The sequence below is a fragment of the Cibotium barometz genome, chromosome 44, assembly GCF_041138505.1.
Source record: "Cibotium barometz isolate CiBa-2024 chromosome 44, ASM4113850v1, whole genome shotgun sequence".
NCBI lineage: Eukaryota > Viridiplantae > Streptophyta > Polypodiopsida > Cyatheales > Cibotiaceae > Cibotium > Cibotium barometz.
In genome coordinates this window covers 9,285,326-9,429,504 of record NC_141089.1, presented here as the reverse complement: position 1 = coordinate 9,429,504, position 144,179 = coordinate 9,285,326, and the positions used below count along the sequence as shown (strand labels likewise).

Here is a 144,179-nt window from a genome sequence, read left to right as displayed (position 1 = left end):
TCCTCTGCTGCCACCAAAGTATTCGTGCATTAGTCTTTTCTAGCTGCTTCCATAGGCTGGCGTTCCTGTCGTATAGCATGTGTATTGTCAGCAAATGGCAACGCCATACCTTCTATTCCTATTCCCAGTTGGTACTAGTGACAGCACTTATTTTTGTAAGGGGATCATGAATACAAAGTATCTTTAACACTTTGTATTCGTGCATTGGTCTCTTCTAGCTGCTTCCATAGGCTGGCGTTCCTGTCGTGCAACACGTGTATTGTCAGCAAATGGCAACGCCATACCTTCTATTCCTATTCCCAGTTGGTACTAGTGGCAGCACTTATTTTTGTAAGGGGATCATGGAGTAGTGTGTCAAGGCCTTCTAATGTATCCTAGAGGAATTGTTGAGAATCCACCTCCTTGAAAGAGACAAGATGCGGCAGTGGCTCATCTTCTTCAATCTTCTTTGTTTGCTTGGCATGGACGTCTCTCTCGGGAGTGTGGCCTCTTACTAGATTTTGCTGGCTTCTCCAATTCTTGTTACGCAACTGATGCCTCCTCGTGTGCTGGTCCTTCTAAGGTATGATCTTTTTGTGTTTGTTCTTCAGCTTCCTCTGTGGTTATCTCCACTAGTTGTGAATCCTTGAGCAGGGAGAGGTCTTTGAATATTAGTTGTGCAGGGCTCATTGGAGGGGAGAGTTGTTGGTGTTGTTCTTGCACAGTAGGGCTTTGTAGTTTTTCTTGGAGAGCCTCTTGGTATGTCTTGATCTCTGATGCCACAACCATTTTCAATTGCTGAGATTCTGTGGTGACATCCACTAGTAGCCCTCTCATCCTTTTGTCAGTCGTCTTCTTTTGATCTTTCTTGATTGACTTTATGAGCTGTTTTGTCTCCATTAACACTGCTTGTCCTTCATCCCCCCTTCCAGTAGATTCGGTAGGTTGACTGGGGATTAGGGCTAGCGATAGGCTTTCCTCTAGTTCATTTTTCACTGGCCGTTGTGCCACATGGTTAAGTATTTGTGTTCACAGGTATGGGTTGCTGAACCTTCGACTAATGTGCCTTGAGATAATTTTCCATTTCTTTGTGCATGAAAAAGGCCCAATCATCCTCCTTCTCTTCATGAGCTTTGGCAATCCTGTTAAGGCTAACCCTATTGTACTTGTGAACTGGTTTGATTTGCATCATCAACGACATTCCTCTACAAGCTTTCTCCATGGCTTCATCCTTGATGTTCTCGTACTCTACCCCATTGGAGTTATAAGAATCTCTCTTTAGCATCTCCTTGATGGGCATTGTATCTATTGTGTGTCTATGGGCCTTGACTACCATGGGGAGCTATAAAGCGTCTCTGATGAGGTCTTCTGTTATAAGCTCCTCTTCCGTGGTACCATCTGCCTTTGTAATTTTTCCTCTCTTAGTCTGCTTGTCATATGTACGGAGATATTCTATGCACAGGTCTGTGTCACTCTGGGTAGCACTATAGCCATTCTGTGAGGCCAACTTTTTCCAACTTATCTTTTACTTCCGCATCTTCCAATAGATGGAGGCACTCCTTACTGTGGCACTGTAGAGTGATTTTCCCATGTGGTGTAGTGACCTGTTTTCTGATGAGAGTTCCCTGGAAGGACTGGGCGTAAGGGCCCAAGAAGTTGGTCCTCAGCTTGCTGGCACTCTGGGACCCTGTGGCACTGCTAGCTTGTGTTGGAGGTGGTTGCTACTGGGACTCAGATTCTAACATAGACATCTGTACAACTATATATTGTCAGTCAAATGACTGGTGGAAGCCACCTTTTTTCTTCCCTTTTTTTTTGGCTTTTTGTGTTAATTAGTGTTAGTATGTGAGGGAAAGGTTCGTGAGGGCCTTCCCATATAGTAGAAGGTGTGAATTTGAAGGTGTGAAAGGTTTCTCCCGTGAGAAGCAGCAGACGTGAATGTGACGCGTGAATGTGAAGGTCTCACGTGAAGATTGGGGACATGAAGGTCTCACGTGAAGATTGGGGATGTGAAGGTCCCCCGTGAAGATTGGGGACGTGAAAGTCTCCCGTGAAGATTGGGGACGTGAAGGTCTTCCATGATATTTGGGGACGTGAAGATTGGGGATGTGAAGGTCCCCCGTGAAGATTGGGGACGTGAAGGTCCCCCGTGAGGATTGGGGACGTGAAAGTCTCCCGTGAAGATTGGGGACGTGAAAGTCTCCCGTGAAGATTGGGGACGTGAAGGTCTTCCATGATATTTGGGGACGTGAAGGTCTCCCGCCATGAAGTTTGGGGACGTGAAGGTCTCCCGCCATGAAGTTTGGGGACGTGAAGGTCTCCCGTGAAGTAGTAGACTTTACCAACTTTTTGTGACAATGAGGCTAGATTTTTAGTTTTATACACCTTATGTATTCATGTAGATTTTTCTTGGAAGGTTGATATCTTATGTTTTTACATTTGCATTTTACATTTTCATTTGTTGATCAATCCATGAAGCATGTAATAATAAGCAAAAGAGATATAATTTCAACACCTGTCCCAAAAAAAATATACAGATTCAAAAGAGACAACAAAAACAAAGAACAAAAAATAAGGAAAAGAAAAGTATAGCTCCCACTTGAGAGGTCGAAAAAGCAATGTCGGGAGCAAGGAGTTGAATGCACGCAAGGAGTCGATGAAGGAAAATGTGAAATCACCAGTGAAAGTGACGAAATCAAGAAAGAAAATCGATTTTATAGCGTAGCCGTTGGACAAGGCGGCTACGTTAAATGAATAATCCACGTGTCAATTTGTGATTGGTTCCACAATTCTTACCGTTTCATGACATGAACTTCTTTTTGCACTTTTTCACGGTGTGAAACTCTAAAAAAGGTTCACGTCGTGAAATAGTTTGGGGTACTTCATGGCGTGAAACACAAAAAATAGTTCACGTCGTAAAACATTTTGGGTACTTCACGGCGTGAAGTATTTTTCTGCTGTTTCACGTAAAGTTTATAGAATCAAATTTTTTGTGCTCAAACACACCCACATGCACATGATGATGCATTTCTTTTCTTTTTCTTTTAATTTTACCATGGAAACCAAAGGTTTTCTCTCGTACCTCTAGGCATTTTTTGATGAAATCTTTTTAATTCTAATTGGGAGATTTTTAGTGTTCCTTCCACCCAATTAAATATTTTTGTTGATGTGTCTAGTTGTGTATTGCTTATACTGAGAGGAGACCCTTGCTTTTTCCTTCACCCATCTTGTTCAATTTTGCATTTACTGAGGGTATTGTTGTTGCTTGTGTCATCTTCAACTCAGGTTACTAAATTTGCTTACTTCTCCACACAAGTTCAGGTGTGGGGTTTGTCCTTTTGGGGAGTTGATGCTGAAAGCTCTTACCCTCTTTTGTGTATTGATTCGAACGTGTTGTGGAATCTGTCATAGATTTTCTTTTGGGTAGCCATGCTGTTGTATTGCCTTGATAGTAGCCTTGTGCCCATAGTAGGTCCTTTCGGATCCATTGTTGAGACGACAGTCATGAGGCTTCTGCAAGTTCTTGACCTTCTGCCACTTTGTGGGTCATGTCAATGGTTGACTTTTGACATGGGTTCTCTTATGATAATGTTCATCATTGATTGGTTCCTTCCTCTCAGGTTGACCCCTTGCGTGAATCTTGGGTACCCATTTATATGTACTCTTTGTATGTTGGGCTTTGTGTAGGCAATTTGAACACGATGGATGTAGATTCTGTTTTCTAAGGTACTACTTCTGCAGCGATTTGTTTGCCTTGATTTTCCGATGTCCATAATGGTATGGACATGAGTTTTTCACCCGCCGATGGTTAGCGAGGTTGTTTTGTCTTCCCATTGGATATTGCACTTGTTGGCATAGATACGGGATCGTCCTAAGATCGTCTCCTCTTCAATTGTACCTACAGGCATTACAAACACCTTTCCAACCAAGGGATTATTACTGATGGAAATGTTAACATTTCAATACCCAACAGCCTTTGTGGTTGTTAAGTGCACACTATGAACTTTTGCATCCATGTGTTCCAGGTTTGGTCTCCCTAAGGCTATCCAAGTATCATATGAGATTAGGTTGTTGCTCGATCCTGTATCTATCAATGCAACACTTGTTGCAATGCCCTTATTTGTTGTGAGTCCCAACTTGAGTCTTGCTAGTTCAATGTTTAGATCCTCTTCGTCCACCAGGGTTATGGACGCCATGTTGACATGAATTAGGCCCTTTTGCATTTTAGCTTTTGCTTGCCTGCTGGCTTTAGCCTCGTCTTGCTGCGCCTGCTGGATCTTTTCTTTTGCTAACTGCTTCTGTTGTTTTAAGAGGTGTTCTTGGAAGAGCATCTCATGGGTTAATGGTCCAAAGTATTTTTTTAGTTTACTCCCATTGACATAGCCCTCCATTTGGATGCCATCAATTGTCTCTATTCAGACAGACCCTTGAGGTGTGATTTTTGATACGCGGAATGGTCCCAGACCGTGGTATTTCAGTTTCTTTTTCCTAGTGCTTCCCACACCATACATGAGGACAAGGTCCCCCATTTTTAACTCTTTTTACTTGAGGTTTCTATCAAACCAATGTTTTCTATGCAACTTTTCAACCATGAGTCCGTGTGATACTATCAATCGGGTTTCATCCAGTTTTTCCAAGTCAATTAGCTTTTCAGCTAATGCATTTTCAATTAGACGTAATTGTATAGCAATTCTTAAGCTTGGGACTAAGTATTCCATGGGAATAACCGCTTCAACACCATAAGCTAGACGGAAAGGAGTATATCTTGTGGCCACCTTGTAGGATGTGTGGTAGGCCCAAAGAGCTGTTGTAAGATTATGCTCCCAATCTGTTCAACTTGCTTCCACAATTTTTGTCAGGAAGGTACACAAAATCTTATTGGTACTTTCTGCTTGACCATTTTCTTGGGGGTAGTATGGTGACGATTTACGATGGATTACCAAGAATCCTACAAGAAGCAATCGATTAATCACCTCATTAATGAAATGTGAGCCACGGTTACTCACCAATTCCAATGGGTAGCCGAATCATGATATGATTTGCTCATATACAAATTTCGCAGTATCTGCTTTCTTTGAAGTTCTGGCCTCCGCCCACTTTGTGAAATAATCAGTGGGCTACGGCCATCAAACTTATAAGCCCCACAAAATCTATTGCCCATTTCTCAAATGGTTGCGTGACAATGATGGGGGTTAGTGGCATCTTGTCTCTTTTTGCGGCGAGATAGCAAAACGTTGGCATTCTTCGCATCTTTTGACGAACTCATTAGCGTCCCCAAATAACGTGGGCCACCAGAGTCTAGCTTGGAGCACCTTTCAGGGCTGTAATTTCTTCGGCAAAATGCCCATATGCTATCTCGGAATGAGACTCTTCTAGTATGGTCACGAATTCATCCTCCCTTACGCATCGTCTGAGCACATTGTCTTTGCCCAGTCTATACAACTCTCCGGCAATCAATTGATATGGTGTTGCAAGCTTGATAACCCTCCACATCTTATTCTTATTTAAGGGTACATCCTGAGGGAAGCCATAAGCTAAATACTCTGAGATCTCTTCGCTCCACTCTGGTACCATATCCACCATTTTGAATAGACAAGCATCAGGGAGGTCATCATTGACACACCAGTTTTGCTGGTTCTCCATTTGGAACTCTGGACAGGTGGTCGGCCAACACATGTTGTGTTCCCTTCCTTACCGTGACAGTAAAGTCAAAGTCCAACAACAATAGTAGCCAATGTGTGATTCTTCCTGTGGTGCAAGGTTTATTCACACTAGATATAGCAAAGCTTGATGGTCCACAAAAAATATGAATTTGTTAGCCAAGAGATAATGTCGGTATTTCTTGACTGCGTAGACCATGGCCAATTCTTCTCTTTCGGTAGTGGTGTAGTTCACCTCTGCATCATTCAATTCTAGCAAAGCAAACTGGATAGTCCAATTTGAATTCACCAGGTTAGCATGTAACCAATTGTAAAATTTGACGCATCGATGTGTACGTGGAATATAAGATCCCAATTGGGGGGTCGCAAAATGGGTGTACTTGCCAAGGCTTGCTTCAAACGATCATAAGCCTCTTGACACTCCTTGGTCCACTCAAAGACAATGAGCAGTTTATACAAGGGTCTGGCTATCTCTGCATAAAATACGATGAAGCATCCATAATAACCCACATGACCCATAAACCTTTGCACACCTTTGTAGTTGGTGGGGGCGGTGGTAGTTCCAAGATCAACTTGACCTTGCTATCATCAGTGGATATGCCATTTTTTGAGACTGTGTCCTAGTATCACACCATGCTTGACCCAGGACTAGCACTTCAAAGGGTTTAGTGATATCCGATATAATTGGCAATGTTCAAACACCTTCCTCAAATAGTTCAAATGATCTTCCCATCGAGAATGTCCACATAGATCATCTCAGTAAACACTTCCAACCACTTTTGCAAGTAGTCCTTAAAAGATGTGCACATGAATCTTTGAAAGGTTACCGAGGCATTTGTCAGACCGAATGGCATGACCTTGTAAGAGAATGTTCCCCACATGGTATTGAAGGTAGTCTTATGTTGGTCTTCTGGTGCTATGGACACCTGATTGTACCCTAAAAACCCATCCAAGAAGCTATATGCTTCCCTTCCAGCCACTCTTTCCAAGACATGTTCGGTATACGGTATACAGTAATGGTTAATGGTCCTTTCGAGTGGCTACATTTACTTTCTTAAAGATCGACACATACTCTCAATTTTCCATTCTTTTTAGGCACCATCACAATGGGTGATAACCAATCCATATGTTTGATCGCATAGATAAAGTCAACAGAGCTTATCAATTTCCTCCTTTACAATTGTTGCATACTTTGGATTCATCTGGTATGGTTTCTACCTGGCAGGCCGTGATCCTTCCATAATTGGAATGGTATGTTGTACCACCTCGGGTGGTACCCCTTTCATTTCTTTTTAATTCTAGGCGAAACAATCCTTGTATTCCTTGAGAAGAGCAATAAGCTCTACTTCCTCTGTGCAGAGGTCAAATCCTTGGCAATATATATGGGCCTTGCTTCTTCCCGTGATTCTACAATATCAACCTCCTTGACTTCTACCACGCCATCGTATGATGTCGATAGCCCTTCCTCTTTTACCCTAGTGGCTGTTAACCGGACCACTCTTCGATCATCAATTATATAGTTCTTGAAATGGTCAGGCACTGTTGTCCTCATTATCTTTTTTGGTTTTTTCATGATTTTCTTGGCCTCACGTTCTGCCTCTGTGAAAGCTTGGTTGCATTTTTGGCATCCTAATTTTTTAAGTTTGGGTGTATCGGTTTCCTTAAGAGTGATTTTCTCTATATTCCTCCCTTCTAATGATATTTTACTCAACTCTTCGCCCCAATCCTTAGAGAATTCATCATGTACCCTTGTAGCCTCAAGGTATCTCAACCATTGGGCATCCATTGGTTTGCTTCGCAGCAATGCGTTTCATCAGGCTAGGTACCGTTTTTGTCTTCACCATCGCCTGATGCATTGATTACTAGTATGAAATCGTGCCACGGTACCTTATGTACTTGATGTCTCTTCCACTGACTCCCTATCCATGGTTTGCCAATCAACCATGCAGATAGAAGTCATAGGGATGTTTCCAGATTCCAAATACTAGGTTTCCTTAGGTTGCATCACATCAATTGTGGCCAACACATGCATCCAATTCTCACAGAAGTTCAGGCAAGGTAGTGATGCATACATCTCCGTATCCTCCTCATCCTTGGTTTCTCCCTCTGTGGGCTGGCATATCTATAGGGATGTGGTTCGCTCCATTATGATCGAGTCGTTACCAAACAATTGCCCTTCCATGGGGTGTGCCTTCCATTGTCTTAGATCAATCTTCAATGTTTGTGAGTCCCTGCGTATATATACATGATCCAAATCCCAATCATACACCAATTTTGATTCCCTCATGAAAGGTCGTCCTAATATTATGTCATATGTATTAGGTTGGCATAGCAAGTCTATGACCACAAATGTATGATGATATTGAAACGTAAAGAGTCTGAACTTCACATTTTCCAAGAGCCCAATGGGTCTTGAAGATGTTCCGTCAGCCATCTTATATCTGCTCTTTTTAGATCCAGCTTTCCCCAATTTTCCCAGCAATGTTTGGTAATGATGCTAACACCTGCCCCACCATCCAGGATGGCCAACGCCTGGTATCCATTATGATGAATCAGAATGGTAGCATTCGTGTCGTCACTCTCATAGTAGCATCCCAGTTGGTTAACTGGTATCTTAACCACTTGCGTTTCCTTTGTATGCCTCAAGGGTCTTTCTACCAAGGGTGGCAGAGCCTCATCCATATTCTCTGTTGGCCTTAAACCTCCTTCGACCCATTCTTTTACATCTGTCTATAGGGTGGGTGAATTGCGTAATAACTAACCCAAGGGCATCTAGACAAGCGTGGATAACACAGCTGCTAGGCTTCCTATACCCATGGGTTCCTTGGATATAGAGTGTTCTTCCCATTGAGATGTCTCGTATTCTTCCACGAGAGGAAGGAATGAATGGATCCTCCCAACTCCTTTTCCTCGAACATTCTAGTCATTGTGTTTGTTTGGGAGTCAGCTTTAGTTCCTTCCGGAATCGGGGTGGGTAGGTTTAAAGCCCTATTGTTGCGGGGTCGTACATCCTGTGGATAGATTGTATCCCTTACTCGACTGGCCCTAGGCTTAGTTTCATGAATTTGTTGGTACTTTTCAACTAGGGCCTTGGCGTCTTCTAACTTCCTTATCTCTTCGTCAGCATTAGGATATTCACCAATGTAAGATCCCTGTCCCCACCGCGCAACAACAAATTCAGGAGAGCCCAGCAGAAGTAACACTTCTTGCACGGGGCAGGGTCCCACACTCCGGGCCTCACCCACCACAGATATCCGGACAAGAGACTAATCCATCGGTTCTTCCAAAACTGAACCCGGGAAAACTTCCTGTGCCCGGAAAGCACGGGCGATTCCTCCAGGATAACTTTTCTCTAACGTAGTCAAAAGCCTTAACTAACTGAACTGATCTGACCAAACCCGTAAGTCCCATAGTTAGATCAGGAAAAAGATTGCACTTGGATCATAGAGACCAACGCTTTTTTCCTCATTGAGAGGCACAGCCGTTGATTCTTTTCCAAAGAACAATTTTTGTCTAGGATTTACTTCATCTATCATACCATAACAGAATAGAGTCTCAAATTAGGGATCCATCAGTCCAGCCTAACCCCAGTCCCGTGGGTTAGCCAACCGCCCAACCACTGTAGTGATGGGATCCAATTAAGAATTTGGTTAGGTTTTGTCCCGGCGAGTACCAGGGAGGAAAAGATTTCCTAGGCCCCCTAGCCGGATATTCATGCAAACTTAAAACTAGTCACACCACTTACACACCCAATATGAAATTGCCTTTTTCACAGAATCAACTATCTTTAAAAACAATCATTTAATGAAACCATTGTCACACTGATTATAATCCTCAAAATCTCTGGTTGAATCCTTATTTCCAATCATTCCTTCATCGGTGTATCTATGGCATCATTGGCAACCAGAATGCTCACCACCTATCCACTCTCAGGGGCCTTTTCGATAGTTCCTAGCTCATAGTAACCGGAAATATATTCACATATCAAAAATGCAATCTTTGTTGAAGATCAGCAAGATCAACCAACGGATCCATATAAAAGAGCCATGGACTCATCCATTGAGGACCAGCAAGGTCAATCAACCAGATCCATGCCCGAATTCAGAAAACAACTCTTACTCTTTGTTCCAATATCTTCCCCGAGGCACGCCTGGGTATCGTCGGGGCGACCCAGAGCCCGAGCACCATATGGTCAGCACCCTCTAGGATCCTTCGCAGGTGACATAGCGCTTCACTCATAGGCCGCTTCCTTGGTCCCTCATCCATCATATCGGAAGCTCACCATTTTAATCGAATTGAGGCTGGTCAAGACCTCGGCCAACCTTGCTACGCGAGACGTCCTCCATTGACTCTCCGTCAACTGTTGCAACTTTATCAGATTAGGTCTCCATAACCTCATTCACAAGACGGTCAAAATGCTTCTCCAGCATTCTTGACACAAAACAATCATTTAAAAACAGTTTAAAAATATAGTTTCTATAACGAACTCTCGTCTTTCCACATTGCTCCATATCAACCCACATTATTTAATTCTACAACCATTTCATAAGTATTCCTATTGTCATCCAATCACATCATTTTTCATCTCATCACATCTTTCCTCAATTTATCCTCATCAGATCTCATTCACTCGCATCTACCCATATCCACGTCTCATCACATCACATTCATTCACATCTCATCCATTCAGACCACATCATATTCACTCACATCTCATCCACTCAGACCACATCACATTCACTCACATCACATCTCATTCATTTTACCTCACATCTCATTCATTCACATCTATCCCGATTCACATCCAATCCCATCACATTCATTCTTCATATCCATCATATTCACATTCATTCAAATCCATCATATTCACATTCATTTATATTCATCACATTCACATTCATTCATATTCATCACATTCACATTCATTCATATCCATCACATTTACATCCACATATATTTATGACACATCACATCTCTTTCCATCACATCACATTCTTTCACATACATATCTATATCCATTCTTTCACATACTCATTCACATCAATTCTTTCACATATACATTCACATCCATTATCATCACATACATTCACTCACATCCCATATCATTCATTCACATTCTGATTCACATGACATGACATCTCATCCATTCATTCACATTTATCTGATTCACATCACATCTCATCACATCTATTCACCTCACATATCATCACCTCTATTCACATCACATCCATCCATCCATTCATTCCCATCTATCTGATTCGCATCACATCTTATCACATCTATTTACCTCTCATTCTCATCACCTCTATTCACATCACATCCATCCATCCATTCATTCCCATCTATCTGATTCGCATCACATCTCATCACATTCTATTCAACTCACATTCTCATCACATCTATTCATATCACATCCATCCATTAATTCATTCCCATCTATTTGATTCGCATCACATCTATTCACCTCACATTCTCATCACTTCTATTCACATCGCATCCATCCATCAAACCATCCCCATCTATCTGATTCGCATCACATCTCATCACATCTATTTACCTCACATTCTCATCACCTCTATTCACATCACATCCATCCATCCATTCCCATCTATCTGATTCACATCACATCTATTCACCTCACATTCTCATCACTTCTATTCATATCACATCCATCCATCCATTCATTCCCATCTATTTGATTCACATCTTATCTCATCACATCTATTCACCTCTCATTCTCATCACCTCTATTCACATCACGTCCATCCATCCATTCATTCATATCTATCTAATTCACATCTTATCTCATCACATATATTTACCTCTCATTCAATTTAAGAGAATTCTAATTTTTGATATAAAGATTCTTTACGCATCTATTTATGCATAATTCAAATTTATGGAAAGTAACACTTTTGAAATAAAATTAAATCCTTTATGTATCTTTCTATGCATAAAATCAATTTTATCAGATTAACACTTTTGAAGTAAAAATAAATCCTTTATGCATCTTTCTATGCATAAAATAAATTTTAATGAAAATAATACTTTTGAAATAAAAATAAATCCTTTATGCATAAATTCAATTTTAATGAGAATAACACTTTTGAAATCAAAATAAATCTTTTATGCATCTTTCTATGCATAAATTCAATTTTAATGAGAATAACCTTTTTGAAATGAAAATAAATCTTTTATGCATCTTTCTATGCATAAATTTCAATTTTAATGAGAATAATACTTTTGAAATAAAAATAAATCTTTTATGCATCTTTCAATGCATAAATTCAATTTTAATGAGAATAACCTTTTTGAAATAAAAATAAATCTTTTATGCATCTTTCTATGCATAAATTCAATTTTAATGAGAATACCACTTTTGAAATAAAAATAAATCTTTTATGCATCTTTCTATGCATAAATTCAATTTTAATGAGAATAACCTTTTTGAAATAAAAATAAATCTTTTATGCATCTTTCTATTCATAAATTCAATTTTAATGAGAATAACACTTTTAAAATAAAAATAAATCTTTTATGCATCTTTCTATGCATAAATTCAATTTTAATGAGAATAACCTTTTTGAAATAAAAATAAATCTTTTATGCATCTTTCTATGCATAGAATTTAAATTCAATGAAAACAACACTTTTATAATAAAAAGATTTTCAATTTTCATCTTTCTATTTATAGAAATTAATTTCAATAATTAATATCAATAATATCCATGCATATTCATAGGTGAATATGTACATGGAGTAAATAAAAATATTTCTTTTAGAATGCACAAACGATGGGGATTACTCTTTTAGAATAACATAAAGATAAACTTTATTTCCACAAAATTTAAGAAAATTTTGCCATAACCTCCTTTGTATGGCTGACCATTTCTCAATTTTTACATTCTAATATCACTTTAAATTAATCCCAAGTTGAAGTAAAGCACTCTAATCTACTCAATTTTCACTTTCTAAAGAGTAAATAAGAAGAGTTTAAATCAATTTATTTGTTACTTATTTTAGGATAAAGAAGGGCTGAATTCTTAATGAAGAGAAGGGGTTGGCCTTTTCATCAAGGCATAACATCCATATTCACATTAAAAAAGCAAGAATAAAAAAACCATAGATTAGAATTAAAAAAAAGTAGAATTTTTAACTTACAAGGAGTTTTGTGAGCTTTCCTTTGGCTTGAGGGATTGAGGGTTCTACTCTTGTTTGGATCAAGAGTGGCCACCAATTCTTTGTAGAGGATTTAGTAAAAAACAATTGAATTATCAAGTGAATTCAATGTTTTTGGCTCGGGGGAGGAGTAGAGTAACAGTGCATAAACACTATTAACCTTTTACAAAAGGGGGAGGCTTCTATTGATAGGAAAAAATGAGCCTCTAACCAAGAAAACTGATTCTGGAATTTTCCAGATTAGTTTGGTCAATTTTTTTTACCATTTTTGGGTCAATTTAGCTTACTTTTTGGATCTAGTTGAAATAGGAGAGAGGAGAGATGAAAATATCTCATTATTTATGAGTTTAAAACTCCTCCACACATGTGACATAGGTGCCTCCTTCATGAGGTGTCAAAAATACATCATTTCCTCTAAATATCTCTTCTTTTTTAACAATAAACCTTGTCCTTAGTCAACTCTTCATCTTATGTGAGTATTTACTCATTTTTGGAGGATTTTCTTTTATTCTTCAATTTATCTCCTCCCTACATTTGGAATAATCTTATTGGTCCATAGGAACCTTAATTGGAGCATAATTCAAAAATTTCTGAAAATCTAGACCCTTAGGCTAAGGTCGTTTATACCTATTTTTTATTAATTCCAATTGCACATTGGAAAGTTCTTTTTGAATTTCTGTTTCAGGAGAAACCATTTTAGATACTAGGAGGATTTTTATATCCAAAAATATCTCAATTTTGAATTACCTCCCTCTAGACATTTTCTCTCTCTAGGCCAAAATAGGGTAAAACATGATCTTTCTTTTATTTTAGAGAGGGGAATAATTATAAGATCAGAAGGGGAGGTTCTTACACGTGCACACCTCAAAAGCTGGAGGGAGGAATCTTACATCCTACCCCACTTAGAAAACGCGAGATGTCCTCATCTCACAAAATTAGAGGACAACTCTTTTCCTTAAGATCCAACTGATTTTGGGGTTCCTTATAGTTTGGTGAACCCAACAGAATCCTGGGATAAAGATCCCTTATATAGAACTCATCATCAGATAACAATTCACTCAGATCATAACATTCAAATCCTTATCTCACAATAATGGTCCATTAGACCAAACTTTCTATTTGAATAGTCCTCCATGGGATTTTTCAATTATACAGATTTTTAATTTGACATTCCTTAACTTGATCCACTGGGTCAAGTGTTAACAGGAACAATCTGTCAGCACAATCCACTAATCTCATAGTGGTTTGTTGAAGTCATTAACGTCATTCCAGTTATGAACATCATCACAGGGACTCATCCCATTCATCCTCATGATGACCGAGCTTAGGACACGTGTAATGCTGTCCATGAGAAGAATACGCCTAGGTGTACATAGAGCTAGGAAATCAGTTTTGGGCCCTCAATTGTTAAATGGGTGACTGGCCATTGTAAAAAGAGAGATCATGTATATAAGTGACTTATAAAATATGAAAAGGGACAATCCCATTATCAAAATTGAGTTTTCCTTCTCTCTGTCCCTCACTCTCTTGTGGCTATGGTGGTAGGCTTGTATGTGTTGATGCTTGCTTGATTGTGGTGGTGTGCATTCAGGTGATGGTTCTTGTCTTGCTTCCTCTTCTCCTCTTCTTGTCTTCTTCTTGATATCACTCTTGCACACACATCTTGTCTTCTTCTTGATATCACTCTTGCACACTCTTGCACACACAAAGGCACAGCTTGAGCTCTCCATAGCTCCCTTTCTCTTTTCTCACTACCTAGCTTTGAAAGCTCTATTTGAGTGACACACAAGTGGAGGTGGAGTGAGTCTCTAGTGGCCTCACATCGACGGGGAGTTAACCCTCATTAGGGTTGGATATTTGCTTGTGCCCGAACCGACCCTTGCATGGTCTCCCTTCTCTTCTTCTCTCCCCCTATTATGCAAGGTAGTATGTTGATTCGGTTAACATCTTTGGTGCTACTGCCAGGGATAGGCATTTAGCTTAGGGTCCTCCACACTCTATCACTTGCTGCTACAGTCATTGAATAATCCATCGGTAGTTGTATGTTTTGGTATGTTTACTTGTTTGTTTGATCTTGTTTTTCTAAAAAATGGAGTTCAATGGAGCATGAGGATCTTGGGAGTCTTCATCGGAAGTGGGAGATACAAGTAAGTGCCCAATCTTACTCTTGAAGTTCATTACTTTTTATTTTCTTCAACGTTAAAACTTGCATAAGTAGCTTAATCCTTTAATTAGTCTTAGATCAATAGGTTTTGTTAAGCATTCTAGGTACCATTGGGTAGCTTGAGGTTAGATCAAGCCATCCAAAAAAAGAAAACACAAAAAAGCATCAAGAAAAATTTAAAATCTCAGTGATCTCAAGAGGAAGTTTGGTGCATTTTTTGCTCTGCCTGCCTTTTGAGAAGCATATGCCCGTTCACTTTTCAGAGCCACGGCCGCTCCTTCCTTAGCCACGGCCGTTCCTTCCTGAATATGTGAAGTGTGCATTCAAGGACAATGAAGTGTATTTAAAACGACATTGAAGAGGGGCATACACTCAGGAGAATATTAGAAGGTGGTTGTTAGAAGACATGTCGTCCTTATGCATTTAGGAGATCTGCCTAACCTAGCAAGCGTAGGCTTGTTCCTTCACAAGCGTATGCTCGTTCCTTCACGAGCGTACGCCCGTTCCTTGATAAGAGAATGCTCATACCATCTGCCAATTCCACATCCGTGCCTTCATCAAGAGTACGTCCGTGCCATCTGATAAGTGAACACCTGCTCCTTCCCAAGGGAATGCCGGTTCCTTTCTCAACGTCGTACGTCCGGACCGTCTAATAAGCGAACGCCCTTTCCTTTCCAAGTGAACGCCCATTCCTTTCTCAACGTACGTTCATACCTTCTAGAAGAGAATGCTCGTACCTTAGCTCACGTATGGTTGTACCTTCAAAAAGAAAAATAAAAAAATATATCCAAAGGGAGATCTAGTGCCATCACTTCCCACATTCATGCACCTACGCTCCGGGAAATTGGTGCAAAACAACCCTCTATTTGTCCACACGCGAAACCTTTCTACGCTCAATCGCTCGTGAGATTGAACCCTTCGGTCAATGCAATGTGGAGTGAACTAGTGTTAGTCCTTGACAGCACCAGTGAGAGCGAGGGGAGCATCCTAGCATGAGATGCACTACCCTTGACCTAGAGGTAGGAGGATTGGCAGCCAATTGCATGGACAGACCACCGACCCTTGAGCAAGACCCATAATCCCCTACGCACTCTCAGAGAAGTATTGCTTTGCAAGGCTTAGAAACTTTATCATGGGAAACACACAATCAAATGGTCTACATCATCCCAGAGATGGGGGCACGGAATGCCAACCCCTGAAAGAGAGTCCACACCGCTGCTAGACCATAGAATTGAGATAGGACAAAGTGAAAGTAACTCAACCTAGACTAATCCTGTAGTCTAGGAAACCATGCCTACCATTGGAATGGCAAACTCATACCGAGACCATAGGTCTATGCTTAACCTAGAACAAGAACCCACTCACCAGGAACCAAAAACGTCATATCAAAATGCAGCGCCTAGGTACCAGCAATACCCACCTCGCGAAATGTATCCCGAATATCATATGGGGCCCTATGAAGCACAAACTGATCCTCCTTTGAGATAAGGACCCCCAATGAGATACTATCCACCCAGCCCAACTCCCCCACCTATCTTACCCCCAACCCACACCATCCCCTGCCACCACGATAGGATTGACTCCAAAAATGTTAAGGATAACGATGGAAATAGGGAGAAGGATAGCTGTAGGAATAACATCACTCGCATCAGCTCAGCCCGCACAAAGGCCTAGGGAGGAAAGGAATAAACTGACCCACATCTTTAAATTGTTCACCAAGTTTGATGGAACTAGAGATCCCATACCGCACCTGGAGATGTTCAATCAGATTTGTGAGGCATTTGGCCACGTGGATGACTAGGTTAAGGTGAGTGCCTTCGGCCTCACCCTAGATGGGAAAGCTAGGAAATGGTTTTGATCGCTAAAGGTAGAGGATAAAGCCACCTTTGAAGCATTGAAAGAGGCTTTTAAAGTGGGATACTCATGGCAAGGAACCCAACGGGGCCCAATCAAACAATTCCACAATGTAAATAGAAGGATGGGGAATCCATCCAGGACTATATCAATCGGGTGAGATACCTCCATTCCCGTTGCTGTAACAATAGAGACAAGTTCTCAGATGAAAGGTTGATTGGGAGGTTCCTCGAAGGCCTTGAAGATGTAACCTTGCCCAACTCCTTATACACTTTAGTCCATACCTCCTTTGAGCAATGTTGTAGGAGCGATATGGACTTTGAGGATAATTTCAAGGGAACTCGTTCCTGAGATTTGCATGAGGGTACATCCATGACATCCTTCAAAACTACCAGCACAAGATCTGAAGGGGAAGGGAAAGAGTCCTCTTTAGGACAATAGGTGGAATAGTTGGCAGCAGCCTTGATGCAACAAATGACCCAACATTGGAGAACATGCCAAGATCGGTCGCGTGGTGATCCCCATCTTTACCCAAAGAGGGAGTTAGTATGGTGACCGATTTGTCGAGCTAACCATACTGGCATGGAGTGTCCACATTTGAGACCTTGACCCACTCTCTACTGCGCTTACTGCAAAAGGTGGGGCAATCATGAGACCGCCAATTGCTAAAGAGTTGCTCAAGCATGAGCCCTACCCAAAGCCTTGCGCACAAACGCTAGACAACCACTAGACTTGCCAGCACTAGCATTGCATAATGCACCTCAACCAAGCCATGAAGTTTAGAGAGGAATCCTTAGGGTACCCAAAGTGCCCTTACCACCCCTTGTACTACCACCACAGCCCCCACTATCTCGAATCATCAAAGATCTCTGTCAGTTAACCTTGACAGAGATCTTTGAAGAGGGGGATGAAGGGAGGCCCCTAAAGGTACCACCTTCAAGCCCTTTGAATCAAACAATCCACCCTTCTAGATCCTAAGTCTCTATGTGATGGAGGGAGACTGGATGTACCCTGTGTACCTACTAGCAGCCCCAACTTCGTCGGGGGATGGGACTTGAATAACATGGCCAAACGACCACCCATGCAATGTTATCACTGTGTAAGACCTCACCGAGTAGCTGAGTGTCTGGGCAAAAAAGCGATGTACTCCTGTGAGTACCTCCATCTTAACTCCTTTATGCACAGGGTGTGGAATAGACCATATTTACAAGGATTGTCCATTAAGGCAAGCATAATGAGGAAAACACAAGAAGCTAATCCTCGCACCAACATTAATTTTCTAAGTGTGCGAGATGGCCTCATCCATACGGTCCCTCTTAATGCAGTTAAAAGAATGCAAAGTAGAAGAAAGGCCGCATCTCATGCTGCCAGCTGAGGCATCGACCTTGCAGAATCATTATAATGCTCACCTCTATTGAAGCAAGTTTTCTTTTACAACTTTGTAGCAACATAACTCCACCTAGCCACAACCATCTGCAGCATATAAAATCCACCTAGTTGCTACTGTATTTAGCAACACAACACCACCTTTTTAAGGTAAGTATTTAGGGTTACAATATGAGATACTAATAGTAGTTAAGAAATAAGCTAAAAAGTAATGTAAAACTGTTAACAAAGAGAAAAACATAGTTTTCAATCTTCTTTAGTAGAGTATGATGTTGATCCAATGCTAAAATTAAGGATTATAGAGAAATAATTTGAAAATACACAAATCAAATTTTGAAACCATTTCTAACATTCCTAAAAAATAAAAAATGTGATTTCACTAATAATGCTCACCTCTATTGAAGCAGGCTTTTTACAACTTTGTAGCAGCACAACTCCACCTAGGTACAACCATATGCAGCATATAAATTCCACCTAGCTTCTATTGTATTTCGTATCACAACACCTTCCACTTCCAACCTTGCTATCTTATAGCAACACAACATTAACGTAAGTAGTCAGGGTTGTAATTTCAGGTACTAACAACTAAGAAATAAGCTAAATAGCAATGTAAAACTGCTAACAAAGAGAAAAACATACTTTACAATCTTCTTTAGTAGATTATGAGGTTGATCCAATTCTAAAATTAAGGATTATAGAGAAATAATTTGAAAAATACATAAATCAAATTTTAAAACCATTTCTAACATTCCTTAGAAACCAAAAAATGTGATTTCACTAATAGTGCTCACCTCTATTGAAGTAGGATTTCTCTAATTAGAACTTTGTAGCAGTAGAAATCCATATAGCTACTACTATATGCAGCACATAAAATCCTCCGAGCTGCTACTATCTTCTAGCAATGCAATCTTAAGATAAGTAGCTTAAGTGGCTAGCGGGTAGGGAAAAGCAATCACTAGAGGTTCAAGCTGGCAGAGTAAATTATAGCATTAGGGTTGCAAGTTGAGATGCTAGCAACTAAGAAATAAGCTAAATAGCAATAGACATTTGCTAAAAATTAAAAAATGGGTTTGAATCCTCTTTAGTAGAGAATGAGAGAAAGAAAAATAAAAACACAGAAGTTACACCCAAGAAAAAGAGCCCAGATGCAAGCTGAAAGATAAGAACTAGAGAAAAAGTTTATAGTACACTTCAAAAATGGTGGGAAAGTGCAAAAACGAGTTTATAATTATGTGGTAGTGGAGTATTTAATGCCTACTTTATTTTCTCCACTACTTTCAAGCAAAATCATTGAACCCTTTGTTTAAAATCCTAAAATCTTAAAAACCATTACCTAACTTATTTTCTCCAGTACTTTTACATACCATTTTCAAGTAAAGTTATTGCACCCTTTTTTTAAAATCCTAAAACCTTAAAGACCACCCTTCTATATAATTTGACTTAATAAACTTGTATCATAGAGTTAAAAACTCACACAAGTCACACACATATAATGCTTTCCCAACATAAAAGACCCAGAAAGAAATGATCCCATGGCCTAGGTTATGAGTTTATTTTTGGATAGTAAGAATTTTAAAAAGTTTACCTTTAAATCTAGGCGTAAGAATGTTCATTGATAGACATTTCATTTTTAAAAAATAAAATTGGTAAAAGCGAGAGAGGCCTAAAAATTTTCCCTTTCAAAAGGAGGGCTTAATTTTAAAAAATTCTTTAGTAGCCCTTCTTTGTTCAAGGTTTAGAAGGGGGGTAAAGTATTTATCCCTCAAACGAAATTATAGGGTAACCCATAAAAAATGAGCCTTGGCAAGAGTTTTGCTTATAAACATGGTAGATTGATGTCATACACAAAAAACTCGTGAGAGGAGTTTGTTCACAAATGATGCCATTAGATTAATAAAATTCTTTACTTATCTACGTTCAACATAAATCGTATTTACTTAGAGCCGTAAAATCTCAAAATGCACAAGAGGAAATGAGTGAAATTGTTTGTTCACAAAATAGGACGTCGTTAAATCAATGGAATTGTTCACTTATCTACCTTTAATAATCCGCAGTTTCATTTGCAGGCATGTCCTGTATGGAGAAAATTCTCTTGGAATGTTTGTGACAATGAGTCACAATACATTGAGTGTTTTTGGGAAACATTATTACATCTTCGCATGCTAGAAGATGTGCATGATGACAGTTTGCAACAAAAGTATGAGGATGGTCTTGAAGAAGGCTTGCAAGCAGAGGTGAATGTGTTGCAACCTTCTTCTCTCTATGAGGCTATTTCTGTTGCTCATGATGCAGAGAAGAAGCTTTGCTCCATCGGCAAGTTTGTTAGGCCTATGCAAGGGCCTTGTCCAACAAATCGATAGTCATCTTTTGTGGGTAATAATCCTCCATTTTGACGATTTGGAGGACACTCTTTATGATGAGGTTAATCACACAAATCAAACAACCCTCTAGGTACTTCTTAATCTCTCCATTCCTTATTATGCATGCTGGGTTCTATCGATGGTCATCAAATTTGTGTTTTGCATGATGAGGGGAGTTCACATGATTTCATTTTAGAAAATCTTGTAAGGACATTACAACTGCACACATCTCCCTCTATATATCAAAAGAAAAATCTACATTCCAAGGAACTCGTTTCATAATGGAACTTGTGAAGTTAAAAATCTTGAAATTAAAATTGGGTCCTATAAAGAGCATCGTGATTTCTTGATTGCACCTTCACATTCCACGAACATCATTTTAGGAATGCCATTCCTTCATCAATACAATCCTAATATTTATTACAACACTCATACTATGTAATTCGCACATAATGGCACATTGATATCTCTTTCTAGTGACTCTTCACTTGAACTTTTTCCATTGATTACACATATATGAGCAAAAAGAGCACTTCGAAAAGAGCACAAAGCATACATGATTTATGTGACTGAGGTAGAGAAAGTAAATCAAACACTCACCCCATATCAACAACACTTTATTGATTCTTTTCATGATTTTTTTGTTAATGACTATCCCCCTCACTTACCCCCTTCTCACCGCCCAGAGGACCATAAACTAGAGCTCTTGCCAGCAGGAAGTCAACCACCACATCATGCACCTTATAGACAAAACCCTTTGCAACAACACGAAATTCAACACCAAATTAAGGAATTACTAGATAAAGAATTAATACAAACTAGTAGTTCACCATTTGGAGCACTAATCTTGTTAGTTCAAAAGAAGAATAAGACTTATCGCATGTGTGTCAATTATTGTGCATTAAATAAAGTGACTGTAAAAAATCATTATCCTATTCCTAGAGTAGATGATTTGCTTGACAAATTGAAAGGTGCTTATGTTTTTAGCAAGATAGATTTAAAATCAGGTTATCATCAAGTGCGTATGGACACCACTGATATTTATAAAATTGCATTTCGCACTCAATTTAGTCACTAACGAATTTCTAGTAATGACCTTTGGCCTTACAAATTCACTGGCCACATTTGTTAGCATGATGCATAAAATCTTTTTTGAACCATTGAGATTTTGTGATTGTCTTTTTTAATGACATTCTTATTTCTAGTTGCTCCAAAAAAGAACACGAAAACCATTTGAGAATTGTTTTTAAACTCCTTAAAGAGAACCATTTGTATGTAAATCCTGACAAAAGTTCTATCTTTCAAAGCGAAATTGGATATCTTGGGCATATTGTTTCCGCTCTGATGGCATTCATGTTGCCCCTAAAGAGATAGCAACTATTAGAGATTGGCCAACCCCCAAGACTATACATGATGTGAGTTCTTTTCCAGGCTTTTAGGCTTTAATAGAAAATTTATGCGAAATTTTTCTCTCATTGCCTTATCATTGACATTATTGTTGAAAAAGAAAACTGTTTTTTGTTGGGGTGATAATCAACAAAAGTCCTTTGACCATCTCAGATATCTCTTAACTCACACCTGAGTCCTACAATTACCTAACTTTACTAGACCATTTTTTGTAGTTCTCACACTGATGCTAGTGGATGTGGTATAGGAGCCTTTTTGATGCAAGATGACCATCCCCCTTAGCATTTGAAAGTAGTAAACTAAAACCCTTTGAACTTAACTATAGCACCTCTCATAAGGAACTTTTGGCCGCAGTATATGCTCTTCACATGTGTAAACACTACCTCATGGGCTCAGAATTCTTGATTAAGACTGACCAACAAAGCATTAAATACTTACTTAGTCAGCCCTTGATCTCTAACCGTCATATTAAATGGGCTTCCTTCATTCAAAGTTTTCACCCCATGATCCAATATCAACCAGGTTGTGCTAATGTTCATTAGGAGAAATATGGACTCTCCATTTTGCCCCTTAAGGGGTTTCTCTCACTTCTCTCTCTCTCTCTAGAAAAATATTCTAAAATAATGTTATAATATTAACTCTTGTAGAATCAAGGAGATCTCTTTATATTATTTTTAAAAGAGAATTGTTACTCTTGTCAAAATAAACAGTAACATATCAAGAGAAAACATAAACAAATCCTAAACCTATGATCATTACTGTGGTATTTTATGCCACTTCAAATCAATACTATGTAAAGAAGATTGAAAGCAACAAATAAAGAATAAAACAACAAGAAATAAACATCAACTTACTGCTTGGATTTACACAACCTTGCTCTTGAGAAAATAAACAACAACACATCAAGACAAAACATAAACAAATCCTAGACCTATGATCATTACTCACATCAAGACAAATCCTAAACATATGATAATTAATCATAAGAATTTGATGCCACTTCACATCAAGATAGCTATCTGTGGTGCACAGAAGAGAAAGTTCATACGAGAAAACGTGGATAACTCACAGATGTTTTGTCCAAATGAAATGAAATTTTAGGCGGAGAGAGCTATGGTGGAGAAGAACATCACTGTAAATTTTTGTGAAGAAAGAACCAGAGGTGCAGAAGATATGGCAAAATTGAATTTCGCCAAAAAAGGGGGGAAAATTAAAAGGTAGTGAAATGCAAAAGGAGGAAAAGTAAAAAGTTAAACATAAAAAATGAAAAAAAATGAAATTCGATTTTCAAACTTCCATGTGCTGACCATAAGACCTGTACATCTGACATGAAAGATATGGAATCTAACATTTCTCTATTTTTGAAAGATCTAGGCTCTATTACTTTATTATCTTAAGAGATTTGGGCAAAGATATGACAAAAAGATCTATGTTACATGGATCTAGAATCCTAGCTCTCTCATTGGTTAGGCTAATCTTTTTTTTATTCACTCCTTAAGGGGAGAGTCCATATTTCTCCTAATGGTTGCAGATGCTTTGCGCCATAGACCATCAATTAATAACATTTCTATTGTTCATATTGAATCTTTTGATGCTATGCATGACAATTATGCCCATAATGCTGATTTTTCAAATGATTGGAATGCACTTGTTCATAATAACTATTTGCCTCTCAATAGTTATTCATATGCTGACAGTTCCTATTTTTTGAGAAAAGATTATGCATTACTGCACCATTTAGGCATATGTTTTTGCAAGAAATGCGTGAACAATCTTATGTTGGGCATCGTGACATACTTTCTACTTTGACATCATGTGAATTTTTTTAAATTGGCCTAACATGAAAAAAGATATTGCACAAAATGCGTCTGATTGCATTGTTTGTCAATGTGTCAAGCATCATCATTGAAAACCATATGGACTATTGATGCCTTTGCCAATTCTGGATGGTTCATGGGAAGAAATTTCAATGGATTTCATTACGAGATTACCTATTACTTCCTCGTATAATGACATGATTTGGCCCATAGTAGATAGGTTTAGTAAACAAGCATACTTTGTGGCATGCAAGAAGACATTGACTGCTCCACTTTTTGCAAAGATATTTATTAATTTTTTTTTTACTCATCATGGTTTTCCTCGACTAATTGTTTCTGATAGAGACTCTCACTTTTGCAATCATTTTTGGATAGCTTTGTTTTCAAATTTAGGCTCTAAGATGGACTTTAGTTCTGCCTTCCACCCAGAAAGCAATGACCAGATCAAAGCTACTAATAGCACTATCATGGACCTTTTGAAGGCCTATACCATTGACAAACCTTCTAATTGGGGTGAGCATTTGCACATTTTAGAATTTTCTTATAACAATACCACCCATTCTGCCCACACAGGGAAGGCACGCTTTGAAGTTGTCTATGGTAAAACGTTACCTACTCTAACTTCTAGAATCAGAACAGAAGTTCCAACCGTAGACCATTTTGCTCGTGACTATACCCAAATTTTGGCTAAAGTGACTCAATCTATTCAAAAAACTCAAGAAAGATATATAAAACAAGTAAACAAGAAGCAAAGACATATGCAATTTCAAGAGCATTACATCGTTTAGTTAAGAGCCGAAAAACGTAGAGTTAAGAGCATTGAAAAGCACCCCAAACTTAAACTCATTCCATGTTTTTATGTGCCTTTCAAGATTCCCAAGAAAATCAATGACAATGCTTTTATATTGGACATCCCACCTCATTGGTGTATACACAACTCCTTCCATATCAGCTTGTTACGCCCATTTAAGGGAACTCTTCCACTTTATCCTGTTCTAGATGACCCACCTCTTTACAAGAAGACTCAAAAACTTTAGTCCCAGAATCTATCCTAAACCACCATGACCAGAATACCACTCGTACAGTTACTATTTATCATCGATAATTGATTAAATAGAAGAATCATTCTATTGAGAAAGCACAGTGGATACCTGAATCATCGTTGTCTGCCTACAGTGCCCTGATTACTACCTACTATTCACAGTCGCCTTGATTCCAGCTATGTACACAGACTTGCCGATTGCGGCAGTGTACATATATCCATTGTTCTATATGCCCTATCCTAGAAGGTGGACTAATGCAGTCTTCAAGGATAAATGTGGTAGGAATCCCCAATTTCTCTTTACTTATCCTAAGTTCCACCCGTCAACTTTAACAACTAGCCCATCCTCATAGTCATAATATGAATCTAACACTAAAGATATCCACACGATGAGCTCGAAACTCATGGCCAGAATGCTGAACTGTCGTAGCACAAAAGAACCATCATGTAGACCAAGACTAGGATGTGACATAGGTGCATCTGAATGTCGAGCCACATAGTCAAAAACCATATACTCCGAATGGTAAATAATACATCCAAAGGTAAATGTTGTGGCTCCGCAAAACATAGGGTCATGTCGATAATCACAGGAACCAAATGCATATAGTTCATAGTCAACATCATAGAAAGTCAGATGGGAATCAACGTCATCGCGCTCGATGTAATGTGGAGATTTAGGTGCACATGCACATGGGGAATGGGCCCAGGCACTTTGGGCTTAAGGTCATTTACATATATGGGTTAATAGGGCCTTGGGGGATAAAAGGTAGAGGGCACATGGATATTGTACCTTTTTGACATATCACTTTTACATGTTCTTAGAGCTCTCATGCCCAAGCTTCCATGGTGGTACTCCCTCATGAGTGCAAGGTCGTACTCCCTCATATGAGTGCACATGTGGCACTCCATGTGATGAGTGCATCTTTGTCTTCTCTCTCCTCACCTCTTTCTGGCATTGGTATTAGAGCCATGGATTCCTTCATTGCATTGGTATCATAGCCCAGCTCTTGATCCATCTTCATCTTCCTTCCAATTTAATTTTTGTAAAAAAAATTCTAAAGAAAAATTTACGATCCCCGAGTTCTCAATCTTCTTGATGATGTAAGATTCCTCCCCCCGGCTTTTGAGGTATATAGGAGTAAGAACCTCCCTTTCTGATCCTATAATTATTCCCCTCTTTGAAATAAAAGAAAGATTCTGTTTTACCCTGTTTTGACCTAGAGAGAGAAAATATCTAGAGAGAGGTAATCTAAAATTGAGATATTTTTGGATATAAAAATCCTCCTAGTGTCTAAAATGAATTCCCGTGAACTAGAAATTCAAAAAGAACTTTCCAATACGCAATTGGAATTAATTGGAAATGGGTATAAAGGACCTTAGCCAAAGATCTAGATTTTCATAAATTTTTGGATTATGGTCCAATTAAGGTTCCTATGGGCCAATAAGATCAATCCATGTGTGGGGAGGAGATAAATACAATTTGTGAAAGAAAAATACCCAAAAATGAGTAAATGCTCACATAAGATGAAGAGTTGACTATGTACGGTTATTAGTAAAAAACTATGAGTATTACTAAAAAATGAGATATTTTGGGTATAATGATTCCATTTTGACACATGTGTAAGGAAGGGGAGTCCCTTCAAGGAGGCGCCTACTTCACATGCTTGAATGAGTTTTAAACTAAAAAAAGGTGATATTTTTATCTCTCCTCTCTCTTGGATCAAACCGAATAAAAAAGGAACCAAACTAGGTCCAAATCTAGTCCAAATTCAACCAAATTGAATCTAGAAAATTCTAGAAACCAATTGGTCTTGGTTAGAGCTTCCCTCTCCTATAAATAGAACCTGAGTCCTTTGTAAAAAAATAGGAGAATTTTACTATACCAGAATTATGCTAAAATAATGATAATTTTTACTATTCTCTAAAATTCTCTCCAAATTGGAGAAATTGGAGATTCCTCTTTCTTCAATCTCCATTGGTGGCTCCATCAGCATACCAAACCAATTGATTGGTTGGGGGCCTCTACCGTGATCAAAGAATCAAGCAATTTGTAAGGTAAAGTGTGAATTTTGATCTTTTTTCCATAAATTCTCAATGTTTCTCTCTTCTCAACCCCTCTCAAGCTTGAGAAGCTTAATTGGAATGGTTTTTTAATACTATTGAAGTTAATTGATGAATGGTAGTAAGGAAATGCATAAATTTCCATTTATGCTTACTTTTAATGGTTTTTATGTAATTTCTCTCTCTCTCACTCAAAGAATGGTCATTCCCATGACCTATTCTCAATCCAAATGAAGCTTCTTGAAGCTTTTTCCTAATCTAAGAATAAATTCTATGCTTGTTTAATCAGAGGCCAAATTAATGGCTTTTTTATGTTTTTAAGTTAGTTATTTCATGAGAATTTATGATTCAATCCATAATGGGTTAGTGATCCAATTAGGGATCATTCTAATCATATCTATAATGTTAAAGTTCATTCTTTTAGAATAAACTGAGATTTAGCAGCAGAGGTATGACAAAATTTATGTAAAATTTACACATAAAACATTTTCATTCAAAGTATGAAAAGAGGACTTCCTACCATATTCTAGGAATTATCATCCTAGATTAATTGAAAGGTTTTCATAGTAATCATGGAGAAATTGATTTTTATGTTTATGCATAATTATTGAATTAAGAAAAAGAGAAATTTCTAGTAATTAAATTTTATATTAAAAGAGTAATCCCCATGACCTTGGGAATTCATGTATTCCATTGATTTAGAGAAAAGAATTAGAAGGTTAAGATTATGTATAATTTATGTAAAAAAATTAAAGAAAGATTTTAGTTAAATTTATCTTTTTGTATAGATAAATTTTTATGATGAAAGAGGAATTCCCACCATATTGGCATTCAAATATTTAAATAAGGAAAGCGTAATTCCTTGTGCAAAGGAATTAATGGAGATTTTATTTAAATTTTAAGAGAATAATTTAATTAAATTTATCTTTTGCTTAGATAAGTTTAAATGTTAAAAGAGGAATTCCCATTACGTTTGGAATTCCATGATTGGATGAAAAAAAAAGAATTTCTTATCATATTGGAATTATGGGAAATTTTATTTAATTTAAAGATGAAATTTTTAGAAAAATCTATTTATCTATGAGAAATATTTAAATGTCAAAAGAAGAATTCTTACGACAATTAAAATTCCCTCAATTAGTTGGGCAAAGAGAAATTTCTAACATATTGAAATAATGGATATTTTAATTTAGATGAATTTATTATATGAGAAATACTTGATGGAAAAAGAGGAATTACTAGAACATTGGAATATAATTAATTAAACGCAAAAAGAAAAATTTCCATGGTAATTGGAAACCTAGAAATTAAATGGGAAGAAGAGGAAATTTTAGTATAAATTCGATTTATGGTTATTTTTACCAAATGAAGAAATATCAGAAGAATTGATTTCTATGAATCCCATGAATTCCTTTATTTAAAAGAAGAATATGAAATAAAATTCAATTGAAGAATTGAGAAGTAATATGGAAATAGTCTCGTCAGAAAAGAATCTTTAATTTAAACCAAGCAAGTGACTGAAGATTAAAAAAAGGTCCTATTATCGATATCAATCTAGAAAAAAAGCTATTAAATAGTAATAACATGTAATAGTGATGTGATAAGATGTGTATCTGATGTGATAAGATGTGTAGCGGATGTGATAAGATATGTATCTGATGTGATAAGATGTGTACGGGATGTAATTGGATAAGATGATGCGATAAGATGTGTATGAGATGTGATAGGATGTGATAAGATGCGTATGGGATGTGATAGGATGTGATAAGATGCGCATGGGATGTGATAAGATATGTAGCGGATGTGATAAGATATGTATCTGATGTGATAAGATGTGTACGGGATGTGATTGGATGAGATGATGCGATAAGATGTGTATGAGATGTGATAGGATATGATAAGATGTGTATGGGATGTGATAGGATGTGATAAGATGCGTATGGGATGTGATAGGATGTGATAAGATGTGTATGGGATGAGGTAAGAAGTGTATCTGATGTGATAAGATGTGTATGGGCTGTGATAGGATGAGAATGGTTGTGTTATAAAAGAATAGATGTGTAGGTGTATGTGAATGTATGAATGTGAATGTAGAAATGGATGTATGGAATGTGGATGAGGATGTTTATGAATGTGAATGTGAATGTGGATGTATAGATCTGGATGTATGGATGTCGGTGTGGCTGTATGAATGAGAATGTGAAATTGGATGTGCGAATGAGGATGTGGATGTGGACGTATGAATATGAATTGGATGTGGATGTGCGAATGAGGATGTGGATGTGGATGTATGAATGTGAATGTGGAATTGGATGTGCGAATGAGGATGTGGATATGGAGGTATAAATATGAATGTGGATGTGGATGTGCGAATGAGGATGTGGATGTGGATGTATGAATGTGAATGTGGATGTGGATGTGCAAATGAGGATGTGGATGTGGATGTATGAATGTGAATGTGGATGTGGATGTGCGAATAAGGATGTGGATGTGGATGTATGAATGTGAATGTGGATGTGGACGTACGAATGAGATGTGGATGTGGATGTATGATGTGGATGTGGATGTATGAATGTGAATGTGGATGTGGATGTGCGAATGAGATGTGGATGTGGATGTATGGATGTGGATATGGATGTATGAATGTGGATGTGGATGTATGAATGAGGATGTGAAAATGGATGTATGGATGTAGATGTGGATGTATGGATGTGGATGTGGATGTGGATGTGGATGTATGGAAGTATGTATGTGGATGTGGATGTATGAACGAGGATGTGAAAATGGATGTATGAATGTGGAATAAGTTGGTAATTGGGTCTTCAGATAGAAGTACCACAATTGTATGGAATCCCTGACTTGTTTGAGGCCTAGACATGATGGTATTTACCTTATAATTCCAAGGACCGTGACTACCCGTATATACCGAGGGTATAACTGCAGCTCTTTAGTATATATGAGTAAATCTAAGACCTTGAAATTATAAGCTAAAATGCTATCCAGATGATGAATTTGAATGTGGTTGATATGATTTTAAAATTCTGGTTGAGAATTGATGAGTTGATTTGGATTCTGATTGGAAAAAGATGATTCCTGAATTTTGGTTAAAAAGCATTAAGCTGAACAAAAACCACAATGAGGATGAATGGGACAAGTCCCTGTGCTAATATTCGTAATTGGAATGATGATAGTGACTTCAATATATCACTATGAGATTAGTGGATTGTGCTGTCAGATTACTACTATTAACACTTGAACCGGTGGATCAAGTTAATTGGATGACAAATTCAAGACTTGTTTGACTGAAATTTCCGTGGAGGAATGTTCAGAAAGAAATTTTTTCGGTCTAATGGACCATTATTGTGTTAAAAGTATGAATGTTATGATCTGAATGAATCGTTATCCAATGATGAGTTCTATATAAGGGATCTTTATCCTAGGATTCTGTTGGGTTGACCAGAATATAAGGAACCCCATAATCAATTCGATCTTAAGGAGAAGAGTTGTCCTCTAGTTGTTGCGAGATGAGGACATCTCGCGTTTTTTAAGTAGGGTAGGATGTAAGATTCCTCCCCCCCGACTTTTGAGGTATACAAGAGTAAGAACATCCCTTTCTGATCTTATAATTATTCCCCTTTCTGAAATAAAAGAAAGATTCTGTTTTACCCTGTTTTGACCTAGAGAGAGAAAATGTGTAAGAAAGCATTATGGGCCCAAGGCCATGGACAACTAGTAAGTAGGTGTGAACTCTTGGGTGGAGTATAAATACCAATGTAAATAGGATTATGGGTCATTCATGATAATGTTATCTGTTCCAAGAATCAATGGTGAGCTTCTCCCGTGAGATGCTAAGTGGTGACTTCTTCATGAGCCACTCCCTTGGTGAGGGACTAACCCACCCCTGTTACTTTCTTTCATTGGTATCAGAGCCTGGCTTTTGATCCATGATTTTTAATTTTTCTTTTCTTCTTCTCATTTCGTGAAATTTCTGCTTCATTTGATTCATGGGGGAAGGGGATATGGCTAAGGTAGAGTTTGTGGTTCAAATCTGAGCACATGGACCTATTTTTTTTTGAATGAGTGGACCAAATTGGGGAAAATTTCTAATCTTGATTAGCAGTTGTTAATCAAAAACGTTTTTTGTTTGGGAGCTTTCTTGCAAACCCTAGCCATGGAATCTCAACATGAGCAAAGGGCATTGAGTCTCTCATGTATCTAGCAATGTTTTATGAAGTATTTCACCTATTTTCCATGAGCAATGGGGCTCCCAATGTGGCTGAAAATCACTACCAAAGCTGCCCACGTTTTTCACCAAGGTGACCCTAATCTTCATCTCCTTCAACAAATTCAAGCATTAAGGCTTCCCGGGTGACATTGGTGAGTTGCTCCATCACTTCCTTACAATTTTGAAGCATTCTTTCAAGCTATGGAGTAAATTAGGGTTTTATTACACATAAAACCCTAATTTTCAGAAATTGGACTTTAATCATGGCCATTCATGCTGCTCTTTATGCATTATGAATGCTTGAATGCTACACATAGCCATTCAATGCTATGCCTTGCATATTGGCATAAGTGAGCATAGCTTTTGGCACATTTGGGGGATTGAATAAAATGTTTTGGGTTGGAAGCCCACTTTTTGGTGACACCGTTTTCCATTGCCGGTTGCACGTTTTTGGTCATAACTCTCTCATACGAACTCTGTTTTTGGAGTTCTAGTACTCAAAACGACCGGCTTGTCGTCCTCTTCGAGACGAGCTATAGGTCTTGAGGTGCAAGATTCAGCAAGTGCTCTCTGTTTTCACTTTTGTATTGGATTTTCTAGTCCCGAGCAGGAACTCGCGTCCAGAACACGACTCGAGATCACCGCTCCGTGACACTTGGATGTTGTTGATGTATGTGGAAATGTATTGACATTGCCATGAGTGGATGTGATGAAGGAAGCACTATGAACCATGTATTATGATATGAATGAGCATGAGTCATGCTATAAATCAATTGTAAGTCAACTCTACTCATTCATTTGAGCTTGTAACTCACGATTTTATTCCTAGAATCTAGAATGAAGTAAGGGTACCTTGGCATTTGGAGGAGAGGCCAAGGGGAGAATGTCTTGAATCTTCCTTGCCGTTAGTGCCGGGTAACGCGGTAAGGAAGAGGATTAGGTACTTGGTGGTAAAGAAATGGCCTCAACCTTCACCTTGGGGATGTAAACTTGGTGAAGGGGTGAGAAGTGCTTGGCCGGGAGATCGGCAAGCATCGACGCGCTTCATCGACCACTTCATTCGACTTGAGCAAACAAGCAAATCCTCTACATCGACTTCTTATGCAAAAGGACAAAATTGATGCCATAAGGTCACATGCTCAATTGAAAAAATGATTGAGGATTGATTTGCTTACAGTGGTCAAATGCATAAGGATTTTAATACTTGATTGAGATGCTTTGACTTGATTGAGATTTGGTGCAAAAAGAGGGGAGACCATGGCAAAATTTTTGCAAAATTTGCCTACTTGCAGCCAGGACAAATCCTTGAATTTCTAGGGTTTTTCAAAAGCTTTTCAAATCTGTCCTGAAAGCTCTTCAATCTACCCGAAAACCTCTTTCAAACAAGCTAAAGATCACTCAAATCGGAGTAGTATTGAGCGGTCAAAGTTAAGAGTTGACTTTCAGCTAGAACAGTTGACTGGTCAAAGACTGTTGACTTTTTCAAAACTGTTTTTGGGGATCCTTACTCGTCTCGTCAAGAGCTTCGCATCGATATAAAGATCACCCAAATCGGATAAGAATTGAGCGGTTAACATCAAGAGTTGACTTTCAGCCGGTATAGTTGACTGGTCAAAGGCTGTTGACTTTTTCAGATCTATTTTTGGGGATTCTTATTCGTCTCGTCAAGAGCTTCGCATCGATATAAAGATCACCCAAATCGGATACCGTTTGAATAGAGAAAAAAAAATCAAGTAAGTGGTCTTTGCAAGGAGGGATCAATTACGCGCATGGAAATGACTAGAGGAGGTCAAAACAAGGGAGCCCGGAATGAAAATGATCAAAGACAACCGGAAGCAATGATGGCAACAAGTTCATCAACGAGGAATGAAGAAAGTTCAACCATAAAAGCACCATCTCCAGATGAATCTCAGCCAGTGAAAATGCCTCAATCTTTGGGAACTACTCCGCTAACAGTGGACATGATGTTAATGGCTATGGAGAGTATGTTTCAAAGGATTGAAAATAACCAAACAAATCGGCAACAACAATTTGGTGAACACCTCATGGAACGGTTCGACAAGCGACACCACTACCTGGATGACGTGATGCAAAGAGGGTTAAAAGACTTGGAGAAAGCCATTAGTGCATTGGCTCCTCTCAAGCTCAACCAAGAAGCCGATATGAATGCAATGGATGGTGTACATTATGATGCCAAACATGATGGAAAGCCTTCTATGCCAGAAGAGAACAAAGTAAGACAAATGATGCCACCTCAAATGATGCCACATTCTTCTTATATGGACAAGGGCAAGAGAGCTATGGGTGATGCTTCTTATGAGAGATCCAATGCCAGTATTCCAAGAACTTCATCCTTTATGCAAGATGCAAGAAGAGGGTATGAACAGAAGGGATTTAAATATGCAGGTGATTGGCAATTGGAAGATGAGCAAATGCATAGACACTTGGGTGAAGAAAGAGGATTTGATGATCCAAGAGCACGGCAAAGGGGTTCAAGAATGCATGGTGATTTTGACAATGCTGTGAAGGACAAAATCATATTTAATAAGTTCAAAGGAGAATCAAATTCTATCAAAGACTTTGAAGAGTGGGCAAACAAGATGGATCTCTACTTCGAAATCAGCCCAAGGAGCGAGATTGCCAAAGTCTACTTCGCCTCACTTCATCTTGAAGGTTTTGCTCACACTTGGTGGAGGAGGAAGCAATCTCATGGTTATGTCATCACTACTTGGGAAGAATTCAAGAATGACATGGCAGAAGAGTTTACTTCTCGCATGCAAAGGGACAATCACATTGTGGAATGGGACAAGCTAGAGCAAATCACTACCGTGAAGGAATATTCTCATAAGTTTCTAAAGCTTCTATTATACTTGGACGACTTTGATGAGCATTATCTTGTTGTCAAGTATATAAGGGGCTTGAAAGCTCCTATTGGTGGTGATGTCAAGTCTCATGAACCCGCCACTTTGAAGAAGGCAATGATGCTTGCAGAAATTCATGAAGAGAAGTACTTGACAAAGTGGGCTAGCAAAGGGAATATCAAAGGGGAAGTGATCACAAGGACTGACATGGGTTCTCATGCAAACACCAGACCTAATCTTCCAAGATTTCCTACCGTGTATGGTAGAGGGTCTAATAGACTTCCATTTAAACCACCATTTATGTCCAACAAAGCTACATACAATGAGTCCAAGCCAGCAAATGGGGGTTCAAAAAGCAAGGTTGACCAAAGTGGCCCATTTCATTCCTTCCAAGGTCACATATTCAGCCCAAAATGTTGCCAAGCAATTTGTTGATGGGGTTTTCAAGTTGCATGGTATGCCGTCACAAATTGTGAGTGATCGCGATGTCAAATTCATGAGCACTTTTTGGAGAACATTGTTTGAATATATGGGAACCAAGCTTACTCCAAGCACCGCCTATCATCCCGAAATCGATGGTCAAACAAAAAGAGTAAACAAATGGGTGGAAACATATCTACGCCACTATTGTCATGATACTCAAAGCACATGGGATGATTGGTTACCTTTGGCTGAGTTTGCTTACAACTCAACATATCATGTGAGCATTGGCATGTCACCCTTTGAGGCTTTATATGGTTACAAGGTCAATTTGCCTATGTTGGTGGGTACATATGAGACTTCTAACCATAATGCCAAGGAGGAAGCTGAAAGGATGCAAGCTTTGTTGCAACAATGCAAAAGTAATTTGAAGGTTGCACAAGAGAAAATGAGACAATATGCCAATGTTCATCGAAGACCATTGGAATTCAAAGTGGGAGATTGGGTTCTTTTGAGAATACCAAAGTCAAGATATGCGTCTTTGAAGGGAAGCACCAACACCAAACTAGCTCATCGCTATTATGGTCCTTATCAAGTGATACGAAGAGTTGGGGAGGTTGCATATCAACTCTTACTTCCATCTACAACAAAGATTCATGATGTGTTTCATGTCTCTCACTTGAAAGGATATATGGGTATGATCGATCAAATAATTGATGAGTTACCTCCAATGAATGAAGAGGGAATGATTGAATACATTCCAGAAGCTATCTTGGGTAAAAGGAAAAAGGTACTTCGCACTCGTACCTTGGTGGAGTATCTTGTTCAATGGAAAGGTTTACCTAAGGAAGAAGCTTCATGGCAACCTATTTCAGCATTGGAGGGATATGAAGCATTGATAGAGCAATATGGGTTGATGTAAATTCAGCCACATGGAACATTCTTCTCCGAATTTGGGGTATTCATTTGAGGTTTCGAGGACGAAACCATTGGGGAAGGGATGGTTTGTAAGAAAGCATTATGGGCCCAAGGCCATGGACAACTAGTAAGTAGGTGTGAACTCTTGGGTGGAGTATAAATACCAATGTAAATGGGATTATGGGTCATTCATGATAATGTTATCTGTTCCAAGAATCAATGGTGAGCTTCTCCCGTGAGATGCTAAGTGGTGACTCCTTCATGAGCCACTCCCTTGGTGAGGGACTAACCCACCCCTGTTACTTTCTTTCAAAATGTCTAGAGAGAGATAGTCCAAAATTGAGATATTTTTGGATATAACAATCCTCCTAGTGTCTAAAATGAATTCCCCTAAAACAGAAAGTCAAAAAGAACTTTCCAATGTGCAATTAGAATTAATTGGAAATGGGTATAAAGGACCTTAGCCTAAGGGTCTAGATTTTCAGAAATTTTTGGATTATGGTCCAATTAAGGTTCCTATGAAGCCAACAAGATCAATCCATGCGTGGGGAGGAGATAAATACAATTTGTGAAAGAAAAATACCCAAAAATGAGTAAATGCTCACATAAGATGAAGAGTTGACTATGTACAAGGATTATTAGTAAAAAACTATGAGTATTACTAAAAAAAAGAGATATTTTGGGTATAATGGTTCCATTTTGACACATGTGTAAGGAAGGGGAGGAGATAAATACAATTTGTAAAAGAAAAATACCCAAAACTGAGTAAATGCTCACATAAGATGAAGAGTTGACTATGTACAAGGGTTATTAGTAAAAAAACTATGAGTATTACTAAAAAAATGAGATATTTTGGGTATAATGATTCCATTTTGACACATGTGTAAGGAAAGGGAGTCCTTTCAAGGAGGCGCCTACTTCACATGCTTGAATGAGTTTTAAACTAAAAAAACAAGTGATATTTTGGGTATAATGATTCCATTTTGACACATGTGTAAGGAAAGGGAGTCCCTTCAAGGAGGCGCCTACTTCACATGCTTGAATGAGTTTTAAACTAAAAAAACAAGTGATATTTTTTTCTCTCCTCTCTCTTGGATCAAACCGAATCAAAAAGGAACCAAACTAGGTCCAAATCTAGTCCAAATTCAACCAAACTGAATCTAGAAAATTCTAAAAATCAGTTGGTCTTGGTTAGAGCTTCCCTCTCCTATAAATAGAACCTGAGTCCCTTATAAAAAAATAAGAGAATTTTACTATACTAGAATTATGCTGAAATAATGATAATTTTTACTATACCAGAATTATGTTGAAATAATGATAATTTTTACTATTCTCTAAAATTCTCTCCAAATTGAAGAAATTGGAGCTTTCCTCTTTCTTTAATCTCTATTGGTGGCTCCATCAGCATACCAAACCAATTGATTGGTTGGGGGCCTCTACCGTGATCAAAGAATCAAGCAATTTGTAAGGTAAAGTGTGAATTTTGATCTTTTTTCCATAAATTCTCAATGTTTCTCTCTTCTCAACCCCTCTCAAGCTTGAAAAGCTTAATTGGAATGGATTTTTAATACTATTGAAGTTAATTGATGAATGGTAGTAAGGAAATACATAAATTTCTATTTATGCTTAATTTTAATGGTTTTTATGTAATTTCTCTCTCTCACTCAAAGAATGGTCATTCCCATGACCTATTCTCAATCCAAATGAAGCTTCTCGAAGCTTTTTCCTAATCTAAGAATAAATTCTATGCTTGTTTAATCGGAGGCCAAATTAATGACTTTTTTATGCTTTTAAGTTAGTTATTTCATGAGAATTTATAATTCAATCCATAATGGGTTAGTGATCCAATTAGGGATCATTCTAATCATATCTATAATGTTAAAGTTCATTCTTTTAGAATAAACTGAGATTTATCAGTAATAGCAACGGGCTATGGTAAAAATTTATACATAAAACATTTTCATTCAAAGTATGAAAAGAGGACTTCCTACCATATTCTAGGAATTATCATCCTAGATTAATTGAAAGATTTTCATAGTAATCATGGAGAAATTGATTTTTATGTTTATGCATAATTATTGAATTAAGAAAAAGAGAAATTTTTAGTAATTAAATTTTATATTAAAAGAGTAATCCCCATGACCTTGGGAATTCATGTATTCCATTGATTTAGAGAAAAGAATTAGAAGGTTAAGATTATGTATAATTTATGTAAAAAAATTAAAGAAATATTTTAGTTAAATTTATCTTTTTGTATAGATAAATTTTTATGATGAAAGAGGAATTCCCACCATATTGGAATTCAAATATTTAAATAAGGCAAGTGTAATTCCTTGTGCAAAGGAATTAATGGAGATTTTATTTAAATTTTAAGAGAATAATTTAATTAAATTTATCTTTTGCTTAGATAAGTTTAAATGTTAAAAGAGGAATTCCCATTACATTTGGAATTCCATGATTGGATGAAAAAGAGAGAATTTCTTATCGTATTGGAATTATGGGATAATTCATTTAATTTCAATGATGATATTTTTAGATATTTTATTTATCTATGAGAAATAATTAAATGTTAAAAGAGCAACTCCCATTACATTTGGAATTCCATGATTGGATGAAAAAAAGAGAATTTCTTATCGTATTGGAATTATGGAAAATTTTATTTAAGATGAAATTTTTAGAAAAATCTATTCATCTATGAGAAATATTTAAATGTCAAAAGAGGAATTCTTACGACAATTGGACTTCCCTCATTTAGTTGGGCAAAGAGAAATTTCTAACATATTGAAATGATGGATATTTTAATTCAGATGAATTTATTATATGAGATATACTTGATGGAAAAAGAGAAATTCCCAGAACATTGAAATGTAATTAATTAAACGCAAAAAAAGGAATTCCCATGGTATTTGGAAACCTAGAAATTAAATGGAAAGAAGAGAAAATTTTAGTATAAATTCTATTTATGGTTATTTTTACCAAATAAAGAAATATGGGAAGAATTCATTTCTATAAATCCCATGAATTCCTTTATTCAAAAGAAGAATATGAAATAAAATTCAATTGAAGAATTGAGAAGCAATATGGAAATAGTCGTCAGAAAAGAATCTTTAATTTAAACAAGATTTTAAAAAAGTTCTATTATCGGTATGAATCTAGAAAAAAAAGCTATTAAATAGTAATAACATGTAATAGTGATGTGATAAGTTGTGTATCTGATGTGATAAGATGTGTAGCCGATGTTATAAGATGTGTATCTGATGTGATAAGATGTGTACGGGATGTGATTGGATGAGATGATGCGATAAAATGTGTATGAGATGTGATAGGATGTGATAAGATGAGTATGGGATGTGATAAGATGTGATAAGATACGTATGAGATGTGATAAGATGCGTATGGGATGTGATAGGATGTGATAAGATGTGTATGGGATAAGATAAGAAGTGTATCTGATGTGATAAGATGTGTATGGGCTGTGATAGGATGAGAATGGTTGTGTTATAAAAGAATAGATGTGAAGGTGTATGTGAATGTATGAATGTGAATGTAGAAATGGATGTATGGAATGTGGATGAGGATGTTTATGAATGTGAATATGAATGTGAATGTGAATATGGATGTATAGATCTGGATGTATGGATGTCGGTGTGGATGTATGAATGAGAATGTGGAATTGGATGTGCGAATCAGGATGTGGATGTGGACGTATGAATATGAATGTGGATGTGGATGTGCGAATAAGGATGTGGATGTGGATGTATGAATGTGAATGTGGAATTGGATGTGCGAATGAGGATGTGGACGTATGAATATGAATGTGGATGTGGATGTGGACGTATGAATATGAATGTGGATGTGGATGTGCGAATGAGGATGTGGATATGGATGTATGAATGTGAATGTGGATGTGCGAATGAGGATGTGGATGTGGATGTATGAATGTAAATGTGGATGTGAATGTGGATGTGGATGTGCGAATAAGGATGTGGATGTGGATGTATGAATGTGAATGTGGATGTGAATGTACGAATGACATGTGGATGTGGATGTATGAATGTGAATGTGGATGTGGATGTGCGTATGAGATGTGGATGTGGATGTATGAATGAGGATGTGAAAATGGATGTATGGATGTAGATGTGGATGTATGGATGTGGATGTGGATGTGGATGTGGATGTATGGATGTCGATGTGGATGTATGAAAGTATGTATGTGGATGTGGATGTATGAATGAGGATGTGAAAATGGATGTATGAATGTGGAATGTGGATATGAATGTATGAATGTGGAATGTGGATATGGATGTATGGATGTGAATGTGAATGTGGATGTATGGATGTGGGTATGGATGAGGATGTATGGATGTAGATATGGAATGTGGATGTGGATGTATGAATGTAGATGTGAAAATGGATATATGGATGTGGATGTGGATGTGGATGTATGAATGCGGATGTGGAAGTGGATTGATGTGACGTCGATATGAGTGAATGGATGAGATGTGATGACCTGTGAATTGGGATGTGAATAAATGATATGTGATGTGAATGAATATGATGTGATGAGATGGAAAATGATGTGATTGGATGAGAATGAGTACACATATGAATGGAATGTGGAATAAGTAATGTGGGGGACTAATGAGGGATAATGTGGAAAGATGAGAGTTCAATATAGAAACTGTATTTGTGACCTGTTTGTAAATGACTGTTTTATGTCAAGAATGCTGGTGAAGCATTTTGACCATCTTGTGATTAAGGTCGTGGAGACCTAACTAATAAAGTTGCAACAGATGACGGAGAGTCAACGGAGGACGTCTCGCGTAGCATGGTCGGCGGAGGTCTTGACCAGCCTCGGTTCGATTTAAATGGTGAGCTTCCGGCACGGTGGATGAGGGACCAAGGAAGTGGCCTATGAGTGAAGCGCTAGGTGACCTGCGAAGGATCCTAGAGGTTGCTCACCATACGGTGCTCGGGCTCTGGGTCGCCGAAGATACCCACACGTGCGTCGTCGAAGATATTGGAACAAGAAGTAAGAGTTATTTTCTGAAATCGGGCATGGATCTGGTTGATTGACCTTGCTGGTCCTCAATGGATGAGACCATGGCTCTTTTATATGGATCTGTTGGTTGATCTTGCTGATCTTCAACAGAGATTCCATCTTGATTTTTATAAGTGATTATATTGCTGGGTACTATGAGCTAGGAACTATTTGAAAGGCCCCTGAGTGGACAGGTGGTGAGCGTTCTGGTTGCCAATGATGCCATAGATACTCCGATGAAGGAATGATTGGAAATTAAGATTCAACCAGATATTTTGGAGAGGATTGTGATCAGTGATACTATTATGGTTTCATTAAATGATTGTTTTAAAGATGGCTGAATCTATGAAAAAGGCAATTTCATATTGGGTGTGTAAGTGGTATGATTGGTGTTAAATTTGCATGAATATCCGGCTAGGGGGCCTGGGAACTCTTTTCCCTGGTACTCGGGACAAAACCTAACCAAATTCTAAATTGGATCCCATCACTACACTGGTTGGGCGGTTGGCTAACCCATGGGACTGTAGACTGGACTGATGGATCCGTAAAATGAGACTCCTTTCCATTATTACGATAGATGAAGTAAATCTCGGATAGTAATTGTTCTATGGATAGGAATCAACGGCTGTGCCTCTTGATGGGGAAAAAAGCGTTGATCTCTATGATCCAAGTGCAAGTTTCTTCCTTGATCTGGCCGAGTATCTTTATAGATGCGGTCGGATCAGTTTGGTCAGTAATGATCTTGACTACGTTAGAGTAAAATTTTATCCTAGAGGAATCGCCTGTGCTTTCTGGGCAAGAGAAGTTTTTTCGAGTTCGGTTTTGGAAGAATCGAGGAATTAGTCACCTGTCCGGATATCCGTGGACGAGGCCCCGAGTGTGGGACCCTGCCCCGCGCAAGATGTGCTACTTCCATTGCTAGCACCCCGAATCCGTTGCACGGTGGGGACTGGGATCTTACAGTTGGCATTAGAGCAAATTGGCTTATGAGGATCAACTGAGAAGCCAAAAATGTCAAAAATTTATGAAATAACAGTAAAAGCTTGGAATTGTGTGATGAAATTCATACAAATTGGTATTCAGACTGAACTTCATAAGTTGGTAATTGGGTCTTCAGATGGAAGTACCACAATTGTATGGAATCCCTGACTTGCTTGAGGCCTAGACATGATGGTATTTACCTTATATTTCCAAGGACCGTGACTACCCGTATATACCGAGGGTATAACTGCAGCTCTTTACTAGCAGTATATACGAGTAAATCTAAGACCTTGAAATTATAAGCTAAAATGCTATCCAGATGATGAATTTGAATGTGGTTGATATGATTTTAAAATTCTGGTTGAGAATTGATGAGTTGATTTGGATTCTGATTGGAAAAAGATGATTCCTGAATTTTGGTTAAAAAGCATTAAGCTGAACAAAAACCACAATGAGGATGAATGGGACAAGTCCCTGTGCTAATATTCGTAATTGGAATGATGATAGTGACTTCAGTAAATCACTATGAGATTGATGGATTATGATGTCAGCTTCTACTATTAACACTTGAACCGGTGGATCAAGTTAATTGGATGACAAATTCAGGACTTGTTTGACTGAAATTTCCGTGGAGGAATGTTCTGAAAGAAATTTTTTCGGTCTAATAGACCATTATTGTGTTAAAAGTATGAATGTTATGATCTGAAATGATCGTTATCCGATGATGAGTTCTATATAAGGGATCTTTATCATAGGATTCTGTTGGGTTGACCAGAATATAAGGAACCCCATAATCAATTCGATCTTAAGGGTCTCCTCTCTCTTGGATCAAACCGAATCAAAAAGGAACCAAACTAGGTCTAAATCTAGTCCAAATTCAATCAAACTGAATCTGGAAAATTCTAGAAATCAGTTGGTCTTGGTTAGAGCTTCCCTCTCCTATAGATAGAACCTGAGTCCTTTGTAAAAAAATAGGAGAATTTTACTATACCAAAATTATGCTGAAATAATGATAATTTTTACTATTCTCTAAAATTCTCTCCAAATTGAAGAAATCGAAGCTTCCCTCTTTCTTCAATCTCCATTGGTGGCTCCATCAGCATACCAAACCAATTGATTGGTTGGGGGCCTCTACCGTGATCAAAGAATCAAGCAATTTGTAAGATAAAGTGTGAATTTTGATCTTTTTTTCCATAAATTCTCAATGTTTCTCTCTTCTCAATCCCTCTCAAGCTTGAGAAGCTTAATTGGAATGGCTTTTTAATACTATTGAAGTTAATTGATGAATGGTAGTAAGGAAATACATAAATTTTTATTTATGCTTGATTTTAATGGTTTTTATGTAATTTCTCTCTCTCAATCAAAGAATGGTCATTCCCATGACCTATTCTCAATCCAAATGAAGCTTGTTGAAGCTTTTCCCTAATCTAAGAATAAATTTTATGCTTGTTTAATCGGAGGCCAAATTAATGACTTTTTTCTGCTTTTAAGTTAGTTATTTCATGAGAATTTATGATTCAATCCATAATGGGTTAGTGATCCAATTAGGGATCATTCTAATCATATCTATAATGTTAAAGTTCATTCTTTTAGAATAAACTGAGATTTATCAGTAATAGCGGCGGAGCTATGGCAAATTTTTTAAAATTTTCACATAAAACATTTTCATTCAAAGTATGAAAAGAGGACTTCCTACCATATTCTAGGAATTATCATCCTAGATTAATTGAAAGATTTTCATAGTAATCATGGAGAAATTGATTTTTATGTTTATACATAATTATTGAATTAAGAAAAAGAGAAATTTCTAGTAATTAAATTTTATATTAAAAGAGTAATCCCCATGACCTTGGAAATTCATGTATTCCATTGATTTAGAGAAAAGAATTAGAAGGTTAAGATTATGTATAATTTATGTAAAAAAATTAAAGAAAAATTTTAGTTAAAAGGGGATTGTGTCTTTTCATTATGAGAAAATACCTTATATACAATTAGCCCTTATTCATACTTGGGCGCCCAAAACTTACTAACTAGGCCTTGGGTGGCCAATGTCTCATAATGTACAACCTTTATAGTGCCTTTACATGACACTTATTAATGTCCTCAATTGAGGATCATGGTGTTAATCCAAATGGGATTAACACATATGCAGATTGACAACAATGTTGAAGAAATAATATATGCAGGTGAGGGACAACCATCTGTTGGAAAAGGTAGAAAGGGTGGAAAGGCATTGGATGGTCGTGGAAGAGTATCACGGGTGTGGAAGGTCCATATGCAAGAGAAGCATATGGAGGAGATTGAGGTGGACCAGCTTTTAGAGCAAGCCCACGAGTTGAGGGACAGCCATGAGCATATGTAGAGTGACAACATGCTGAAGAAAGAGTATATGCAAGTGAGGGACAACCATCTGTTGGAAAAGGTAGAAAGGGTGAAAAGGCATTGGCTAGTCATGGGGAAGAGTATTACAGGTGCGTAAGGTCTCTATGAGCTCACCAAGACGATCCTCTCGGCTTAGAGCATAGCTAATCGATCATTTCAGGTTCATGGTTTTTTGTTGTACTGGCCATGTGGTCTTTGGTGGATAGACTTTTTATCTATTCTCTCATCTCTATGGTGTGTGGATAGACCTTTTGTATGCAGAACTCCAATGTCATGTACTTATGGATTATAATGCGATTAAATATTTCTTTATGCTTAAAAGATTTTGCCAATGTCTTGTTGATATCTTTGCTACTAAGGCAAGTCCATATGTATATGATCACTTGTGTAGGTAATATTTGGTGTTATGCATGTATAGTGCCAATGTCTTTTTGTATGTACAATGAGTTTTTGCCAATGTCTTTTTGTATATGATGTCCGAGCATGGATTCATGTGTGTATGTGTATACATGTGAGTGTATGTGTATACATGTGAGTGTAGGTGTATGCATGTGTTCATGTTTGTGTGTCCATACATGTATAGATATCTTTGCTTCAGATGGTTTTGGCAGCCATAGAGTAGAAAGAAAGAGTCATAACAATACACAGCTGACTGTGTATTGATGAACACACTTGATACCATGATGCACACCCTCAGAGCTGACTGTGCTTGATGAACACACTTGATACCATGATGCACACCCTCACAACTGACTCTGCTTGAGAGCCAGCGGCAACCATAGAGTAGAGAGAGAGACAGTCGGTATTTTGATCTTTCATCATGAACAAAAACCCATTACACAACATTAACAAAATGGTGAGCTGCACCAACTTGACTGACTGTGCAAGCTGGTGGCTGGGGTGGTGGAATGGCATTGACGACTACGGGGTCCACGGTCTAAGAACAGTGAAAAGTAATTTGTACATTGGCGCCCGCCCACGGGTCCATGCTCCGACGACGGGCATCGGTTGACCGGCTTTGGCGGGCCTAAGTGCCACGTACAGAGGCACCCCGAAATCTACCTAAAGCTGGCGCACAAGCCCCGCATAAAAAAACAACAGTGTAGCCTACGGTCCTACCTAGTTGGCGCCCAAGCTACAATGACAACGTTGGCAGCCGACCACAGCAGGCAGTCGGACATAACTGCAAGCCACAACACCGGCCATAACTCCAAGCGACAACAACTGTGATTAGTACACAGGCGAAAGGGGCGGAAAGAAGCAGACGGTGGCAAGGACATACAACGGCTAGCCTTTTTTTTTTTTTTTTTAAGAAGAAGAAAAAAATAGTAGCCAGCCAACGACGTTGCACACGCCAGCCAGCCTGCTTTTCCTTGTTCGAGCGCCCGTCCTCAACAAAGCGGGCAAAGTTTAACAACCTCAGAGATGGCGGAGAGAAACAACACTTCTATTTTTCTCTCTTTGCGCTCTCACAGGCAGAAGGAGAGGAGCATCTATCTCTCGTAGAAGAGAAACATCTCTCTCTCTCGTATCAGAGAGAAGTATCTCTCTCTCAGAGGCGGAAGGAGGGAGACCTCTCTCTCTCTCTCTCTCGTATCGGTAGAAGGAGAGAAGCTAGTCTTGCCACGTGAAGGTTCTTAAAAGTTTTCTAAACTTCAAGTATGCCATGCATGAGTGTTGTGTAGTCTCTATGATGTGGGTATCCTTTTTTGGGCCTTATGATTTGGTTCGAATGCACATAGACACATCAATGGACGAAGAGTTCATGTCATGATTGACGATGGGCTACACAACTTTTTGAATTACCATTTGATTAAAAATTTAAAATTACCACACAAAGCCCTAGTAATCATAAATTCATGGTATCTTTTGCTAATGGTGGGCATGATAAGCATGTATGGGACATGGTGGTTAAGCAAGTACCACTTAGTATTCAGGGACATGAAATGCACTTAGATTTTCAGGTTATGCATATTATGAGAGCTGATGTTATTTTGGGTCGTGAATGGTTGTTTCATCTAGGACCATCTCTTTCTTGTAGTTATTTAGATAATACTTTTGATTTTGAGGTCAATGGTAAACAAGTTCATTTTCAAGGTGAACGTGATGTGCCCCCATCTCCACTCATTTGTTTTATTGAAGTGGTCCGCCTTGTACATGCTCATGAAATAGAAAATCCCTTTTTGTGTTACATGTCTCATGATGATGCTAGTGGTGGTGATTTTAATTCCAGTTTGAGCATTAAATATCTCAATTTTGTAATTTGTGAACAACATGTTAGTGCTATACATAATAATGAACAAACTAAAATTTTTCCTAAGCTCACTCAACAAGTTTCTAATTCTTTGCAAAATATTTTGTATGAATTTCGTGATGTATTTACAAGTGACTTGCCATCTGGTTTGCCCCCTGAGTGTAATGTCTAGCATGCCATTGAAGTGCTCAAGGATGCAGAGCTAGTATGTAAGCCTTCATATAGGCTTAGCACTAGTGAATCCAGTGAGGTAGAGCGTCAAGTTGCTGACTACCTTGCCAAGTGCTTCATTAGGCTTCGTAATTCGCCATGGGCATCACCAATTTTATTGGTGAAGAAGAAGATGGGTCTATGCATTTATGTGTGTGTAGTTTGAATGCAATTTTATTGGTGAAGAAGAAGATGCGTCTATGCATTTATGTGTGTGTAGTTTGAATGCAATCACGATAAAGAATAAGTATCCGTTATGTGTGTGTAGTTTGAATGCATTTATGTGTGTGTAGTTTGAATGCAATCACGATAAAGAATAAGTATCCGTTATCGTGAGTTAATGAGTTGTTTGATCAACTGTTGCAAGGTGCGCGACACTTTAGCAAGATTGAGTTAAGGTCAGGCTATCATCAAGTTCGCATCGGCATGGAGGATGTGCCTGAGACAGCTTTTCGTACCAAATTTGGGCATTATGAGTTTTTAGTTATGTCGTTTGGTTTAACTAATTCTTTAGCTATGTTTATAACGCTTATGTGGATAGCGTCTTACACCCATATCTTGGTTGATTTATTATAGTTTTTCTTGATGATATTTTGATCTTTAGTCGCACTAAGGAAGAGCATTTGCAACACTTAAGATTAGTGTTCAAACTACTAAGGCAAAACGCACTGTATGCTAAAGAGAGCAAGTGTGATTTTTTACCTCAGAGATCCATTATTTGGGTCACATCATCTCTGCAGATCGAATTCAGATGGATCCTGTGAAAGTAGAGGCAATCCTTAAGTGGCCTCATCCAACCAATTTGGAGGAATTGCAGATATTCCTTGGGTTGGCAAGGTTCTATCGCAAATTCATCCGCTATTATGTTAAGTTAATGGTTCCCATGACAGACCAATTAAAGGCTAAGGGTCACAACTTTGTTTGGGGTGCTGACCAACAACAAAGTTTCGATCGCCTTAAGGTTGCTATAGCTACTGCACCTGTGTTGGCAATAGTAGACCCTAATCAGCCACATTTGTGGTTGAAACGGATGCTAGTGACAATGCAGTTGGTGCTGTGCTTCTTCAAGGAGGAATACCGATAGCTTTTCAAAGGAAGAAGTTGGATAGAGCTCAACGGAATTATGTGAGCGTGAGCTTTATGCCACCATTTATGTTCTAGGAAAATGGAGACATTATCTGTATAGTGCTAAGTTTGAGGTTGTCTTTGATCATGAGAGTATCAAATTGTTGACAACTCAAATTAATTTAAAAGGTCGTAAAGCTCGGTGGGTAGAAATCCTCCAAGAATTTGACTTTTCATTAAGGTATCGCAAGGGTCGATACAATGTCATGGCTGATGCTTTAAGTCTGTAAGATTCCTCCCTCCAGCTTTTGATATGTAAAGATTTAGGAACCTCCCTTTCAGTCTCTATAATCATCCCCTAATTTTGAATGCAAGAAAACATTGTTTTACCCTGTTTTGGTCTAGAGAGAGATAATATTCTAGAGAGAGATAATATAATTTTAAAATATTTTTGGATAAGAATTTCCTCCCAATCGATAGGAAGAGATCTCTTGAAACAGAATCTTAAAAAGAGTTTTCCAATGTGCATTAGAAATTAATTGAATTGGACATCTTGGCCTAGGGGTATAAAATTTCAGAAAAACAATTCTTATTAAGGTCCAACAAAGAGTGTCAAGAAGGGCCAATAAGGTTAATCCAAGTGTTGGGATGAGAAAAAGGCAAAGAATATAATAAAATTTCCCAAAAATAAGTAAATTCTCACATAAGATGAAGAGTTGACTAGTATAGGGTTTATTAGTTAAAAAATAGAATTTTTTGGTTTAAAAATAAAATTTTTGACACCTGAGAATGGGAAGAAGGGCTCATGAAGGAGGTGCCTAGAAATCACATCAAGAGAAAATTTTTTAATTCAAAAAAGTGAGATATTTCATCTCTCCTCCAAACCAAATCAAAAAAGTGAGCTAAACTAGTCTAAACTTGTCCAAAATGGATCAAACTGGAGCAGGAAACCTCTAGATGCTACTTGGACTTGGTTGGTGGCCTCCCTCACCTATAAATAGACCCCCATTCCTTTATATTTTTATATTGGAGTAACTTTATGCTAGTGTAATTTTCAGTTTAGTATATTTATACTTTCTCTCTACCTTGCCTCTCCATTGTGAAGCTTGGAGCTTCACTAAACCTCTTCTTTCTTGAAGATTACCATTTTCCCTTAGTGGGTCCAAGCATCTTCCATGAGGACTACACCATTTTTGCAAGGTAAAGAATCAAGCAAACCAAGGTGTTGAGAAAACGTGGTGCTCATGATAGATCAAGTGTGTGGAGAGGAGAGACTCAAAAAGTACAAGAATAATATCTTGCTTATTAAGTTGCTTATACATACAACTAGGCCTTGCTCACATACAAAATGCCTCATGGCCTCATCTTTAAATAGATGAGCTAGTGGACCTTAAGTCCCTTCACACTCACACCTTCCTCTCACCCTTCTACATAACCTTAGTCTCTTAATACCCCCCCACTTTTCTACAACTTCACCTAACTGTTCCCCTTCACCCTTGAAGGGACTAGGCTGCGAACTATGACTTGAAGAGTTTTACGAACATCCAGGTTGAGCTCTTCTTGATCAAGTTGGGGGTGAACATTTCTACCACGACGACCTCGATCCATGTTCCTATCAATACCAAAATTCTTGTTAAGTTTCTTTATTTATGATTCAATCCGATTTTTTATTCAACTGATTCTGGGGTTCTTTAAATAGGTCAGCTCCCCACATAATCATGGGGTAAAGATACTCATATAGAATACATTATTAGATAACAATTCATTCAGAATATCTCATTCATATCTTTAACACAATAATGGTCCATCAGACTGAATTTTTCCATTTGAACAGTCCTCCATGGGGATTTTAATTTTTCAGATTTTTAATTTATCACCCCTTAACTTGATCCACTGATCAAAAGTTAACAAGAGCTTTCCTTTGGATTGATGGTCTGAGGGATCTACTCTTGTTTGAAACAAGAGTGGCCACTAATCTTTAGAAGAGGGAAAAGTCAAAAACTAATGAATTATGAGTAAATTCACAGTTTTTGGCTCGTGGGAGAAGTAGAGTAACAGTGCAAAAACACTATTAAGCTTCAACAAATGGGGAGGCTTATATTTATAGGAAAAAGTGAGCCTCTAACCAAGAAAACTCATTCTAGAATTTTCCAGATCAGTTTGGTCAATTTTTGACCATTTTTAGGTTAGTGTAGCTCACTTTTTGGATCTAGTTGAAACAGGAGAGAGGAGAGATAAAAATATCTCATTATTTGGGAGTTTAAAACTCTCCCACACATGTGAAATAGGCACCTCCTTCATGAGGGGGAATCCCTATCTTGAGGTGTCAAAAATTCACCATTTCACTAAATATCTCTTCTTTTTTAACTAATATCCTTGCCCTTAGTCAACTCTTCATCTTAAGTGAGTATTTACTCATTTTTGGGGAGATTTTCTTTATTTCTTCCATTTATCTCCTCCACACATTTGGATGAATCTGATTGGCCCCTCAAAACCTTAATTTAAAATTTTCAAAAAATCTGGACCCCCAGGATACGGCCTTTTGAACAGATTATAATTTATTTCAAATGCACCTTCTGAAAATCTTTTTGAACTTATGTTTCAGGGGAAATTATTTTAATAAGATGAGATATTTTTCCATCCAAAAATATTTAATAACTGAATCATCTCTCTCTAGAAGATTTTCTCTCTCTAGAGGCCAAAACAGGTATAAACAAGATCTTTTATATTTCTAAAGAGGGATTTACAGGGGAAGATACTGGACATCTGAGAGGCTGGGGAGGAATCTTACATGTAGAGTTATGTTGCCAAAGGCAAGAAAGAAGGCAGGTTATTTAAGTTGGATGCTAGGATTCATGAGTTGAAATCAACCATGCTTTGAAAAAGCCGAAATGTGGTACAGGACATTGACATGTGGCATAAAAGGATTGGACATGTGAACATACAAAGGTTAAAGAACATGCAAGCAAGAGGCATTGTTAGTGGGCTACCTAGATTCAAGTATGATGGGAATATGCATGTCTGTGATGCTTGCCAGTTTCGAAAGCAAGCAAGGACATGAGTAGCAGGCCACTTGAGATAGTTTATAGCGATGTATGGGGTCCTGCACAAAACGCATCCATTAAAGGCAGCTTGTATTATGTGGCATTCATTGCTGATTTCAGCAAAATGACTTGGATTTACTTTCTTAGAGAGAATAGTGAAGTGTTGGGAAAGTTTATGGACTTCAAAGCTTTTGTGGAGAAGCAATATGGCTCTTGGATAAAATGTTTGAGGACAGATGGAGGTGGTGAATACACCTCACATGCTTTTGAGAATTTCTTGAGAAAGCATGGCATAAGAAGGCAGTTAACTTGCAGGTACACACCTCAGCAAAATGGTGTTGCTAAGAGGAAGAATAGAGTCATTTGTGTGTGGCCAGGGCGATGCTTAATGAAAAGAGCATGCCATACTATTATTGGGTAGTAAAAGCATGTGCCACAGCGGTGTATGTACTTAATAATAAGACACCCATAGCAGCCATACATGGAAGTATGCCAGAGATGCGGCTTATAGGTTTTAGGCCATACATTGGACACCTCAAAGTGTTTGGTTGCATAGCTTATGTACATGTGCTTGACAAGAGAAGGAGAAAGTTGGATCCTAAGGCAAAAAAGTGTGTGTTTGTTGGGTATGCACAGGATCGCATGTTAAGATATCGAGCTCGTCTAGTGAGGCGGTGGACACTGATGACCCGCCTGGTGGGGGATAGGCCCCACACTTACACCACTGGCATGGTTGGTGAGATCATGGGTGATATGCGGCCAGTGGGATGACAGGCTGTGTGACAGCCATTCTAGAGACTGGCATAGTTATAGCGCCAGCTCATTTAGTTGGGTTCACACTATAGAGAACCCGTGTATGTATTGGTTGAGTACCTTTCATATTATTGTGTACTCTTATCTTGTATATGGTGTGTTGAGTGTTGAGTGAAGAAGAAGAAGATTTTCAGCCTCTCACCTTGTGTGTTCTCTATTAGGGTTTTGTGAGTGTGTGTGTGCTTGCAAGAGCTCAAGCTCTCTTCCCCCTGCATCTTTTCATGGTATCAGAGCCTGGTTCATGCTAAGGGCTGAGCTGCAAAAGCAAGAGAACCACAGGAAGCGGTACGAGGGTAAGAGCTTCAACTACTCTTCCCTATTTGTCTTGGGGACTACACCCTTGTCGGGAGCTCTACGGGAGGCACCGGCAACGATCTCTGATTGAGAAGCTTTCTTCGTGGGAGTAAAGCTATAGGGCAACTATACTGTCCTATCTATCCTATCGGACAACATTTTCTAGCTCAAAAATGCGTTTCGGGCGCGTTTGGACCTCCGTTTTTCAAAAAGCAGGCGATTTCGAGCACTGCGGGTAAGTCATCGATTCTCTGCAGAACTCTGTTTTAAGAACTGCAGGAAGACAGATTGACTGTGCAGACACTGTGGGTGCTGCAAAGAGGTCTACAGTTGCCATTGTGTGTATGTATGCACATTGAAGTCACTGCTTGCGACATTTGAGAGTACTACAGTACCGCTACAGAAATATAGCAGTTTGTGCAGGACAAACCAGAGTGCTGTTTCTGGTTAAATTGTGTGTTTGGCAAGATTTCAAATGATGGGATAACCCAGATTGTGGCTGAGAAGCTTGATATGAATAACTTCCATGCTTGGAGGTTCAGGTTGACGAATTTCCTGATGGGAAAGGGCTATTGGGACTACATAGAAGGTGAGCATGAAGAGGCACCAAAGATACCGGTAAATCCGACTGCTGCAGATGTGGAACCAAGGAGCCAGGAAAGTAATGTATTGGCTCTCCATTAGTATACAAGACACCATGATTGGGCATATGCAGGATGCCAAGTCCCCCAAGGAGGCGTGGGACACCTTGGTTAAACTCTATGAAACAAATACCAAGGCACACAAGATACAGTTGAAGAACGAACTTCATACTGTGGAGAAAAAGAGCATGTCTGTGAATGACTATGCGTTGAAGATAAAGGGTATTGTGGAATCCCTTGCATCTATTGGTGTGTCAGTAGATGATGATGATAAGGTGGAGGTCTGTCTACGTGGTCTCGGGCCACAATACAAGGCGTTCAAGACGTCTATTCAGACTCAGGAAAACATTCCCAACTTTACAGATTTGGTGTCTATGCTGATTATAGAAGAGAAGAGCTTGGGTGAAGACCAACAGTCTTCACAAAACAAAAACAGTTCAGAGTAACAGGCCTTCTACACGAGTTCAGGAAGAGGACGAGGTAGAGGAGGCCGTGGACGCGGTCAAGGAGGTGGCCAAACAGGTAATCAGAATTATGGCCCAGCAGTAGTAACAACAACAACAGTCCCAGAATCAACAACAACAACAACAACACGCAGGTGGAAGAGGCAAATTCAGAGGCAGGGGGAGTCAAAGAGGCCGTGGAAATTGGCAAAGGCAATATAATGATGCACGTGAATGCTATTATTGTGGTAAGCCTAGACATGTGCAGGCAGAATGTTATAAGAAGCAGGCTGACATGCAAAATGGGAAAGTGCAGCAAAACAACTATGCATCCTCCTTAAGCAGAAATAATGAGGATAATGAAAGGTTGTTTGTTATGCAGCATGTTGTGAATGCCATGTCTGAAAATGTTAATGCAGCACAAAAAGATGATGTATGGTATGTGGATTCAGGTGCTTCGAACCACATGACAAGTCATGGGGAGTGGTTCAAGGAGATGAAAAACCCGAAAAGACCAGGTTTTGTGGAAACAGGGGATGACACTGCTCATCCAATTGCCCATGTTGGAGATGTGCCATTGTCTATGCAGGATGGCAACGTGAAGTACCTTGCAGATGTACTTCACGTTTCGAACATAACAAAGAATCTGGTTTCAGTTGGCCAGATGATTGAGTAGGGTTTGCAAGTTCGGTTTAACCCTGATGGTTGTTATGTTGAAGATTTTAAAGACAATGCAGGTTGGTTGCAAAAGGCAACAGAGTGGGCAGAATGTTGACATTGAATGTAGACATGCCTGAAATGAGTGCTGCGATGTTTGCAAACGGTTCAGAAATTGTTGCAGACACAGACATTTGGCATAAAAGGATTGGACATGTGAATGTGCAGAGATTGAAGTCTATGCAGACAAAAGGAATTGTGACAGGGCTGCCAAAGTTTAAAGTGGAAGGTATGCAGAGAATATGTGAAGCATGTCAATTTGGAAAACAAACAAAGCATGTATTTCCACGTAATAGATATGTGAGCAGAAATGCACTAGATGTTGTGCATTCAGATGTATGGGGTCCTACGAAGACCATGACTATGGGAGGCTGCAGATACTATGCGACATTCATCGATGAGACCACACAAGGAAAGTGTGGGTATATTTCATGAAGGAGAAGAGTGAGGTGTTCACTCACTTTCAGAATTTGAGAGTTTTGGTTGAAAAGTAAACAGGGAAATATGTAAAGTGCCTAAGGTCAGATGGAGGGGGAGAGTACTTCTCCAATGAGTTCTCTGAATTTTTGAAGAAGAATGGTATTCGGAGACAGTTTACATGCATATACACTCCATAGCAAAATGGAGTTGCTGAGCGGAAAAACAGGCACATTGCTGAGATTGCGCGAGCATTGATGGAAGAGAAGAATATGCCGCATAGCTATTAGGCTGAGGCTGTTTCTACAGTAGTATACATCATGAACAGGACTCCAACTGCAGCCATACATGATGTAACTCCAGAGGAGAGGTTTACTGGCAGAAAACTAGATTTGTCTCATCTGAAAGTCTTTGGATGCATTGCATATGTGCATGTGCCAGATGAGCTGAGAACTAAGCTGGATCCAAAAGCAAAAAAATGTGTGTTTATTGGATATTCCCTTGAGCAAAAGGGATACAGGTGTTATAACCCTGCTACACGTGAGTTGAGGGTAAGCAGGGATGTTTTTGATGAGATGAGCAGCTGGTATGCTGCTGAAAAAGAAGCTGTTGGGGCTGATGTGAGTGGAAGTGTGGTTGCACAGAATGCAGGTCAGCAAGACCAGATTTGAGCTATGCTGTTGGGTTGGTGAGTCAGTTTATGCAGGTTCCACGAAAATCGCATTTGGATGCAGTGAGTCGCAGTACAGAGGCCGAGTACAGAGGAGGTGCTATGGCAGCATGTGAGGTAGCTTGGTTGAGAAAGCTACTTGCAGATTTGGGTCTATCAGTGGATAGACAAGTTGTCATTTTCTGTGACAACAGGAATCCAGTCTTTCATGCTCGTACGAAGCACATAGAGGTTCACTACCATTTTGTCAGAGAGAAGGTCTTGGCAGGAGACCTTGACCTTGTTTATGTCAGCACAGAGGATCAGGTAGCTGACATATGTTGCAATTGGAAGTACAAATTATAGAAATTTGTGCCAATCATGGGACTTTAAGCCACTTAGCTCATCATTCTTTGCAAATACACCCTTTAGGCAATGCATACATCGATGGAGGTGTGAAACTCTGCAATGGTCCTCTTTACCTATTTTTCCTCCAATTTACTTAAGACACCCATGGTGCTTTAGGTGACACCACCTTTCCATTAGGTCATGTTTGTGGCCACAAATCTTCCATACGTCCAACAACCTTTAGATCATCCCCCTTTGGCCCTTGCTTTCTTTAGCCCCACTTATGGTTTTCCAAAGCACATCAGCTATATTATTGAATATGTGCTTTGGGTCTAGTGGGGATGATTAATGATAAGATCACTCTAATAATGAAGTTTGCGGAAAATGGAGAGCCTCTTCATCCCCAAGGGGAAAAATTTTCACTATCCATCCATTTGTTCTTCTTGCCAATGGATTCAAACCATCCACTACTATCCCGAGATGAATGTTACGAGGCTCTTCTTTGGTGTCTCCATATATGAGGGAATCAGCTAGGACATGCATGACATTTTTTGTGGATCTATTAGACCAATGACATGTCGTTAAACACACATGAGCATGTAATTTATCATTGGTATCATAGGGAAGTATCTAAGAACTTTTATAGGAACCTTTTTCCCTTGAACATCTTGCATGTATCTGAGCACCCCACAACTTGGACATTCTTGACGATGTGTGTATTCATGTCTGTAAAGGATACAATCATTGGGACAAGCATGTATACAACTGTAGTCCATGCCAATTGTACTTAACAATCGTTTGTCCTTCACACGAGAGCTTGGCATCTCATTTCCCTCTGGCAAGATTTGGTCCTTTAACAACCTGCCAAGATGAAACATGCATTCTAATGAACACCATGTACATTATACACCATGTACATTATACACACCAAAAAATTACATCATACACATGCCATGCACCCCTAAATAGTTATGAGATTCTTAAATTAAAACACCCAAACATTGATTTGCAAGCATAGATAGGCATGTGCGTAATTTGGATATTCGAGCTTAAGGATAAAGTGCTATATGTGCAAGGTTATGCAATTCCTGTTCTTCATATGTTGTATCTTGATGCCATATTGTGCTATCATCCACCTCACCACCATGATCCTCTGGTCCATGGCCCATTAATTCTATAATGCATCCAACATTTTGTCCATCGTAGCATCTTCTAATGTGTCCTCACATTGTTGAGGTGATTGGATGGTTGGATGGGTTCGATGTCTTGACCTAAAAAATAGTATCTAGTAGTGTCATGTTGGGCTGGATTTTGACATAGTCAACATGATCATTGAATTACTAGGGTCCTCGTGTGAGTGAAAACGTAGATTTTATAGACGTTCCACTAGATATATACCATACACATGTGCATGGTTGTTATAAATTCTTCGTTTTTAAGTGACCTGATACTGACATGTGCATGGGCACGTGCATCTCTCCTCAAGATTGATAGATGCCTCAAAATGTGGTGGAGTATCACGTTGTCATTGTTTAGTGGTGCCATGTCTCATGTCACTAGTTGTTAGCATGTCATAGTTGTTAGCATGTCAATGTTTTGTGGCTCCACATCACCATTGTTTTTGAGTGCCACGTTGTCATTCTTTCATGCTGCCATGTCCACCATGTTGCCTAAGTTTTAAATTGTCAGTACGTCGTAGTGAACCCTAGTTGTTCAGATGCGTCACGCTATGAATTTTGGGTCCTACACACGTTCCTTTGGATGTTTTTGTTAGGGCTAATGGAGTCTTTTTTATAATGCAAGACCCAGTTTGTCAGTCACCAATTCAAATTGAAATTTACAATGTCGGGTGTGGCAAAAAATGTTCAAAACTAAAAAGTTTGAATGAAAAATGTTGGACGTCAGTATCGGCACAGGTATGTGTTAGAATTAGGATCCGGGTTACAAAAATGCACGCACACAAGATGGAGAAGCTTGAGAGCACACAAACTCACTAGATTAGAATAAACAAATGTGTGCCAAATACAAAAGATAAGTACACACTGCAAAACAAGTAGATAAGAGGGTGTACATACACACGGGGGAGAAAACCTCCTAGTGAGGGAAAAAGTACCCCGGTGGTCCTAAGTGTGTTCACACACATCACTACCATATAATGCTACAAATCCCCCCCTGAAGTGATGATGTGAACATGTACAGGGTATGGCCGATCCATCCTGAAAAGGTAGTAAGCCCAAAGCTTTACGAAAAGCTTCAAACTTTTCATGAGGAAGAGCCTTCGTGGAATAAATCTGCCATGTTATCATGTGTAGGCACATAGACCAAGTTGATCTTTGTTGCAAAGAGTCTTCCCTTGACATAGTAGTAATGCACCTCAATGTGCTTAGTGCGAGCATGAAACACTGGGTTTCTTGCAATTGCTAATGCACTCTGGCTACTATCAGTGAAAATTGTAGTGCTAGTTGTCCAACACCCAAATTAGCCATAAGACGTCATAGCCACACACACTCAACTCTAGCTATAAAAGCTGCCCTGTACTCAGCTTCACAACTAGAAGTGGCCACTGTACTGCTTCTTGCTGAGCCATGATATACATGAATCACCAAGGCGAAAGCAAAACCCACTAGTGGACACTCGTGTGTCATAATATTCAACCCAATCTAAATCACTGAAATCATGCAGCTGTGACTCACCCCCCTTTGGATAAAATAATCCAAAATAGTGAGTGCCCCAAAAAACCCACTTAACAGTCTACCAATGCTTCGTACCTGGGCTATGCATAAATCTGCTCAACTGTGAGACCGCATACTGTATATCTAGCCTCGTGTTGCACACATAAAGAAGGGATCCAACATCTTGGTGATACAAACTAGCATCAAAAGAGTCTCCTGCATCTTGAATACTAAGTCGAGTACTTGTTTCCATAGGTGTAGCCATAGGTTTATAGTCTTCAATATTAAACCTCTTCAATAGCTTCTATATATATTTAGACTATAGCATAATAATGCCATGATTGTGTTACATAAACCGAATCCCCAAATAGTAATGCAAGGGCCCCAAATCTAACATCTCAAATGATGACAGCAAATCAGCCTTAAAGGCTGAAATCTTATCTATATCGGGTCCCGTGAGCAACAAGTCATCAACGTATAGAATGATGGCCAAAAATGTGTCTTTACTCCTCTTCACATAGAGGGTAGTCTCTGTTGGACTGTTTCAAAAATCATTTGTAACCAAGTATGCATGAATCTTCTCATACCATGCTCTAGAAACCTGCTTAAGGCCATAAAGAGCCTTTTTCAACCTGCATACTTTAGACTCTTCTCCTTTCACCGCCCGCAAAAACAATAGGCTACGATACATACACCTCCTCATTTAAATCACCATTCAATAATGCAGTCTTAATGTCCAACTGATGTACATTCCACCCATGATTCCACCCATGATGTGCTGCCAAAGTAATGAGACACCTAATGGTAGTCATACAAGATGTGGGTGCAAAGGTATCATCATAATCAATGCCCTTTTGCTAGGCATACCCCTTTGCAACAAGTCTGGCCTTGTAGCAATCAACACTACCATCTTCTTTGAGTTTTAACTTGTAAACCCACTTAGTACCAATGGCCTTCTTGCCATGAGGTAGATCTGTCAAATACTAGGTGTCATTCTTGAGTATAGAGTTATACTCATCCTGCATAGCATGCATCCAATGATTATCATCATGTGCTTCCTCAAAGGAAACAGTCTCCTCCTCATTACATAAAGTAGAAATGAGAACATGATCCACATGAGAATAATCTGCATGATGAGAACCTGCATGAGTTCTGCTAGGTAAAGGAGCTGCCAACTTTTTATCCCTCAATGTCTGTACAAGAATGTCTGTACAAGCCATTTTGGCATACGCCTAGATTCTTCTATGGCTGCTCTCTCCTCATCCACTACATCCTCAATAATTGCCTCATCTCAAAAGGCTGATTTGCAGCTATTTTGCACCTAGGCTGAATTTGAGCACTTGGTTGAGCATTCAATTACTCTACATATGGCTGCCCTCCATTAAACAAAGGTAGGATTGAATCAAACATGTCCTATGAGCATTTCTGCTGTTTTTTGCATGAAAGCATGGGTTGAAGTGAGTTTTTGACAAAAACAACATCTCTACTTACCAAAATCCGCTTTGAAACCAGATGGTAGTCTATATCCCTTGCTTTCTAAATTATATCCCACAAATATGCATTTAATTGCCTTATCATCAAGCTTATTGCATTGTTTCTCAGGCACAAGAGCATAAGCAAGACAACCAAAATCAAGCAAATGACAGAAGGCTTCCTGCCATGCCAAGCTTCATAAGGAGTTTTAGACTGCAAGGCCTTGGTAGGGAATTTGTTCTACACATAAATTACGCACATAGTTGCCTATAACCAAAAACCATGAGATAAATCTAGGGCTTTCACCATACATCGTGCCATCTCCATGAGAGAACTGTTCTTCCTCCTCTCAGCCACACCATTTTACTGAGGTGTGTATGGCATTGTACATTGATGCCTTATGCCTTTTTCAGCTATATATGCATGATCATTAAATTACTAGGATCCTCGTGTGAGTGAAAACGTAGATTTTATAGATGTTCCACTAGATATATACCATACACACGTGCATGGTTGCTATAAATTCTTCATTTTTAAGTGACCTGATACTTACATGTGCATGGGCACATGCATCTCTCCTCAATATTGATAGATGCCTCAATGTGGCGGAGCATCATGTTGTCATTGTTTAGTGGTGCCATGTCTGCCACGTCGCTAGTTGTTAGCACGTTAATGTTTTGTGGCTCCACATCACCAATTGATTTTGAGTGCCACATTGTCATTCTTTCATGCTGCCATGTCCACCACGTTGCCTAAGTTTTCAATTGTCAGTATGCCGGTAGTGGACCCTAGTTGTTCAGATGCATCATGCTATGAATTTCAGGTCCTACACACGTTCCTTTGGATGTTTTTGTTTGGGTATTTTTTATAATGCAAGACCCAGTCACCAATTCAAATTGAAATTTACAATGTCGGGTGCGACAAAAAATGTTCAAACTAAAAAGTTTGAATGAAAAATGTTGGACGTCAGTATGGGCATGAGTAGGTGTTAGAATTAGGATTAGGGTTGCAACAATGCACACACACAAGATAGAGAAACTTGAGAGCACAAAAACTCACCAGATTATAATAAACAAATTTGTGCCAAATACAAAAGATAAGTACACACCGCAAAATGAGTAGATAAGAGGGTGTACATACACATGGGGGAAAAAACCTCCTAGTGAGGGAAAAAGTACCCCGACGGTCCTAAGTGTGTTCACACACATCACTACCATATAATGCTACAAATCCCCCCCTGAAGTAATGATGTGAACATGTACAGAGGGTATGGCCAATCAATCCTCTAAATGTAATGGGAATTCCTCTTTTAACATTTAAACTTATTGGTGGGAATTCCTCTTTCATCATAAAAATTTATCTATACAAAAAGATAAATTTAACTAAAATCTTTTTTTAATTTTTTTACATAAATTATACATAATCTTAACCTTCTAATTCTTTTCTTTAAATCAATGGAATACATGAATTCCCAAGGTCATGGGGATTACTCTTTTAATATAAAATTTAATTACTAGAAATTTCTCTTTTTCTTAATACAATATTTATGCATAAACCTAAAAATCAATTTCTCCATGATTACTATGAAAATCTTTCAATTAATCTAGGATGATAATTCCTAGAATATGGTATGAAGTCCTCTTCTCATACTTTGAATGAAAATGTTTTATGTGTAAATTTTACAGAAATTTTGCCATAGCTCTGCTGCTACTATTATTGATAAATCTCAGTTTATTCTAAAAGAATGAACTTTAACATTATAGATAGGATTAGAATGATCCCTAATTGGATCACTAACCCATTATGGATTGAATCATAAATTCTCATGAAATAACTAACTTAAAAGCATAAAAAAGTCATTAATTTGGTCTCCGATTAAACAAGCATAAAATTTATTCTTAGATTAGGGAAAAGCTTCAAGAAGCTTCATTTGGATTGAGAATAGGTCATGGGAATGACCATTCTTTGATTGAGAGAGAGAAATTACATAAAAATCATTAAAATCAAGCATAAATAAAAATTTATGTATTTACTTACTACCATTCATCAATTAACTTCAATAGTATTAAAAAGCCATTCCAATTAAGCTTCTCAAGCTTGAGAGGGGTTGAGAAGAGAGAAACATTGAGAATTTATGGAAAAAAGATCAAAATTCACACTTTACCTTATAAATTGCTTGATTCTTTGATCACGGTAGAGGCCCCCAACCAATCAATTGGTTTGGTATGCTGATGGAGCCACCAATGGAGATTGAAGAAAGAGGGAAGCTCCAATTTCTGCAATTTGGAGAGAATTTTAGAGAATAGTAAAAATTATCATTATTTCAGCATAATTTTGGTATAGTAAACTTCTCCTTTTTTTTACAAAGGGCTCAGGTTCTATTTATAGGAGAGGGAAGCTCTAATCAAGACCAACTGATTTCTAGAATTTTCCAGATTCAGTTTGGTCGAATTTGGACTAGATTTGGACCTAGTTTGGTTCCTTTTTGATTCGGTTTGATCCAAGAGAGAGGAGAGATAAAAATATCACCTTTTTTTTTAGTTTAAAACTCATTCAAGCATGTGAAGTAGGCGCCTCCTTGAAGGAACTCCCCTTCCTTACACATGTGTCAAAATGGAATCATTATACCCAAAATATCTCATTTTTTTAGTAATACTCATAGTTTTTTACTAATAACCCTTGTACGTAGTCAACTCTTCATCTTATGTGAGCATTTACTCATTTTTGGGTATTTTTCTTTCACAAAATGTATTTATCTCCTCCCCTTCCTTTTTTTAGTAATACTCATAGTTTTTTACTAATAACCCTTGTACATAGTCAACTCTTCATCTTATGTGAGCATTAACTCATTTTTGGGTATTTTTCTTTCACAAATTGTATTTATCTCCTCCCCACGCATGGATTGATCTTATTGGCCCATAGGAACCTTAATTGGACCATAATCCAAAAATTTCTGAAAATCTAGACCCTTAGGCTAAGGTCCTTTATACCCATTTCCAATTAATTCCAATTGCACACTGGAAAGTTCTTTTTGAATTTTTATTTCAGGGGAATTCATTTTAGATACTAGGAGGATTTTTATATCCAAAAATATCTCAATTTTGGACTATCTCTCTCTAGACATTTTCTCTCTCTAGGTCAAAACATGGTAAAACATAATCTTTCTTTTATTTCAGAGAGGGGAATAATTATAAGATCAGAAAGGGAGTTTCTTACTCCTGTATACCTCAAAAGCCGAGGGGGAGAAATCTTACATCCTACCCCACTTAAAAAACGCGAGATGTCCTCATCTCGCAACTAGAGGACAACTCTTCTCCTTAAGATCGAATTGATTCTGGGGTTCCTTATATTCTGGTCAACCCAACAGAATTCTGGGATAAAGATCCCTTATATAGAACTGATCATCGGATAACGATTCATTCAGATCATAACATTCATACTTTTAACACAATAATGGTCCATTAGACCGAAAAAATTTCTTTCTGAACATTTCTCCACGAAAATTTCAGTCAAACAAGTCCTGAATTTGTCATCCAATTAACTTGATCCACCGGTTCAAATGTTAATAGTAGCAATCTGACAGCACAATCCACTAATCTCATAGTGATTTATTGAAGTCACTATCATCATTCCAATTACGAATATTAGCACAGGGACTTGTCCCATTCATCCTCATTGTGGTTTGTTCAGCTTAATGCTTTTTAACCAAAATTCAGGAATCATCTTTTTCCAATCAGAATCCAAATCAACTCATCAATTCTCAACTAGAATTTTAAAATCATATCAACCACATTCAAATTCATCATTTGGATAGCATTTTAGCTTATAATTTCAAGGTCTTAGATTTACTCGTATATACTGTCAGTAAAGAGCTACAGTTGTACCCTCGGTATATACGGGTAGTCACGGTCCTTGGAATTATAAGGTAAATACCATCATGTCTAGGCCTCAAGCAAGTCAGGGATTCCATACAATTGTGGTATTTCCATCTGAAGACCAATTACCAACTTATGAATTTCAGTCTGAATACCAATTTGTATGAATTTCATCACACAATTCCAAGCTTTTACTGTTATTTCATAAATTTTTGACATTTTTGGCTTCTCAGTTGATCCTCATTAGTCAATTTGCTCTTATACCAACTGTAAGATCCCAGTCTCCACCGCGCAACGGATTCGGGGTGCTAGCAGCGGAAGTAGCACATCTTGCACGGGGCAGGGTCCCACACTCGGGGCCTCGCCCACAGATATCCGGACAGGTGACTAATTCCTCGATTCTTCCAAAACCGAACTCGGAAAAACTTCTCTTGCCCAGAAAGCACAGTCGATCCAGGATAAAATTTTACTCTAACGTAGTCAAGATCATTTACTGACCAAATTGATCCGACCGCACCTATAAAGATACTCGGCCAGATCAAGAAAGAAACTTGCACTTGGATCATAGAGATCAACGCTTTTTTCCCCATCAAGAGGCACAGCCGTTGATTCCTATCCATAGAACAATTACTATCCGGGATTTACTTCATGTATCGTAATAACGGAAAGGAGTCTCATTTTACGGATCCATCAGTCCAGTCTAGCCCCATCTAGTCCCATGAGAAAACAACTCTTACTCCTTGTTCCAATATCTTCCACGATGCACGTGTGGGTACCTTCGGAGACCAAGAGCCCGAGCACCGTATGGTCAGCACCCTCTAGGATCCTTCGCAGGTCACCTAGTGCTTCACTCATAGGCCGCTTCCTTGGTCCCTCATCCACCGTGCCGAAAGCTCACCATTTAAATCGAACCGAGGCTGGTCAAGACCTCGGCCGACCATGCTATGCGAGACGTCCTCCGTTGACTCTTCGTCAGTTGTTGCAACTTTATCAATTAGGTCTACCACGACCTTAATCACAAGACGGTCAAAATGCTTCACCAGCATTCTTGACATAAAACAGTCATTTACAAGCAGGTCACAAATACAGTTTCTATATTGAACTCTCGTCTTTCCACATTATCCCTCATCAGTCCACATTACTTATTCCACATTCCATTCATGTGTACTCATTCTCATCCAATCACATCATTTTCCATCCAATCACATCATTTTCCATCTCATCACATCAGATTCATTCACATCATTTTCCATCTCATTCACAACATCACATATCATTTATTCACATCCCAGCTCACATATCCCAGTTCACTTGTCATCACATCTCATCCATTAACTCATATCGACGTCACATCAATCCACTTCCACATCCGCATTCATACATACACATCCATATCCACATCCATACATCCACATTCATACATCCACATCCACATTCATACATCCACATCCATACATCCACATCCACATTCATACATCCACATCCACATCCATACATCCATTTTCACATCTACATTCATACATCCACATCCACATTCCATATCTACATCTATACATCCTCATCCATACCCACATCCATACATCCACATTCACATTCACATCCATACATCCATATCCACATTCCACATTCATACATCCATATCCACATTCCACATTCATGCATCCATTTTCACATCCTCATTCATACATCCACATCCACATACATACTTCCATACATCCACATCCATACATCCACATCCACATCCATACATCCACATCCACATCCACATCCATATATTGTTACCATATTATAGTAGTGATGTGTGTGAACACACTTAGGACCGCCGGGGCACTTTTTCCCTCACTAGGAGGTTTTTTCCCCCGTGCATTGTATATACGCCCATTATCTTCTAGGGCTTGTCATCTTTCATTTTTGGCACTCATAATACACTACTGTGTTGTGTTCAAGCTTCCTCATCTTCTTGAAGTTGTGTGTGCATTCCTGCAACCCTAATTCCAACAATTGGTATCAGAGCAGGCTTCCTCCTCCCGGGCAGCATCACCGGCACCTGCCGCTTCATCTCCTCCGATTGCGACGAGGTTTCAGAATTTTGATCTGAAGTCATTTCGCCCTCCGTTTTTGCATTCCAAGTACTGCGCAGGCAAAATCGTCCTACTGTGCAGATTTTCTGTCAAGATTAAAATCTGCAGGACAGGTGCCCATTCGTCTGTTTTGGGCTGTGCTACATAGCACAGGTCGATTTTATACAGGTTTACCTCTTACAGACAGCATTTACATCTAGTAGTACAGTCATTGGCCATGGCTGACAACAATGATGTATTCCGCATGTTGGCTGCTGAGGATAAGTTGGATGGCACCAACTATCCATTGTGGGCATATATGATGCGACATGTATTGGTAGCAAAGGGGTTATGGAACATTGTGTAGGGTATTGATGCACGTCCTATTGTGGCTGGGAATGCTGCAAACACATCAGAAATAGGTACTGTTGATGATGGTGCAGGCACAAGTGCTGTAGCAGCTGTTCGAGAACCACCACTTTCAGCAGAGCAGATTCGTTGGGATGGTAGAGATGCGCAGGCTCATGCCTTGATTGCGCTGTCTGTCAAACGTACCATTATCCCACATATTCGCTCCTGCAGGACTTCTAAGGATGCTTGGGATGTACTTGCCACATTGTATCAGGCAAGAAATGAGGCTCGTGTTGCTTACCTCCGAAAACAGTTGGAGAGTGAGCATATGAACGAAGGTGATTCTATGGATAGTTTTTTGACAAAGATCAAGGATTTCAAAGAGCAGCTCATTTCTGCAGATGAAATCCTGTCAGACAGTTCACTTGTGCAGACTGTTTTGAATGGTCTACCAGATTCTTATCAGGGTTTTGCTTCCACTCTTCGCTTGATGATGAAAGGCAATCCCAATGCCTTATCATTTGAGGAGTTAGTTTCTGTTTTGCTGCAAGAAGACCAGTCAAGGCAAAACAGGAATATTATGCGTGTCGCAGATCAAGCTTTCGTTGCTAGTCAGAGAAGCAGGAAAGGTAAAGCTGGCTTTTCTTCTAGTAAGCAGAAATCTGCAAATGCTGCGCAACCAAAGAAGGAAGACAAAGATGAGAAGAAGGGTGACAAACAGAAGACATTTTGCAAGTACTGTAAGGGAAATGATCATGTCATCAAAGCGTGTCCTAAGCTGGCTGCGAAAGAGGCTAAGAAGAAAGAGGCTGGTATGGCTGTTGCAGATGCCTCTCCTTCTAACAATGAATCTGCTAATGTTGTTCAAGATACAGAATGGGCATTCAATGCGCAGTGCAGTTATGACCCATCTTTGCATGACACATGTATGTCTGCAGTAGATTCAGATGTATGGTACTTTGACAGTGGTGCCACTAAGCATATCACCTCGCAGCGCAGTTTATTCACTTTCCTTGAGTCTGCTCCCACAGGGAATACTGTCACTTGTGCCAATAACTCCTCTTATCCCGTTAAAGGAGTTGGACAGATTGTGCTGAATGTTGCAAATTGCAACACCTTTACACTTTTTGATGCATTGTATGTGCCAGGGATCAAAAAGAATCTGCTGTCAGTCTCCGCATTTGCCAAAACAGGTTTGGTTGTAAAATTTGTGGATGACAGATGTACTGTTCATGATCTCTCTTGTGGTGACATCATTGTAGCATCTGGTTCACTATGTCGAGGGCTGTATAAGCTCAATATGGATGGCAAATGTGTAGAGGATTCAGCATGTGCTATTATGGATACGCAGGCTATTTCAAATGCAAAACTGTGGCATGCACGTTTTGGTCATCTGAATTTTGCAAGTTTGCTGCGCCTGCAGAAATCTGAAATGGTGTCTTCTTTGCCTAAGCTTGAGGCACCTGTCAAGCATGTTTGTGAGGGCTGCATATTGGGTAAAATGCAGCGTGCTTCCTTTCCCAAAGATGGATCAGTGAGAGCTGAACGCAGATTGCAGCTTGTTCACAGTGATGTTTGTGGTCCCATGCAAACTCCATCATTTGGAAACTACCTTTACTTCGTGACTTTCATTGATGATTTTACCAAGCATGCATGGGTATATCCTTTGAAGGCAAAGTCCGAAGTGTTTTTGTGCTTCAAACAGTTTTTGGTTATGGCTGAAAATGTGTCAGAAAGTAAGATGGGCACCCTCCGTTCAGATCGAGGGGGGGAGTATATGTCTTCAGAATTTAATGCATTTCTGGCTGAGCGCGGGATAAAACACCAATGTACAGTGCCGTATACACCACAGCAAAATGGTGTGGCTGAGAGAAAAAACAGGTCTCTCATGGAAATGGCAAGATGTATGGTTAAGAGTCAAAGTCTACCACATGGTTTTTGGCTTGAGGCTGTCATGTGTGCCACTTATGTACTAAACAGGTGTCCCACCAAAGCATTACAGGTTGTCACTCCATATGAGGCTTGGCATAGCCGCAAGCCATCTGTTGGCCATTTACGTGTTTTTGGTTGCCTGGCATATGCATTAGTGCCTGTGCAACATCGCAGAAAATTGGATGACAAAGCTGTCAAATGTATTTTTGTTGGATATAGTGCTGAGAGCAAAGGCTATCGTTTGTATCATCCACAGACAAAGCGCATTTTGGTTAGCCGTGATGTTGTATTTGTGGAAGATGCAGTTCAGCCCTTGGTTTCATGTACTAAGGAGACAGATATCAGCTCACGTGATGTCTATGATACATTGTTGCCTCTTTTCAGTGGTGCACAGTCAAGTGCAATACCTCATGAGGCAGTTTTTCAGCCTATGCAGGTTTTAAATGATGGCACAGATCAGCCTATATCTGATGCAGATGTGCATGATGCACTTGAGGATGAGAGACAAGAGATTGAGGGCTCTAGGAACATGCCTAGATGGCTGGTGCAGACTTTGCGTGACAGCAAGTTGGATGCCCCTTTGTCTAGTCGCACTCGTTCTGGCTCTCATGGTGCCTCTTATGCGTCAGATTGTTATGCATTGGCTGTTTCTAGTATGTGCGATGAAAGTGAGCCTGTTTCATTTGATGAGGCACAAAGTTCAGAAAATTGGATGGCTGCTATGCAAGCAGAATACGATGCTATTATGAAGAATAGTACATGGTCTTTATGTGACTTGCCCCCTGGCAAGAAGGCCATTGGCACTAAGTGGGTATACAAATTGAAGCGTAAGCCTGATGGCACAGTGGATCGCCATAAGGCTAGGCTTGTTGCAAAAGGTTATGCTCAAGAGAAGGGCATTGATTTTGATGAGACTTTTGCTCCCACATGTCGTATGACCACTGTTCGTAGCATCTGTGCATTAGCAGCTCATAATGGTTGGAATGTATATCAGCTGGACATAAAGACTGCGTTCTTAAATGGAGATTTGCATGAGGAGGTGTATGTATCGCAGCCTCGTGGTTTTGTTCAAAGAGGGCAGGAAAACAAAGTGTGCAGGTTAAAAAAGGCTTTATATGGTTTAAAGCAAGCTCCACGAGCTTGGTATGAAAAAATACATGCATATTTGACTGCACATGGGTTTCAGAATAGTCCAACAGAAAGCACTTTGTATGTTAAACGTGTGGATGGTGTACATCTAATCATTGCTCTCTATGTCGATGACATGCTGCTCACAGGACCAAATGAGAGTCATATTGCTGATTTTAAGGCTGATTTGAATGCCTCTTTTGAGATGTCAGATTTGGGGCATTTGCATCATTATTTGGGGATTCAATTTAAGCAGTGTGATCTTCTAGGGCTTGTCATCTTTCATTTTTGGCACTCATAATACACTACTGTGTTGTGTTCAAGCTTCCTCATCTTCTTGAAGTTGTGTGTGCATTCCTGCAACCCTAATTCCAACATATATCCACATCTACATCCAAACATCCATTTTCACATCCTCATTCATACATCCACATCCACATACATACATCCATATCCACATCCACATTCACATCCATACATCCACATTCACATTCATACATCCACATCCACATCTCATTCGCACATCCACATCCACATTCACATTCATACATCCACATCCACATTCATACATCCACATCCACATCCTCATTCGCACATCCACATCCACATCCACATTCGTACATCCACATCCTCATTCGCACATCCACATCCACATTCATATTCATACGTCCACATCCACATCCTCATTCGCACATCCACATCCACATTCATATTCATACGTCCACGTCTACATCCTCATTCGCACATCCAATTCCACATTCACATTCATACATCCACATCCACATCCTCATTCGCACATCCACATCCACATCCACATCCACATTCATATTCATACGTCCACATCCACATTCTCATTCGCACATCCAATTCCACATTCTCATTCATACATCCACACCGACATCTATACATCCAGATCTATACATCCATATTCACATTCACATTCACATTCACATTCATAAACATCCTCATCCACATTCCATACATCCATTTCTACATTCACATTCATACATTCACATACACCTTCACATCTATTCTTTTATAACACAACCATTCTCATCCTATCACAGCCTATACACATCTTATCACATCAAATACACTTCTTATCTCATCCCATACACATCTTATCACATCCTATCACATCCCATACGCATCTTATCACATCCTATCACATCCCATATGCATCTTATCACATCCTATCACATCTCATACACATCTTATCGGATCATCTCATCCAATCACATCCCGTACACATCTTATCACATCAGATACACATCTTATCACACCAGATACACATCTTATCACATCCGCTACACATCTTATCACATCAGATACACATCTTATCACATCACTATTACATGTTATTTTACTATTTAATAGCTCTTTTTTAGATTGATACCGATAATTGGCATGGAGCATTTGTGTGAATGGAGTGAGGACCCGACGCAGACGAGCTACCACACGCACATAGGGAAGTTATAATTACGCTCTAAGGCAAGACCCAACAACACATGTTGCGGCAATCTCTTGACTTAACTCTCCAATTCAAGAACTTCAAAGTTCTAAGGGATTTGGTTTTAGTGACCTAAATGAATTATGAAGGTTATGTTTGCAATTTCCATCCCATCAAATGCATTCTCTTTCCTGGCCAAAAAAATATTGTTATATAGGTCAAACCTATTGAGAGAGAGAAAGAGAGGATTGAGTGCTTTCCATATCCATATCAATCAAACCTATGTAGTGCACTTGTGGTGAGAGAGTGAAAGGATTGAGTGCTTTCCATATCCATAACTCTTTGCCTACACCCACACACAAGATTGGTGCTTGTCGTGTTCAAAATCTCTTGGAAAAAGAAGGATTTATTTAAATGCTTGGAAAGACCCAAAGGGTCTATGAGACCAAAAAATTGCATGTGTTCCATCACTAAAGAAAACGTCAAAATCAAAACATGGAAAAGAGAACCTATATTGAAGGAACCCATACTACATAAACGTGCATGTACAAAAGATTCGTGTCTCCAAAATAAATAAAAGGGAGAATATTGCATCCTCATCGATGCATAGCCTCCACATGCATTGCATGTGTGAACGTGGCGCTGTATTGTGGGAGTGTCTCTAGTTTGGGTCTAGTTATGCAAGAGCACATACACCTATCACTCCACAAAGAGTGGGACCTCTCTCTTGTAACTCCTGGAGTCCTCTAAGTAGTGGCATTGTCAAGATGAGAAGCAATCTCACAACAAGATATATTCCATTATCCGTGGTCAACGTCCCCTCTTGCATCATCATGATTGGTAGATTGGCATGGTTCTTTGTGAACGGGCCAGAGAAGTTTGTGATAGAAGTCTAAATAGCATCCCACTCTACCTTGCCCTCCGAGAAGGCATCACATCAAAGCCATGAGGACGAAGACCTATCAATTACATAGCCAGAGACTCTCGATCTCTATAATGCATCACTTGGACTAAAACCCTCTTTGAAGAGGCAACAAAACTTCACCAATCTCATAATAGACTAGATGTCCTAACTACTGCTCCTATATCTCTATCCCCTTAGTACATGTGGAGCTGGTGGAAAGATAATATCACTTGACGACCAACGGCGAACATCATGGCATGAGATGTGTCTATAGAAAGATTCAACTTTCATAATGAAATTATGATCTTCAATACTCACAAAATGCACTCCGAAGAATTGAAACTTGTTGGGAAGCTCTAAGAAATCCAACCATGTGGAAGGGGAAACATACACTAATTTAAGGACCATAGTAGGCAAAGGCCATTTCCCTTGGACTATAATTCAAGGGGAGTAGGCAATCCATCTAAAAGCCATGTACGTGAGCCATTTGGTCATATGGCCGTACCATGCTCTACTGTTTCCCCTACTCTACAAGCTATCTACAAAGGTTTAGTGCCATCCTCGGGAGGCAATCTATGTCTAGTGTATACAAATGAAGTATGCAAGCAACCATTTGGAAGAGGGCATCTAAGGCTAGTGAGGTAGCACCGAACTCGGTTAACCAACATAATCTCATGTGACAATGAAGACTTACTTTGAATAGTACATGAGAACATCATCATCTGCAATCTCTCGCTATCTTCCAATCTTCCTCCCTCAAATCTGGTCCCCAAAAGAAAGATCCATACATCACAACCGTCTCACTTTCGTATCAACATGCCAACTCTCGCTACTCACTTCTTGAAATTGAGCTTGAAAGAATCTCCTTTCTGAGTGGCCAATGGTAGCATATCCTCTCGCCAAGCAGCCTAGGCATCTAGCCTCATAGTAAAATAAGGCCAACGAAAGCAATCCCAAGGTAAACATATGAAGTGACTCAATGGAATCACTTTGATAACAAAAAGACTAGTAGCAAAATCTGACGTGGGATATTAAAAATCATGACCTTAGATTCACCAAAGTTCACTATAATATCCCTCCTCATAGCAAAATTGGTCCTTTTTTTAAAATGAAAATACACTTAACAGCATATATTTAACAGTTTCTTCATGATAAGAGAGAGTTCCGTCGTCATAAAAGAGGCATGTTAGTAGATGTGGTATCTTAGAAAGGGAGAGTATTTTTGCCTTGATACATTCAAGAGAAGCAGTCAATCACTGAAAGAAGAGATGTTTGAAAAAATGGATTTTACTAAGGCTGCTCATTCAAGTTTTGCAATTTAGAGATTAGTCAATTTTACAAACGTTAGGCCCCTATTCTCCCAACTCTTTTCTTCTTTTGTATTCAATTTATGATTTTACCTTTCAAGTATACTGTATAATACTGAAGGCTTGTCTAGCCATTTCCGTTTCCTAGTTTTAGATCATTTCCGAAGCATTGATGTAACCGTTTCCACTCCATCTATTGGGGTTGATGCTCCTCTCATGTTCCATGTTCCTAGTATTCCATGATGGCACAGTTTTGCATCACCCCAGTGAGATAGCTATGTTTTGTTTCTATTTTATTTTCCATTCCATGATGAGATATGCCATGAACATTATTGTATCACTCTGGTCTCATAGGCCCATTGGGTCTTTAGTAGACGCTTAATATTTCTTTCTTTTTTTCTTTCTCTACATGCTTGTGGATAATGCATCGGCACACGTATGCACACCTTGTTGCCTACTCCAGCATAGGTAGAAGAAAACCGAAAATCACGAAGAAAATGAAGAGCAGAATGCAGTATTCTTGCCATTAATATTCATTCAAACCATCTCTTCAGGTCACTTGATGCCTTCACATTTGTCAACTTATTGTTTCCCTTTGCACCTCCAGAAGAGAGATCTGAGAAATATTTGTTTCGATACTCGGCAACGAGCTTGTCCAGTTTGTCTTCAATCTCAGGCTTTGAACCTTTTTTCCTGTGTGTGGTCTTTGGTGCCTTCCGTTGGTTATTGGCACTAAAATCTTCCTTATGCATGTTGTCAAGAGAGGGTGTTCCATTGGTATTCTGCAATCAATAATATGCAGAGTAACTCGTTCATTGTACATAAAGTTCAAGATTAGAAGTGCACGTGCATGTGCATGTGCATGTGCATGTGAATGGGCGCGCGCACACACAAACACCAGCGGACACTTGCCCGAGTGGCTCAGCTCATCATGACCCACCCTATCCAAGAGGTCAATGTGAATGGGCACGCGTGCGCGCGCACACCATTTCAATCACCCAAGGGTTCAAAAAAAGCAACGGGAGGCACTCACCTGATTGGAGTTATCTCCTCTTATCGTCGACCTTGGTTTTTTCTTCTCTCCTCGAAAGGGGTTCTTCATACTCTCGGCACTTTCCAGGTGTGTTTTTAGTTTCTTGGAGCTTGGCCTTTTCAGCGGGAGACCCTTCTTGGTGGGGTCTCTAACGGCATCATTCCCATTAGTGTTGGCAAGCCTCTTCCTTTTCTTACCAGCAGCAAGATCGGCTTTCTCATGACCAGCAACACTCAGCTCCGACTTGTTTCTCCTATTCAGTTTTGCAAGTTTGTCCTCATTCGAAGGGCCAGCCTCTGCATCCAACGTCCTCTGCCCTGAAACCAGGCTTTCTTCATCACACCCTTTCTTGTTGCGCCTCACCTTGGAATTCTTCTCGTCTTTCTTTCTGGGCACCTTGATGCTGCCTTCATGACCACCACTCTTATTGACTGCCTCTAACTGTCGTTGCTGTCGCTTCTTCAGCGTCTGCAGATTCTCAATCGCAAATCCCACTATCGGACGCCTCTCGGAACCAAAAGTTTCTGAGAAGGTAACAACCACCAAGCATTAAGCAGAGGATTGAAAATCTGCAGAGTTCCCATGAAGAACACAAAAGTAGGGTGGCAGAAGAACTCAAACCAGGATTGTTATTCAGCACCCTTAGGGCCACAAGGGCATGCTGATGTTCAGAGAACTCCACAAAAGCCACCCCTCTAGACTTTTCACCCTTGGCTTCATCTCTCAAGATTTTCACCTGTATCCATTCAAGCAGTTACATGACATTAAGAAACACTGCTTCCTCTACCTTTCATACTTTTAGAGAAACTTAAGGAATTCATTAGAAAGCTACATGCAATCCCCTCTGTGAACCTGTTTAATGACTGCATGCTGCTTGGTTGCCCTCGATTTCACAGCATCAATGAAAAGCTTTCTTAGTTCTGCCTCATTCATTGATTTTGGCACATTATACACGGAAAGCCTCGTCCTTGAAACATGAAAATTCGGGCTCCTCAGTTTGGTAGCCTTAATCTGCTCCAACCTGTCCAAAGAAAGGTACACGCCATCCCGATCATACATAGTATTAGAGGATACAGCAGAAAAGTCCAAACACAGCATGTATGCAAAACACAATCAAATTGAGCTCCATGGATATGCACTTACTGTCTACGCTTCTGCATGTCTTCCTCAGAAACACCATTGGCAGCAGCAGTTCCTTCTATTTTACCCTCCTGTTTGTAGTTAGAAACAAGCCAGATCAGGTGAGCACCCTACACTTCTCGCTAAAAAGGGAGGAAGAAGCCATAGTAATAACTTCATCTAATCCAGTAATTGATAACTCTTAGAAAAGCAGGGTCTACATGAGGAAAAACATACCGGTCAATCAGACATAGGTAACCCTACTCACCACTATTTCTAAATTTTATAGCATACCTTTGTAAGATAAAGATTGCGGCGATCCACATTAGCATGTTCTAGTTTCTCCTTTGCTATCGATTCGGCTGATTGCTTTTCCAGAGCCTTGAGAACTTCCAACTGCCTTCCTCCAAACACAATACCGCCCACAAATTTCCCATCAGTAGTGGCACCCACAGCTGCCGCAAGAGCTGCTTCTGCAGCTTCCGCTTTCGAGAATTCCAAGAATGCAGATCCTTTTGGCCTCCTAAACAAAAAAACAGGTAAAGCTATGAAGCAGCAGCTATCTGCAAACGCAAGGTGGCACATACAAAGGCCACTAACTTATGTGGAGGTCTGACGTGGACCTACTTGGTTTTAGGATGGAGCACCAAGTATATTGATTTCACCTTCCCAAACGTTGAGAAGTGCTTCTTTATATCATCAACGTCTGCATCAAACGGTAAGTTCTTGATAAAAACAGTTTTCTTCAGGTCTCCTCTTGATTGAGCTTGCTTGTTTTGATCCTCCCCGTCCACCAGCTTCTTCTTAAGTTGAGGTTTGCTCTCTTCCTTGACAGATTCCAGTCTTCCCTTTGATGTATGAAGGTCACCATCAGTTTGCTTTGGATCATTACTTTCAGGTTCTTCATCCAAGGAAGCAGAAACCACCTTGTTGAGTACCTTCTTGGCCATGTCAAGCTCCTCAAAAATAGCAGGCTCCTCATCATCACCTTCCTTTTCTAGACCCTCCTCCATGCAGCCCCTTTCCTCAATATAATCATCTTCCTCCCCTTCACTTGCTGTTTCCTCACCTTCTATGTCAGATGGCAATGTTTTTGAATCATCTTCTGCAGCTCAAGATACACAAAGATGTTCTCAACAAAAACAACCTATCAAGGACTGAACAAAATCACAACTGCAATTAAGCTTTAACACAAACCCGGTTCTATTCCCCCGTCTGTAGTTGGCTCATAAACATTCCTTTCTACAGCCCAATCTACTGCTACTGGCCTTTTCTCCACTGTTTTACCGTTTGCAACACGAATTGCCTACATTTTAAAATTAAGATGTCAGTGCTCCAATCAACCAAGTACATTAGATACAGAGAATCTTCGGCAAAGCTGGTCTAAAGCGCTACCTTTTCTGCATTAGCCTTGCTTGTGAAGCTGGCAAATGCAAACCCTTTTGCTCTGTGAACAGGAAAAACCCAAGGCAACATGAGAGGTACAACCTCTTACAAGACAAATCACCTATGAAGTGAACAAAAGAGTTAGCAAGCTACTAGCTGCCAAGGATGTTGCTGAATCATGAAAATTTTTCCCCAAGGAATGGGCTAGGATGTTTATGCACACTCGGTAGGAGATGTTAAAGACCGTGACCTTGGTTTTGCCAAGGTTGACCATGAGGGATGTCTCTCCTTTGCAATGCATCTAGAGGTCTCTGTAACCTCTCTGCAGAATCGGAAATCAGGACTGTATCATATGCATATAGCAAGATGGGCACCACCGTCTGAGCCAACCGTGAGCCTATCCCTCCAACAAATCTGTTCACAAATGACGTGATCTCCTCGTGTTCCCCGGACTCTGCCAATCATGGTCTCATATAAAGCCATCACTCCCCATACTACATCCGATGGAAACAGAAGCTCTTGTAGGTGGTCAAGAAGTCAGGATCTAGGGACCGAGTCAAAGGCCTTCCGAAAATGCACAAAACAGCAATATACATGTTGCTTCCACGCCTCCTCAATGGTGACTCAGAGAGTAAAGATGTGATCCAAAGTAGAGTAGTTTCTCCTTGAGCCTTCCTGGCCTGTGGCTCTCTGTCCCTCTGTCTCTCTGCCAAAAGACTTACCTCATCCTCCAAAACTGTGCCATAAATCTTGGCCTGTGTATGGTCTATCATAATGGTCCTAGTAGTCATTGAGATCGGCGGGGTCTCCTACTTATGGTGGGGATGATGGTATGGGTGGTCCAAGAAGCGGGAAAGCCTTCACATAAGGCCCTATTGAAGAGTTTTGCAAGACGAGAGAGAGAGAGAGAGAGAGAGAGAGGGAGGGGGGGGGGGGGGGGGGGGTTGCGGCGGGCTAGCAGAGTCAGGGCCCACCCTCCACTATGAGGAGACAACTGATGGCCAAGCTCGCAGGCTCACACACTGCAAGATACAGTATATCCACACCCCCCGGCTCTCCCATAGAGGCATTGTCTCTTGGAGATGGGAGATCATCAGCAGCAAAGTGGCAAGGCACATTTGTTGGGCACCATGCAACAAGACCATCGAAGGCACCCTCACACCCCCAACGAAGTCCATCCATGCCATAATGACAAATATCATTCATACCCTCCAAGCTCCACAGCCAACGGGAGAAGTTACAACAGGGAGGTTTGGACCGCATGCGGAAACATCGAGAGCCCTTCCTATGCATTTGGCAGCAAGGTCCCTTCCTCTCGAATAGTGCAAGAGACCCCACTTGGCAGTATGGGCCAGTTTGGCTCCTCTCTACACCCCACCCCACCCCACCCCTCCTTGTTTGGTACTATAGGCCACCGGTTTGGCTTTCCCCCCCTTGTATCAGGTAGTTTCCCTGCGAGAGTTGCCAGCCATGGAGGGGACTATCCTCCCTTGGGTTTTGTTCTCTTTTAGAGGTTCTATGTCTGTATTTCAGCCTACTTGTTGGTTTTTCATAGCTAATATAAGGATCTTTTTTCCGGAAAAAAAAAGAATGTCTGGGTGAAGGTGATGAGATTGTGCCAGTAGAGGAGATCCCTAACCTCGAGGACATGACTAGGTTATTAAGAATTTAAGAACATGCTAAGCCTAGTGCTAATCACATATTAACCATATGCTTAAGGAGGCTCCTGATAATCAAGAGACTCCATAATGCTAATTGCACACTAATGAGAGCTCAACAAGATAGGCACACTCAACACCTTGTCTTTGTAATATGTTATGAACCATACAATGAAAGGCTTCTAATATAGATAGCCTCTAGCCCAATCTCCTTTACACATCATCATGCCATGTGGCAATCCCTTTTCCACTCTTTTATGTGGCTCTCCCCATTCACACATTATCTTATGTGGCCTTCTTATCTTTCCACAACTCTCAAGATAATATCTTGCACCTCTAGGGTTCATTCACACACTCAACCAAACAAACCGAGCTTTATTTTACATTGCACATTTCAACACCCCTCAATGTAAAATTAGGTGTGTGAACTAACCATCTCTTCAACCAATTTGACCAACTCACCTCTCAACCTCAACAATTTTGCATTGCCAATCTCAACACTCCCCCTCAATGCAAATTCGAGTGTTCAACAAGTGTGCGTGCGAGTGTCTAGCCAACCTAGACACTTCAAGCCCGTTTCGAGCACCATTTTTCTCGGATGGAGCCACCCAAGTGCTTTTTAGACACCCATGTGCCTGGGAGGATCATCTGGTGCAGTAAAAGAGTGTGTAAAGCATACTGTGGAACATGAAAGCAACATAGAAGGTTCAAATAGAGTCTTCACAACCAATGTTGTCTATAAAGAGGTATTGCAAATGGCATGCAGAAGAATGTAAATGTAATCTATGCCCAAAAGGCGGGAACGCGCTATTGATACAATAGCCTACAAACGCCAGAGACTACATATATAGATATCTCTGTAGTATCAATTAAGTATGCATTTGAAAGGAGAATGTTTGGAAAGATGTGACATGTGTAATCTATGTTGTCTGTCAATAAGTGTGCATGCTTTGAAGTTGATTGATGTTTCTTTTAGAATGACAATTATTTTTTTGTGATACGAAGACATATTAAAGTTAAAAAGAGGATGGAAGGAAAAATTCCTTCAATTTGTCTCTCACATTGACGCAACCCTTGCTGGTACTATTGAATTGATGTGTACAAATCTACTTACATTGAGATAAAGCCACCATATAGATCCACAAGAACCAACCCATGAAGTGTGACGCCCATGTGTGCACAACTCAACGCCCACCACATTACAAACCGTTTCAAGCACCCACGGGCTCGAGCAAGGGACCCTCATAATCTGGGTGAGAAAATACACTCCTTTTTATGCATCAAGGCAAGGGCAGGATACCCATCCAATGTGGTCAAAATCCACGGCTTTCGTGAACCCAATATCCGCCCGATTTTTCAGGACCAAGGAGGGATTTTCGAAAAAAAGTTTCAAAACCTTCCCAAAAAACTGCATGTTAGTACAATGCTTTAAAATATGTGAATGGGTACAATGCTTTGAACAAGCGTGTGAGTATGTTCTTTATGGATCCGGGTTAATTTTCAATGGGTTAAATTAAGTGTTGAACTTAAGGTTTGAAGCTATTTATAATAAATTCTAAAGTGTTGCAGGTCTACGCTAGCAACGCTTTTCACTACACCATGTCGTTTTCTTCTTGCAACATGTCGACCTGCCTTGCTGGCATCTTCACTACTTCTGCAAAGCAAGCTGGGACCCACAGTTGTCTTCCCTACATACACTCCAATTTCCACAAAGTTGCATCATCTTCTTTAGCACTTCCATTGTACAGCCTTCTTCCTTTGTTGCATGTTTCATGGCGATCATACCTCCTGCCTGCATATTCACAAGCTCTTCCGCAACTTCACTCACCAACCCTTGCAGCCGTGCTTAAATCTTCACCATTACCACTTCTTCACACTGAAACTTCTTTCTCAATAGCGACCTTGTGCTACTGCTACAACATGGCTTTTTGCAATGCTTCAACCATATTGACTTGGGTTCTCTTTACTCTGCCAAGTGATACCGGCTCTTCTCTAGGCGACATTTCATGCTGTTGTAATTGCCACCTGCCTCACTTCTCTGGGCGTGGCCGAGAGGTGTGCTGGCATCTCAAGTTGTCGATGCTGTTGTTAGTGTGGGATGTGCTAGTTGTGAGATGCGTTCATTGTGTACTGGAGATTGATTATGCCACCGATCTCCACACTCCATGCTACGCATATCACCTCTTATCATTTTGGCTGCCCACACGTCTAGCTAAGAGCTCGATGACCAGTTTTCTGCTTTGGTCACCTTCATCTCTTACAACTCCCTCCAAGGGTCTATATTTCCAAGCTTTGATTGCTCCCATAAAAGAAATGGCAAAATCCCTGTAGTCACTCATATGCATGTTTTGGACGTCTGGCTTATGTGCATGTACCAGCACAGCAAAGACATAAACTTGAAGCAAAGGCATTGAAAAGTATTTTTGTGGAGTGTATAGCAATGACACAAGGAATACGTGCTGTATGTACCCTCCACCAGCAAGATAATTGTGTTTAGAGATGTCATCTTTGATGAATATGCATCCCAACCTATGCTTTCATGTAGGCTACAGCCATCAATTGATGCCCCACATGTCTTTAATACATTGCTGCCATTATTTGGTACAAGTGCTGAACCTATTGAGCCTGCTTTGGCTCCAAATCAACCTCTTGTTGCTGCTGAGAATCAGCAAAATCAGCAGCCCAACATTCCCCCTATTGCTCCAGATCTACCACACTTTGATCAGGATGCCATGGGTGATGCATTGGTTGACCAGGACGCACCCATTCGTGACTCACAGAGAGTTCCCGGCTGGCTCATTGACACCTTGCGTGACAAGCTGCCTACACTTATGCCAGGTTGTACACACGCTACATCTCGACATGCACCTCATTTTGTTGACATAGCCCTTGTTGCTACCACATGTAATGAGGAGCCACTTTCTCATTTTGATGCATTGGATGATGCATTGGAGAATGATAATTGGGTTACAGCCATGCGTTCGGAGTTGGCCTCCATTGAAAAAAATGCTACATGGGAGTTATGTGACTTGCTGCCTGCACGCCAAGCGTGCTATCGGCACAAAGTGGGTGTATAAATTGAAATGCAAGCCTAATGGCTCGATTGATCGCTATAAGGCTCGTTTAGTCACCAAAGGGTATGCCCAACGAGAGGACATTGACTACAATGAGACTTTTGCGTCTACTTCACGTATGACTACCATACACACTATTGTTGCATTGGCTGCGCATAAAGGTTGGAATGTGCATCAATTGGATGTCAAAACTGCATTTCTGAATGGTGATTTGCAGGAAGAGGTTTTGTGTATCACAGCCTCCTATTCAAAAAGGTGCATCGCATAAAGTATGCAAATTGCGTAAAGCACTTTATGGCTCCTCGTGCTTGGTATCACAAGATTCATGCGTACTTGCTCTCTCATATTTTTCAAAATAGCCCTACTGAGAGTACCCTCTATTTGCAAACAAGGGAATGATTTCATAATCCTGAACCTTTATGTGAATAATTTGCTAGTGACTGGCCCTGATGAGGGGAAAATTTCTATGACATGCAGGGGATTGATCATCGTAAATACAGCCTTAGGCTACACTAAACTGCACTTAATGATACTTAAGAGATAGACAAAGTTGTCAATGCAATGGTTACAACTGAGATCTATGAATAGATCTATGCTGAATTGGAATTCAGTTGTTCCGCCAGTATGTGCCCATTCCTGATTGGAGGCAGGACACCTTCATGATCGTTCGAAGGTTTGCCTAAGCCTACTATCATTCACGGGGATCAAAGCATTTAGGGTATTCCACTTATTTCCCACCTTCAAGCCAGTAGAGCTATTGGGGGATCAAAGCATTTAGGGTATTCCACTTATTTCCCACCTTCAAGCCAGTAGAGCTATTAGAAAGGGAGCTACGTGTGCGATGATCTATGTCCGCCCACGACAGATAGCTACATCCACCACGACTCCATTCGAGCCCCAGATGACCGGCCTCCTCCAGCAGTTTCAGGACATCATATTGAGAGATGATCTTCCATCAAGTCCCCCACCCTATCGCCCTGAAGCCCATCATACAGATCTTCCATCAAGTACCTGGAGCTGAGCCACCCAATAAGTTTCCGTATTGTCTTTCCAAGGCGTTGGAAGCTTAGTTGGAGACGTAACTAGCACAATTGTTGAGGTCTGGTTTCATCAAGCCTTCATCCTCTCCATTTGCTCCACCGATTCCTTTTGTACACAAGAAAGATAAGACCGCATGTCTCTGTGTGGATTACCAAGCCTTGAACAAGTTGACAATCAAGAACAAGTTCCTTATGCCAAGAATACTATACATCCTTAAAAGGCTCAACGGTGCTCAGTACTTCACCAAGATCGACCTCAAAAGTGGCTATCATCAAGTCAGAATTTTTGAGACCAATATCCCAAAGACTGCCTTTCGAACAAAACAAGGGCATTATGAGTTTCTCGTCATGCCTTTTGGTTTAACCAATGCACCGGCGACATTCAACAAGATGACGTCATGAGTCTTCGCCGTACTCATCGGTATATGTCTTCATTTTTTTGGATGACATTCTTTTTTTTTTTGCCACTGCAGAACAGCACATGAAATATGTGCAGAAGGTCCTGCAGTTTTTGCGAGACCACGAACTCTACATAAATGCTAAGAAGAGCATATTTGCAATTCAAGAAGTCCAGTACCTCGGCTATGTGATTGGTTCCGACGGCATTCACCTTGACCCTAAGAAGATAAGGGTAATTCTCGATTGGGACGTTCCAAAGGCAGCCAAGGAGATACGTTCCTTGTGTGCTCATGCCAAGCATATATGTTACATTCCCGTAACGCCGCTACGGGCATTACCACAAGAGGGGACGGCCTCTGGCTCACCACCCAGCCATAGAGGAAGAATGAGGATTGCCCCTCATTCCCCAGGCTATATAGTGTGTGGCCTGCCGTCCACACTAGCCTGGCCGCCCATGACTCCGCATGGGCGTCCTCTCCCACTGAACCCCGGACATGGCCATCCGGTCTGCCGTCGGTCACAGGCATTACCCCCCCCCTTAAGAAGAGTTTTCGTCCTCGAAAACAAACTGGGGAAACCTTTTGGAAATTGCACTACGGCGTTCCCAGGTAGCTACCTCCTCATCCCTATCTGTCCATTTAACAAGTACCTTCTGGTACACTTTATGTCGGGTTTGTATGTCTCGATACCCAAGAATCCCTTTCCGGTTCATGTGGTATCTTTGGTGGAGTGATCAATTCCACCAAAATCTCGGAGAAACTGCATTCTCTAACCCGTGAACTGATTTCTTCAGTTTACTGACATGGAAGACAGGATGTACTTGAGAACTCTCCGGTAACTCAAGTTTGTAGGCTACGTCCCCAATCTTCTTAAGGACCTTGAAAGGACCGCAATATCTAGGAGAAAGTTTATCACACTTTTCCGTTATCATGGTTGCTGACTGCGCAGGAACCTTAAAAAATACAAAGTCACCTTCTGCAAAGGTCACTTGTCTGCGTCCTTTATCTGAAATGTTTTAGCGCGATTCTGTGCGCTACGAATGCTCTCGCGTGCAGCTTTGAGCATATTATTCATATCTTCAAGGGAATCCTTGACAGATTGAATCTTCTCCTTTTCTAGGCCTACAGCCATTGGAGATCTCGGCTGGAATCCATACATTAACATGAATGGTGTAAATCCAGGCTGAGTGTTTGTAGTTGTTATAGGCAAACTCCAGTAAGGGTAAGTACTCTTCCCAATTAGATTGCTTCTTACTAACATAAGAACGCAACATATCCTCTAGAATTTGGTTAACTCTTCAGTTTGACCATCAGACTCCGGATGATCTGCCGTACTCATACTCAGAGTAGTATCCAGCTTTTTGAAGACTTCCCTCCAAAAATGACTGTTGGTTTCTATCTCTATCCGACACTATATCTGCGGGCAGGCCATATAGCTTGTAGAGATGTTCAATAAAGAGTTTTGCCAACTCTGGCGTTTTTACATTTTTTCTCGTGGTAATAAACTTTGCCAGTTTAATTCACCTGTCCACTACCACCCACACCGAGTCATTCCTTCGACTCGTCTTGGGTAAACCGGTAATGAAATCCATGGAAATGTTTCCCATTTTCCTTGAGGAATTTCCAGTGGACGGAGTAGTCCTCCAACCTTAAGACGTTCATGTTTATTGACCTGGCACTTACTGCATTTCAGCACATAAGTCTGGACGTTCTTAAACAAACTAGGCCAATAAAACTGTCTTTTTACTAGTGCATAGGTCTTCTGAGTCCCAGGGTGACCCGCACTTGGACTATCAAAACTATACGTGCCGGCGAGGAAGGTGGGCGCGGCTGTGACAAAGTGCGTACGCGTACAGCACGCCAGACCTCTGTAAAGACAGGATCATGCTCACACAAGCCGATTTGGTATTTCAACCAAAAACTTAAGGCAAATTTCATGCCTTATTTTGCATCATGTCATTAGCACAGAAGCTAATGTACTGGAGAGCATTTTAGTAGCGTAAGTTCTTAGACTATACTACTAGATATTTGTAGACTACGCTACCATGTTGCATCACCAACTTGTTAAAACTTCTCCTTGGAAAGCTCTACGGCCAATCTAATCATGCATCACAAGGATTAGTTCCAAAGTTGAGAGATACTTTCTCTCTTAGAGTAACATCTTGGCACAAGCATATGCTCTAGAATTTTGTTGAGTTTCTAACTACCATCAATCTACGGATGGTTAAACTCCACTCCAACTCAGAGTAAATGTAAGTTTTGAGAATTTTCATTCAAATATAACAATCAAACTTTCTATCTCTTATGCCATACTATATATGCGAGTAGACCATATAGTATGTGGAGATGTTTGATAAAGATTCTTGCACCACTACGGGTGTCTGGAATTACATCCATTCACTTACAACTCTTTGTTGCTATTACCAGACACATCCCTTCAAGTATTGTCTGTACTCACACAACTATTCGAGTTTATGTGATATTTGAGGATATCCCTTTGGATGTCCACGGGCACGCCTACGGGCACACCAATGTACAATGTGGAGAGTGCAAACCTCACGCTGTTGCTGTGTTGCAAACCGCGTTCTCTTTGTGGGATCCTTGGCTTTGGTTGGCTGAAAAATGAACTCGCAGCCACAGAGAAGGCTTCCCGCAACCCCCCCGTTTCCCAAGCTGCCCAACACACACATTTAAGCGTGCGAGGAGGTTTCTTTCCGTGGGAACTTCCCCAACATTTTTTTTAAAAAAAATAAAATAAAATTTATTAAGGTTCAAAACCTTATCATCATCCCGGTGCTCTCGCGAGGCAGCTGCTGGCGCTTTTTTCTTTTTTTTTTTTCTTTTTTCTGCAGCTGTCTCGCTGGTGGTCGATGATGGCCGCCTGCAGTGCTGGTGGCTAGGCTGGTGGCTGGCCGGCGTGGGCTGGCCGCCGCCGCCGCCGCCGCCGCCTGGTTGGCTGGCTGGCCGCCGCCGCCGCCGCCGCCACCGCCGCCTGCTTGGCTGGCCGGCCGGCCTGGCTGGCTACGCAGCACAGGCGCCTTCTATACAGCCAGCACATTCAACAGCAACAGCTTCGCCTTGGAAAGGCAAGCCCATGTTGCTCCCGAGTGGCATCCTCCTCCTGCGACGGCCCTTTCTACACGACTGACGTGGGCTGAATGCTGCTCTTCGCCCCACGTCAAAGCAGGCTCAGCATAATTCCAGCAAGTCTTCGCCCCTTCAAGGCTCTTTCCCCACTCAGCCCCTTCAAGGCAGTCAGCGCAAGCATCCATGAGCTCTGCGCCCCTACGCAAGCGTCAACTAAGCTTTGCAGACATTCAAGCCTTTCGCAGCCCCTTCTTTCGCAGCCATTCACAGCAGGTTCGTGGGTAAAAACGTGGGGCTGTGGGGCTGCTCTTCGCCCCCCCCACTCAACGCACAGTGGCGACCTTATCGACAGACAATTCAATTTCGAAAGGAAAAAAAAACCAAACGAAATAGCTTACCTGGTGTGACGGTGAGAGAGAGAGAGAGAGAGTTCTTCCCCTCCATTCTTCCATGGCTGCCTCCCTCCACACCTTCCATTCGAGATAAGGATACGGAGACGAATGGTCGAAAACCATCGAGTGGGCTCCGGTCCCCCGGTCACGCGCGGGCTCTGACAATCCCATCGAACCACGCTCTGATACCAGTGTTACATTCCCGTAACGCCGCTACGGGCATTACCACAAGAGGGGACGGCCTCTGGCTCACTATATAGCCTGGGGAATGAGGGGCAATCCTCATTCTTCCTCTATGGCTGGGTGGTGAGCCAGAGGCCGTCCCCTCTTGTGGTAATGCCCGTAGCGGCGTTACGGGAATGTAACAATATAGCTCGCATATGGATCGGTTTTCTAGCCTTGCAACACCATTGACAGATTTGCTCAAGGGAGTGAAGACTAGAAGACAGAAAGTTTCAATCACAGGTAAGGCTTTGGAGGCTTTCTTTGCTCTGCAAAAGGCGGCTTCTAAAGCACCACTTCTTAAACACGAATCATGGGATGATCCCTTGAGGTGATCACCGATGCCAGTAATCTCGCCATAGGAGCAGTTTTGCAACAAGATGACAGACTAGTGGCGTATTGCAACAGAAAGTTGAATGATGGAGAAAAAAATTATTCTGTGTATGACAAAGAGTTGCTAGGGGTTATCACAACCTTGAAACAATGAAAACCTTTTCTTTTTATGGAAGGGAGTTTACTGTGAAGACAGACCACCAGGCCTTGAAGTCGTTACAAACTATGCCAAGTGCCCAGTGGAGCGATAGACAGCACTACTGGAGACAGTTGTTCCAATAGTTTAGCAGAATGATTGAGTATGTACCGGGAAAGAACAACCCCGTCGTCACAGACACTTTGAGTCACAACGGTAGTATTCAAACAGTACATGAGCCCATTATGTTGGAGATACAAGGAAAAGATTTAGCCAGTATGAAGACAGTATATACAGATTGTCCACAATTTGGAACTCCTTACAGTATGGCCGTTTATTCAGAACCGGGTCAGTATACCATTCAGGACGGTTGGCTCTTTTACAAGGGTTGACTATGCGTTCTCAGGGAGAAAAGACCAGCACTCCTCCATGATGCCCAGGATTCACTTGGTGGTGGTCATCGCGGGATCGACAGTACCTTGGAAAAGTTAGAAAGATCATTTTACTGGCCTAAGATGCACATGGATGTGTACAACTATGTTTCGCAATGTTCCATATGTCAAAAAGAGAAAGTACCTCATACCGAACAGGCAGGGTTGCTTCAGCCATTGCCCGTTCTTGAAGATACGTTTCACGACATTTTGATGGATTTTGTTGGACCCCTTCTCGCATCTACTAGATCTCGGAATACTCAGTGTATGACGATAGTTGACAGATTCAGTAAATTTTGTATGCTTATACCATGCAAGCATATGGCCACAGCAGAAGATATAGCCCGGCTTTTTCTCCGACATTGGTATCTAGTTTGTGGTTTGCCACGGACCATTACTTCAGATCGAGACCCAAAGTTTACATCTCACTTCTGATGAGCTCTGTTCGACAACTTTGGTAACAAATTACAATTGTCCAATGCATTCCATCCCCAGACTGATGGCCAAACCGAGATTTACAATCACTTGGCTTTCGATGTGCTTAAAGCGTACTACCATAATCAGCAGTCGAAGTGGGAGCTTCATCTCCCGTTGGTACAGGCGATTCTCAATGACACTTATTCATCCAGTGTTGGCCGAACTCCGTACAAGGCAGCCCTTGGTCGTAGATTTTCATCCCTTCTCACGAGGATGATCTCTCCTTCCTTGGAAGCCAACAAGACGACAGAAACTTTTTCAACCATCATTAAAGAGCGTCTTACCAAAGCTTAGAAGGCTTACACCAGACAAGCAAACAAATCACGGAGAGATGTCAATTTCAAAGAAATTGAATGGGTATATTTAAGGATCATGAAGCAGACTCAAGCAAGTGAGCAAGCGTTGTCCAAAGTTGTCATTCAGAAGTTTTAGTCCTTTTTCCATCCTCAAGTAGATGAGCGATGTCACCATGCAACTCAAATTGCCAGACAGTTGGATGATGCACGTCTTCCACGTCTCATGGTTAAAGCCTTATATTGGACCTTCATTGCAGAATGTTCCAGAAGAGCAGCAGCCAAAAATGGTCGATGAAGCAGAGGTGATAGAGCCTGAGCAGATCTTTCTACATCGCTGGAAGCATGGTTGTGGACGACCTCTTCGCCAATTTTATACAAATCCAAAGATTGAGGGACCCATGAAGCCGTTTGAGATGAAGAATTCTTCTTGGAGTATCCACAGTTATTAGGCGGACTATCTCGAAGCTATGAACCTACCGCCAAGCTAAGCAAGAGGGGATGTCATGTGCACCCATGCAATGTGGTACAAGGTGACAAACTGGCTCATCAACAGTGCAAGAATCATGTATAGAAGTAGTACCTTTTAGGATATTTTTGTCATATGCCATGACCCCTTTGTGAGCCCCAGTCTGGGACATGTCAGGCACGAGCTACGTAGGTTAGTCTCCCAACCTTAGAGGTCAGTGTTAGGTCAGTCCTCTTAACCCACTGTGGAGAATTCACCAAGTGTTCATCATACAGGTACATGTAGATGTCAACCATGGCCATATGATGCATGATTAAGCATGTAGGCTCATTGCATGTAGAAGGGGCCAGCCCCAAGGCCAACCCCAAGGCAGCCCCAAAAGGTGGGCTAGCCTTGCAAGGGGTAGCCAAACCCCTAGCCATGCACAATGGCCAGATGATCGACAACCTTTCTTGAGGGCTATTATGCAGTCAGCCAGGTCATTTTGGACTTGGGCCCCAGTCGGCCACGTCGGGCAACCAGCCAGCCAACCAAGCATTTAATGCCTTTTTTCACCGGTTGTGGACATTTGCTGCTGGCCGACAGGCTATAGGGGCAGCTGACTTGCATCCCTGAGCCATATAAATATGCAAGACATGTTCAGTCCCTAAATCAGCAGGAGATTATCAACAAAAAATCAAGCATGTATGCCTAGGCTCTTGCATATGCATACTCACAGCTATTCTTGTGCTTTCAGCCCAAGGCAAAGAAGCACAATCTCTTCACAAGTATTCAGCACACCTACCCTCAATCTCGGGCCGGTGTATTTCTCTCAAAGATAGCTTCATAGTCGCCTAAAGCTTATGCACAGTTCTGCCCAGCGTTTGGTCGCTTTGTCCTTGCGTTTGGCGGTCAGTTAGTCAGTTTGTCCGCTTCAGTCTTGTGGACACAGTTGAGCTTGTATACGGTTCTCCAGAAGAAGAAATAAAGCAAATACTCCTGCTTGCAGAGGGGGGGGGGGGGGGGGGGATTCAGGACCCCATCTGGTGTCGTCTCTACTACATCTCTTTCAGATTCATGTATGTTGTTTTAAAGGATTGCTAAAGACTCACTAAACTCAGGTTTAAAGAAAAGCTTCGTTGTTTCACACAGTCCTAGCTCGGCGCATGCTACGCAGTACACACCAGAACAGTTAATATTGACCTACAGGATTGTCTTGTCAACAAAAATTAGCACCAGCTTACTATTATCAGTGCTTAGGCTAATTTTGGCCTTCCATGGATGGGAAGAAAGGAAGAGAAGGGGGGGGGGGGGGGGGGGGGGAGCAGTACTTCAAGAAAATGACAAGCAGATTTGCATATTGTGATAATGATCGAAAGGACATGCACTTACTGGCCATCTGCTTTTCGAGGAACTTTAACCTCCCAAACAAAACCAATGGAAGAAAACAGCTCTTTTATCTTCTCTTCTGTAACCTTGAAAGGAAGGTTGCGAATGATGACCCTCCACTTCCTTGGTTTTGAGCCCTACATAATAAGTATCAGCATTATAAGGAAGAGGGTGAACCTTAGCCATGATACTCTTAAAAAATCAACAAAAATCATACCTCTCCACCTAGTTGGCGTGCCCAGACGATACCACCTCCCATAGTTTTCTGATGAAGCAAGGCAACTGCCTGAGAAGCTGCTTTAACAGATGTATATACCACTGCAGCAGCACCCATCTTGCAACCATCTTTTTCTAGTCCTGTAGTGTTTACAACAGTAATTTGTAATAACCAAATTTATAGATATCCTTTTTTAAAGTTCAGCAAAAAATGAGTTCTGCCTAAGTTCATGTGATGTATATACATAGGTAGGTAGGTAGATATATATGCATATATCTATGGTCTGTATGGTATGTAGATGCGTATGGTATGTAAGATACATACGCATGTCTGTATGTATGCATGTAGGTGTGTATGTATGTATGTATGTACATAATTGTGTATGATATGTATGTATGTATGTATATATCACATGTATGATATGGTATGGTATGATATGTACATATATATGCATGCGTGCATGTATTATGTATGTATGTATGTATGTACAAGTTCATACACTGATTAAAAAAGAATATAGTTAATGACGAGGCTTCATATGTCCATGAACACATGAAAATTATTTTCCTCCTGTAAGAAAACTTCTCCCTCGCATCACAAAAGCCTTTCGGTACTGTGTTGACTACTAACAATGGCAAAACATTTAAGCACTCTCCTTAGTTAATAGTGCCAAAAACTTCCACACTTTACAAAAAAAGGAGAATATGCAAGGATCCCATGAGATGCATGCATAATGCAACTCTCTACTTCAATACTGCAAGATACAACAAAAGGGTGGAGTCTTGGTCAGTATTTCAACCTCTGCCTTTCAGCTCCTGATGCGACAAAGATGACTGTACCAACTCAACTGACCCAACCTTCTTTGCACAGTCAATCACCTCTTCACGCATCTCAGGGCTCACCAGCCCGCCCAAAATTACTGTCCTTGCAACCCTGTACAAAATTTCACCTATCAAAATCGAAAGGTTGCAAATAAAGGACCAAGAAAAGGGATGGTATCAGTAACTCAAAGTTTCCATTCCACAAAAGTACCTTTGTTTTTCTGAGCTTTTTCCTTCTCCAGACACAACAGCTTTTTCCCTTTTCTTTTTGTCCTCCACCAAATCCGAAACATCTATTAACAGCTTTATGTTATTGTTATGATTCGTTATACAAAATTTCCTTTCTTTCAGCATGAAATATGCCACACTCTAAATGCTTTCCAATTATACAGCTGTTTGATTAGGGTGGCTTCAAAACAGTCTGTGTCATCTCCCTTGAGCAGCCTCCGAGTGCCGCCCTCCCGCTGGATGCCTTTGAGGCCGTCAGATTTGTCAGTGGACAAAGAGTGAGGAGGGGCCAACAACCCTTTCTAAATCCACACTTAGTTACACCATTCAAGTCAATCAAAACCAGGAATGCAAGTGTACCAACCACGTCTACGTTTTTTCTTCCTTTGAGCTTCCGCTGCAACTTCTTCTTTTTCACCATTTGTGTTGATGTCATTGGACTTTCGCTTTTTAGTTTTACTTGACGCAGATGGCACTTTTTGAGGAACCTCTTTGTCTAAATTTGTAGTGCCCGAACTTGCCGGTTCCCCCTTGACTATCTCGCCATCTGAAATACAGGTCAGCCTGCTCACTTCATGCACCCACAAGAAAAGATGTCCACGCATAACTAAATGCAGGCCCAAGGTTTCTATCACATCTGACCAGGCAGACCCTAGCCTCAAATGGTTTGTCAACACAGGTTCCAGTTCAAGCCCTAGCCTTTCCGGCAAAATGTCCACCTTAGTTTTCAACTAAATGCAAGCCCTGGTGCCCAGTGACTGAAAAAGATCCGTATGAGGAAAAAAATTGGCAAAAAGAGCATACTTGGTTGTTTTTTAGAGCGTCGTAGTTCAAAAGAAGGGCGGCGTTTTGCTAGTTTGACCATAATCTTCCGACCATGCAGATCAGTGCCATCCTTTGCTTCAACGGAGCGTATAGCATCCTCCAAAACAGCACTGCCCCAGGTTAAAATGTAAGACTATTATCAATCGTTGGAAAAGACGCACAATTGAAAATGACCACAATGTTATTCTACTTCCAAAGGGCACCTATCAAAGGAAAAATATCCCCTCACATGACAAGTAAAAGAAGCTTACAATTGAACAAAGCCAAAACCCCGGTGCTGCTCTGCACCTGCAAGGCATCCCAAGTTGGTCTTGATTACACTATATCAGCCCTAGTGTTAGCACTGAAAAACCAAGGGTTATGCTGAGTTTCTATATACAATGCAGTTTACTAATACCTAGTTTACAACGTTCACAAACAAATGTTGAATATGCCAACGGATTGACCATTGGAAGTCTTGATGGAAACATAAGGTTACACATCACCCCCCACACATCAGACAGGCAGGGGCTTAGACAAATACCCCCTCCGTATACAACAAGCAACCGTGCTGCCATCCTTTTCACAGGCAGGGACTCAAATTAGAAATCTTGCCTTTCTCCTTCACTGTGAAACTACGGCGAACCGGGCCAATTTCACTAAACACCTCTTGAAGCTGCATAATCAGACTAAGCTTTGTAAGCTTACTTCAACAAAACACATCATCATCTAAAACTATAAGAGAGTACAAGAACAGAAATCTTGATAGCTTAACCATGCATCCTTATCAAACAAAGTTTCATGGGGCCTGGAAATTAATAATCACTTGCAAAACATTTTAACTTTAAAAAAAAAAAATTTATTTTGTGTGTTTTTTTTTTTTTGGGGGGGGGGGGGGGGATCAGCTCACGAACAGTCTGATATAGAAACAACATTAGATGTTCCGGTCAAAAAGAGTGTGCGGGCATGTGTATCATGTGCAAGTGCATTGCGTGTTTCAATGTGCATGTATAAGTATGACATGAAGGTCACATTACCCTGAAAGGATGCTAAAACAAAAAACTAGAAAACTTGGGACTTCAAAGCCAAATATCAACAGAAATATCACAATATCATCTCACATGCACCTCCACTTCTGCACCAGGTGCATGTGACAATATCGTACCATAGTCGTACTTGAGGAAGACTTTCAGATAACCTATGCAAGCTGGACCCAATTTTGAAAGAGACCCAGAAAAATGTTAGGTGAGTAGGGTAGAGAGGATAGCGATAGTATGGACAGGCTTGGGCGGCCATCCAACAGCCCATTAGTAAACTAAACCAGGCTGACCACAAGGCTGCCTGTAAAAGGATCCCATTTTCACATTTTCTGTGCTGCGACTGTCAGGTGGCATGGTCCACACACAAAACATGCAGTCTTGTGCAGACGTGCACCTACTTTATGCAGCCGAGGCCGGCAGCAGTCTCAAGGCCCGCGAGGGTAGCTTCGTGGCGGTATGGGACGTCACGAGGTAGAGGCTGGTCGGTACGTCAACCTAGTTAGCTCAGCTCGTGGCTCGGTGGGGACAGCCAAGTCTGTAGGCTTGCCCACGGCTGTAGGTGAGTCAGGCCTGCACCCCCTTGTTGTTTATTCGTTTGTTTGCAGGATTCGGGTCTCGTACCAGGAACGATCACGAGGACATCCGGTGAGGATTTGACAGTGGTATCAGAGCATGCCTCGTGAACGAGCAAGTCAGTAGGTAGAGAAGATGAGGTCGAAGAAAGGTATATGTTCAAAAAGCTTTCCGTTTTTTTTTCTGTGCGTACTGCTGTTTTCAGATTCAGTATGTTGTTTTTTTCATCATAAGAACCCGTCATGATAGCGATTGTGGTCGGAAAGGGTTGTTTGCCTTGCAAAGAAGAGGAAAGATGGTTTTGAACTGTATAAACAATTCAGCAGAGAGAAAACAAGAAAAAAAAAAAAGAGCACGTTGCTTTTGGCGAGAGAGAGAGAGAGAGAGAGAAAGCACGAGAGGCGGTTGTGGCAGTGCTGGGCGAGGTTGGTGGGCAGGCGCTTAGCAGTCATGCCTATGCACGCGGCAAGGCTAGCAGCCGGCCAAGCGTTCGAAGGCGGCCTTGCTAGCAGGCGCCTAGGGCTATCTAGCCAGGCGGCCAGGCCTGCGAAGCCAGGCAGCAGGCGCCTTGGCCTACCCAGGCGACCAGACTGGCGAGCACCTGGGCGAGGCCTGTGCAGGCGGCCAAGCCTAGGCGTAGGCCAGCGCAGCCGCCTGGCCTACGCAACCAGGCGACCAGACTGGCGGGCGCTTGGGCTAGGCCTGTGCAGGCGGCCGAGCCTAGGCGTAGGCCAACGCAGACAGCCTTGGTCGCCCGAGCAAAGGTGGCGCCGGCAGGCTATCGTGGCGCCGGCAGGAAGGATGGCGAAAGCAACTGCTCGTGTGACGCCTGCAGGCAGCCGGCAACGTTAATCCAAGAGGGAAGAGAAAAAAGAAACAAGGAAAGCGCTCGCCGATTTGGGCCTGCTTTCGTTTTTTTAAGTTTAAATTATTATTTTTTTAAAGTTTAAAAGTCCCCTCCAAGGTTTAAAGGTGTTTATTTTTTGAAAGAAAGCAGAATATATATATGCATATATATATATATACATATACATATACATATATATATATACATATACATATACATATATACATATACATATACATATACATATATACATATACATATACATATACATATACATATACATATATATTATTTTCATTTATTTATTTTTTATTTAAACACAAAAGCAAAAGCTCAAGTAGCTTTTGGGGCAGGCTATATAAACCCCTTAAGTGGACTTCTTGCCACACATCTCTCAAGTTTTCAAGCTCTCAAGCTCTCAAGTTCCCTTGCACTTTTATTGTGCAAAGATCGAATTTTCTCTCCACTTGTCCTCTTCACAATGTCGACCCAAGAAAAGGAGTTGGAGCCCCTTGTCGAAGGCGAAGGCTTGCCGACTACGAAAGATATTGATGCCGATCTTTTTGACGATTATGTGTCAAAATCAGATTTCCAAGAGTTCAAAGTAGCTCTCGAAGCTTCTTCGTCGGAACGTCAGGCACAAATCGCAGCCCAGATGTAAGCTTTGCAAAACTCCATCGCTCTTTTGACCACTACCCTCTCTACTCTTTCGGGTATGGATACCTTGGCCTCTACTTTAGGCCCCAACATTACTCCGGAACCGTTCGGGGGCGAGCAAAAGCAGCACACCAAGGAGATCGTGGACACTTGGCTACATAAATGGCAAGTTCACTTTCAGTTTCATCCATATGATGATGGAAAAAAGATCCAGTTAGCAGCAGGTTTCCTCTCAAGCACAGCTTTGCTTTGGTGGAAGGAACTCAACCCTAAGCCAACAACTTGGGCACAATTCGAAGACGTCTTCAAGAAGGAATTCCTCAAAAAAGAGGATGATTATGATGTTGTTGCCCGATTTTCAGCTTTGACCATGACCTCGCTTTTGGGGTTCTTCGTAGCTGGTTTACCAGACTCATACCGTTTACACGTTAAAAATAACAAATGCAAAACATTGGACGAGGCCATTCATTCAACTCGTATCTATGATGATACAATGGTCTCTTCCAAGTCGAAACCCGTTACCGAGCAAGGGAACAAGCATAAAAGAAAGTTCTCCGCACCTATGGCTAACACGACTGAACTAAAGTCTTCGGACCAACCTTCCAAGAATTCAAGTTCGACACCAGCGAAAAAGAAACGACTCCTTAGGACTTTAAAGCTCAAGAAGGAAGGACGTTGTTTTATCTGCGAAGAAAAAGGACACATGCGTAACGAGTACCCAAAGCAAAAGGGTGCGAAGACCAACGCAGTTGTCTTTGACAGGTACGTCAATTACTGTACTTTCTCGCCCTAGTACTTGTTCTGATTGTCTGTTCAACTCTAAAGTATTTGGCTTGCATGATCTTCTCCGCGTTTATGGAGAAGTGAATGGCCATAAGATTCACATTCTTCTAGACCCTGGCAGCTCACACAACTTTATTAACTACAAACTTGTGCAGAAATTGAGTCTTGATACGACACCCAGCGATCATACCTATGAGGTACGCCTACCTACGGGAAGGCAAGTATGGGATCGAAAGGTGAAGATGCTTCCAATCCAGATTCAGGACTACAAAGATACTCTGGAATGCTATGTTATGCACCTAGAAAATGTAGACTTGTTATTAGGGATTGAATGGTTTAAGACTCTTCAAGTCCAGATAGATTAGTCTAGTCATATTTTTTCTTTTCAGCATAAGGACACCCAGTATAATATTTTAGGTGATTGTATACATCCCTCTCAGGGACCTCTTGTAAATACAATTGATTTTGGAAGTATAATGGATTCTTCTTTGTATACCGCTTTCCATTGTGTATTGATTCTACTTTCTTCATTTCTCATACCTTCCATGGATGTCGATGAATTAAGTGTGTTTGAAAGCAAAGAATTATAGAAGATACTTGATTCGTTTCAAGACGTATTTCCTAAGGAACTGCCATCGGGTTTACCACCTGAACGGGCAGTAGATCATCGTATTAACGCTCATCCTGTCAGTATTCCACCTTACAGGATGAGCCAAGCTGAGAAAGATGAGTTGGCTAAACAACTCGAAGATTATTTGAGGATGGGCCAAATCCGTCCAAGTAAATCACCTTGGGGTGCACCTGTGTTGCTTAGGAGAAAGAAGGACAACACCTGGAGAATGTGTATAGATTACAAGAGATTGAACAAGCTGACAATTAAGAACCGTTATCCTCTCCCTAGATCAGATGACCTGATTGACCGGTTAGCAGGAGCGAAATATTTCACGAAGATAGATTTACGTACTGACTATCACCAGATACGTATTCATGAAAGGCATGTCGAAAGAACCGCCTTTCGGACTAGGTATGGCCATTACGAGTTTCTCGTATTACCTTTTGGGTTAACCAATGCTCCAGCCACTTTCCAGCAAATGATGAACGATCTTTTTCGTGAACATTTGGGAAAATTTGTGGTGGTGTTCTTGGATGATATTTTGATATATAGTCGTACTCTTGAGGATCATGTTAGACACCGAGTTCTTTATGACAGAAATCATTTACTTGGGACACAAGATCACTAGAGATGGATTGAGCATTGACTATGACCGAGTTCAAAAGGTTTTGGACTGGCCCATACCGCGAACAGTGAAACAACTTCGTTCTTTTCTCGGTTTTGTTGTTTTTCTTCGGAAATCTGTGCGGGAGTACTCTCAGCTCCCACAGGATCCATCTTTTGGACAGTTTCCGAACATGCAACAGGCTTTTGGTGCTAACTCTCAGAGTTCCTTCTTTGGACAGCCATCTATTCCTCAGCAGACTATGCATCCAGGTTATTTTGGTGGTGGCTCGGTGTTCCAATCTATGACTGGGGGTTATCCTCAGGGAGGCAGGGGTTTGCCAGGGCCTTTTGGAGCTAATTTTCAGCTTGGTATGCAGGGGAATATGTATGGTGGAATGCAGTCCGGTATGCAAGGAAACATGTTTGGGAGCATGCAACCTGGAATGCAAGCAAATATGTATGGTGGCATGCAGCCCGGTATGCAGCCTGGTATGTTTGGAAACATGGCTGGAATGTATGGCATGCCAAGTGTGGGAGTTGGTAGTGCTGACCCTATGATGGACATAAATGTTGGGGGCAGCAATCTTGCGAAGCCACTTCCATATGATAATCTAACGCCTATGGGAAAGGCGAAGGATTATAAGGAAGGGGGAGCTGCTGTGAAATTTGATACATTCAATGGAGCCAAAGATAAGTTAAAAGCACTTACCTTTTTACAGCAATTTGATGCTGCTTTTTTTGGGGGTAATTACACGGAGTCCTCTAAAGTGAGAAAAGCTGCGACTTTTCTCAAAGGCAATGCATTGCAGTGGTGGTCGTGGTGGTCTACTCTTCTTTTGCAGGGCATAGCACCAACTACTTGGGTGCAATTCAAATAGGTGTTCTCTTCCGTATGGCTCACATCTACTTTTGAGGTGGATGTTATGACTGCGTGGCACAAGTTGGATGCATCAAAGTGTGAAAATTTGGAAGATTATAACAAGAAGTTTTGGGAAGCTTTACTCCCAGTTACTTCTTACCATGCAGTGCCTTTGTCTGAGCAGGTAGAGAAGTATTGTTGTGGGCTGCCCAAGGAATTGCGTGACTATTGCATCAAGACTCGAGTAATGAACATGTCACAGATGATAGAGAATGCTATGACAGCTAATGCGTTACTCACTGGAGTCTCATCTGGATTTAAAGGCAGTAAGAACTCAAGCAAGAAAGCTGAAAAATCTGGGCATGCTTCGCGTGATGCAAAAGGGTCTACAAAGACGCGGTATAAGAAGTTGCCAATGCCCAAGAGAACTTCTGAGGAAAGACAGGCTTTGAGGGATGCTCGGAAATGTTTTTACTGTACAGAAGAGGGACATATGTCTTTTAATTGTCCCAAGAGAAAGTCCCAAAAGGACTCTGACAATAAAGGAGAGCCCAAGTCAAAGAAACCAAAACCTCCTGCAAGGTTAGTTCCTGATCTTGTTGGGGAACAGCCAGGTGGTGAAGAGACAGAGTTGTGCAGGGCATGGGGCAAAGTGAGAGATCAAAATGCCTTGATATTCTTTGATACAGGTGCTAGAGCCAACTTTATTTCACCGGATTTGGCTGGCCGATTGGGAACCGTGCAGAGGAGATGGGGGCATTATATGAGGCTAACATGGCTTGTCCAGGGTATGCAGAACCCGTCACTCCTATCATTGGGAAGCTTCGGCTTCATTTGCAGGGTTATGTGGACAGTGAAGAAATTTTCATCATGCCACTTGATGGATGTGATGTTTTGTTGGGTATGCCATGGTGCCACAGAGTACATGCGGTGGTGGATACATACAATAGGAAGATCACTTTGACTCATAGAGGGAAAGAACATGTTTTGGATATAAAACTTAAAGGGGAATCTGTTCCTATTGTATCAGCTTCAGCAATTTCATCAGTAATGAAAAAGCATCTTTCCGCGTACTTGATTTATGTAAAGGATGCACAAGATGATGAGTCTAAGTCTAATTTGTCTATGTTAGATAAGGACAGGACTGATTTCTTATGTGGGTTCCAAGATTGTTTTTCCGAGTCATTGCCAGGGGAACTTCCTCCGGAGAGGCCAGAAGATCATGCCATTGATCTAATTCCTGGTAGTACTCCACCAAATAGACCGCCGTACCGTGTTAGTGCAGCCCAACAAGAAGAAATTATGAGTCAAGTACATGAGTTGTTGAATAAAGGGTTGATACAGCCTAGCTCATCACCCTTTTGCTCATCTGTACTCTTAGTGCAAAAGAAGGATGGTTCTTGGCACAAGTGTATTGATTACAGGGCGCTGAACAAGAATACCATCAAGAATCGATTCCCCATACCGAGGATCGATGACATTTTGGACCGCTTACAGGGCTCCACAGTCTTTAGTCGTATTGACTTGAAAAGCGGGTGTCATCAGATACGTATTAGACCCGAGGATGTGCATAAGACAGCATTTCGGACCACGTTTGGGTTGTATGAGTTCTTGGTTATGCCCTTTGGTTTGACAAATGCACCTGCCACATTTAACAGAATGATGGACAGGATTTTCAGGCCTCATAGAGCGTTTGTGGGCACATTCTTTGATGATATGATTGTGCATTCACAAACTGAGGAAGAGCATAGAAGGCATTTGGCCATTGTGTTTGCAGAACTCAGGAACCATAGGCTGGTTATTAATGGCAAGAAGAGTGAGTTCTTTTTGCAAGAGATACATTTCTTGGAGCATATTGTGTCTAAGCATGGAGTCCGTATGGATCCAGCGAAGGTGGAAGCAATTCTTAATTGGCCAGATTTGAGGACCGTGCATGATGTACGCAGCTTTCTAGGATTGTGTTCCTATTACAAGCGATACATACGGTATTTTGTTGAAATTGCTTCGCCCCTTCATGCCTTAACAAAGAAGGCAACTCCGTTTAGATGGGCTGATCGGGAAATTACAGCCTTCAAAAAGCTTAAAGAAAAGCTTACTTCGGATCCAATATTGGTGTTACCGGACCTCCGAAAGGCTTTTGTTGTCCAGTGTGATGCATGTGGAAACTGTCAGAATACGCAACGGAGATGATAACCAGATCTGGGAAAACACGAGCAAAAAAACGCAGGCAAAAAAATAGCACAAGAGAGAGATAGATGTAGGCGTGTAACTCTGCTCTGATATACACAAGAAGATCCCGGTATGATACAAATGTGGACTGGGGGCTGGGGGCTGGGGGCCTATTTATATGCCCCCAGATAGGCAATCGGCCTGCTGAAGAGGCCTCCACGACTGTAGCATCAGTCGGCCAGCACTGAATGAAGCCCACAACTGAATATGCCCAGTCGGCCAGCAGCACAAGGGTCCACGACTACTGTTGGGTTAGTCGGCCAGCTACTCAGTGCTCCTGCCAACTCAGAACTGCCTCCCAAGCCACTGAAAAATGGGAAAAATAGGGGGGAAATGCGGAGAGTGGGAAAAAATGATAAAACACCTGATAAGGGCGGGCACACCCACAACAAAGGCCCTGGTGTATAAAACTGGACAGGAGATGACTTCTAACACCCCCTCTCAACTCCTGGCTGTGAAACCAACCACAGGGAGCTGGGGTGCCGCCTGCGCAAATCCTGAGAGAGTGACTTCGTGAAGAGGTCCACCATACTGTCCTCCGTCGAACAGAACTCTAGCAAGATGTCATCAGCAACGATCTGTTCACGAACAAAGTGCCTCTGGATGACCATGGGTTCCTCCAGTGGAAGCCCAAACCTGCAATGTAACCTCCTGCTTCTCCGTAAAACTGCTCCTGGGCCATAAGTAGATCTCCTCGTGTCCAGATCTCCTCCCCAAACCGAGTCACTCCAACCGTGGAGTCGGACTCCATCCAACAATCCCCCTCCTGTGTACAAGAGTCCATGATCCTTCGCATGCCGCAGAAACCACAGGAAACGCAATCCTGCCTCCCAAAGAGACATCTGCAACCATGAGCTCAACTGCCTCATCAGGAAGCTCCCGTCCAATCTGGTGTCCATCAACCAGATCAATGAACCATACAGCTTCTGAGTCACAGAGACATCACACTGCTCACAAGGATCAACACCTGTTACGGTGCACAAACAAGTCCTGGAAACCTTATGAAGACCAAGCAAGGCTTTCTGAAACCTGTCAACAACCCCTCTGAATCCGGAACCACAAAGCCTGGAGAAACCACCTCCTTCTGCAAGTAATCAATTGCCACCTGCCTGGCTTTCCGAAAGGTCCCCGTGGAAAGAACATCCTCATCTACTGGAGGTTCTTTGTCCCGAACACGACGAGACATCAGAGCATAAGTGACCTGTTCAGTTTCCTCTGACTCACGAACACAAGAACCACCAACATCAGTACCGGAAAGTTCCTGCCAACTACTGCCATCTACTGGCAAGCTATCCACCACCTGGTCTCGGAAAGCTTGCACCTGCAGCGTATCCACACTTAAGTGGCCATTACCAGACTGCCACTCATTACGAACCTGAGGACCTGGGAGAGAGAGTGCTGAAAGCCTGTAAACTCCATTCTCCACTCCGCCTTCCCAAACCACTTGGCCTGTTGTTTTATCCCGGAGAGCAACAAAATGCTCATCAAACTCCGTACGCCAGTCTTGCAAACCTGATGCACTGACAACAGATGAAAACCAAGTGCCGGAACATACAACACCTGGGAGGAATGCTTCCCCCCTCTGCCATCGGGAACTATCTCCATCCTGCCCTCATTGTGAACTGGGATAGTGGATGTATCACCAGTAAGAATATGACCAGAAAGCTTGCAGAGATCCTGTAAACCGGAACGGGAAGGAGTCATGTGCCTGGAAGCACCACTATTGAGAATCCACTCCCGAGTATCCACTGCGGAGAGTCCTCCAATCTCCTCCCTACCTGAAGAAAATGAAACATCGGTGTCCACCACCTCCAGGTGCACAAAAGCCGGAGTCTTCACGATTACTGCTGAGGAATCTTCACCCTTCTCGGTCTTCCGCTTGGGACACTGCCTCCAATAGTGGCCTTTCTCGCCACAATCATTAAAAGGTCCTCTCTGCCTTCAGTTTCTCGCGGTCAGTGTCGGACTTCTTCTCAGAAGACTTCTCCGATGAAGCCTTCCCTTTGCCCGAGTTACGGCCTTTCAACCGTTGGCCAATAAAGGCCTCCGAACCTCCACCCTGAGGAGGGTTCGTGAATCGTTCCTCCTTGTCCAGGACCATGGGCACAAGCTCCTCCCACATGATGGTGCTGAGCCTGCCACTGGTAATCAAAGACGAGTAAAATGCTGAGTACGAAGAGGGCAAGTGTGACAGCAACGTGATGGCCATGTCCTCTGACGATATCTCCTTCCCAGCCTGAAGAACTTCTTACTGAAGAGCCTGCAGCTTGTTAATATGCTCCCGCATCGTCGACGACTTTGCAGGGTTCATAACCCGCATCTGTACTTCCAAGGAAATCCTCTTCATGGGCGATACCCTATTGTAAAGTGAGGCCAAATGCTGCCATATACCTCTGGCTAGCGTCATATGCTTTACATGATTGATTACCTGTGGTGTGCAATTGAGAAAGATAAACGAACGGACCCTGGCGTTGACACGATCCCACATGTTTGTCTGAGCCTCCCGGTCCTTTTGGGTTGACGGTAACTCCCCTTCCTCAACTTCTGGCCGTGGAACCCCAACAACGACGAAATCAGCAAGGTCGTAAGACTCCAGAACAGATTCCATCATAACCTTCCATATGCCGTAGTTGCTCCCATCCAACTGACGGTCCACCGGGAAGGTGGGGAGTGTCGGGATCTTCACATGTCTCTCGGCCATCTCAAACAGATCTGCCATTGCGGGGATGTACTCTAAAAGGGGATGGGTGGGTGGGAACAAAGAAGAACTAAAACCTGCAAGTGGCTGTCCAGCAAATCAGCCCACCTTCCTCTTGCACCTTCTCTTCCCGATCAGCCCAAAACACTCCACCAATCAGCCACACAACAGTCCCCGTCTTGCTCACACAAATCCCAAGACCTATCTAGAGCCTAGGGCTCTGATACCATGTCAGAATACACAGCGGAGATGATGACCAGATCTGGGAACACGAGAGCAAAAAAACGCAGGCAGAAAAACAGCACAAGAGAGAGATAGATGTAGGCGTGTAACTCTGCTCTGATATACACAAGAAGATCCCGGTATGATACAAATGTGGTATGGGGGCTGGGGGCCTATTTATATGCCCCCAGATAGGCAGTCGGCCTGCTGAAGAGGCCTCCACGACTGTAGCATCAGTCGGCCAGCACTGAATGAAGCCCACAACTGAATATGCCCAGTCGGCCAGCAGCACAGGGGTCCACGATTGCTGTTGGGTCAGTCGGCCAGCTACTCAGTGCTCCTGCCAACTCAGAACTGCCTCCCAAGCCACAGAAAAATGGGAAAAATAGGGGAAAAATGCGGAGAGTGGGGAAAAATGATAAAACACCTGATAAGGGCGGGCACACCCACTACAAAGGCCCTGGTGTATAAAACTGGACACGAGATGACTTCTAACAGAAACAGCATTGGAGCAGTTCTCATGCAGGAGGGACATGTGATAGCCTATGAGAGTAGAATATTGCAAGATGCCGAGAAGCATTTACAGGTTTATGAGAAAGAGATGTTGGCTGTAATTCATGCTCTTTCTACATGGAAACACTATTTGCTTGGGGCTGATTTCACTGTGCAGACAGATCATCAGACCTTGCGTTATTTCCTCACGCAAACTAAGCTTTCAGAGAAGCATATGCGATGGGCAAACTTTTTGTCTATGTTTCACTTCCAGATTGTGCATGTGGAAGGCAAAAAGAATGTAGTGGCAGATGCTTTGTCACGCAAGCCACAGGTCTCAGCAGTTTCACTTGCTTATCATCATGAGCTTGATGAAATGAAAGAGCAGTATGCCCATGATGAGGACTTTGAAAGGTTGTATGATCAAATGTCTGAGGGTCAGCGGCATGAGCATTACACTCTCAGAGATGGGTTTTTATTGATGCATGGCAGACTGTGTGTTACCAGGCCATTGCGACTCAAGGTTATGATTGAAAGTCATGTCCCACCGTATGCAGGTCATAGAGGTATTGACGCCACGGTAAACGCAGTTGAGACTTTCTTTTATTGGCCAACCTTGAGAAGAGATGTTGATGCCTTTGTTAGGCAATGCATCGTATGTCAGAAGGTAAAGTTTGACCGTCAAAAGACACCAGGGTTACAACAGCCTTTACCTATTCCAGATAGACCTTGGGAGAGCATTGCCATGGATTTTATATTTGATCTTCCACGGACACAAACAGGCAATGATGGCATTTGGACTATCATATGCAGGTCCAGTAAGCAGGCTCATTTCATTCCCGTGCGTAAGACGATCAAAGTGGATCATATGGTGAAGTTGTTCATGGCGAACATCTTCAAGTATCATGGCTTGCCTACGTCTATCATTAGTGACCGTGATCCACGGATGACGAGTTTATTCTGGAGAGGGTTGTTTGACAACATGGGTACAACTCTCAAGTTCTCATCTTCATTTTATCCACAGATGGTCAATCGGAAGAGGCTAACTCTACAGTGTTGGATCTTCTTAAATGTTATGTGTCAGAGCACAAGCAACAATGGGAAAAGTATCTTCCTTTGGTGGAGTTTACATATAATAACACTGTCCATACCTCGACGGGCAAGGCGCCTTTTGAGATTGTGGAAGGAGGGAAGAAGGTACCGCATACAAAGGATAAGATCTTTGAGGCTGATCAGTATGTGGAGAGTATGGATGAAGCTTATCGGAGAGTTAAGTTGGCACTCCAGAAAACTCAGCAAAAGCAAAAGAAAGCCGCAGACCGTCACAGACGTGCATTAGAGTTTGCAATGGGTGATTGGGTTCTTTTGCGCTTTGAAAAGGCTAGACTCAAGAAGATGAAGGGTAAAGAGCGCTGTTGGAGTTTCTTGGATTTGGATTTGCATTCGGATATTGGATCTGGTACTAGCCCGGTGAGAGATTCTTGTGGGTCATCCCCGTGGTGTGCTCGGCATCAAAAATCTCTTGCCTCGACATCGACTTCGACTTGGATATTCTGCATCTGCATATTTGTTTGCTTGTATTCATTGTTGTATTGGTGGATTGTTCCTGAATAAATTCCTGAAGGGGGCCGGGCATGTTCTCTGGTCAGTGTGTGTGTGTGTGTACTGTGCAAAGTTCCCTAAACCCTTCTCCCTCTCCCTCTCTTTATCTTATCTCTTTATATTCTCTCTCTTGGATAAGTGGTGGAATCTGTAGTGTTGGTGTCACCTGAAAACACGAAGAACGCTCGCTGAAGCTCCCGCCGCCCCTGCCCGTGGTTCTGCATCGCGCCTGTCGCCCCCACCTACCTGCTCGCCCTCCCGCCTGCCCATCACTCCTTCCCCCCTCCGCCTTCATTGCCCGCCGCGGGGTTTTCTTTAGCCCCCCCTCGCCTGCTTCCGCTGTTGCGCCCCCCCCCCCCCCCCCCCCCCCCCCCCCCCCCCCCCCCCCCCCCCGTTTTTTTCTATTCCGCCTCGCTTCCTCTCCTCGCGCCTCCCCCTTGTCTTCGCGCCCCCACTCTGCTGCGCCTCATCCTCCCCCATCCGCTCGTTTCCTCCACTTCCCAGTTGCACGCAGCACCCGCCTTCCCCTTTTTTGGGGTTTTTTTTTTCTTTTTTCTCATTCGCCTTCTCCTTCTAGCTTCCGCCCCCCCTTGGGGTTTTGTTTCTCTTTTTCGCTCCGTATCCCGCCTCTCTGTGTGCAGTTCGTTTCCAGCAGGTTCCCGCCTTCGCCGCAGCTTCAGACTCTGATGGAGGCTCCTCCCGCCCCGCCTCAGAGGGACTCATCCGCAGCCCCCTCGCCCGCCCCTGAGGTCACCCCCATCAGGCTTTCTCTTTCGCCGGAAGAGGAAGCGAGCCTCACCGCAGAGGTGGAACGCCTCCAGGCTCATTCCACCATCTGCCGTATAGTCGGCACTCGCCCCAGTAGAGGGGAGATCAGGGATCTTCTTCAGGCCCGCCTTCTTGCAGATGTGGGCAAGATCTTGGATGTACAGCTTCTGGGCCGGGGACATTATCAGATCGAGTTCGAGCTGCCCAGAGCGTTGCCAAGGTCCTTGCCATGAGTCCCCTTGACATCAGGGGTGCTCGGGCTTTCTTCAGACCTTGGCAGCATGGATTTGACCCAGCAGCGGCGGAGCAGGGAGAGCGCCTCTTCCATGTTACAGTTTGTTTCCCTGGTCTCCGCCGGGAGTATCTTCCGCTCCTCTCCAGGCTCGGAGCATTGGTGGGCTCGGTACTAGAGACGGGCCCCTCAGCAGCTTCAGTGGTGGCCAGAGCAGCGGGGCTACCTTCGGTCAGAGTGTTGGTGTCTGACATCTCCTCCCTTCCTAAGGTCATTCAGCTACCTAGGATAGGGGGGGGGTGGATAGATCAGAGAGTGGAGTTCTCGGGGCTCCCGAACCAGTGCTTCATTTGCAGGCAGGTCGGTCATCTGGCCAAGGCCTGCCCTCGCAGGAGACCTCGACCCGCACCACAGCAGCAGGCTACTGATGGCCCGCCCACAGATTCGACTCGGCAGGTTGCCTCCGGGACACCTGCTCAGGCCACAGAGACCTCGGAGTGGCAGCCTGGACAGGGGCGCCGCCGAGGGAGACAGCCACAGCAGCACGCCCAGAGACCGCTGCAGCAGCAGCCACAGTCTCAGCCTCACTGGGTTCCCGTGAGGAACAGCTTTGCTCCCCTACAGGAGGAGACCCCTGCAGCGACTGAGGACCAGGAGATGCCAGCTCCCCCTCCTTCACCCCCCCCACCCCCGTCCCCTCCCTCTGCCTCGCTTCCACCATCGCCTCCTCCCGCCCCCGCTCCGGCTTCGGCAGCGGCTCCCTCTCCACCTCCCTCGCCTCCCCCTCCTCCCCCTCCTCCCGCCTCACCTTCCCGGGAGGCCCTGGCAGTTCCCTGGCGCTCACCTGCAGTCCGGAGAGCGCTGAGCACTGACCTCGCTCGAGCATCACAGAGGAGACCTATGCCGATTAGGGCCTCACGGATTTCATCTATCCGCAGTCGGCTGAGTCGCCTTGGCATTAGACAGCGCTAGGAGGCTTTTGATTATACCTTCACACGGCTTTTTGGAGCAGAGGGCCCCCATGAGCCAGCACCCATTCGCGTTCATGTAGTGATACCTCCGGCCCGCGGGGAGGAGGCACTAGACTCAGCGGTGGCCTTCTCGTTCCCTCTTTGTGGACCTTGTGACCGGGAGTGGACTCTAGAGCTCGCTCTCAGCACTTTGAAGACTCAGGCAGTTGAGTTTTCGCATCACATGAGCGATCTGGAGGTGACAGATGTGATAGGCCGACTTTGGGAGTTGGCTCATTTTTTCTTGGATCCCGGGAGTGTGGATACCTCAGGGATTCGTCATTTGGTCGTGCGCATAGTGGCAGACTTGGCACGCGACCCTGGATATGTGAGTATACACGAGGTTGCTCTTTCAGAGCAGGAGGCAGTCGCCATGGGCCACAGCCACTGGCGCCTAATCCGGGATTCTTGCAGTACACAAGATTCGCAGCCGTTCGGATGGGGACTACTCTCCATCCAAGCCGCTTGCGAAGGCCCGCCGTACGGCTGAGACAGCATCCACCTCAGCAGGGCATCCATGAGGATCATCTCATGGAATGTACAGGGCCTTGGCGGAGCACACTTTATACGCTATCGAGGCTGCTTGAGGCAAGAGCTTCAGAGATGCCTGGTTGGTGGCAGCATTGACATTTTGATGATGCAGGAGCACCACTTGGGTGAGAGCAGGATCCGGAGATATGGTTCGGTTATGCCTGGTAGATGGGACACTTTTTGGTCTGCAGGGTTTGGTCCTTTGGGTGGACAGGGAGGAGTATGCATGGTTATTGCAGATGTATGGCGGCAGGCCATTGTGGATCGAGGGATCATTGTGCCTGGTAGAGCACAGTATGTCATTCTGAGGATGCATGATGAGCTATTGGGTGTGCTCAACATCTATGCGCCCAATCATGCTAGTGCCAGAGCAGAGTTATGGACTCAGGTTACAGATGCATTGCCAGAGGCCGCACATTGGTGTGTTGGGGGAGACTTCAACATGCTTGAGGACCCGGCAGATAGGGTGGGAGGCAGTCATGTTACAGTGCACGGCACGGAGCTTGCAGCTTGGGACCGGTTTTGCATGTCACTGAGGATCACTGATGCATGGCAGCATGGGGCTTTCTCCCGGTCTCAGGACAGTCTTAGTTTCTCTCGGTCGGATCGCCGGCAGGGAGGGACTAATCTATCACGGATTGATCGCTTTTATGTGGGCGACTGGTTAGGGGAGCGAGGGGGCTCCGTCAGCATTCTCGCTGGCACCTCATTTTCAGATCATGCGCCAGTTATATTGGCATTGGAGGAGGGGACCCGGGAGCCCAGCTTGCAGTTGAGGATCCCAGAGAGGGTACTTACAGATCCCAGTCTCGCTGAGGACATTGAGAGGATCTGGCATGATAGTCAGTGCTCTGACCAGGATGTAGCGGGCCAGTGTACCCAGGGACTCATTGATCTTAGCTCTTTTCTACACGCTGCAACTTTGACACGACTGGGAGAGATTCGCGAGCGGGAGCAACGGCTGAGACGCAGCCTTGCTTCGCTACAACGCCTTCAGGAGCAGCAGCCTGCATGTGAGTGGGTGGCGTCCCAGCTGAGCCAGGCACGCCAGGAGGTTAGAGAGGTAGAGGAGCAGAGACATGAGTTTTACTATCGTCGTCAGGCCTCTCAGTGGACGCAGCTTGGTGATAGAGTGACTGGAGAGTTTTTTGAGATCACTGGACCCCGTCATGCGCGAGCAGGAGTCCGCCAGCTTGGTAGACCGGAAGGATCGGTAGCTACTGAGCTCGGGGAGATCAGAGCCATTGCTACTGCATTTTATAGTGACCTGCTTTCAGCGGAGCCAGCCACTAAGGATCGAGATGTTTGCAGACAGACTGTGTGGGCCCATGTGCAGAGGAGGGTCACAGACCATATGCGTACAGTTTTAGGTGCGCCTCTGTCAGAGATTGAGCTTGCCGAGGCCTTGAGGGTCCTGCCGCGACATAGTTGCCCAGGGGAGGACGGACTGACGCCGGCCTTTTTTATGCGCTATTGGGACCTTTTGGGGCCAGGCCTCCGCAGGGGCTTTCAGCATGTTTTGGACACTGGGGTGATGCCGCAGAGCTTTTCAGAGGGCTTGATCTATCTTATCCCCAAGGGGGAGGGAGTATCAGATGACATTCGGCATTGGAGGCCTATTACGATCCTCAACACTGTCTACAAGGTCTTGCCAAAGGCCTTGAGTTTGAGGATCCAGCCCTTCTTGGGGGAGTTGATTCATGCTACTCAGACAGGATTTGTCAAGGAGCGCAGTATCCTTGACAACATCTTTACTTTCTGGGAGGCGACGGCCCGAGCTAGATTTCTTGGCGAGGACTTGGTCGTGATGCTTCTCGATTTTGAGAAGGCATACGATAGAGTTGATTGGGGGTTCTTAGAGGGCGCTATGCTTCGCCTGGGCTTTGAGCCAGGATGGATCAGAGGGGTGGCAGCTCTGTATTCCACAGCTCGCAGCCAGGTGCTGATTGCAGGAGGACGGGGGCCGAGTTTTGAGCTGACCAGATCAGTCCGTCAGGGGTGTCCTCTCGCCCCTTTCCTTTTTCTCTTCTTTGCGGAGGCTATGAGTATGTATTTGACGGCAGAAGAGGTTGGTTTGAGAGGACTGCAGCTCCCAGTCCGGGGGGAGGACCTGCTTGATGCTGAGTTTGCAGACGACACGGGCTTATTTTTGCATGGCCATGAGGCCAATCTTATTCGGGCTGAGCAGTCGCTCCAAGTTTTTAGTGCAGCTTCGGGAGCACTGATCAATTGGCGCAAGACAGTGGCCTTTTGGATCAGTAGTGCTCCCACTCCAGCATGGAGCCCGGACCTCGGTTTTAGATGGATTCCTCCAGGCACAGCAGTGCGGTATTTGGGATGCCAGATTGGCCTTGATTTGTCACCTGAGCAGCAGATTGCCCCGCTTCTTCTGAGCATTCGGAAGAAGCTATTGTATTGGAGTACAGCTCGACTATCCTTGGCTGGGAGGGTGGTGGTGGCAAATCAGGTGCTATTAGCGACCATGTGGTACATTACGTCTTGCTGGATTTTCTCGAGCTCTTGCATCAGCCAGGTACAGAGGCTGATCAGGAACTTTCTGTGGTCCGGGAGGGACGGTCAGCCAGCTCGGGCAAAGGTTGCATGGGCAGTTATTACACTTCCGCTGGCTCAGGGTGGTTTGGGCATTATAGATCCAGTCGATCAGAGTAGAGCCTTATTGGGGAAGCTTATTGTTCGGGGGTTGCTTCCAGGCGCTGAGCCTTGGAAAGAGCTCCTCTTGCAGCGACTACAGGCTCGGGCGCCCCCAGCAGGGGGTACTTGGGCACCAGAGATTCGCTGGATCTTCATAGAGATGAGGAGGACAGGCCTCAGTAGAGGATGGGAAGACAGATTTGCTTTGAGCATCCTGAGAGCTTGGGAGCTGCTGAGACCGGGGCTCTCTCAGCGGCCTCCTTCTTGTGTTGAGGAGCGGGCCAGACAGCCGCTCATCTGGAGCCCAGCGGTTCGCACGGAGCAGGGTCATATGCTGGGTTCTCGGCCTCGTCTAGCCTGGGGACCTTTAGCGGCAGGCCCAGCTCGTAGTTTTGGAGACTGGCAGGCTTTCTGCAGTCTACCAGAGGAGATCCAGGTGGAGAGGCTGAGTCACTTCAGAGGGGGGTTGATTATGAGGGATGATATACAGGAGGCACTCACAGAGGAGTGGTTCACGCCTCTCGAGCCAGTGGCCCCACGGTGGATGGGAGCCTTTACACAATTGGAGATCCTGATTGCTGTCAGAGCTAGCACTGAGGATGGCAGATGCCTCTACTATGAGATTCAGGATGAGGGCAAACTCCAGAGAGTGGAGGTGGAGTCGCCTTTGGTTGCAGAGTGCACCTTTCAGAGGATTCGGGTAGTGGCCGCCGCTTCTCGGAAGTGGCATATTGACCCCGACCCTGCTGATGTGCTCCCGGATTGGCGCATATGGGCATATGCAGCGCGCCCCTTGGCCCGGCTACAGTGGGACCCCGGGGAGTACGAGTGGCATGATCCTTATGCATCCCTAGAGGCCACAGAGATCACCTTTTTCCAGTATACTGTTCGGCTGGGGCGGCATATTTTGACGGCGAGGAGGACGGTTTCTCCAGCGGCAGCGGGGCATTGGCGACTACAGGGACTCTCACAGGAGTTCCTTGAGGATTTCTGGGCTCGGCTCTGGGCTAGTCGGTAGGCCCGCAGGATCTCGGCTTTTCAGTGGCTAGTCGCCCACAAGGGCTCAGCAGTTGGCACTTGGCTTGTTTACAGCGGTCTTCCGGCGGCCTGCGTCCGATGCGGCCACCCTATGGAGACACAGAGACATTGCCTTTGGGACTGCCCTCAGGCACAGCAGATTTGGCTGCGGATGCTGCGTATTCTGGCCCCCCTCTCTCCAGAGGGTATGTTTACGTGGGGTGCCGCTGCTTGGTCGACTTCGTCAGGGCCTGCTATGGGCTATGAGATGGAGCAGGGCAGTCAGGCCATCAGATTTATTAGGGGCCAGCCTCGCCTGGTTCCGGCACCGGATTTCTCGTCCGCCAGCTGGACACAGGAGAGGGATTTACGATGGGAGCTCCTCAGCAGCCTCACCATCTGGTTCACCTGGAGGGCCCGGTGCTTTACGGCCTTCGAGGGGAGATTGGAGCCACGAGCAGAGACTGTACGGGGGATTTGGCAGGAGTTGATTCACACCCTGCGAGGACAGTACGACCGCATCTGGGGAGACTCGGATGAGGCGATCTTACGGCGCCAGGCCTTTCACACCGCTTGGCGCTGTGGCCCTTTCTACACCTTACACACGGGATCTCCCCGCTGGCACTACAGGCCACCTGTTTGGCTTCCCCCCCCCCCCTATTGTATGATTTAGCTGCTCAGTTCTTTGTACTGATGCTTGTATTTTGCAGCACCTAGGGAGAGTCTCCCGGGCTGCCATGATGTATTCGCTGCTCTATCTCTCTTAGGAGCAGGAGAGATCTTTTGTAGCCCTACGGGCGTTTTTATATAACTAATGAAAGGATCTTTTCTCGGAAAAAAAAAAAGTGGTGGAATCTGTCACGGCACGCCACACTAGGCTTACAAGAGGCCTGCAATCTCAAAGGAATCTCCACTGACTCTTATCTCTGGCTTGGGTCCAAAAGGAAGCTCTGGCATGGTATCTGTACTCCACCCTCCTCTCCTCTATGGATTTGAGCTCTGTACAGGCGGCAACCAACTGACCCTCAATCCACGGGTTATCTAGGGATCTCTCCTGAAGTCGTTGGAGAGAAGTAAGGCCCCGGCAAATGCTCCTCTCATCCTCACAGAATCCAGCCAATCTACTATGTGCCTCCTCCTCCAATAAACTACCAATCTCACCAAGGCCTACATCCAAAGTGCCTGCGGGGCTAAATCTGTGAGAAAATCCAGCCCCTCCCATATCTGCTCTATCTTGCTGCATATCTCAAAGTCCTGTATGAGGATGTCCAGGATCCTAGTGCTTAAGTGTCTGTCCTGCCTCCAGGGATCCTGCAAGGACAAAATAGCCAGAGCACGATCGGAGAAAGTAGTGTCTACCAAGATACCAATCATACCCCCAAGACCGTAAGCCCGCTCATCCACATAGAATCTATCAAGTCGAGAAAGATTGGGGCCGATGCTTCTCCTATCAGACCTCAAGAAGCACAGACTCCCAAGGCTACGTCCTAACTCTGGCAAGTGCCAAGGGCCCTGTCCCCTAAATGCCACGATCAACTCCTCCCAAGCAAAAGTCACACTTATGAGGGGAAGAATCCATTGTGTAATTAATTATGTTTGTTGACATGTGAGATTCCTATATATGATTTTTTTGTGAGGTGTAACAAAGTGTCCTAGTGGTGCACATGCACATAGGGGATGGGCCTGGGCACACGGGGTTAGGGTCCATTTACACATGTGGGGCACATGGGACCCTAGGGGTATAAACAGGAGATTACTATCATGTACAAGGATCTTTTACTCATTTTATGACATTTGGACATCTACTTTCCTTGGAACATCTGTTCCCATGGAGGGACTATGGGAGGTCATCCCCAAGGAAGAAAAAGGCCTTAAAAACCTCGGGCCCTAAACTAAAGCGCTGGCAACAACAAAACCAAAGGGCCATCGCGGTCATAAGCCTCGGACTAGTGGACTCACTAGTACATCATATTGATTTCAAGTCTATGGCCAAGCAAATCGGGGTCAAATTGGAAGATACTTTTTGAAAGAAAGAGAAAACACACGTTGTAGGCAAAAGCACAAACTGTAGAAGGATGTAGACAGTTGATTATTGCCGAAAATGAGCACGAGGGAAGCTCGTAGGTGCTCACAAGCATAAGAGACTGTTTTCCAACAGCCAATGACCTCCAATAAATATGCAAGAATGAGATGGGAAATGATAAGAAGGGTATGATCCCTTATATATGTCCCATATGAGCTAGTCGGCTAGCTGTAGGCCGACAGCAGTCGTGAAGCATAAAAAGCCTAAAAAAGACTCATAAAATGGTAGAAAATCTTAAATGATGTTTGCAATGCAGGGCCTCATAGAAACAACCAGTACAACCATACTAAGGTACATGTAGACCATCTGGATATGATGTATGTTCCAACACCTCCTCTTCAACGCCAGATGGACAGTCCAATACTAGCACGCTGAAGTAACACTTCCAAAGTAGCTCTCGGATGTGGTTTGGTAAAGAGATCACCCACATTGTCTTTGGTAGAACAGTACGCCAGTCGAAGAAGTCCAAGTTCGATCAAGTCACGTATAAAATGATAATGCACCTCAATATTGAAAGAGCGCACAGAGCGGAAGCATACAAGCACTAGAGTGTGCTGAGAGAGAGTGCAAGAGAGAGTGAGATATGAAGCAACTATGCTGAACATACTGCAATGAAACAATCCCTAGCAAGAGACATAAAAGGTCTCATAAGTGAGGGAAACAAAGAAGTACTAGACTATGAAAAGTGAGGGAGGCAAGCCCACCTATAAATCGGTAAAGTAGGGCTGGCCGATTGGACAACTAGACCTGGCTGACTGGAGACATGGAGCTGGCCGACTGAAAAAGACACCACCCGACCTGGAAAAATACCAAGAAAAATAGGGAAAAATAGCAGAAAATAGGGGTGGCCAGCCCACAATCAAGAGCCATAAAAGGGACCAAAAGGGGACACCAAACATGGGCAAAAACTGGAGATGAATGTGCTAACACCCCCTCTCAGCACCAAATGCTAAACAAACTCAGAGAAGCCGAAGATGAGGAGCCAAGGAAGCCTGAGAAACCGGCTTGGTGAACAAATTTGATGCATTCTCTGCTCAAGGACGATACTCCAAACACAAATCTCCAACAAGAACCTGTTCACCAACATAGTGGTACTGAATCTCAATGTGTTTCATACGAGCATGAAACACAGGGTTCTTGGCGACGGCGATGCAACTCTGATTGTCACACCAAAGAAGAGTATACAGATCCGGTAGGAGGAAAGCCAAGTTCTCCCAATAATCTCTGCAACCAAATCGCCTCACATACAGCATAACAAACTGCATGGATTTGTACTCGGCCTCACCATCAGGCCGCCTACGACAGGTGCGAGCTGCCTTCTCTGCTGCTGGTGCAGGTCGCCTACGACTGGTGCAACCTGCCACCTCTTCTGCTGGACTCATCGCCTACATCAGGGCTGTCTACTGCATTTCTCCATCGCCTACATGAGGGGACTGTTCTGCGTTTTGTCATTGCCTACTTCAGGGCTGATCTCAGCGTTTTCACCATCAGTTACACTTCTGCATTTGTCTTCAGCACACCTTCAAGACTGACTTCAGTGTTTCTACATAAGGAGTTCGGCGCTTACATCAGGCTTACTACAGCACTGTTATCTGCGTTTTTTGGGACAGCAGCCCTCTCTGCTCCTTTGGAGTCTCACATAGAGCTCCTGTATTGGATTTAATCATTTATATATACATCCCCATTGCATGCTGTGTGATTTGCTCTGATCTCTCATATATTCGGTCCTTTGGTTTCTTTTGCCGTCACATGGTATCAGAGCTATCGTGAGCAAAAGGATTGAAGATCTTGAGAGCACATAGCATGGATCATCTACCCACGATGCCGGAGGATCAGCCTTTCTTACCAAATATTGATTCTCCTTATTCAGATATAGATCACACGGAGGATGGGACTCCTCATTTACTGGAGAGCCATGTTCGAGGTCTTTCATTGGGAGAGGACTAGCCTATTTTTACCTACTCACCCTCTATACCCTTGGCATATGGTTTTTCTTCTCCGAGCTCATCAGCCGTTACTTCCAGAGGAGGATACATGCCCACAACCAGTGTGCCAGTATTGGACCCACGTATTCAGCCTCATCTGGAGAGCCCTGCTTCTCATTCTAGCCAACAAACTGGACTTCGGTATGCCTATATGAGGTGAAGAGCAAGAGTTGAGGATGAAGCTCAAGAGATAAGACGCCAAGGACAAGAAGTAGTCAGCCAGGAACAAGAAGCAGTTGAAGTGTTAAGGTGCAAAACATGGGTTGAAGGCTATGGCTTTCGACAGCTTGTCACCGGTCGTATCTTCATGGAGGCTTCATGGGTTCGGCAGGCAGCTTCTTTCTATGTTTAGCAGTGGTGATCTACTATGCTTCATTAGGGACTTGTGCTTACCACTTGGGTCGAGTGCAAGCCGGTTTTGGGTGCCTGAGGATGTATCAGATGAGGCTCACACAGAAGCGGAGGAACTTGATGAGGTTCTTATTCCCGAGCAGATACTGGCACATAAGGAAAGAAAGGTACACGGTAAAGTTTCCCATCGCTATCCTGTGAAGTTCAAGAGCTGTTCACCGATGGATGCGAAGTGGATGGAGGAGGGTGACTTAGCAGATTCACCTCACGTATTGCAGCTTTATCTTGATGCTTTGAGTTGGAGCCGACTCTTGCTACGGCTCATTCAGGTTCAGCAGAGCTGGGGTCTGGAGCATTGCCTGATGCTCAAGAGGGGGGTAGCACCCCCGCTCCCTTGTTTACAGACAGGCTCAGTTGTTATCTAGGAGTCGCTTGGTGACATCTTTGTATTCACCCGAAGGTACTGGAGGCTGACAGTACATCTGCTTATGGGACTCCTATGATATTTTGTACTAGTCACATGAGATGGTACAGCTGGGTATGGTTCACTGTCAGCCGCACCTTGAACTATAACTGCAACTATGGATAACTCTATGGAGGGCATGAGTCTTGCGAGCAGTCCTAGAGTTGGTTTGGTTCATGGATATATGGATCGAACTCTATTTGTGCATGTATGCATACACTGTTTGAGGTATTATTGTATTTTGGTGCCTGGTACCATTGAGAATACTTTGGGTAATACTCTGGATTGTGTTGTGTGATGCATGTATATTGGTATGATACATCAAGTACTTTATTATGTGCATGGATGCACCACTGGGTGTGACTCTTGCGGGATGGCCATTAGACATATGTGGGAAGTACTTAGTGGATGTATTATTTTGATGCATTGAGTGCTTTCATATGCTCATGTTGTACCATCAGTCGTGGGTCCTGCAGGATGTCCATGAGCGTAAGACTTGCGAGCAGCCCTTGGACTGTTACTTTAGAGTAGGTAGAGCATTCTGAGGAGCATATTGTTTGCGAATGCATGTGTGTGCCATATGTAGAATGATGCATGGTTTTGTTTTTGGCCAACACAGGTTACGTGTTTCCACTTGCTTTTAGACTTTCGCTGCAGGTCCTAAAGGAACAAGCAAGAGTTGTTTGTCACTTTGACGTGACGGTGTGACCTTATTGTGCAGGATGATTTTTTTTCCATCACCCAGATGCACTTGAGGGCCATTGCTTTTGTCGTATGGGGATTCTTTGCTCATAAGATGCCTTACTATGCCATTGTGTGCAATCGAGGACGCTTGCTATTTTTCAAGAGGAGAGTATGTCACGACCCTGTGTTTTTCTCTGGACAGTATGCAAGTGTGCACGGGGACATGGTGGACAGTGTGAATGGCATCAGATTGGAGTTAAAAAGGAAACCCATGTGTGGACAACCCCAAGTGTGAAGGGGGCAAAGAGATTTTAACTCAAAAGGTTTTCAAAACCTTTAAAAACTTTATAATGCCCTTTATGAAAGTAACCAGCCCATAGGGCTACCCCGGGTCTTTGTGTGGCTGAACCCACCAGCCATGGAAGGGCTGTAGGACAGCCCCAAGGGCAGCCGACAGTACATGAAGCATTTATATGGCTGTAGGGCAGGTATGGGGCAGTTCATACAGGCTGCCCAGCCCCAGTGTACTTGCAAAATCAGTGCCCAGCCCTTGTGTTTCAGGCATAGTCACATGGGACGCGAAATGGGGACGGAAAAGATTGAGAATGGCCATTCCATGTGACTATAGAGTGACATGGGATGAGAATGGGAACGGGAAGATGCTGCCATCCCCAAAATTCCCGAGTCTAAAAATGCCCATTCCCTGTTACTATGGTTTCAAGCACATGATGCCCAGCCAACTAGGGAAAGAAGCACAGTTTTTTATGTGAATTTTTCAGCATTAACTGCTGAATATTCAATCGTGGGACATTTTATTACTCGCCGCCTGGATATGATGCTGGCCGACGTTGTGGAGGAGTATAAATAGGTGAGCCATAATTCAATTGTGTTATCTCATAATTCACCAAGTGCTCACGCAACCAAAGGGCCAGGAGAGCAAAGAGCTTGCTAATGCAAAGGGGTGAAGGACTGCAGGTCAAGGGCAGAGATTTCTCAGCCAAGAAAGGTCAAGATTTCTGTATTTTCTTTTCAGATTTACATCATTCTAATAAAGCAAATACACCATTCGTGGTGGGGGCCCTACAGAGGGTATTGGGACCCAATATTGTGTCCTCTCCTCTCTCCCTCTCTCTCTCTCTATTTTCTGCACATCTTCATTCAGTTTGTGCGTTAATTCCGTCGCGAAAAGTGTGTTGATTTCTAAGCATTGAAGTTACCGATCTCCCCCGAAGCTTCCGCATGTTACATCACATCAACACAAGCCTTCGTCATCGACCGTGCTTCAGCTCCAACGTCGTCTTAACACGGAGGCTATTCCTAGGCTTGCTCTCTCAGATGCAACATCTTCAGGTCAAGTAAAGGAAAGGAAACCAAAGGAGCCTTCATCAACCGGCACGATGGACTTCAAGCCGAGAGAGAAGAGCGTCAAGTTTGATGCTTTTTATGGAAAGCCCTGTGAGGGCAAAAGGACGAACGGACCAGATGTACGAGAGATCAGAGCAAAACAACACAGCATGAAATATGTGAGTGAGTCTATATAATGGTGAGTGAACATATGTACAAGAGCCCTCTGATGTGAGGTGACTCTGAGTAGAAAGACCAGTGTAGAAGCAGAGATGATGTCGGAGCTAAAGCACGGTCAATGACGCAAGCTCGCGTCGATGTGAGGCAAAGCACTCTCAGAGGTGGTCGGTGTCGAAGGCTCGCATTAGTGGAAGCAGAGGCACTTTGAGTGGCAGCGGAAGATGAGGTGATGTAGGCTCTGGTGAGAGTGACAAGGGTGTTGCGGTACATGAGGTGGTAGATGAAGAGTAGAGAGGGCTGCCGTCCCCATGGTGAAGTGGTGGTGGTGGTGAAGGCTCTGATGACAACGGTGCTACGTACCTGAGGGGTGCAAGCTTTGGTGACAAGGGTGTTGTGTACATGAGGGGTGATGAGGAGCAGAGAGGGCTGCCGTCCCCAGTGGTGCAAGCTCTCGCGACACGGGTGCTGCGTACCTGAGGTGGTAAGGAGCAGAGAGGGCTACCGTCCCGAGTGGTGCAAGCTCTCGTGACACGGGTGCTGCGTACCACGTGGTGTCAATGGTGAAGATAAGCAGAGAGTGGGCTGGCCGCTGCCATCCTGATGGTATGATGTAGCAGAGAGTGGGCTGCTGTCCCGATGGTGAGAGCTGAGGAAAAACACTGAAGTGCTCTATGTATAGCAGAGAGGGCTGCTGTCCCATGAGCTGTGGAGAAAACGCTGATATGCTGATGTAAGCATTGATGTAAATGCTGATGTAAGCCATGAGGTGAGCGCTGATGATAGGCTGATGTAAGCCCTGATGTAAGCGCTGACGATAGGATGATGTAAATGCTGATGTATGCGCTGACGATAGGCTGATGTAACAGCTGATGTAAAACGTTGATGATGTGATGATGAAGTGCTGATGTAAGCTGATGTAAAACGCTGATGAATGCTGATGTAAGCACTGAATGTACTGATGTGAATGCTGATGTAAAACGCTGATGTAAGCGCTGAATGTAGCAGAGGGCTGCTGTCCCACAGTGTGGCCTGTAGCACAGAGTGGGCTGCTGTCCCGTGATGAGGCCAGATGAGAAAACGCTGAGGTGTTGTCCTATCAGGCGAAGATGATGAAGCTATGTGGTGTAGAGCCCGGCAGAAGCAGCAGCAGCATATGAAGTGGTACCGGATATGATCAATGATATGGTATGACTGATGAATGATAACACAAAGCTATATATACTAGGGGGGACTGCTGGTCGGTCAGCCTAAAGGCTGTCGACCAGCAGCAAAGACACAAAATCCCCAAATAAAACCAAAAATACCCCGAAAAATCCCCTTTTTAGGGCTGGGAAAAATACTGTTTTCACACAAGCCCGACACCCAAAAAGCTCTATCTTTTGTCAAGCAGTTTGATGCCGCTTTTGGGTGAGACGACTACTCCGAAAAGTCAAAGCTTCGAATGGTTTGTATGCATTTGAAGGATGCCGCCTCGAATTGGTGGCTAAAGGTGGTACAAGAAGGGACCGAGCCAAAGACATGGACCAATTTCAAGACAATGTTCAACAAAAAGTTCCTATTTGCAAACTTTGAAGCAGACGTGCAAAAGGCATGGGATGAGGTAAAGCAGAAGGTCGATGAGAATGTGGCCACTTACCTTAACAATTTTTCAGCCATTTCACTAAAGTTTACTTCTTATACTCCCATTCCACCACTAATTGAAATGTGTTTGTTTGTGAATGGATTGCAACCTAAGCTTATGCAAGCGCTGGTCCAAAAACTTTGGAAGAAGCTCAAGACAAAGCTTTGCAAGCCGAGGCCTTGTACATCCCTTGGATGGATGGCAAAAAGAACAACAAACGGGATCCACCTCAAAGGAAGAAGTTTAAAGACCGATCCCCATCAAGAGCAGAGTCTCAAGAAAAGAAGGATATGAGTGGGGACAAACCTCCACTCTTTCGAAGAAGATTGTCCCTCAAGCAACGTGAGGAATACGCCAAAGAAGGGAAGTGTTTCCAATGTGGTAAGAAGGGACATATGGCTGCAAATTGTCCCAACAAGCCAGAGCAAGAAGCCAAAGGGACCAAAAGATCATCAAATTGACATCATGCCACGAAGTTTGTCAAGAGGAGATTGCATTGGAGCAATCTTGTACCATGAGCGCCATGTTGTGGACTATGAAACTCTTAGATTAGGATTTCAAGGATTGTATTGGAACGGATTGTAGAATGGACATTTTGTGACTTTTCTTGTCATCAAGGAAGATTCTTTTATGAAGTAAACCAATTTATGTGTAACAAAGGCCTTGAAAGCCAAAAGTGTCTACAACAAAAGCTTGGGGGAAGCTACCACTATTGGCCTAGTAGAAAGAACAACAAGTTTTACGTTCAACAATGTTTGGTTTATCAGGAGGTCAAGTTTGATCAACAAAAGCCAGCATGAAATTTGCACCTACGTAGCAGCTATAAATGGAGTTGCACAGCCTCACGTTCAAGCCTTTCTCGAGTAGCTTGGTCTGCCCATCTTTGGTCTTCTTCAGCTATAAGCCTAGCGGGGCCCGCAGTGACAGACTCAACCACGTGTCCAAGAGATGAAGATATATAAAGAGAGAGAGAGAGGAGAGAGAAGGGAATAGGGATCTTGCACAATACACCACACTGAGCGGGGAACATGCCCACCCCCCTTTCAGGAATTTATTCAAGAACAATCCATGGGCATGCTGGCCAAGATATACCTAGATGAATCCAAGAACATGCCCAAATTCACCTTATAGGAAAGTGCAATTTATAACCTCATGGTAGTCATCCACAAGAAAATAAACCATCAACTCCATCATGCATAGTATAGACTAGATACTATGACATTTCCACTAACGTCATCAGTGCCCAATAGTGGGTGTTGAACTTGGTATTAATATATGCTCCCACACACACACTCCACGCATGTGTGTGCGCACACACACACATAAGAGCATACATTTATACAAAGGTGTATGTACAGAGTTTCTGTCAGAGCTCCAGAGATACAAGGCAAACTCAGCCACGAGCACACTGACCAAGATCAATACAATCAATGAGTACAAGACAAACAGATATGCCAATGTAGGATATCCAAGTCGATGTCGATGTCTATGTCTAGTCACGAGATGTCTGATGTCAAACACACCACGAGGATGACCCACAAGTATCTCTCACCGAGCTAGTACCAGATCTAATATCCAAATCCAAATCCAATGAATCCAAATCCAAGTCCAAGTCCAATCCAAGTTCTAGTCCAAGTCCAGATCCAGATCCAAGTCCAAGTCCAAGTCCAAGCCCAAGTCCAAGTCCAAGTCCAAGTCCAAGTATCACTCGCTCATCTCATGAGTAATCTCCACAACTCCTTCCGCCTTGTCAATGAAGAAAACCATGGAAAGCTCTTTCTGGCAAGAAAACTGATATAAAACCTGTTTTTAATGATTTTCAGGTGATAAAAACCCCCAAAAAGCAATTTTAAGGGTTTTTGGAGCAGTTTTAAGGTTTCTAAATTCTGCACAGCTGTACGGATCCGTACGGTCGTACAGACCAGGCTTAGTTTCGTACGTCGTACGGATCAGATCGTACGTACGATTCGTACCATACGTATCCATACGATCAGGTACGATTTTGCCCTGTTTCTGCCTGTTGGAAATAGCCGTTTTTCTGCCCGTTTTTTTGGCTGTTTTCCTTTCATCTCTCCTGAGTCCTTCTATAAAAGCCTCAAGGACCAAGCCTCTCCTCCACCACTCTCCATCTACTCCAAGCCTCAAGGACCAAGCCTCTACTCCAAGCCTCTCCTCCACCCTCCTCCACCCTCCTCCAAGCTCCTTCCATCCCACTTGAGCCTCTACTCCAAGTTCTCTTCCTCCAAGCTCTTCCCATAGTTCATCTTCTCTACGCTCTCTCCTCTACTCCACGCTTTAGCCCTTCTCTTATCGAGAAGCATGTGGCTTTTGATTTGCATTGCCTCAATCAATGTGGAGAAGGACACCAAGAAGTCCAACTCCCATCATTGGACATGCCGATATTGCGGCAAGTCATACACCAGTGGTGCAACAAGGCTTCTCCAGCACCTTTCAAAGATTGGGGGACAAGTTGCCCCATGCAAGGAGATTCCGCAAAGCATTGCCGATGACATTTCGTGGAAGATGAGCGGCGGCTCAAATTCAAGTAGAGGAGCATCATCAACACACGCACCGACACCACCACTAGCACCACCATCGGCACATGATGAAGCGGCCACCGGCTCTTTCATTGGTGTATCCTCCACTGCCACTTCCACGGATTCACAGTCCGCCTCCGCACCGGGCAAAAGGCAAAGGGTGGTGGAGCGTGAAGGGGTGCAACCCTCTCTCCACCAAGTCATGGGTAGTGTGAGAGGTTCGGTTGCATTCCTTAATTAGCGGCAACGCCTTGCGGAGATAGAGATTGCTCGCACCATTATTGAATGCAATCTTGCCTTCAATGTACTCCAAAAGGAGCAATGGAAGAAGATGGTGACGGCGATTGCGAATGTGGGCCCATGTGAGGGGTGGACGGAGGTCTCTTGCACGGCTATGCGCACGAGGAAGATTGATGAAGAGAAGGAGAGAATTGATCGAGCCCTTGACCCGATTCGAGCCGCATGGACGAAGTATGGATGTTCTATTCTCACAGATGGATGGAGTGATCAAAGGAAGCGTGGCATTATCAACATCCTTGTGTCTTGCCCGCTTGGCACATACTTCTTGCGTGCAGTTGACACCGGGAGAAGGGGGAGAAAGACTACCGTGAGTTTCATCTACCGCCATATTAGGCAAGCGATCATAGAGGTAAGCATTATTTTACTTAAGTGTGGCTGATTTTGTCATTTGTGCAAAGCCCTCAACTCATATGATTTATCTACCATGTAGGTTGGGGCTCAAAACGTGGTGCAAGTCATCACCGACAATGCATCAAATTGTCGACGCATGGGCTGCTTGCTTGAGGCGGAATTCCCCACCATTGTGTGGACTCCATGTGCGAGTCATTGCATTGACTTACTCATGGAGGATGTGGCGAAGCTCGGGTGGGTGAAGAGGATTGTGCAACAAGCTACATCTATTGTCAACTTCTTCATGCTAAAGGTGAAGGTGCTTGCTATGTTTCGTGCGCATAGCAGGCTTGACTTGAAGAAGCCATCGGCCACCCGCTTTGCCTACATGTGGCTGGTTTTGGAGCGTCTATACGGTGTGAGGCCCGCCCTTCGCCAGACAGTTGTTTCCACCATGTGGAACGAATGGGATGAGCACGTCACTGAAGAGGCCAAAGCCATGCAACGCTTTTGCCTAGAGGAGAGATTTTGGACTAGAGTCCGAGCAATTGTCATTGCTATGACTCCATTCTATAGGCTCTTGCGAATGACAGATTGCGAGGGGTCCACCATGGGCCTTCTTGTCCACTTCTTTAGAGCTGCCCTTGTGGAGTTGGAGGCTTGCACAGACATTACATTTGACGAGCGAGCACAAATCATGGAGATTGCACAGAAGAGATGGAGGTGGATGCACAAACCAATCCACGGGTTTGCAGCATTGGTACATCCAGCCTACAAGTCTCCAGTAGTTTGCACCGATAGGGAGCTTCGACAAGATCGGGATGCATATATGCTTCGAGCTGTGCCAGTTGATGAGCACAATGCCTTTCTAGAGGAGTTGGGCTGCTATGTTGATCAGAGAGATCAAACCTCCTTTTCGTCTCCCACTTGCTGAAGGAGGGAGTCACTTGTGAAGCCCCTTTTTTGGTGGGACAATTTTGGGTATGGACTAGAGCATCTCCAACCCATAGCCTTAAGGGTCCTAGCCCAGGATTGTTCTACGGGTGCATGTGAGAGGAACTGGAGTTCCTATTCTCTCATACACACGAGGATACGCAATCGACTGAGCACACGACAGTTGGAGCGGTTGGTCTATTGCCGCACTAACTTGCGCATGATGCAGGGCATTCTTAGTATGGGTAGTCCCAAGCAGGTAAGTGACGAGTCTAGACTCTAACTTGTCATGACTCATAACTTTTAAGTTTTGTGTACACTGTACAGACTCTAACTTTTGTGCCTTAATGTGTAGGTCAATGTTGACACTTTCACGTTTACGAGTGAGAACTTTGCAAGTGTCAATCAACAACCTGATGAGAAGGAGGAGGAGGCAATCTTCATGGAGCTCTATAGTGAGCTTGTGGCAGCAGATACTCGCAACACCAGGGGTCACCATGGACGGGACTGAGCAGTTGGAGTTCATAGGCCTCCGCCTTCAACATTGGCAGAGGGTGGCCTTCGCACATATGTGAGGCGGGGATCCTCGAGCTCCAATCCCCGCCCTCATGATGATATTCCATTGCCCCCTCATGATGATACCCCACTGCCTAGAGAGCCCTTGTTTGATGATGACGGCAACCTACTTAGCGAGAATGATCCCCAGAGTGTCTCGTCCACCTTCGAAGAGTCCTCTTCAGAGAACTCTCTTGATGGACACTCTAGTAGTGATCATGTTGATGATCATGCAGATGTTGGTGATGATGTAGACTTTTGATATGTTATAGCTCTCTAGGCATTGGGCATCTATCTCCTTCTAGCCCATTGATGATGTATTGTAGTATGTAGTATCATGTATGCACATTGTACGCATGTTGGCGGTCGCCCATGCCATGAGTTTCTGGCCTATCCTTTTGTAGCAATTTTGTACTCTAATGGCATGATGACATTATGTTCATGGTTCTACTATTTTGTAACTTCTGGTCTACAATTTTTAAGTTTAGGAAGTATTTTTTTTTAACGTACTAATATCGTACCGTACCTCAAAAAATTTTAAGGTACCAATTAGTACCGTATTTTATCGTACCGTACCGTATCATACCTTTCGTACTAACTAAGCCTGGTACAGACAGGTGATGATGTGGTACAACAGTTGATGGAGGCACTCTAAATCAACCGGGTAGTGACGAAAAATTCCATGATTTAGTTCATGATCAAGTAGATGATGACGGAAAAGATGATCTCCATGCTTCAACGAAGATGGCAACGCGATAAAGAGATTCTTCTTCACCTTGATGCTCAAGAGAGGCTCATGCTTCTTTTATACTTGGGGAAGCCTTGCTTTTTGCCAAAAAGTGATGCTTTTGCTTTTAGTCTTTTTCATAGTAAAATATTACTCAACTTTAGTCAAAAGTTCTTATTTTGCTTTTCTAGCTTCAAGGCCTTGCTTTTTGGCATTGGAGCTGTGTTTTGAAAAGCGGCTTTTACCTTTTGGTTCGGCTCAGTCTCCTCTTTCTAATGGTGCCCTTGGCTCGGGGTCCTGTTTGACTTTTACTATTTCCTACTTTTTGACCAAGAATGGTGCTTTTTCTTAATCAAACCTTATGGACCCTATCCCCGTGTCTTCTTCCACCTATCTAGTGTCCGGGCATGGGTTTCATCATGTGAAATAGAGCTAGGAGGGCCAAATAGTTACATCAGCCCTACATTTAGCGTCCTGGCCCTTCGTTCATCCTCACGTCGAGCTTCTCTAGTCCGTCGTTCTTTCACCTTTTTGGCATCTTCTTTGTGCCATTGTTGCTCCAAGAGAACTAATAATCTTTTCAATTTTGAGAGCTCTTTTGGCTTTTCTGTTGCTTCTTTGGCTTTTTCTTCTTTAGCTTTTTTTTCTTTGGTCACTTCTGCTTCTTTGGCCTCTATTTGTTGCCTTAGCACCCTGTTTTGATCCAAGAGCAATCTGATGAAGCCTTCACTGCTTTGCGGAAGCGTTTTTGTAGGAGTTGTGTCTTCACTGAAGATCTCTTCTTCCATGTCTTCTTTATTGCTTGCTGACGATGTCTCTCGTGACATTATGGAGGCCTGGGTGGTTTTTCCTGACCGCAAATTTACCATCCACGAAATGCTCACTTTAGGGTAGTCAAGTTGGGTTACAACCTGCAACTCTGATACCAATGTAGCATGCAATAGGTTGATCATCATAACACGCGTGATACCCATGAGTCTGTGCAATTCCACTTTGAGAGAGAAGAGAAGAGAGAGAAAGCACATAGTAGTCGACCCAGTATTGGGTCCCAATTTACCCACTAAAGGGGCCCCCTACAAGGGGGAGTATTTGCTTACAATGAATATGAATGATAACAGAGGATTGCCAAACGCAAGGACGATGTAGACCAAATACAAGCTGATCCAGATGCTGTCCAAGCTCCATCAAATTGCTCTTCAATGACCACTATGCAATCCCAAAACTCAGGGATGCACATATGTCGACTGAATGCTGACGATGCTCTTCGTGGAAGACTTGGGAATGATGTTGAAAGTATGCACAAGAAAGCCAAAGGCTTTAGGCGCACTAGAACTGCTTGGAACTGCTGTGGAACTGATTTGTGAATGGATAAATTATGCTGATTTGATGCGCTGCTTTTATATGGTTTAATGATGCTGGTTGGTCCAAGGAAGGACTGTCAGCCTGCTTCATGTGGACAAATATTGCCTTTTTATGCATTTAAATGCTGGCCGACTTGGGTACTTCCCACGACTTGCTGCTGAGCTGCTGGCTGACACAAGACCTATTGTTGCCCATTGCCATGCTGGCCGACTACTGCCTACAGGCAGGTAGTGCTGGCCGACAGCCTGTGTGTGACAACCAGCCCAAAAGGGTGCCTAAAAGGCCCCCAATTAATGGCCTTACAAAGGCTTTATCAAGTTGGCCAGGCTGGCCAACAAGGCCAGCCGACCTGGTCAGCTGGGTGGGGGAGGGGGGTGGCAGCACTGTATATAGTTGCCCCTCCTTCACATCAACCTCACGAACTCAGATCAATCGGCTCAACCAACACTCCATAAGGTCGTCGGCTCTACCATTGCAGCAGCCTCATCAACACATCCAGCAGCAGCAGCGTTTCTGCCCACACCATCCAGCCGGCGCTCTACCCCCTGCGTACTACAGCAGCCTACCAACCAACACCAAATCATCATTGATCAACACCAGCAGCTATCGGCTCTACCCTCTGCACACGTAACAGCCCATATACCAACACATCATCTTCATGGTCAGCTCTAACCCTTGAGGCTTGCACACAACAGCAGCCCGGTGATCAGCGCAGCACCTTGCTTCATCTTCATCAGCAGCAGCAGATCCATTTTTTTCTCAATTCTGCATTTTGCAACCTCTACATCCTCACTAAGTGCCACCGCTGTCCTTGACGCGAGCCTTCGTCACTCACCGAGCCACTTGCTTCGACTTGGTCTTTGTTTGCTTCCTCACCAATCTACTAATCAGAGTCACCTCGCATCAGAGGATCTCTTGTACTGGATTACATTCACCATTATACTTACATTCATTCATTCATTCATTTCATGCTGTGTTGATTTGCTCTAATCTCTTGCACATCTAGTCCTTTTGCCCTCACAGCCTATTGGGAGGCCCTAATGCTGGCCGACTGCATGTAGGGGCACGAGTAGGCAGCCGGCTGGCTGCCCAAGCCCCTTCATGGCCTAGATGCTGCCCTTGGTGGACTGCCATGCTTATGGGATGGCCTTTGGCTATCCCATATGTTAGCACATTCATCCCCAATTTCTGCTCATCTTTGGAGTCCCCTTTTGGTCCCTTTTCATGGCCCTTGGTTGTGGGTTGGCCACCTGAAACTAGCCTCTGGTAGAAACCAAAGTGCGGTAGACTAGCACTCACCCAATCCAATTGTAGTCCAAACAATTAATCAAATAAACAGGAGCTAGAGTGCTCCAACACGAAAATAACGACGACACCTGTTGGCCCCAAAGCTTGGCGCCCCTTTCGGTATTTCTTTATTCAAATTCAATGGAAGAGTTTAACTGAATACATCACGGCCATTCATGGCTTATACATATGCATGTCCAATCTGCCAATCCTTGGGACCTCTTAGCATAAAGGTTTCACACAGTCCTGTGTCCCAAAACGACTGTTGCTCCAGTCAGCTTTACTTTGCTGCCCCATATCTGCTCCAGTCGGCGTTACTTTGAAGCAAGCTCCGCGGGCTTGGTACCAACGGATTGATGAGTTTTTTCATAAGCTCGGCATATGCCGTTCTCATGCAGATTCGAACCTTTATATCCTCCTTGAGAGGGGGTTGATTGTTATCATTTTCGTCTATGTCAATGACCTCATCTTTACAGGTTCTTATTTTGTGAGGATCCATTCAGTCACTGATGCTTTGGAGACAGAGTTTGAGATGACAAATCTTGGCCTTTTGCATTATTTTCTTGGCTTTGAGATTTGGCAAACCCCTAAGGGCATTTTCTTCTCTCAGCAAAAGTACACACGGGAGATACTTGACAGATTTCAAATGACTGGATGCAGATCAATATCTTCTCCTACGGATACTAGTGAGAAGCTTTCTCTTCTTGATGCTTCTCCAGGGATTGATCAGGGACAGTATCGGATTCTTGTCGGTTGTTTGGTTTGGTTGACCTACTCCGATTGGAGGTTTGTTTCGCAGTCAGCTTATTGAGTTCTTTCACATCCAAACCCCGTCTCAGCAGCATTGGCAATGTGCTCTCAAAGTTCTTCGATACTTGCGTGGTACTCTGGACTTTGGCATCTTCCATGGCCAAAGATGCACTCTTCTTGGATGGTCTGATTCGGATTGGACTGGAGATCCAGATACTCGGCGTTCAACCACCGGTTGTGTTTTTTCACTTGGGCTTGGAGCTATTTCATGGAGCAGTAAAAAGCAGCCTACTATGGCGCTTTCCTCTACAGAGACGGAGTATCATGCAGTTTGTTATGCTGCATGTGAGGCGATTTGGTTGCAGAGATTATTGGGTGAGCTTGGCTTTCCTCCTACCGGATCTACTCTTCTTTGGCGTGACAATCAGAGTTGCATCGCCATCGCCACGAACCCTGTGTTTCATGCTCGTACGAAACACATTGAGGTACAGTATCACTATGTTCGTGAACGGGTTCTTGCTGGAGATTTGTGTTTGGAGTATTGTCCTTCAGCAGGGAATGTAGCAAATTTGTTCACCGGGCCGGTTTCTCAGGCTTCCTTGGCTCCTCATCTTCGGCTTCTCAGAGTATGTTTAGCATCTGATGCTGAGACAGGGTGTTAGCACATTCATCCGCAGTTTCTGCTCATCTTTGGAGTCCCCTTTTGGTCCCTTTTCATGGCCCTTGGTTGTGGGTGTCAGAATACGCAGCGGAGATGATGACCAAATCTGGGAACACGAGCAAAAACGCAGGCAGAAAAACAGCACAAGAGAGAGAGAGAGAGATGTAGGCGTGTAACTCTGCTCTATATACACAAGAAGATCCCGAGAAATGATACAAATAAGGTATGGGGACTGGGGTCCTATATATACATCCCTGGGAGTGCAGTCGGCCAGCAGATAAAGTGCCCACGACTGCTGAATAGATCCCACGACTACATAAATGCAATCGGCCAGCAGACCGATGCCCACGACTGATGAAATCCAGTCGGCCAGCAGCCCTGTAGCCCACGACTGATGAACATCCAGTCGGCCAGCACTGGAGTGCACCTGGCATCCTCTGGCAGCCCTCCCAAGCCTCAGAAAAATGGGAAAAAATAGGGGAAAAATACGGGGAGTGAGGAGAAATGATAAAACACCTGATAAGGGCGGGCACACCCACAACAAAGGCCCTGGTGTATAAATCTAGGCAGGAGATGACTTCTAACACCCCCTCTTAGCTCCTGGCTATGTAACCAACCACTGGGAGCTGGGGTGCCGCCTGAGCAAATCCTGAGAGAGCGACTTCTTGAAGAGGTCCACCGTACTATCCTCCGTCGAACAGAACTCTAGCAAGATGTCATCAGCAACGATCTGTTCACGAACAAAGTGCCTCTGGATGACCATGGGTTCCTCCAGTGGAAGCCCAAACCTGCAATGTAACCTCCTCCTGCTCCGTAAAACTGCTCCTGGGCCATAAGTAGATCCCCTCGTGTCCGAATCTCCTCCCCAAACCGAGTCACTCCAACCGTGGAGTCGGACTCCATCCAACAATCCCCCTCCTATGTACAAGAGTCCATGATCCTTCGCATGCCGCAGAAACCACAGGAAACGCAATCCTGCCTCCCAAAGAGACATCTGCAACCATGAGCTCAACTGCCTCATCAGGAAGCTCCCGTCCAATTTGGTGTCCATCAACCAGATCCATGAACCATACAGCTTCTAAGTCACACAGACATGACACTGCTCACAAGGATCAACACCTGTTACGGTGCACAAACAAGTCCTGGAAACCTGATGAAACCTGTCAACCACCCCCTCTGAATCTAGAACCACAAAGCCTGGAGAAATCACCTCCTTCTGCAAGTAAGCACCCGCCACCTGCCTGGCTTTCCGAAAGGTCCCCGTGGAAAGAACATCCTCAACTACTGGAGGTTCTATGTCCCGAACACTACAAGACATCAGAGCATAAGTGACCTGTTCAGCTTCCTCTGACTCACGAACACAAGAACTACCAACATCAATACTCAAAAGTTCCTGCCAACTGCTGCCATCTACTGGCAAGCTATCCACCACCTGGTCTCGGAAAGCCCGCACCTGCAGCGTATCCACACTTAAGTGGCCATTACCAGACTGCCACTCATCACAAACCTGAGGACCTGGGAGAGAGAGTGCAGAAAGCCTGTAAACTCCATTCTCCACTCCACCTTCCCAAACCACGTGGCCTGTTGCTTTGTCCCGGAGAGCAACAAAATGCTCATCAAACTCCACCCGTACGCCAGTCTTGCAAACCTGATGCACTGACAACAGATGAAAACCAAGTGCCGGAACATACAACACCTGGGAGGAATGCTTCCCCTCTCTGCCATCGGGAACTATCTCCATCCTGCCCTCACTGTGAACTGGGATAGTAGACGTATCCCCAGTAAGAATGACCAGAAAGCCTGCAAAGATCCTGTAAACCGGAACGGGAAGGAGTCATGTGCCTGGAAGCACCACTATCGAGAATCCACTCCCGAGTATCCGTTGCGGAGAGTCGTCCAATCTCCTCCCTGCCTAAAGAAAATGAAGCATCGGTGTCCATCACCTCCAGGTGCACAAAAGCCGGAGTCTTCATGATTGCTGCTGAGGAGTCTTCACCCTTCTCGGTCTTCCGCTTGGGACACTGCCTCCAGTAGTGGCCTTTCTCACCACAATCATTACAGGTCCTCTCTGCCTTCAGTTTCTCGCCGTCAGCGTCGAACTTCTTCTCAGAAGACTTCTCTGATGAAGCCTTCCCTTTGCCCAGGTTACGGCCTTTCGACTGTTGGCCATGAAGGCCTCCGAACCTCCACCCTGAGGAGGGTTCGTGAATCGTTCCTCCTGGTCCAGGACCATGGGCACAAGCTCCTCCCACGTGATGGTGTTGAGCCTGCCACCACTGGTAATCAAAGACGAGTAAAATGCTGAGTACGAAGAGAGCAAATGTGACAGCAACGTGATGGCCATGTCCTCTAACGATATCTCCTTCCCAGCTTGGAGAACTTCCTGCTGAAGAGCCTGTAGCTTGTTAATATGCTCCCGCATCGTCGACGACTTTGCAGGGCTCATAAACCGCATCTGTACTTCCAAGGAAATCCTCTTCATGGGCGATACCCTGTTGTAAAGTGAGGCCAAATGCTGCCATATACCTCTGGCCAGCGTCATATGCTTTACATGATTGATTACTTGTGGTGTGCAGTTGAGGAAAATAAACGAACGGACCCTGGCGTTGACACGATCCCACATCTGTGTCTGGGCCTCCCGGTCCTTTCGGGTTGACAGTAACTCCCCTTCCTCTACTTCCGGCCGTGGAACACCAACAACGAGAAATCGGCGAGATCGTAGGACTCCAGAACAGATTCCATCATCAACTTCCATATGCCGTAGTTGCTCCCGTCCAACTGACGGTCCACCGGGAACGTGGGGGGTGTCGGGATCTTCACATGTCTCTCGGCCATCACAGATAGATCTGCCATTGCGGGGATGTACTCTGAAAAGGGTGGGTGGGTGGGAACAAAGAAGGAATAAAACCTGCAAGTGGCTGTCCAGCAACTCAGCCTGCCTTCCTCTTGCTTCTCCTTTCCCGATCAGCCCAAAACAGTCCACCAATCAGCCACAAAACAGTCCCCCTCTTGCTCACACAAATCCCAAGACCTATCTAGAGCCTAGGGCTCTGATACCATGTCAGAATACGCAGCGGAGATGATGACCAAATCTGGGAACACGAGAGCAAAAACGCAGGCAGAAAAACAGCACAAGAGAGAGAGAGATGTAGGCGTGTAACTCTGCTCTATATACACAAGAAGATCCCGAGAAATGATACAAATAAGGTATGGGGACTGGGGTCCTATATATACATCCCTGGGAGTGCAGTCGGCCAGCAGATAAAGTGCCCACGACTGCTGAATAGGTCCCACGACTGCATAAATGCAGTCGGCCAGCAGCCCTGTAGCCCACGACTGATGAAATCCAGTCGGCCAGCAGCCCTGTAGCCCACGACTGATGAACATCCAGTCGGCCAGCACTGGAGTGCACCTGGCATCCTCTGGCAGCCCTCCCAAGCCTCAAAAAAATGGAAAAAAATAGGAAAAAAATACGGGGAGTGAGGAAAAATGATAAAACACCTGATAAGGGCGGGCACACCCACAACAAAGGCCCTGGTGTATAAATCTAGACAGGAGATGACTTCTAACAGTGGGCTAACCACCCTATTTTTATATATTTTTCTGGCATTTTTCCCAAACGGGTGCTTCATGCCCAGTCGGCCAGCCCTATTTACCTATAAATAGGTGGGCTTGCCTCTTTCAGTTTTCATAGTCTAGTCTTCCTTCTGCTTCCCACACTTATGAGACTGTTCATGTCTCTTACTTGGGACTGTTTCACTTCAGTATATTCAACATAGTTGCTTCATCTCTCTCTCTCTCTCTCTCTCTCTCAGCACACTCTAGTGCTTGTATGCTTCCGCTCTATGCACTCGTTCACCGTAAAGCAAGTATGCATTTATGTGTTTGCTAATGCATGACCTAATTCTAAGGACAAACCTCTACCTGCTTTATCTGATGAATTCTCCAAGTGGGTAAGAGGACTGACACATACAGACTCTCTATGGCTGTGGAGCCTCACCTACATAGCTCGTGCCTAACATGTCTCGGATTGGGGCCCACAATGGGGCCACGGCATACGACAAATATTCCTAAAAAGGTAAAATCCTCCTGATAAATGTAGTACTAATGTAGAGCCAGTGTGTCACATAGCACTCCAGTGCAGGGTGCATGTGACATAAGTCTTACCCCAAAAAATAAAGTGCTAGCTGATAGTCTTCCTACAGAGTGTAGAAGCAAGGGCCTAATAACTACAGTGCTCTGATACCATGAGAGAATGGTTGAAGGTAGCAAGCAAAAGCAGAGGAGAGACTTGGAGCAACCAACAATGATCCAATACTTTGGCAAAAAATGATGAATAAATTAAATGGCAAAAAGCCTATTCTTATATACAACACAACTAGCCAAGTCATTTAGTAGAAGAAACCCACAACTGGTGAAAAATACCTACGACTAAGAAAAAGTGTCTAAAAATGTGGGAAAAAATACCCACAATTGAGTAAAATACATCAGATAAATATGCTGGATAAATGGTGCAATAAATGGGATAAATGTTGGAGATGAACACAGTCCAACATATAGCTCAACATGGAGAAAAACCATTCTATACATTGAGGTATGACACTGATGATTCCACACCTATCCATTTGTAATTTTTTGTCATGGCTCAACCCATGGCAACAAATTTTTCTCCATAAGTGAAGGGGAAGCAAAAACGGTTCCTCCATGCAAAGTTGCTCCTCACATAGATCATGTTACAATTGTAGACAGGATAACCTTTGCTAAGTTGGATAGCTTATAACATTGAAACTCATTATCATACTTTAAAAGAAAGCATTTTTTGTTGGTTCAAATTTGGTGCTGTGGATTATTGTGTGCCATCTTGCAGTCGGTGATTCTTATACATTATTGTGAATTTTGAGCCATTGTCATGCGCACACACGTAGACATGGCTGATCCTAATGCAGGTTATACGGCATGATTCTTCCATCCGTTGTGCATGCCTATATACGGAGTTCACATTATTAAACACCATGCTGTTTGCAACTATGCTACTTGGCCATCCTTTTACCCTCCCTGGACACCCTGCATACGCCATATTGCATGCCTCTCAGCCCAGCTTACATAGGCATAGAGAAGACCAAAGCAGGTGGGATGTAGAGAATGTTCCTACCCTTACTGTTCTTTTGCAAGATAGCTCTACCAAAATGGTGCAATTTATTCATGTGATGTGCAGATTTTCAACACATGTTTTTATAGTTTCTTTTAGTCTTTTCCATGGCTCAGAATCACATGGAACCTTTGTACCCATAGACCCATTTGGTCTTTTGAAGACGATGATAATGTAACTCTCCCCCTTCTCTCTCTCTCTCTCTCTCTCTCTCTCAGCCTGCCAATCTCCATTCACTTCACAGTTGAAACCGAAATGCAAATAAAGAAAGAGAGAAGAGAGCACCTGTGAATCAGTGAGGGTGTAAGGTAGGTTTCGAATGAATACGGTGCGAGCTTCGACATCTGCATCATCTTTCTCTTTACTTGTCATTTTTGCAGAATCGGGGCCCTCGTCGCTAGTCTTGACCGCCATGCTCGCGGACACACAAAGCCTCTCTTAGTAGGTTTCGAGTGCTTGCGAAAAAATAATTAAGTAAATTTGTCCCCAAAAAAAAAACTCATCGATTTTAAACGAAATTTCCAAGATTATAGTTGACTAATCATTATTGAAAAACATAACTTTGAATGCTTACATTGTTGAAAAAAAACTAATTAGGATTTTAATACTTTGAAAATAACATAATTAAATATTTATTTAGGTGCTTTTTTCATTTTGTTTGTATAAAGAGAACATATAGATTGAACTTTAACGTTGAACACTTTAACGTTTTACAAATATACATCATATATGTAATAGTAAAAATTGAGGTGTGTTGAAAATTTAAGTCTTCATGAATAAAATAAAAGTGAGAAAAAGTAGTGACTTTAGCCTAGCCTTAGGTTTAAAACATAACGATTCAGCTTTATAAAACCTTAATACTTTGATTTAAAAAAATATTGAACATAGTATGCTATTAAGAAACAACAAAGCCAATTATAATAAAATGTCTTCTCGAAGAGATGGAATCTCTCTCTCTCTATATATATATATATATATCTCTTCATTTCCATCTTTTTGTGCCTCTTTTCTATTTATTGATCAAACCCTAAATCCTCATGCAAATTTTACGTGGAGGGGTCATCCCTCTTAACTAATATGGGGGTCATTCCAACCTAGAATGTGTCCCAAATTTTACTAAAGAATCTCTCTCTTATATACAAACCCTTAAGAGAGAGTCATAAGGTCAAATTGAATCTCAGTAAGTGAAGCTAATGTACATATCCGGTTAGATGGCATGTTGCATAGTTAAAGGCTAAGATTTACCTTATGTTTTTTAGTTGGAGACACTTATGTATGCCACTTATGTGCTAAACAGGTGCCCCACCAAGCTCTTGTAGATAATTACCCCTTAGGAAGCTTGGAATGGCAAGAAGCTCTATGTGGCTCATTTTGTGTGTTTTTTGGTTGTCTTGCTTATACTTTTGTGCTTGAACATAGTAAGCTATTTGATAAGACTGTAAAAAGCATTTTTGTGGGATACTTTATGCAAAAAATAGCAAAATGTATGCTCACATGACATCTTTGATACACTTCTATCTTCATACAATATCGGGCAACCATGTGTGGAGCAAATGAATGCTTAACAAGGTGTTGCAAATAAGCCCATATTGGCCAAAAAATCATTTTGAATTTTAGCCCACAGATATGATGAGGCAATTGTGGATAATGTAGTGAATGAGGAAAGGGCGGCCATACATATGCCAAAATATTGCAGGATAGCAAATTAGCTACTCCTTTACCTAGCAAATTAGCTACTCCTTTACCTAGCAAGACACATGCAGGTTGTTCTTATCATGCATCTTATTTTGTTATGGATCATGCTCTCATTTACCAGTATATACAATGAAGAGGAACCTATTACCTTTCAAGAAGCATAGGAAAATGAATTGGTTGCAAATCATGCAAGACGAGTACAACACTTGGTATTTAGCAGATTTACCTTATGGTAAAAAGACCATTGGTATAAAGTGGGTTTATAAGCTTAAGCGTAAAGCTGATGGTCACATTGACCACTAAGGCAAGGCTTGTTGTTGTTGCAAAGGGTTATGCTCAGGAGAAGGGCATAGATTATAATAAGACCTTTGCACCACATCTTGTATAACTACAATCAGGTGTATTATTGCATTGGCAGTGCATCATAGTTGGAATGTATATTAGTTGGTGTTAGTATATGTTCAATGCCCACCTCTCAGCATGTATCTCACATTGATGTATGGTGCACATTTTTAAGGGCCCCATTATGAGGAGAAGCCATTAGCGTACATATCTTTGGTGGGAACCCCAACCCAGATGCTAGAAGAGGTCATAATTGTGACCGTTGAGGAGATGTTAAGGAGTACAAGCATTACTTGGGGTCCCCAAAAAGGTATAGGGAATATTATCTCTAATACTAATTTCATTAGTAGGCAATGGGCGGTTGGATTATGTTATGTATACGCAGGCGGTGAGCCATGTCAATGCAATGTACCTATCCACGTCTTAGACACGTCCACCACACTACTTGCAGCACTATAAATGGACATAGTTGGCACAAGCTAAGGTATCCAATGCTCCATCTAGAGTCTATCTAGATCGCCATCTAAGCTCTACACTAGAGCGCACGGGTGGACAGCACCATCATATTGTACCTATCTCTTGTTTGGTATAATTAGAATTTAAAAATTATCTCAATTCTCTCTATTACATTGTCTAGTGTATTTTCTCTTATTATATCTCTCTTCATTGTGCCAAAGTCTTACATGGTATCAAAGTTGTAGGTGCATTTAGCTACAATAGTACACAAAGTCTAGTCTTTCTTTACATAAAAGTAGCTTAGAGTCATGTCTACTTCAAGGTTCGGCACTACCGTTTTTGCTACTACTATTCTAGTGTTGAGCATCCGTCCACCTGCCTTCACTGAAGGCAAACTAGAAACTAGATGGAACAAACTACACTCTTTGGAAGTTTAAAATCAATGTCATCCTTGATTCATATGAGCTATTGGAGACCATTCTAGGAACGGACCAAGAACCAGTGGAAACCATTGACCCTAGCGATAACACAAGAACCAGTGGAAACCATTGACCCTAGCGATAACACAAGAATGATTCCACCAGATGTTGCTCTTCTTTGGGCATGGAAGCGAAAATGCAAATGCACTTTACGCCATTATTACCAGTGTAAGTGATTCTATTCTTACTACGATTCAACACACAACCAAGGCATTTGTGTCTTAGAGCATTCTAAGAAATGAGTATGAGACCCGGAATTAAACCAGGGTTCAAAACCTAGAGAATCAACTTGTTGGTACTGAAAAGTTTGCTGAAGGAGAGGCTGCAAAAGTGTTTCCGAGACCAAATGGATGTTGTGGAAATCATGAAGACCAGCAAAGAGTTGACTCCAATATGCATCTGAATTCTACCGCATAAGTACGATGGCTTGGTTATGGCACTGAACACCCAGGTTAGAGTACCACCTCTTTCTTTTCAAGAATTCAGTGCTATGCTATTTGAGGAGGAGATGTGGCTGAAGACTCATAATGGTGGTGACACTGCATTTACGGCCAATACAAAAGGCAAAGGTGGGGCTACGTTTGATGACAAGAAGAAGAAGCCCAAGAAGAAGTTTTCTGATACGTGCTACTACTGTGGCAAGAAGGGTCATGCCGTCAAAGACTGAAGAAGGGTCATGTCATCAAAGACTGAAGAAAGAAGCAGAGTGACGAGAAGAACGACTCCATGAAGACTTCATGGAAGGGAAAGGAGTCAGCCAACAATGCCCAAGCTGAGCTGGAAGTCTGGGTCACCCATGGAAGAGGTATTCTCATCTGCTCAAGCTCCAATTGTTGATTGTTAATGGATTTTGGATAGTGGGGCATCCCTGACTAGCAAAAAGGACTAGTATAGTTCCTGGCAGCCTTTACAAGAATCCATCAATGTTATTGTTGGGAATAATGCTAACTAAATGTCTAGCCAAAGGGTCTGGAACCATCTCGTTTGTGGCACTATAGGTGAAGAAAAGAAGCTATCCGATGTGCTTTATATGCCTCAAATAAGGAGATATCTACTCTCAGTTATTGCAATAACGGATTGTGGCCTTAAAGTACACTTCAAGAAAATAGGAATAGAGATTCTAGATGTTGATCGGAAGACAGTTGGCAAAGTTATGAGAAATAACAATTTGTACAAGCTAAGTGCCCTTACAGCTCTAGATAAGGGCATAAGAAAATGTTGGCATGAGCGATTTGGCTACATCGGATTTGCTATGTTGAAGGAGATGTAGAAAATAGGGATGGTGAAAAATTTATCTACATTTGCAAAATTGCACGAACCATGTGAAGCTTGTATGATGGGCAAGCAACAATGGAAGGCATTTCCACAAGAAAGTAGCAATCGAGCAAAGTCTCCTTTAGAGCTGGCACATGCTGATCTTTGTGGTAAGATGTCTACTGCGGAATTGGGGGGATCTTCTTACTTTATGCTATTAGTCGACGATTATAGTAGGAAGATGTGGGTATATTTCCTCCGTTATAAGGCTGAAGCTTTTGGCAAGTTGAAACAATGGCATAAATTTGTGAAGAATGAGATAGGACAGAAGGTGGAGAAGTTATGGAGGAGAATTTACTTCGGGTGAATTCAATGAATATTACAAGGAGCATGGCATCAAGCGCTAGCTCATTATTGCACATATGCCTCAACAAAACAGAGTTGTGGAACGCCGCAATTGCATAGTCGTGGAAATGGCAAGGTGTATGATGAAAGGGAAAGGGTTACTAGACTCTTTCTAGGCTGAAGCAGTCAACACTGTAGTTTATATTCTCAACAAATCCTACACAAAGGTGCTCAAAGGAATCACACCATATGAGGCCTATTCAGGTAAGAAGCCTTCATGAACTCATTTTCAAACATTCGGTTGTGAATGTTACATGCATATACCATATGCAAATAGAACTAAGCTTGTTGCCAAAAGTAAGAAATGTATCTTCCTTGGATATAATATAGGGTCGAAGGCATATCAACTATTTGATCTAGAGGCTAAGAAGATAATGATTAACCGAGATGCAGTGTTTGTGGAGCATCCACATTCAGTGAAGGACAAGGATCCGTCCACTTTATCATCAAATGGAGAAATAATCCACCATGTGTGTAGCCCAAGCACTGGAAAAGTAAAGGAGGAGGAGTTTTCATGAAGACTCTCAGAAATCACATCATCCTACCCCTGCACCTAAAGGAGGACAGCCAATTCCTATGTGGGTAAGGTAGCTCTGTGATGATCGCAACCCCCCACCTGATGTAGAAACTTCAGAAAATGGCTTATGCAGATCAAAGAGAATAGAGGAGTAGGGAAGGTCTTCTGAATACATTGTCAATATGGCCTTGATGGTGGGGTGAGATAGTGGATTTAGTAAAGGAGCCCACAAATGTAAAAGAAGGTTTGGCAAATTTAAAGTGGAAGGCAGTGATACAGTTAGAGTATGACAACATCATAAAAAACAACACTTGGGAGCTGGTTGATTGATCACCAAAATGAAAGGTAATAAGCACCAAGTGGGTGTGGAAAGCTAAGTATAAATTCGATGGTTCATTGGAGAAATACAAAGCTAGGCTAGTTGCACAAGTTTTTTCACAGGTTAAAGGTTTTGATGTTAGTGAAACCTTTGCCCCAACAGCTTGAATGACCACTATTTGCACACTACTTACCTTGGCTGTTAATAAGAAGTGGCCAATTTTTAAAATGGATGTAAGATCAGCTTTTCTTGAATAGACATTTGAAGGAGGAGGTGTATGTCGCTCACCCATCAGGGTTTGAGCTGCCTGGATCAAAAAATAAGGTTTGCAGATTGAAGAAGGCTTTATTATGAGCTGAAACAAACCCCAAGGGCATGGTACAATGAATAGATACTTTTTTCAAAAATACTGGTTTTTCTAGAAGTGCATTTGATGCTAACTTGTCTGTACTCAGAAAGAATGGCAAACATGTGATAGTTGTTCTCTATGTAGACGACCTGATTTTATCACATGCAACCATGAAGAATTGATTCATCAAACACGAGAAAGGCTTGCCTCTTAGTTTGAGATGACAGACTTTGGGCTCTTGCATTATTGTTTGGGGATCGAGGTCTGGCAGGAGTATGACAAGATCTTCATTTCTCAACAGAAATATGCAACTGAGATCTTAAAGGCATTTGGTATGACAAACTACGAGCCAATAAGTACGCCGATGGAGGTAAACTCTAGGCTTTCTTTTGAGGACACTTCACCTTTGGTTGACATCAAGATGTACAAAAAGCTCATTTTTTGGGAGTTTGATTTTCTTGTGCAATACTAGTCCAGAAATCTGCTATGCAGTTGGTGTGTTGAGTAGGTTCTCCAACAAACCAAGGGAAAGTCATCAAAATGTAGAAATGTGTGTGATCAGGTACATCAAAGGTACTATTTAGTATGGAATTACATACATGTCTGGTGACTCGTTAGTGGAATTACATACATGTCTGGTGACTCGTTAGTGGGATATTGTGACTCCAATTGGGCTGGAGATTGTGACACCAAAAAGTCAATTTTTGGATATTGTTTCTTAATTGGATCTGGCGTGTTCTCTTGGATTAGTAAAAGAAGCAACATGCAATGGCACTTTCTACAACTGAAGTAGAGTACAAGGCTAGTTGTTTTACTGCATGTGAGGCAATATGGTTGAGGAGGATTCTAGTAGATATGGGAGTTCCAGTGAGGGTGGCCATGACCTTATGATGCGACAATCATAGTTGCATGGCCATTGTAAAGAACCCTGTGTTTCATGATCACACAAAGCACATTGAGATTCAATATCATTATGTGTGGGAGTTGATTGAGGATGAGATTGTGGAGCTAGAGTACTATTCTATGGAGTAGAACTACATTGACATCTTCACAAAAGCTCTTGGGAAGGACTAGCTCACTCGACATCTTCATGGACGTGGCATTGGGCCAAGAAACTCTTAGTTCATCTTCGAGTGGACATGAGGGGAGTGTTAGTATATATTCAAAGCCCGCCTCTCAGCATGTATCTCACATTGATGTATGGTGCACATTTGTAAGGCCCCCATTATGAGGAGAAACCATGAGTACACATATCTTTAGTGGAAACCCCAGCTTAGATGCTGGAAGGGATCGTAGTTGTGATCTTTGATGGTTAGGAGATGATGAGGGGTACAAGCATTAGCTAGAGTCCCCCAAAAAGGCATAGGAAATATTCCCTAGAATATTTCCTCAAATATCATTAGTGGGCGGTTGGTCCACATTATATATACGCAGGTAGTGAGTTGTGCCAATGCAACGTAGCCGCCCATGTCTTAGAACCATCCACACTGCACTACTAAGGCATCACTATAAATGGTCATAGTTGGCACAAGCTAAGGCATCCAATGCTTGTGAGCATATATTCCCTATACTCTTAGTATGCCCTCCATCCAAAGTCTATCTAGATCTCCATCTAAGCTCTACACTAGAGTGCACAGGTGGACAACACCATCATATTGTATCTATCTCTTGTTTGGTATAATCAAAATTTAAAAATTATCTCCATTCTCTCTGTTGCATTGTCTAGTGTACTTTCTCTGACTATATCTCTCTCCGTTGTGCCATATTCTTATAGTTGGATATCAAGACTACCTTCTTGAATGGTGATTTACATGAGGAGGTTTATGAATCTCAGCCTAGTGGGGAATAGGGAATACAAGTTTAAAGTATGTAGGTTAAGAAAAGCTTTATATGGCCTGGCTCCAAGAGCATGCCATGAGAAGATAAATGCATACTTGTTTGCAAGTGGGTTTTACACAACAATCTAACTCAGAGTATCCTCTATGTAAAGAATGTAAAGAGGAGTAAAGATTGCTTTTTGGTCATTGTTTTTTATACGTTGATGGCATGCTCCTCACAGGCCCTAATAAGAAGAAGATTTCTACCTTTAAGATTGAATTACATGTGTTATTTGAGATGATAGATTTGGACTCGCTGCATTATTATTTGGGCATATAATTTATACAACGTGATGATGGTATTATGATGTTATTGTGATGTTGAAATCAAAGTACATATAGAGGCTGTTTATAGGTCCTAATAAGAAGAAGATTTCAGCTTTCAAGATTGAATTACATGTGTCATTTGAGATAACAGAGTTGGGCTCGTTGCATTATTATTTGGGCGTACATTTTATGTAATGTGATAATGGTATTGTGATGTTACTATGATGGTATTGTGATGTTTCAATCAAAGTACGTACAAAAGCTGCTTACACTGAAGACTGTAAGCTTGTTGCTACACTAGTAGAGACAAGTGTGCTAGGCTTATTAGTCTCTCTAAAATGCATGTGAACCATTTGATATATCACTTTATTAGCATGCTATTAGTGGGTTCCTCATCTATCTATGTGATATAAGGCCAAATATTCAGTTTGGGGTCTTCCAGTTAAGTAGGTTTATGTACAATCCCAAAAGTAAGCATTGGCAAGCTACCAAGTGAGAATTCAGATACTTACAAAACACTTAGTCCCTTGGCCTATCCCTATGCTAAGGGGGGTGATATTTAGATGCATGTTTTTAGTGATTCTGATTGGGCTAGATGATGTTATGACACATGAGTGTCTATTAGTGGCTTTTGCTTTTATCTTGGTAATTCATGCATATTATGGCTTAGTAAGAAGTAGCCCCAATAGTGGCCACTTTGAGCTGTGAAGGTGAGTATAAGGTAGCTCATCAATTGTAGAGTGTGTATGCCTTAGATGCCTTTTGGTAGATCTTAGTGTTAGATAGAAACCTTCATCTTCATTGACAGCTAAAGTGTATTTGTTGTTCAAGTAACCTAGTGTTCCATGCTTGCACAAAGCACTTTGAGGTGCATTATCATTGTGTTAGGGAGAGGGTCATTATTATCATGGCTTACGTCTCTACACACGTCTCTACACACGACAATGTGGCAGATATATTAATGAAGGCTCTCTCATGAGAGAAGTTTGAAGCTTTTTGTAAAGCTTTAGAATTGGGGATTGATCTGCCACACATGATCCCTTTACATCATCTCACTACAAGGGTTATTTGTACCCATTTATATGTGGTGGTGTGTGGACGTAGGTTAATAATGGGATTTATAGCCATTTATATGGTAATGATGTGTGGACATAAGCTAATAATGGGATGGGCCACTTTTTCCCCTCTTTAGGAGGTTTTTTCCCCCGAGTGTATGTACACACTCTTATGAGTGTGTATAATTGACCTTATCATGTCACTTCACTTGTACTTTTCTCATTCTTATTAATCTAGTTTGAGTGTTGTGCTCCTATCTATCTCTCCTTGCTTGTTGTATCTATGTGTGTGTTACTACCTTGATCTCCACTTCAACACTTTAGCGAGACTACTCTTCCAAAACAAACTATCTCATGGACACATATGTCCGCAACAACATATCTTCCATTGTTTGATTTATACACTCAGTATGTCCACTGTCTAACTTAGGATGATCAAATAATAAGCTCATACTCAACTTAGTGTTCAATTTCTCAGCACCTTTTGCTAAAAATAACCGTAGTGAATTTGGGATCTCTATCACTAACAATATTATTATAGCAAGCCATAAAGGCTAAATAACTTCTTAATAAGCACATGAGCAAGTTACACAACTGAGATTTTTGCTTTAGTGGGAATAAATCTTATGAGGTTGGTGAGTCGGTTTAACAATCACCTAAATGGAATTATTCCCTTTCCATGTCCATGTCCAACCACAAAATCTGTAGAAATACTATGCTGTTTCTTTTCGTGTATTTTCAACGGATATGGTAAGCCACCATGTCTCTAGCAATCAGCTTTATTGACTTAGCATTCTTGACACTTTTGAACATATTATTCAACATTGACTTTCAACTTTGGTTAGAAGAAAACTCTTCTTACCAAATGCTCGATCCTTTCAGTACCCCATATGCTTAGCATAGGGCATATCATACTACTTAAATAATATGTGATGCATAGGGCATGTCATGACACTTAAATAAATGTCAGTCAAATATATATGCGATGCATAGGGCATGTCACGACACTCAGATAGATGACACTCAAAAAGGATGCCATGCACAGGGCGTTTCATGACACTCAATAGATAATAGATGACACTCAAATAGGATGTGATCTTCACACCATTGGACCGTACCTTTTCAGAAGGGCAAACCATCCTAAATAGATACTAATAGATATAGGGGTCGTCCCTCGTAAACTAATAGATATAGGGGTCGTCCCTCGTAATAGATATAGGGGTCGTCCCTCGTAAACTAATAGATATAGGGGTCGTCCCTCGTAATAGATATAGGGGTTGTCCCTCGTAAACTAATAGATATAGGGGTCGTCCCTCGTAAACTAATAGATATAGGGGTCATCCCAACTTGGAATATATCCTAAATTCTACTAAAGAATATAACTCTCACAGATACAAACCCTTAAGAGAGAGTAATAAAGATCATACTGAATCTCGATAAATGAAAGCTAATTTGCATGTGTAGTTCTACTCAAAGCAGCTACCACCTTATTGGTAGATCATTTCCAATAATGTATCTCAAAATCAAACTCTTGCATAAGCTTAGACCAATGAGCTCCCCCCCCCCAAGAATTGTAAAAGTATTTGAAAGAGACAAGTTAGCCATACAAATAATGTCTCCACTGCCTCAATTCATGAATTATTGTGCATTGAGTTTTTTCC

General features: G+C 42.4%; 1 protein-coding gene across 1 annotated transcript; it reads right to left on the bottom strand.

Moving 5' to 3' along the window:
- Positions 1–72,284: 72,284 nt before the first annotated feature.
- Positions 72,285–134,016, bottom strand: LOC147612930 (RNA-binding (RRM/RBD/RNP motifs) family protein). The gene is made up of 18 exons (XM_086782205.1): positions 133,789–134,016; positions 91,386–91,446; positions 91,043–91,079; positions 90,771–90,901; positions 90,331–90,513; positions 89,950–90,031; positions 89,717–89,850; positions 88,918–89,057; positions 88,704–88,837; positions 75,332–75,383; positions 75,134–75,242; positions 74,564–75,041; positions 74,231–74,459; positions 73,961–74,028; positions 73,670–73,838; positions 73,439–73,553; positions 72,818–73,341; positions 72,285–72,566 (listed from the first exon to the last, which is right to left on the bottom strand). The coding sequence occupies exons 1-18, from the start codon at positions 133,915–133,917 to the stop codon at positions 72,318–72,320; spliced, it is 3,024 nt and encodes a 1,007-aa protein (XP_086638331.1). The 5' UTR covers positions 133,918–134,016; the 3' UTR covers positions 72,285–72,317.
- Positions 134,017–144,179: the final 10,163 nt, after the last annotated feature.

What these genes read in the sequence shown, in the direction of transcription:
- LOC147612930 (XM_086782205.1), bottom strand. Translation starts at nt 133,917, where the DNA reads ATGGCGGTCAAGACTAGCGACGAGGGCCCCGATTCTGCAAAAATGACA. An exon ending in GAAGAAAAAACGTAGACGTG is followed by an intron (nt 90,032 to 90,330) that starts GTTGGTACACTT and finishes AGCTGTTAATAG; the next exon opens with ATGTTTCGGATTTGGTGGAG. An exon ending in CACGCCAACTAGGTGGAGAG is followed by an intron (nt 88,838 to 88,917) that starts GTATGATTTTTG and finishes CTTATTATGTAG; the next exon opens with GGCTCAAAACCAAGGAAGTG.